Source organism: Ceratotherium simum, chromosome 39 (genome assembly GCF_057802395.1).
Source record: "Ceratotherium simum simum isolate JZ-2026a chromosome 39, ASM5780239v1, whole genome shotgun sequence".
NCBI classification, from domain to species: Eukaryota; Metazoa; Chordata; class Mammalia; order Perissodactyla; family Rhinocerotidae; genus Ceratotherium; species Ceratotherium simum.
In genome coordinates this window covers 13,631,734-13,743,257 of record NC_141938.1, presented here as the reverse complement: position 1 = coordinate 13,743,257, position 111,524 = coordinate 13,631,734, and the positions used below count along the sequence as shown (strand labels likewise).

Below are 111,524 nucleotides of genomic sequence, written 5' to 3'. Positions count from 1 at the left end.
AAGTTTAATTCAAAATAAAAACTTTAGAAAAAATAAACCAAACTGGCGCTGGAGTGGGGGCTGGAGGGGATGCGCAGGGCATGGAGAGGAGGGCCGGGATGCAGGCGGGGCAGCGGCTTTGGCTGTTCTCCCTTCATCCTCCACATCCCCGCTTGTGGTTCCCATTTTGCAGGTTGGAGAACTGAGGCCGCCCGCCGGGGCCGGTGGCTTGGTTTCTGGCGCCCCCTGGTGGCCATAGCGGCTATTACCGCCAGCCATATGTACCACGCCCCTCCCCATACTCCATTCATTCATTCATTCATTCATGCCACAAATATTTATTGAGCACCTACTGTGTACCAGGCCACGGGGATACAGGAATGAGCAAAACAAAATCTCTGACCTCAATGAGGCGACATACAGATAAATACAAGACACAAGACAGTTTTAACCACTAACAAACACTTTGAAAATAACACAGACGTGATCGAAAAAGACAGGATCAAGGGCCGACGTGTATTAAGCGCCCGCCCGCGCCGTCCCATAGAACTACGATGCAAGCCATGTCAAGTTAAGGGGGTAAATGTCACCTAAAAATTTCCAGGAACCACATTTTAATAAGGAAAGAACAAACAGCTGAGGTTCATTTCAACAATAAATTTCATTTAACCCCGTGCGTCGGAAATGTCATCATTTCGACACGGAATGGATGTGAAAAACAACGAGCGGTTTGACATCCCTCTTGGGGGTGCCCGGTCTTGGAAATCCGGGGTGAGGTTGACACTAACCCACGCCCTGTTTGCGCGGAGTCCGCGGGCTCCGGGCGGGCAGGGGTTAAGGCAGGCTGTTCCCACGTGAGAGCACCTTGCGACAGAGCCACACACCCAACCGGCCAGCGACCAGCCTCTCTCACTCCGGTCTCTCGCCGGGCCCACCTCGCGCGGGCCCCACCAGCCTGTCACCGCCACCCGGGGCGGAAAGTCGGGCCGACAGGTGGGGAGGCCAGAGCGCAGACCCCGGGTCCCCTCCCCACCCCGCATGCCAGCCGGCGCCCAGGCCCAGCTCCTGCGGCCTGCCCAGAGGCCCCCGGCCTCCTAACAGGTAAGTCCCCTCTGCTCTTCCCTCCGTCCCCAGGATCGCCCCAACTCCCCCTCCTCGGGGTCCCGGGACCCCCAGTCGCCTGGCCAGCTCCCGGAAAGGGAAACTGACACTGGGGAGGCGCGGGCCTTTGCCACAGTCCCTAAGGGACTCTGTGCCCGCGGTTACTGCCCCTGGCTGCCTGCCCGGACGCCAGGGACTGAGAAGGGTCATTGTTGGCCCAGGTGACGCTGTGGGGAGGCCGAGGGGCACAGGTTGGTCTCCGATCCCCCCTGAGGAGGGGCCTGGGCGGGGAGGCAGCCTGGCGCCTGGCCGGTGTCGTGGCTCCTGGAGCTTCGTAGGGGCTCCCACTTTTTCAGACAATCGCCCCCCTTGCTGGAAGCTGCAGGCCCAGGGGGTGGGAGGTCCTGGGTGGGCGCATCTCGCTTTTCTTCGTCCCTTTTCGGGGCAAAATCTCTCAAAGGAGGAAAGCAGGGCGGCAGGGCGGCCGGTTGTCACAACAGTCCCCAGAGCCCAAGTGGGCGCGGAGCCCGGAGGTCTCGCGGCCAAGGAGGCCCAGAGGCTGGAGGCAACAGGGCTCCAGGGGCAGAAGCTTTTCTGGGTCGTTTGCTCCCAAAAGTGCAGGACACAGAGCGCGTCCCGGCCAGCCGAGTGTCCGGTGGCATCTCGGGTCTCTTTGTGCGGGACCAAGAGGGCCCCTGGGGCCGGGCGTCCCAGACGCGGAGCGCAGAGCCGGCCTGGCATTTGGGGTCACTCCCGGGGAGGGGAGAGGCTTGAGATCTGGGGTCTGTGGGATTGGGGGGTCTCGACTGTCAGATCCCACCCTGCCCGAGGTTTGCAGAGGAAACCCACAGAGTCAGATCAGGCCTCCAGCTGCCTCTCCATCCGGACCTCAGTTTCCCAGTCTGTAAAATGGATACAAAAGCCACCACGTCGCAGGGCTGCTGCGAACAGCCAACGAGAAGGCGGGGAATAGACTCTGGATGGGGGACAAGCCGTCCCGCCCCAAATCAGAACTCAGAATGCCGAGCCAGGAGCAATGTCCCATCCGCCCTCCTGTTCGGCGGAGGTTGAACTGGGGATCAGAGAGGGACAGCCACGCGCCCAGGGCTGCACAGTAGGCAGAGCTGTCGGGCAGAGAGGAGAGTGGGGAGGTCTTGGGGCTGCCTCGGCCCCCCCGGAAGCTCAGCATCCTGCCCCCCGGGCTCCGCGCTGTCACAGGGCCCCGGGGTCCAAGGAGAGTCCACGGCGGGGAGTCTGGATCCTGTCCTTCCTCCTCAGGCCTGGCCCCGCGCCAGGGGAGTTGTTTGCTCAGGGTGGGGCCTGACACCCTTTGGAATGAGCTGAGGTTAGTGGGAGACTCGACTGGGAGGAGGGGCCGCCTAGGGAGCGAGCCTGCATTTATGGAGCACCTACTGTGTGCGGGGGGTATCTGGGCCCTGGGGATTCGGCAAAGACCCAAAGACCCCTGCTCTCGCGGGGCCTATATTTTGGTGGGGGACGATGGACCAGACACAAGAGACATGATAAGGAAGTAACTTGTCTTCTTAATTGTATTCGAGTTAAAGGATGTTCAGTCACACAGCCGACAGGTTCAGTCACACAGCCGACAGGAGTGAAAGGGGTGGGGATGTGTTTTATAATCTTAAGTGAAAGATCAGGGGCGGGCTCCTTGAGGAGGTGACATTTGAGCAAAGACTTGAAGGAAGTGCGTAATTTGGGGAAGAGTGTTCCAGACAGAGGGCACAGCCTGTGCAAAGGCCCTGGGGCAGGACCGGGCCGGGCGGGTTGGAGGAACAGCGAGGAGGCCCGAGTGGCTGGAGCAGAGTGAGCGAGGGGGAGAGAGGGAGGAGGGAGGGCAGGGGGGCCACGGGGTAGGTCGTGCGGGGTCTGGGGGTGCACGGGGAGGACGTGGGCTTCTCCCCAGAGGGAGGGGGAGCCCTGCAAGGCTGTGGGCAGAGGAGGGGGGACCTGACTCAGGGGCTCCCAGGCGCCCTCTGGTGGGGCTGCAGGGAGGATGGACTGTGGGGACCATGGTCCAGCTGGGTGACCATGGGACGGACCAGGTGGGGGCAGAGGAGCTGGGAGAAGTGGGCAGATTCTGGAAAAATCTTGGCAGAACCAACAGCTTTCGCTGATGCACGAGAGACAAATCGGGGTCCAGGGTGACGAGGAAGAAAAGTGGGAAGAAGGTTCCGGGGCTTGAAGACTGCACCAGGTGAGAGGGACAGGTGGGGGCGGGCGGAAACCTCCCAGGGAGGGAGCCTTGAATGCCGAGGGAAGCCTTTCGGTGTCAGGACGTTAAAGGATAATTTTTTTCCTCAAAACGGAAAAACCATGACTCTCACATAATATAAAACAAACAGGTGCTTCGTGAGTTTACTGAACTCACTAATTCACACAGGAACAGTAAGATTTTACAGACAGTTGAAAGGAGGATATTAAAAAAGAACAGACACACCCAGAGGCATCAAAAATGCTGAAATGCATTCACAAATCGATGCGAAACTGGTCAATAGCCACAGAGCACTAACCGATGGGACACAGTCCCTTTGCATCTCTGTGGACGAGAGTCATCTGCACTGCCACCACTTTCCTACAACCCACGGGCTGGAAAATAGTGCCAAGGTGACGAGAAGCTCAGAAAACTTAAGACGGTAGCCAGGGCCTGGCATCTCCCTCCGTAAATGCGCCTTGAATGAATACTAGGGAGCCATGGAATGTTCTTGAGCTGAAGCCACAGCTTATCAACTGCACGTGCCTTGGCGGCACTGTTGGTCAGCTGTCTCTTCTCCTGGCTGGTCTGCAGGCTTTACGCTGCAGTCTCCCCAGCGCCCAGAACAGCGCCTGGTATGCAGTAGGTGCTGGATAAATGAATAAATAGCTCACCTAAGATTCTAAACAGATAGAAAGACCGGTGCCGTGTACTCGAGACGGAGAGACTCCAGGGTGTGGCGGGCTCGGCCACAAAGCAGATACGGACTGGCAACGTGGGGGAAACGGGGGACATTTAATGGGGGGTGGTTGGGGGGAGCCAGCCTGGGGTGCAGGGGCGGAGGCAGGACTGAAAACAGGGATTGTGAGAAAGGTGTGGGGGTCCGGGGCCTGCCCCCAGCGGCTGCACAGTCGACAGGCCCCCAGTTTCCAGGGGGTCCCCCTCCAGCCCTGGGGACCCCATAATTCACCTTCGTGTGCCGAGCCTGCTGCGCCTGGAGACCGCGCTTCCTGAACCCCAGCCTCCTGCTTCTCCCCGCTGCTGGCGCACGCGCTCCGCACGCTCTCCTCGGACCCAGAACCCCAGTCCGGCCCAAGGAAAGCGCCCCTCGAAGTGGGGGCATCCTACGGAAGCCCTGACCTCGACCCTGTCCTCTGCCCCGGTCCCCACAGTCTGTCCTCCCCGCAGCCCCCACCAGAGGGCAACCGTGAGCCCTGAGTCAGGTCCCCCTCCTCTGCCCACAGCCCTCCAGGGCTTCCTCCTCCCTCCGGGAGAAGCCCACGTCCTCCCCGCAACCCCCCAGGCCCTGCTGGACCTGCCCCGTCCCCTCCCTGCCCTCCCTCCTCCCTCTCTCCCCCTCCTCCCTCTGCTCCAGCCACACGGGCTCGGGCTCCTCGCTGTTCCTGTAACCGTCAGCCTGGTCCTACCCCAGGGCCTTTGCACGGGCTGTTTACTTCCCCTGGAACCCCCGGATCTCCCCATGGCTCCCCCGTCACCTCTCCTTCAGGTCTAACTGCTCCCTCTGCCCAGATCCCTGTCACCTGGGTCACTCCTACTAAACCCAGCTCTCACCTCGAGTGCCACCTCCTAGGGGAAGCCCTTCCTGAGCCCCCAGCCCAGGTGCGTCTCCCTGGGGATGCTCTCAGGTCGTCCTTTTTACTCACGTCGCGTGATGATGATTCGGTTATTGTCTGGCTCCCCTGGGGACCCCGGACTCCCGTTAGGACGAGGACTGGGTCTGTCAGTCCCGTGTGTACACACTGGGCGCCCAGTAAATGCTGAATGAGTCCGCCAGAGCCCAGCCAGGCGGCAGAACTGCTTCAGGGCATTCGTAGGTTCCGGTCAGACCTGTTAGGCCGCAGGTGTGACCTCAGCAGAGCAGCCCCCACCAGCCGGACCCCAAGGCCCCTGCGTGACCTCAGCCCCGCCCCTGTCCTCTCCGGGCCTCAGTTTCCCCACAGGCGCTCAGAAGGGGCAGAGCAGGGTCACCCCAGGGGCACTTCCGGGAACCCCCCTTCCCCAGCACCCGCTCCCCCTCAGGCCGCGCCCGCGCTGCCCCCTCCTGGCCGCAGCCGGCGCTGCAGGTGCAGGCGGGCAGTCCGTCCCCGTCGCCTCTGTTTTTGTTCTTGGCGCAAAGCGGGGGCTTGAAACCTTTCTGTTGAGTGACCGACCGAAGAGACGGGAAAGTGGACGCACGAAGGGCAGCGCCTCCGGCTGTGGGGCAGCCCCGGCCGCGCCCCTCTCCAAAGCCCTGCGTCTGAGGTCGGCCCATGGGTACTAGGGAGCCACGGAGTGCTCTTGAGCGGGGCACGAACATGTGAGGACAGAGCAGTGGGGGCTGGGGCAAGACCCGCCTCCTGGGGTTTCTTACTGGGGTTTAGCGTGGGGTTTCTCCCCCTCGGTGCTGTGGACATCGGGCCGGGTCCCTCTCTGTGGGGCCGTCCTGGGCGCCGTGGGGTGTGGAGCAGCATCCCTGGCCCCACCCACTCGATACCAGGAGCACCCCCAGTGTGACAACCACAGATGTCCCCAGACGTCACCAGTGTCCCCTGGGGGCAGTCACCCCCCAATAAGAAGCACTGGTAGAGAACGGAAGGGGTGGGGTTAACCCAGCTCCTGCTGGTCAGTCCTGCCGTCGGCCCCTCTGGCCTCAGTTTTCTAAGCTGCCAAATGGGCTCATGAATGTCACATGTCCCCAAGGCCGGAGGGCAGCACACACTCCATAAACGGGAACCTCACTCCCACAAGTCCCACGGACTTACCCTATAGACAGTGACACTGCAGTCCGGTGGCCTTGGGGGCAGGAATTCAGGATGTCGCCCCAGCTTCGGTCACCTGCAGGCCACCTGTCCGATGTTGCGACTTTTGTCCCAATTGGTAACTCCTCCCGAGCAACCACAGACACGCCCCCCCCGCGTGTGCGCAGGTGCGTTTTCCCCAGGATTCCTGGAAGCAAATGCACAGCGATTTAAAAATTGTTTGACCCTGTTCTGCCTAAAATTCTCTGTGCCGCCTGCCGGGGGCCGAACGGCTCGCTGGGAAAGGCCAAGCTGCCGTGGGTAAACAGTAGGCGCCCAGCGAGCCTTGCTTTTGGTTAATGGTGTTGCCATGTGGGCCAGCACGGGGGCTTCCTGAGCATCTAATGCGTGTTCACCCATTAATCCTTTGACGCGGGTACTGTTATTATCCCCATCTACAGATGGGGAAACTGAGGCACAGAGCAGTCAAGTGGCTTCCACAAGATCACACAGCTGAACATGGCAGTGGATCACATTGACATCCACTCTGTGACCAGGGGGCTAACTGGTGCACAGAGACGGGAAGTGACTTGCCTGAGGTCGCACAGCAAATAGGTGAGAGAGATGCGATTAGAACCCTTCCAGCCCTGAAGTTTCAAGTAGGTCCTCAGAAGGGGCTTCCTCAAAGGGTTATTGCTTTGGGGGGCCTTGAGGGGCCGATTCCAGCTGACGGGCGTCTCTGGACTTGTGTTTTTGGGAGAACTGGGGTGAGGAGGGGTAAGAAGTCAGCTATAAGGGGCTTAAAGTCTTTGATTACATTGTCTGCCTTGTTTGCTTGGCAAACTCTTACCCAACCTTCAAAACCCCAGCTGCAATGCCCCCTCCTCCAGGAAGCCTTCCCTGATCCCCCAGTTTCCTCTCTGCCTCCCCACTTCCTACAGCCTGGAGTTCCTCTCTGCCCAGCCTTGACTGGATGAGGCTGGGAAGGGGTGTTTATGCCCAGATTTACCCCTTCAACCTTGGGGCACAGGAACAGCTGGGCGGCAGGGTGTTTTTTTGTTTTTTAAGCCAGAGGAATGTGGGTGGAGCCACCGCCAGCTCCACCCACCCAGGTGACTTTGTCCCTCCAGGTAATACCCCTGGCCTCTGAGGGTGGGGCCGGGTGAGGAGAGGAAGCCTGACCTTTACCCCCGGGAGCCTGAGGCTCGCCTTGGGCCCCGCCCCGCCCTCCGCCCCCGGGGGCCCAGCCCCGCGCTGGGTTTCGGGCCAGGCCCCGAGGGCCGCAGCTGTGCCTCTTGAGGAAGTTCGTGCCTCTGGCCTCTCTGGGCCTCAGTTGCCCTTCTGTGAAATGGACTCAACCTCTTGGACACGGGGTGACCCGAGGAGGACCAGCCCTATGCTCCGGAGGTCTCTGGCCCTCGACTGGCTCGTGACCCATAGGGCTTCCGACCGAACCTCGGAAAGTGCGGGTTTCGGGGCTGGAAGCAAGACCCCCAGAACCGTAGGCTCCGTTCCGAGCGCGGCCGCGATCCCCGCCGGGTCTTCCTGGCAGCCTTGTCTGGCCGGGCTCCAGCCCCGGCCGCCGGCGGGCGCCCGGCTGGGTGGAAAACCCGGCCTGGCATTCCCGCCCCGGGGCCTGGATCCCGCGCTGGGAGGGGGGGCGAAGGCGGCCTGGCGGCGCCCCGAGGGCGTGTCGCGCCGGGGGCGGGGCCGCCAAGGGACGCGAAGGAGGAAGACGGGCAGGTGCAGCCCGGAGCGGCCCAGCGGGCGGGAGGAGGGCGAGAGCGGGGCTCCCACTCCGCCGGGACCCTCCCCAGCCTCCTCCCTCACCCGGGGTGGGGACCGATTGACTGTTTCCAGGCCCCCCCCGGGGCAGGGGCGCTGGAGAGCCCCGGGGTGGACCATGGCGGTGAGATTCCAGGCGAGTAGCCCGCCGAGGGCGGGAGGGGGAGGGGATCGGATTGGGGTGGGGGCTGGGGCCCGGATCCAGGACCCGCAGACCACCCTCTGCCCGCCTAACAGATGGGGAAACTGAGGCCCAGAGAATGCAGTGGCTAGCCCGAGGCTGCACAGCAGCCGCCGGCCTCCAAAAGCTGCCTCGGGGGGCTTCCTCTGCCCCAGAGTTACCCGGTAGCCCTGGGTTGAAATCTGGATTGTTCTGTGTAACTTTGGGCCAGTGGGTCCACGCCTCTCCGTCCCTTATCTGTAAACTGGGAGATCGTCATTTCCAAGAAGGGCGCAGGGAGGATTCTAAGAGGAAAGTGTGTTCTGAGCGCCTGGCATGTAGTAGGCGCCTAATAAATGTGTTCACGCCTGTTCCCAGGGGTTCTCGGCCGAGTTCAGCTTGGGCACTAATAGGACAGTAGGCGGTGACTTCCTCTGTGGGCTGAAGTGGCTTTGTGAATGCGGCGAGGCTGCGGGACAGGGGAGCATTTATCGGGCGCTTACTGTATACAGAGCCGTTCTCGTGCATTACTGGGCAGAGACAGGGGTCGAGCACACCGGCCGGCCTGGGGGGAGGAGAGCCCTGTGTCTCTGTTTGGGGGGACGTCACCCTCCAAGGATGGAGCTTGAAGTGACTCACACTGGACTGGCTCTCAGGTCGGCCTCGGGAGGGGTAAACTGAGGCCGAGAGGGTGTGGGGCTTGCCCCAGGCCACACCATCCGAGGCTCTAGGGCCCGGCAGTCCTGGTTCCTTCCCCTCCTCCCAGGCAGCCAGGAGCAGCCCCAGATCCCCTGCCCAGCTCTGGGATTTGCGGCCCCTCCCCTTCCATTGTTCCCCGCGGTGGGGGGGAGGGGACAGTGGACAGCGGCCTGGCAGCCGCGCCTGGGGCTCTGTGACTTGGGACCCGTCCCCTGTGGACACGACCTGTCCCCTCTGGACGCGTGTCTGGTGCATGGGGGGGCGGGGATGCAGGCCCAGGCCCCGCCCCCTCGGAGCTCACCTGGACGGGTCTGGCTGAGGGGCTGGGAACTCTGGACACACCTGGTTGAGTTCCTGGCCCAATCTGCCTTTTATTCCCCCATTTCTCAAAGTCTGTCCCCTCGCTGGTCCCGTGGGGACAATGCTGGGGTCCACCAGGGGCCCCCAGACTGCAGGAGTGCAGGGGAGACAGGTGGGCTGGGACATCCCAGGCCCCAGTAATCAGGGACGTAAGCTGTGTGTATGGGGGCGTTGAGGACTCATTTCCTGGAGGAAGAGACAGTGGCCCTGGGGCTTTGAAGGATGAATAGGAGTTTGCCAGGGAGGACAGCGTATGCAAAGGCCTGAAAAGGAGGGCCCAGGAGGTGCCCAGGCCATCACCACAGTACCCAGAGAGGCAGCCCCGCCCAGCCCTCACACCCCAGGAGGGAAGACCAGAAACTCGCAAACGGATGATTAAACAGGACAATTTAATGTAGTTTCAGGTGCCGAGAATAAAACGTAATAAATAAAACAGAAATGAGTGATAGGGTGCCAGGGAAGATTAGCAAGCCAAGGAGGGCCCCCTGAGGACGCAGCATTTGAGCTGAGACCGGGGTGGGAGGTCCTGGGAGGGTGTCCCAGACACAGGGGACAGCCAGGGCGGAGGTCTGGCTGGAGCGAATCCGAGGAGGGCTGCGGGGTCAGGCTGGACCCCGCGGGTGTGGGGGGGTCCTGGAGGGGCCTCCGGTATCCACGGAGGCCAACTTCCACAGGCTAGGACAAGCCTGGGCCACCTGCGCCCTCCCCAGGGGCCCTGGTTCCCTGGAGGCTGTTTCTTAAAATAAAGCCAAGAAATTAAAATTCCTGGAGGCCACTTAACAACACAAAGTGTAAAATCAAAGCAAGTAAAAAGGACTCTGTTTTGAAAAACAAGAAGAAAAAGAAATGAGAAGGCTGCTGTGGCCGGTGGTTAAGAGCGAGGGTGTGGGGCGGGCTGCCAGGGTTCGCATTGTGCTGTGTGGCCTCAGGCAAGTGACTGAACCTCTCTGGGCCTCGCTTTCTCCCCTGTAAGGCGGGAACAGGAGCGGGGCCGCTTCCTGAGGTCGCTGGGGATCACAGGAGTGGGTTTGCAGGCGCGCGCCGGCAGCCTGCACGGAGCAGACGTGCTCCTTGATATTGCTCGGAGGAAAGTCATTATTGTTACTTCTGACAACAACAACGGCCGAGTCTCGAGGGCGCGTCTGCTCCGCTTGTCATGCACCGACTCCATGCTTCCCTCCTGCAAGACAGGGTGACAGCAGTGGGGTGGGGAGTGCCCATTTCACAGATGGGGAAACCGAGGCCGGAGAGGGCCCCGCGGCGGGCGGAGGGCAGGCAGGGTCTGAGGGTTGGCGGTGTGGGAGCTGCCCCGCCCTCGGCCTGTTGTCCTCCCGCCGCTGCGCCCGGGAGCCAGGAATGCTGCTCTCCGGGGACAGGGACGGGCGCCCGCAAGAGGAGGCACCGGAGCTCGGCCCGGGACGCCCCGCCCCGCCGGGGACACGGGCCTGGGAGGGGGCATTTCTGCAAGCCCCCGGGTGCAGCGCAGCCCACCCGGCAGGGGATAACGGATGGGGGGCTGCTTCCCGTGGCTCCATGAGCCCCCACCCGGGGTCTCCCGTCCCCCCCCCGGGTCTCCCGTCCCCCCCCTCCCTGGGTCTCCCGTCCCCCTCTCCCCGGGTCTCCGCGTCCCCCTCTCCCGGGTCTCCGCGTCCCCCTCTCCCGGGTCTCCCGTCCCCCTCTCCCGCGTCTCCGCGTCCCCCCCTCTCCCGTGGTCTCCGCGTCCCCCCCCTCTCCCCGGGTCTCCGCGTCCCCCCCTCTCCCCAGGTTCTCTGGCCGGGTGACCTGGCCTGAGATCTCATTTCCCCGGAGCATGAAAATAACAGACTCCACGTCCCCCAGCCCCTCCCGCCACCAACTCTCCCGTCCTGGTGAGTGACCCGGCTCTGGGCCTCAGATTCCTCATCTGTGCGGTGGGGATGGTAGAAAGCCCCTGTGAATTAGTGGACTAAATGAGATAGTACATGTAGAGGGCCTGGCACAAATGAAGCACTTCATTCATTCATTCCTTCACCCAGGGGATAGTTATTGACTCCCTGCTCTGTTCTGGGCACTCAGGACTTGACCTAGCGAGACAGACAGAAGTCTGTCCTCTCTGGAGCTGAGATTCTTGAGGGAAGACGGACGGTGAACCAACTTTAAAAACCTAGAGGATGTGAAGGGGTCACAAGTTCTGTGAAACGGGACAGTGTAGATGGAAAGGGGGAGAGGGGGTCTGTTGGGGGAGGGAGGGGATTACAGTTCTAAACAGGGCGAGGGCAGTCAGGGCGACTTCACCAAGGAGGGGACGTTTGAGCTGGAAGGAGGCGGGAGCGAGTCCGGTGGATTTCTGAGGGAACAGGGTTCCAGGCAGAGGGCAGAGCTGTGCAAAGGCCCTGGGGCAGGACCGGGCCTGTGTGTTGGAGGAACAGCGAGGAGCCTGCGTGGCTGGGGTGCAGTGAGCTCCCTCTGCCTGCGGGCCTGGCTAGATGCCCCAAGGCCTGAGCCAGACCTTCCAGAGGGAAAGGGGCAAGAACTCGCCTTTCCTCCGCTCCCACTCCAGTTTGGTTCATCTAAACCAGGATTTCTCAGCTTTGGCACTTTCAACATTTGGGGCCAGGTCACTCACTCTCTGTTGGCGGGGCCGTCCTGGGCGCTGTGGGGGGTCGAGCAGCATCCCTGGCCCCACCCACTGGATGCCAGGAGCACCCCCGGTCATGACAACCACAGACGTCCCCAGACATGGCCCAGTGTCCCCTGGGTGCAGAACGATCCTCAGTTGAGAACCACTGACTTAGATCCTTTGCACAGATGAAAAACTTGAGATCTCAAGAGAGGTAGCAGCTTGGCAGAGCCGGGCTCTGTGCCCAGGGCTGGGCCCCCGAATGCCCCCACGGACGTGCCGTGGCCTCACACCCCCTCCTGTCCCCTCCTGCCAGGTCTTGGACATGGAGGAGCTGATCATCTGGGAACAGCACACGACCACGCTCAGCAAGGTGAGGCCTCCTCCCCCTGTGCGGGCGGCCCGGTCCAGCTGGCTCAGCAGGATGCGAGAACCTTCGTCCCCGGGGGGAGCAGACGCTCATCCCGTCTCTCGCCCCCTCAGGACCCCCGCCGGGGCTTCGGCATTGCGATCTCTGGTGGCCGAGACCGGCCCGGTGGCCCCGTGGTTGTGTCCGACGTGGTGCCCGGAGGGCCGGCCGAGGGCAGGCTGCAGTGAGTGCCCGGGGTGGGGTGGGGGGGCGTGGCAGGAGGAGGGACCTGGGGGCCGGAGCCTGGAGGCTGCGCCGTGCCTGGCACCTTCCAGCTCTGTCAACACGGCTGGGAGCCGGCGGCAGGGCAGAGTCAGCCGTGTGGCCTTCGCTCTCTCCAAGGATCTTCCTGGTCCTGGGGTTCTTGGGATCGTAGTGGCCCCAGGGTGCTGCGGGAACAGAAAGTCCTGGAAACCTCTTTTTGGCCAGAGGGAAGGAGAGCCCGTGTTCTGAGCCCTGGGGGGAGGACACTCCTGGGAGTTCTGTTGGGAAAATGGTTCTGGGTCCTGAGTGGCTCATGGGTGACGTGGCTCAGCCCCAAACGGGGGACCAGCGTCAGAGAGAGAAAGAATATGAAACAAGGCAGGGGAAAGGGGGGAGAAAAGAGGGAGAGAGGGCCCGAGAGGAAGCTAGGGGGGTACAGGGACGCCAGTCAGAATCACGGCTTCCGTTCTACAGTTGTGTTTTATTATTATAGTGGGTTCTACGATCTGTCCCATTTTACAGATGGGGAAACTGAGGCCTAGAAGGAGAAATGTGTTTGTGAGCCTGGGGACACCGGGGGATTAGAAGCAGGCCTTGTAGACCTGGGGGTGCCCACCCTGACGGTGGATGCTGGGGGGGCTCCAGTGTGAGGCCTCCTCCCTGAGACCCGGCCGCCCCCACAGGACAGGGGACCACATCGTCATGGTTAACGGGGTCTCCGTGGAGAACGTGACCTCCACCTTCGCCATTCAGATACTCAAGACATGCGCCAAGGTGGCCAATATTGTAAGTCACGTCTGTCCCCAGCTCAGTCCCCGCTGGGTCCTGCTGCCTGTGGAGAGCTTGGACGTTGAGGCCCGAGGGGGCTGATGTCCCCAGGGCCACCCGTGGATGGGCAGAGCCTTGAGCTGCCCCCGTCCGCCTCCCCAACAGACGGTGAAGCGTCCCCGGAAAGTCCAGCTGCCCGCCACCAGGGCCAGCCCCTCTGGGGGACAGCAGGACTCGGACGAGGAGGATGGGCGGCGGCGGCTGGAGGAGGCCGAGCACGGCCGGGGCTACGACGGGGACACGTCCAGTGGCTCGGGCCGCTCCTGGGGCGAGCGCTCCCGCCGGCCGAGGGCGGGTCGCCGGAGCCGGGCCGGCAGCCACGGGCGCAGGAGCCCGGGTGGCGGGTCCGAGGCCAACGGGCTGGCCCTGGTGTCGGGCTTCAAGCGGCTCCCGCGGCAGGACGTGCGCATGAGGCCCGTGAAGTCGGTGCTCGTGCGGAGGAGGGACAACGAAGGTGAGCTGCCGGCGGGCCTGCTGGGAGGCGGGGCTCGGTGGCCCCGAAAAGGGGCCACACTGCTTCCCTGTGGATGTGGCACCTCGGTAAAGGGACCTTGCAGATGGGTTAAGTCAAGGCCCCTGGGATGAGGGATGACCCTGGATTCCTGGGGGCCTGGTGTCTAAGGAGGGCCACCAAGGAGGGGACATTTGAGCTGGAACAAGAAGGTGAGGGAGCAAGTCCCGTGGAGATCTGAGGGAACAGGGTTCCAGGCAGAGGGCACAGCATGTGCAAAGGCCCTGGGGCAGGAGCAGGCCTGTTGCGTTGGAGGAACATCCAAGAAGCCCGCATGGCTGGGGTGGAGTGATCACAGGGTCCTCATCAGAGGGAGGAGGAGGGTCAGAGGCAGAGAGAGACGGGAGACGCTGCGCTGCGGGCTGTGCAGATGGAGGAAGGGGCCCCGAGCCCAGGACGTGGCCTCTAGAAGCCGGAAAAGGCAGGAAGAGGTTCTCTCTGGAGCCTCCAGAGGGACCAGCCCTGCCCACATGTGGAATTTAGCCCCATGTGACTCATCTCAGACTCTGACCTCCGGGACAGAGAGATGACAATCTCGTGTTGTTTTAAAGCCACTCGGTTTGTGGCCGTTTGTGACAGCGGCCCCCGGAAACTCACACGTGGTGACATCAGGAGGGTGTCACCGTATTAGCATTCCCTTTTTGACACCAATAACGGGGACGTGACCTCCGACCCGAGTCTCGATTTGGTGGCAGCCCCAGGACCTTAGGGTTCTGGTCGAGACGTGACAGGTGCCACTGGGACTTCTGCTCCCCACGTCGTAATTTTAAGAACAAGAGTCACGTCCCGAAAACTCTAACCGTGATGGCGTGAGGGGTGTCAGGGCTGTGACATCGGGGCCCCGAGGGTGATGTCATCAGGGTGTCGGGAAGAGGGGACCAGGGAGCTGCTCCTTCTCAGCCGCTGACCTCTGTGTAGTGACATCAGAATCCCACCTCATTGTCGGTGTCGGGACACCCCCGGTGTGACCTGGAGGGAGCCGAGCCTGACCCTTCCGCAGGACAGGGGCCCGGAAGGCGGGAGGGCTGAGCTCCGAGATCTCAGACCCCAGAGGCCCTGCCTCAGTTTCCCTCCTCCCCCCACAGAGTTCGGGGTCAAACTGGGCAGTCAGATCTTCATCAAGCACATCACGGATTCCGGCCTGGCCGCGCAGAGCCGCGGGCTGCGGGAGGGGGACCTCGTCCTGCAGGTGAGCCCAGGCTTCCTGCCAGGGGCGGGGTGGGGAGACCGAGACTGGAGGGGGACAGTGTGACTGAGTCACATGGCACGGTCAGCAGAGCTGGCCCCAAATGCATTGTCGCCTGTTTCCCAAAGGTTGGAGATGGCTATGCAGGATTCCACCCCCTTCCTCCCATCTCCTGCTAATCCACTGCCAAATGTCAGTTTCTAGTACCCCCTTTGGGTGGTCTGTTTCTAGTATCCTCAGAATCACCTGGCCAGCTGGCTACGGCGCTGATTCCCAGACCTGCCCTAGGTGGGTGGATGTTAATGGTCCAGAGACCAGGCTTAGAGGAACCGCTTTGCCTGAAAATCTGTTTCTAGTGATTCCTTGTGTTTGGTTTCCAACCCACTTCCAGTTGATCGTTTCTAGAGTCTCCTTGGAGTTATCTGTCTCTAGTGACCCTGAGGAATTGTCTGTTTCTAGTGGTTTGGGGCTGACACTAGAAACAGATAGTTTGGTGGGGGGACTAGAAACTCACAACCCCCGGGGTTACTGGAAACAGACACTCCCGAGGGAAAATGTTAGAAAGGGATTCCCAGCGTGAGTGGAGATGACATCAAGTCCTCCCTAGAAACTGTGTTTCTAATGCGCCTCTAGAAGTCTGTTTCCAGTCTCTGTAAGTATCCGCCCTGCTTCCCCGATGAGAGTTGTTTCTCACATCTGTTCGAGTGTCTCCTGGGAAATTTCCCCCTCTAGGGGGATGGGAGAGCCAACCCGTTTCTAATTTTTCCTAATGTCTCCCATCCCTCTTAGAAAATTGTTTCTAGAATTCTTGTGGAATTCAGTTCTTGGCGTAGTCTCTTCTCATGGCAGGAAGCCAATTCTATCATTTTCTCATAAGAATGTCGGTTTTCAGTGACCCCCGAGGATTGTGTGTTTCTAGTCCCCCCACCAAACTGTCGGTTTCTAGTATCCCCCATCTCTCATTAACTCACCTCCTCTCTTCCTTCCCGGTCCCTTTTAGATCAACGGGGTGTCCAGTGAGAATCTGTCGCTGAGCGACACGCGGCGGCTGATCGAGAAGTCGGAGGGGAAGCTGACTCTGCTGGTGCTCAGGGACCAGGGACAGTTCCTGGTGAACATCCCGCCGGCCGTCAGCGACAGCGACGCCTCCCTCATGGATGGTGAGGGACCAGGAGGCAGGCCCTGGGGGGCTGAATGGAGGGCGGGGGGAGGCGGGGAGCGCCAGGCAGGGCCAAGCAGGAGTCTGGCTTTTCGAGGCTCAGAGAGGGACAGAAACTTGCCCAAGGCCACACAGCACATCAGGGCTGGTCCAGGCCCCTTTGCTTCGAGGGGCCTTGATGTTCCCCTCCGGCAAATGGGTCCAGCCTGGAAGGCGTGACCATGGCTGATGGGACACCTTCTCCCCCGCAGACATCTCAGAACTCGGCTCAGAGGTGCCACCAGCCCACGTCCCACCACCGCCCCGGCATGGGCAGCGGAGTCCGGACACCAGCCGATCCAACTCCCCCGCGTATGTACCCCCGTCGGCCGGGATAGTTGGGCGGGAGGGGGACAGGGCATACCTTTTCCAGCTGGGGGTAGCCTTGAGGGTGCAGTCCTGGCGGCCTGCCTGGAAGAGGCCTCCCCTGTCCACACACAGTCCTTCTTGCTCCCAGTAGGTGGCTCTGGGTTCTGGGTACAGGGAGAACCAGATATGGATCAACTTATAGCAGAAGGAAGTGAATTTTCCAGTACATTCTAGAAGACTTCAAAATGCATAAGCCCTTTGACCCAGCCAGGCTGCCTTTTAGGGATTTCTCTTGGGGGCAGAAGAGCCGTGGACGTGTGCAGGGATCGGAGGATGCTCGTTCATTAGGATGACGTTGATGAAAGGGAAAAAAAAATTGGTAGTTACCTTGAATTAGTCTCTGGGGGCTGTCGTCACAGAGTCCCACAAACTGGTTGGCTCAGAACAACAGAAATTTATGGTGTCGTGTGGGGTGAATGAACCAGCCTGCAGGAGGACACAGGGTGACATTTCTCAAAGGGTTTGGGGGACTCTGGCATGAACGTCAGAAATGCTAACAGACCTGATGTCAATTTTCTTTCAAAAGCATATATTTCCCCACACGTTTATTTGAAAGCGTCTGAGGGCCGGCCCTGTGGCTTGGTGGTTAAGTGCACGCGCTGCGATGCTGGCGGCCCGGGTTCGGATCCCGGGTGCGCATCGAGGCACCACTTCTCTGTCCAGCCTGAGGCCGAGTCCCACATGCAGCAACTAGAAGGATGTGCAGCTGTGACATACAACTATCTACTGGGGCTTTGGGGGCAAAAAATAAATAAAAAATCTTTAAAAAAAAAAAAAAAAAAAAGAAAGCGTCTGAGAAAGGTCTGGAAAGGAACTCGTGCGTGCTCACAGCGGGCTGGTTTTGCAAGTGACAGTTTTTCTTCATGGGTTTGACTGTCTTAGTCGACTCAGGCTGCTATAACTAAATACTGTGGACTGGGGGGCTGAGCCCACAGACACTCATTCGTCACAGTTCTGGAGGCTGGGAGTCCACGATCAAGGTGCCAGGATGGTCGGGTCCTGGAGACGGCTCCCTTCCCGGCCTCACGGTGGGGGGAGAGAGAGAGAGCGCTGGTGTTTCATCTTATAAGGACGCTAATCCTGTCCTGGGGACCCACCCTCGTGACCTCATCCAACCCTAGTCACCTCCCAAGGGCCCCACCCCCAAACACCATCCCACTGGGGTTAGGGCTTCAACAGGAATTTTTGGGGGGACAGACCTTCAGTCCACAGCATCCTCTATCACTTTTCGCTAATATGAAAATAATAAACGTGACCATTTGTAGCCGGCTCATCTGCTTTCGAGCCAGCCCCAAAGGAAGCCTTGACCTGACCCAGCCATCCCCAGGACTCAGAGGAGGCAACTGAGGCTCAGAGAGGGAGAGCAATGGGCCCGGGGTCACACAGCCAGGAAGGGGCAGAGCCACGATTTGAATCTGAGCGCAGAGAAATGAAAATTCTAACACCCGCCCCACCCCAAATCTGCTTCCCACCAGGGAGAGCCCCCGGCTTCGGCGGAGGAGTTCGGTGGATTCCAAAACCGCCTCAGAACCAGGTGAGCGGAGGGCAGGTGGGTGGTGACTCTGAGCACCCCTCTGATTTTTCTGATCCCTGCCGGTGAGGTTGTTCCAGGCAGAGCAGGAAAGGTTGCCATGGGCCTGAGACATCAGGGGCAATTCCCTGGGCAGGAGTGTGGACTGGGTGACAGCCCTCCACGGGGCAGGGACACCCTACAGCAAGGATTCAGTGGCCGGACTGGCCAGTGCGCAGGCGACAGACCGCTGTTCCCTTTCAGACTCGCCCGGGCAACGCAGCTATGACATCTACAGGGTGCCGAGCGTGCAGAGCGTGGAGGACCACGGGTACGTGCCCCCTAAAAAGCCCACCGCTCGACACCCCCGTGTCACCATAATCCCGTCTCCCCCACAGCGTGCGGATGGGACCACCATGGGGGGCCGTTTGGGAAACTGAGGCCCGGGGCCCCGTGTCGGCCTCCCCTCGCAGGTACAGCCCCGACTCGCGGGTGGTCCGCTTCTTCAAGGGCACGAGCATCGGGCTGCGGCTGGCCGGGGGCAACGACGTGGGCATCTTCGTGTCGGGCGTGCAGGCAGGCAGCCCGGCCGACGGGCAGGGCCTCCAGGAGGGGGACGAGATCCTGCAGGTGACCGGGGCGGCTGGTGGCGGGCGTGCCGGGTGGGACCCCGCGTCTCCCACGGCCCGTGCCTCCTCCCCCGGGTCCACCCGGGGACTGGCCGGACCCCACAGACGTTGGGACATTTTGATGCCTCCCTGCCTGTGTCATGACCTCGTCCATGTCACAGCCTTGTTCTCACTGTCACCATCTCCTTGTCGTGTCACGGCTGCATTGACCGTGTCCGGCCCACGTTGTCCGAGCCATGGCCACACTTACTCTCCCACAAAGGCCACGTCCCCCGCCAGTCCCTTTCCGTGCCACGGCCTCGTTCATGGCGTCTTAAGTACCTCCACGATCGTCCCCACCACGGTCACCTTATGATCTCCTCATGGATGCGACCGTGTCCTGACTCTTAAGTGCCACGAAATTTCGACCAGCGTCATCCTGTCACAGCTGTGTCCCCTGTCCCCACTGGTTGATATTGACAACCCAGCGCCCCTCTGTTCTCCGCGTGTGGGTGGCCGTTCCCGTGTTGATTTCGGGGCTGGGACCTCGCCAGTCTGTGCTGCCCGGGCTGCCACGGTGGGGGGGGGGGGCGCCCCGACTGGAGAGCCATGTCCCCTCGCCGGGGCCCCGACAGCAGCGGTTGGGGTGGGCTTTGTCCAGAGGGAGATTTGGGGTCTGTGCCTGGCGGGGGGCGTGTCCCGAGCTGCGTCCCACCCAGACTCCCTTCCCGGCAGGTGAATGACACCCCCTTCCGGAACCTGACCCGGGAGGAGGCCGTGCAGTTCTTGCTGGGGCTGCCGCCGGGCGAGGAGGTTCAGCTGGTGACACAGCGGAAGCAGGATCGTGAGTCGGGGAGCCGGGGGGCCCGGGCGCAGGGGATCCCGCGGGGGGTCGGGGCGGCACCCCAGCCGGCTCACGGAGCCCCCCGTGCCCCCAGTCTTCCGGAAGATGGTGCAGTCCGGCGTGGGCGACTCCTTCTACATCCGCACCCACTTCGAGCTGGAGGCCAGCCCGCCGGCCGGCCTGGGCTTCACGCGCGGCGACATCTTCCACGTGCTGGACACGCTGCCCCCGGGCCCCGCGCACAGCCTCGCCCGCGGGGGCCACTGGCTGGCGGCGCGCGTGGGCCGGGACCTCCGGGAGCAGGAGCGCGGCATCATCCCCAACCAGGCCAGGTGGGGACTGCGCCCGCCTCTGTCACCGCCGGGCACGGGCGTGGGGTCCCTCCTTAGCGGTGTGGGTGGCTGACCGCAAGGCGAGCAGAGGCTCAAGGCGGTGCTGGAAACGTCCCCACAGACGTAGTGGCTTCAGACAGCACATTCGTCATCTCACGTTCTGGGGTCAGGAGTCCTGAATCCAGGTCCAGGCAGGTCTGTCCTCCCGGAGGCTCCGGGGAGAAGTGTCTCCTGCCTTTTCCAGCTTCTAGAGGCCGCGTCCTGGGCTCGGGGCCCCTTCCTCCGTCTGCACAGCCCGCAGCGCAGCGTCTCCCATCTCTCTCTGCCTCTCACCCTCCTCCTCCCTCTGATGGGGACCCTGTGATGACACTGGGCCCCTGGGAATCCAGGGTCGTCCCCATCTCAGGGGCCTTGACTTAATCCATCTGCAAAGTCCCTTTACCGTGTGAGGTGACACGTCCACAGGTCTGGGGACCAGGATGGGGACAGCGTAGGGACCGTTATTCTGCCGACCCCAGTGCTCAGTCCCCTCGTCCCCTCTCCCCAGGGCGGAGCAGCTGGCTAGTCTGGAGGCGGCCCAGCGGGCCCTGGGGACGGGGCCCGGCGCCTCCACGGGCTCAAACTCGCGGGCCGAGTTCTGGCGGCTGCGGGGTCTCCGTCGGGGAGCCAAGAAGACCACCCAGCGGAGCCGAGAGGACCTGTCGGCCCTGACCAAACAGGGTCACTACCCACCGTACGAGCGCGTCGTGCTGCGAGAAGGTGGGGCCCGGGGCGGGAGGGAGACCCCTAACAGGATTATTGGCAAGTTCTAGGCAGGATTCGCCACGTGCAGCCGTCAGAAGCAGCCACGTCCCTCCCTCCCTCCTTCCACCCCAGATACCCCCTTGGGGTCATTTTAGGGGGCAGAAGGGGGCAGGAAAGGGCTTCACTCCTTAAAAGTTAATTCCTATTTCCAACAGAGATATAATGTGAGCCACATATATGATCTGAAAAAGAAATAGTTGAAAATAATTTTAATTATTTAACACACTCTATCCAAAGTATTTCAATAGATAACTTGGAGAAAAGCTATTGAGATAGCTCACATTCTTTTTCTGGACTGAGTCTTTGAGATCTGGTGTGCATTTTGCACCCAGAGCACTCAGATCTTGGTTCAGACGAGCCACATTTCAACAGTCACACGTGGCCAGCGGCTGCCACGCTGGGCACACGGCGGGACGGGGGTTATATCCTTAGTGGGCGCTGCTGTTTCTAGATTGTCAACTTGAGGTACGCAGACACACCTAAGAATACACGCTCACTGTGAACACGTGTTCAGACCAAAACGTGTCCACGCGTGTTCACAGCAGCACGATTCAGAGTAGCCGAAAGGGGAAAACAACCCAAGTGTCCATTAGCGGATGATGGATCCACACCGTGTGGTCCACCCATGGAATATGACGCAGCCACGAAGAGGAGTGAGGCCCTGACACAGCCACACTGTGGGTGGACCTTGAACACACGATGCTCAGTGAGAACCAGACACGGAAGGACACACGGTGTGTGATCCCATTGACGTGAAATGTCCAGAACAGGCACATCCACAGACAGAGAGTGGGTTCATGGTTGTCAGGGGCTGAGGAGGGGATGCGGAATGACTAGTGACGGAGATGGGGTTTTTTGGGGGGCTGTGGAATGTTCTAGAACTAGTGGTGATGGCTGCACAACATTCTGAATGCACTAAATGCCGTTGAATTGTACACTTGGTAACGTACAGGTGAAAAAAGTAAATTTCATGTATGTGTATTTTACCACAATTTAAAAACAAAACCAGCACATAGATCCCTTCCCTGAGCACGGTGGGCAGTGACGGGGAGCAGCCTCGTCTAGGTTTCAGGAAGCGAAGAGATTAAGCGCTTCGCCCACAGCCTCAGCCTGGGGGAGAGGGGATTAAAGCCAGGTGCAGAAGGTGGCCTTTGACAAGAAACTGCGGAAAAACTGGGACGGGGAAGGGCTGGGCTACTCTTCAGCTACTCCCCCAACGTCCAGACGAAAAAGACTTAAAAATACAAGGCCAGGGGCCGGCCCAGTGGCGCAAGCGGTTAAGTGTGCGCGCTCCACTGCAGCGGCGTGGGGTTCACGGGTTTGGATCCCGGGCGTGCACCAACGCACCGCTTGTCAGGCCATGCTGTGGCGGCGTCCCATATAAAGTGGAGGAAGATAGGCACAGATGTTAGCCCAGGGCCAGTCTTCCTCAGCAAAAAAAAAAAAGAGGAGGGTTGGCAGATGTTAGCTCAGGGCTGATCTCCTCACAAAAAATAAATAAATAAATAAAAGGCTGTGTGTTTAATTTCCACCCCAGCCAAGGAGAGTTTAGAAATCTGGATATATCGAGCTGTGAGAGAGAGGCCTAGAAGGAGAGGAGAAAAAGGGAAGATGCATAGAGGAGACTGCTCCCTCTCCTCTGGCCAAGATGCCCTCTGCACCCATTCCCTCGTGGGTAGAAGGGTATATCAGTTAGGCCAGGGGTCGGCAAACTCTTCCTGCAAAGGGCCAGACAGTCACTATTTTCGGCTTTGTGGGCCAGCTGGTATCTGTTGAAACTCCTCAACTCTGCACGGAGGCAGCCAGAGACAGTACATAAGCAAATGGACGTGACTGGGTGCCAATAAAGCTTTATTTACAAAAACAGGCAGAGGGCCGGTGTGGCCCGCGGGTTGTAGTCTGCTGAGCGCTGAGTTAGCTGGGCTCAGTTGCTATCACAGACCCCAAGTGACAGCTGCATAAACAAAAAAGTTTCTTTTTCTGGTAACAGTCCCAGGGTAAGCAGCTGAGGGTGGTCTGGCTGGTTCACAGTTTCAGGGACCCAGGCTCCTTCTGTCTTGTCTGCCTTACTGTGTGGTCCCCGGTGGCGCACCCACATCCACATCCCAGCCGGCAGGAAGGGGAAAGAAGGCGAAGAGGGCTCGCCCCTTTCCTTGAAGGATACAACCCAGGATTGCATACATCAATTCTGCTTGCACCCCATTGGCCAGAACTTAGTCACATGGCCATCCCTAGCTGCAAGGGATGCTGGGAAATGTAGTCTTTAGCTGGGCAGCCACGGGCAAGATGCTAACCGTCTTTGCTACAAATGGGAGCCTGATTCTTGTCATTGTCTCTCTGCCCCTCAGCCAGGTTCAAGCGCCCGGTGGTGATCCTGGGACCCGTGGCAGACATCGCGATGCAGAAGTTGACAGCCGAGATGCCGGACCAGTTTGAAATCGCAGGTGAGAGACCGGGTCCCACGGCTACCTTGTTGGTGAATCATTTCACAGCCCTTTCCGAGCCACTGGGGCTGAGGCAGCTTGAGGAGCGGGCTGCTAATGATGCTGTTTGGGGAGAAGAGTTCAAACAACCGTGGCAAACATGAGGCAGGGGAGCCGCCCTCCGATGCCCGGTCCAGACATCCTCAATCCATCTTGGCACTGTCTAGACAGACCCTCAGAATCCTTCTTAACACAGTTCCCCAGGCAGCCATTGCCAATTGAGCCAATGTACCACCCGTTCCTTCTCTTGTCCAAAAGATGTTTACTAAGCGACAGACACAGCATCGAACAAGACAAACAAGGTCCCCTGAGGAGACCAAAGTTCACAACTACAAAAACAATTCATTTAGAGGAGGGGTCAATAAATTACAGCTCTGGGGGCAAATCTGGCCCTCCGGCTGCTCTTGTACAGCCCGCTAACTAAGAATGGTGTTTACACACTTGCAGTGGGTGAAAAGAAGTTCAAATAAAATATTCCGCGACACATGAAAGGAACATGGAATTCGACTTTCAGCGTCTATAAATAAAGTTTTATCGAGACACGGCTCCCCCCCTTGGTGGACGGAGTGTCGGTGGCTGCTTTCCAGCCCCAACAGCAGAGTCGAGTAGTCAGGACAGAGACCCCCAAAGCCGAACGTTGACTCTGTGGTCCTTTACAGAACGGGGGTGCAGGGCCCTGAGCCAAGTGGGGCGTGCGAGACAGAAGAGGCTGAGAAGGGGGGTGGGGGGGCGTTTCGCTGGGGTGGTCCGAGGAGGCCCCTCTGAGGAGGCGACATGGAAGCGAGGCCTTGAGTTTGAGAAGGAGCCAGAGACAGGGTTCCAGGCAGAGGGACAGCGAGTGCTGAGTCCCTGAGGCCGGGACAGGCTCCCATATCCCAGGGACCGAAAGGTGGCAAAAGATGGGGGGGTGGGGGACGAGGACAGACCGTAAGAGGGGCGGTGGCACAGCCCGTCGGGGGCTCTGCGAGGAGTCGAGTTTGGCTCTGAGGGCACTGGGGAGCCACGGAAGGCTGTGAGCGGGGGAGAGAGAGCAGTGATACTCGCACTCGGTGGGCATCTGTCCGCTCGAGGCAATGCCAGGGGCCAGGCAGATTGGCGTTTAGCTCCCTTCCTGCCCCTCGTGGCTGGGTGACCCCGAGCTGGTGGCTTGCCCTCTCTGAGCCTCATGTCCTCCTCTATTGAGTGGGGTTGGTTGCGCGTGGCGGGAGGAACGAGGGAGGGAGTGCGAGGGGCGGGAGATGCAGTGGCTCGTCACTGAGGGTCCCGGGAGGTGACCCCGTCTCCTTTGCTCTCTTCTTCCCGGGGGGCTCAGCCGCCTGAGGGGGCTTCTCCCAAAGCAGCAGGGAGAGACAGGGGGTGTGGGAAGGAGACGAGGGGGCGTCGGCTCCTGGGAGGGGGCCGGGGGCAGGGCCCGCGTCATGGTCACCGGGGACGTGCACACCGAATCCAGTCAGAGGCCACGTCACACATGGTGGGACGGGGTGGCCACGGGGAAAAGTACAGTGTCGGCGAGGACGGGGAGCACAGGGACCTTGTAAGGTGAGCGGCAGCCGCTGGGAAGACAGAGGACGGCTCCTCAAAAAATGAAACACGGACTCACCACCTGGTCTATACCCTCTCCTGGGTGTAGACCCAGAGGAATTCAAAGCGGCAACTGGATCAGAAGCTTCTACAAGAATATTCACAGCAGCAGGAGTCACAACAGTCGAAAGCAGAAGCAACCCAGTGTCCATGGACGGATGAGGGATAAACACGAGGTGGGCCATCCACACGCTGGAATATTACGCAGCCATGAAAAGGAAGGAGATTCTGACACCTGCTCCAACGTGGATGGACCTGGAGGACATGATGCTCAGCGACATGAGCCAGACACAGAAGGACAGACACTGTGTGATCCCCTCACAGGAGGCCCCTAGAGGAGTCACATCCACAGAGACAGAGAGTAGACGATGGGGCCAGGGGCTGGGGGAGGGGAGGGGAGTCAGTGTTTCATGGGGACAGAGTCTCAGTTTGGGAAGATGGAAAGTTCTGGAGACGGATGGTGGGGGTGGTTGCACGACACTGTGAATGTGCTTCATGCCGCTGAGCTGTGCGCTTAAAATGGTTACAATGGTGAATTTTATGTTATGTGCATTTTATCACAATGTAAAAAAAAAGCGAGGTTGTGCCCCCCTCCGTTGTAGGCCCCCCAGGGCAGAGCTGTGAGGAGGGCTTCCTGGAGGAAGCGGCGCCATCTCAGGTCCTGGAGGACGGATGGGGGACAGGAGAGCAGCTTCCTCCAGGTCACAGCCGAGCAAAGGCCCGGAGTTGGGCCGAGCCTGGGAGAGCGGGTGGCTGGAGCAGACTCTGCATCAGGCCCCCTGAGCAGGCGACCTTATGTCCCCGAGACTCAGTCTCCCCATCTGCCAGATGGGCCAGTGACAGCCGCCCCTCCTCAGGAGGAGGGGACCCTGAGTGCGGCGCCGGGCATTCTCTCAGGGCACTGGGGAGCCACGGTGGGTTCCTGAGCAGGGGAGGGGCAGGCAGACACGAATGTGAGGGCCCGCGGGGCCGCCCTCCTGAAGCTGCCAGTCACCTCTCCCTCCACAGAGAGTGTGTCCAGGACCGAGAGTCCCTCCAAGATCATCAAGCTGGACACCGTGCGGGTGATCGCTGAGAGGGTAAGCAGGGCCTGCCGTGGGGCCCATTTCACAAGTGGGGAAACAGAGGCCCAGGCCTCTAACCTGTTCTCGCCGCACGCCCTGGAAGTGTAGAGTCCCCTCTTGGAGGCTTTGTGATGTGGGGGACTTGAGAGGGACAGAACCCCCCTGGAGTCCTAAGCCCTGGGAAAGGGCAGAGAGGCTCAGACTGAGGCTCTGGTGCGCAAGAGGCTGTGGTCCACTGTGACCACAGACTCTTCATCCCCGTCTCTCTCCGATTCCTCACGTGTCTCTTCTGGCCCGCGCAGGACAAGCACGCGCTCCTGGACGTGACCCCGTCGGCCATTGAGCGCCTCAACTACGTGCAGTACTACCCCATCGTGGTCTTCTGCGCCCCCGAGAGCCGGCAGGCCCTCAAGGCGCTGCGCCAGTGGCTGGCGCCCGCCTCTCGCCGCAGCACACGCCGCCTCTACGCGCAGGCGCAGAAGCTGCGGAAGCACAGCGACCACCTCTTCACAGGTGGGGCGGGGGCTGGGGGCCCGGGGTGGGCGGTGCGGGGGTCAGGCCTGGGTCCCTCGGCCACACTGATGTCCCCGCCCCGCAGCCACCATCCCGCTGCACGGCACGAGCGACGCCTGGTTCCAGGAACTCAAGGCCGTCATCCGCGAGCAGCAGACACGGCCCATCTGGACGGCGGAGGACCAGGTGCGGGCCGGTGGGGGCCTCCGCCTGCCAGCAGGGCGGGGTCAGGGGTCAGGGGTCAGGGGTCAGGGCCAAGGGCAAGATGTGACCTGGGAGTAGGGTCCTGACCTGGTACCCGGGTGAGATGCTACTGGGGGAGTCGGTTTGGGGACTGGGGTCTTGTCCTGGGCTCGGCTGTGAGCTAAGCAAGGTCAAGGGTCAGACTCCTGCTGGGGTCAAGGGTTAAGCCTCGACTTGAGCTTGAGGGTCCAAAGGATCAGGGTCTGTGCCTGGTTCGGGTCGGGGGTTTGAAGGGCGGCATCCGGGGTCGGGGGCTGCTCTGAGATCGGGGTGCGGGCCCCGGGCTGGGGGGCTCGGCTCAGCCAGGCCCACCCACCCGCCCGCAGCTGGACGGCTCCTCGGACACCAACCTGGACCTCCCGCACCGCGGCCTGGGGGACAGCTCCGCGGACCTGAGCTGCGACAGCCGGGTCAACAGCGACTACGAGACGGACGGTGAGGGCGGCGTCTACACGGACGACGGCGGCGTCTACACAGACGGCGAGGGCGGGCCCCACACGGACGTGGACGAGGAGCCCCCGGCGCCCGCCCTGGCCCGGTCCTCGGAGCCCGTGCTGGAGGACGAGCCCCAGAGCGCGCGGGATCATGGGAGGTCCCTGGGTCACTGGGGGGCTCAGGTGAGCAGGGCACGGGGGGCGGCCCCACCAAGGGTCTGGGACGGGGCAGCGACACCCAGGGAGCCCGCTTTCTGCCACATGCCAACGACCAGAAGCTTCTGTGATCACATCAGAATCTGGGGCCCGGCCTGAGAGCATCTGAGCCTCTGAGTCACCGAACAACTTAAATATTTGGCACTTGTGCATGGGCTGCCTCGGCCCCCCAGTGCCCGTCTGTGAATTCGAGAAAGGCACGGGTCAATGTCAAAATGTACAAACGTCTCCGGTGAGAATGGTGCTCCTGGGCTGTGCAGTGCCCGACCTGCTCAACTGTCCACGGCAGCCTTCACACACACGAACTCATTTATGGGCTCCTGACAACAGCCATCTGAGGAACTTTCCAGACAGGAACCCAATTCTGGCTTTACTGACAGGCTAGATCTCAGTCAAGGCCTCCCCACCCCGTCCCCACCTGTTGGACAACTCTCAAGTTGTCTCACTTAAGAGTGGGGATGGGCTGCAAACAGCCTTGGGGCAGCACTTGCCGGGCACAGGTGTGGGGGGTGTTGTTCATCCCCATTTATCATCCTTCTGTGGGAATGTGACCTCGTTTCTCCCACCCCAAGGTGGACGGCCACCACCTGCACGGCCAGTGGCGACAGGACAGCGTGCGGTAAGAGCCCTGTGCTCCAGACTGAGGCCTGGAAACCATCTCCCTGGGACTCAGGCTTTGGGGGTGGGGAAGAGCCCTAGAACCAGGCCAAGCCTTCATGGTGCTCCCGGCCTAGCAGGCGAGACACAGCCAGACAGAGCCACTCTAGGCCCTGTGTAGTCAGGGCCACGGGAGTAGGAATCCTCTTCCTGGGAGAACTGGGAAGGCTTCCTGAAGAACAGGACATTGAAGCTGGGGCTTTGAAGGATGTGTGGGAGTTCGTTAACCAGGCCCAACCCCCAAGTGCCCAGTTTTGCTTTTACACCCACTGTGCCTCACAGAGCCAGCCTCAGTTAATGGTAGGGAAGTTCACGCCCTCCCACCTGCAGCCTCTCTTCTACTTCCTGATCCCCAGGACGTACGGGCAGGAAGCTCTGAGGAAGAAGTTTACCCGAGCCCGAGATATGGACTCCTCTGACGAAGACGCCTACACTTGGGGCCCGGCCACCGACCTGTGACCCCTCCCAGCTGGCCCGCCCTCCCTTTTCCTCCCTGGAGCCGGGCCTTGATTTCTCTTGGACCCCTGCCTTCTTCCGCTTGGTCTTTAATAAACAGAGTATTTTCACAGCACTGGCTTCTAGTGGCTTCCAGGGAAGACAAGGAGCCCGAGTCGGGTCCTGCCTTCCTTGTCGACCCCACAGACCCCAACCTGAGACCTTACCCGTTCGATAAACTTTTAATTCTGTACAGAAAATAACTGAGGGCTGAGAATCCTTGGGGCCCCAGCCGGCCACAGAAAGTTCCAGAGCCGGGGGGCTAAGGCACGGCAGCGGGGCGACGGCGGCCGTCAGAGGTACACGGGCTGCTCCTGGCCCGTGAGCAGGCGGTAGGTGGCAGCCGGCATGGTCTTGATGTGGACCTGGGGGGAGAGGGGGCGGCTCGGGCCGGGCCTGGCAGCGGGAGGGCCCCCCCCCAGAGTCCCCCGGCGGCCCGCACCTCGACGTGGGCCTCGGTGAGCAGCTCGATGATGCGGGCGTGCGGCGTGGCCACCACACTCTGCCCGTTGATCTCGATGATGCGGTGGCCCACGCGGACGCCCCCACGCTCGGCGATACCCCCACGGAGCAGGCTGCAGATCTGGGGGGACAGGGCGGGCTGGCTGCTCAGGGGCTGTGCTCAGGGCCACCCCCTCGGCCCACCGGCCCCCTGGTCCCCCGGGCCTCACGATGCCGTCCTCCACGCAGAAACCCAGCTGCTCGCGGGCGTGCAGCCGGCGAATGATGGCTGTGGTCACCGGCGGGCAGTGGACGATGCTGAGGGTCACCAGCGTCTGCGACTTCACCTCCTGCGGGAGGGACGGGGCCGCTGGCCTAGCTGGCCTCAGTTTACCCTCCCATAAGACGGAGGTCTGGATTCTGGAAGGCCCCTTGAGAAGCGGTTCAGAGCAGCCTCGAGCGGGTGGCCTCGGGGTGAGGGCTGTGTGACCCCGCCCCTCCCTGGGCCTCAGTTTCCTTGTGATCAAAAGCAAGTTTCTAGAAGCATCCACCAGGAAAGGTTGGACACCGTCAGTTACACGCTGCGTGGACCCTGTCTGACCTGTCCCGACCCGGCCAGGCCCACCCCATCCCTGGGCCTCAGTTTCCCCTAAGTGCACGCGCGGGTGGGACTCAGTGTTCCGCGCCGGCCCTTCTGGCCAGGAAGGGACCTCCACGGGAGCGTGGGGAGGCGGCCGGCCATCTGGGGCCCGGGGCGGCCCCCGGCGGACTCACGCGGACGGCGGCCTGGCAGGCGGCCAGGGGCAGCCCCACCAGGCTGGTCCCGTTGATGGCGGTCAGGCGGTCCCCGATGCTGAGGGCCCCGGAGCGCTCGGCCGGGCCGCCGTGCAGCAGGTTGGCGATCACGGCCGTGGGCAGCAGGGACCCCCAGCCCGACTCCACCAGCGCCACGCCCAGGCCCTCGCCCCGGCGCTTCTCGATGCACACCTGGGGGACACGGCGGCCATGGGTCCCCACACCCTGGGGGGACGCGGGCGGGCGCGGGCTCCATGCACCCCGGGGGGACGCGGGCGGGCGTGGGGTCCTCGCACCACATGGGAATGCAGGCAGGCGCGGGCACGCGGTCCATGCACCCGGGATGGACGTAGGCGGGCGCGGGGTCCATGCACCCCGGGATGCGAGCGGGCGCGGGGTCCCTGAACCCGGGGGGGGCGCGGGCAGGCGCGGGGTCCATTTACCCCCCCGGGGGGGACGCGGGCGGCGCGGGGTGCATTTACCCCCCCGGGGGGGACGCGGGCGGGCGCGGGGTGCATTTACCCCCCCGGGGGCACACAGGTGGGCCCGAGGGCCGCTCGGCGGGGGCCGGCGTGGGGGCCGGCCGCTCACCTCCCTGCAGTTGTCGCTGTTGGAGAAGTGGTCCAGGTCCCCGTTGTGGAGGTGGCCCGGGCCCGCGGCCTGGCTCTGCGGGGCGCCCGCCCGGCTGGGGTCGATGCCGCTGTCCCGCAGGAACTGGCTGTAGGCCACGGCGAAGGCCTGGCCGATGGCCTGAGCGACGAGCTGGGCCTGGGGGACGCGCAGTCTCTCCGGGGGGGCCCGCCCCGCCCCGCCCCCTCCCCCTCCCCCTCCCCCGGGCCAGCCCCCCGACAGCCTCAGAGCTGAGCCCTCTGATCCCCAGGAGCCACAGGCCCGGGAAACCAGCCGCCGTCTTGGGGGTCCACAGGGGGAGAGACGGGGGGGCCCCCCCCAGTCCTATTCCCCCAGGAGGGACCGGACTACCCGGCCCGACCCCCGCGTCCCCGGGACCCCCGGAGCCCGCGCTCACGTCCTGGCAGTGGAAGACGTGGCAGATCATCCTGCAGAGCGGGGGGCCGCGCGCCGAGGGGGCCGCGCGCCGGGCGCGCCCACGCCGCGCCATGAGCACGAGCACGCGGCCGACGTCGGCGACGTAGCAGACGCTCCGCAGGCTGTGGTCCATCAGCGCCTCCTGCGGCGGGAGGGCGCGCTGGGCGGCTGCAGCCCCCGTGCCCCCCGTCCCCCCCGTCCCCCCGCGGCCGGGCCCCCCTACCTGAGCGTCGGCCGTCAGGACCTTGACCCGCCGGGTGGAGACGAAGAGCTCCACCTCCGTCATGGGCTGGCTCTCCCCGTCGGGGGCCTGCGGGCCACCGGCAGGTGGGCTGGGCCCCCCCCCCCGCGTCCCCCGCGCCCCCCGCGCCCCGGCCCGCGCGCCCGCCTCACCTGGACGCGCTCCACCGCCTCCTGCGCCTGCGCCCTGCGCGCGCTGGGCGGCGGGCTGCGCTCCGACAGCAGCTGCGTGGAGCCCAGGTACTTGGCCCCGAACATGACGCCGTCCAGGAGGTCTTCGTGGTCACACGGCCCGGGCACTGAGGCGACGGCGGACGACGGTCAGCCCGGGGCCCCGCTCCCTGAGCCATCTGGAAGCACCGAGCTCTACCCCACGGGTCGGCGCTCCTGAGCCGCACGGGGCCACACACTGTCCCAGCGTCCCGTCTGCCAGAGCCGCAGAGCAGAGGCTCGGGCCTCACAGATCTAGAACCCTCCATCACGCTAGAGCCGCCTCTGTCCACGGCTCAAGGACCCCCAGGCAGAGGACCCAGTTTGGAGAGCTTCTGCGAGTCCAGAACCACGGCCAGATCCAGACACAGCTCCAGTGCTCACAGCCACCTCCACCCTGTGTTTCTAGAATTCCGCGATCAGGCCAGAACCAGATGGCCCCACTCTCGTTTCTAAAACAGGCCACGTTATAGAACTGTAGTCAACTCCACTGGATGGTTCTGGAATTCTCATCAATCTAGGACTAGTCAACTCTACTCATTTTTCTAGAATTCTCTCTAATCAGCCCAGGAACACAGGCAACTTGACTCCATGGTCACAGAACTGCTCAACCAGAGTAGAAAGAGGTAACTGTCCTCATTTCTAAAACTCTCACACTGTCCAGAACCCCAGATGGCTCCGATCCACGATTCTAGAACTCCCTGACAGGTCTCAAACCACAGGACTCTGCCAGGGGTTACGGAAACATACATCACTCCAGAATTATAGACTTTTCCACTCCGTGATTCTAGAGCTTCTTAATCATGACAGCATTGGGTAGCTCTTCCTAAGGTTCTAGAACATTCTCAAATAGTTCATGACCTCAGCTGCACCCAGTGCTCCTAAGAATTATCTGAACAGTCCAGAAACAAACAACTTGCCCGTGGTTCTAGAATTCCCCTGACCCAGCCCAGAATCACATAGAGCTCTGCCCCCACGGCTCTAGAATTCCCCTGAGCCATCTAGAACAAGACAGCTCTGCAGCAGTTCTAGAATGTTCTAACCAGTATCTACTTCTTTTTGGTTTAGAACCACAGGTATAGGCCCCAGTTCTGGACACTCTACGTGAATTTAAGCCACAGCCAGCTCTGCCCGTTGTCCTTCACGACCTAAGCATTCTGGAACAAGAGACAACTCCACTCTGGGGTTCTAGAACTAGGCTAATATGGTAGCCACAGGTGGATACTGTGCCCTTGAAATGTGACCACTCCAGACTGAGATGGACTATACGTGCAAAACACAACTGAATTTCGAAGACTTAGTATGGAAATATGTAAGATAATTGTAAGATACCATGTGTCAAAATAAATATTTTAAATGTATTAGATTAGTTAAAATGTTATTAAGTTAATTTTACCTGTTTTATTTTTTATGTGGATAACTAGAAAATTTAAAATCACATCTGGCTCACATTATATTCTTATTGTATAGCACGGCTCTAGAACTTTGATTACTCCAGAATCACATGGCCCTGTCCATAGTTCTAGAACACCTCTTGTTGCTCTAGAACCGTGGATAAGTTTCATTCACCGTGGTTCTAGAACTCCTAGTCTGAGTAGAACCAGACAGCTCTGTTCAGCATTCCAGATCATCTCATCAACCCGGGTTCCTTTAATCTAGAACCACAGGCAAAAATGGCAAGTTCTAGAACTCCCCAGGTGAGTCACAGCTCCACTCATGAGTCCAGAACCTTCTGGAACTACAGGTCCAGATCAGCTCCCCTTCCCACAACCATAGAACTTGCTCTTCGACCTACAGCCTCAGGTAGTCTGGGGGGACATTCTAGAACATTCCAGGTGGCCAGAACTGATTCTTCCAATCCTTTAGGGCAGCAGAGGTTGGCAAACTTTTTCTGCAAAGCGTGAAACAGTAAATATGTTTGTCCTCAGGGGCCAGATGGTCTCTGTCGCAACTACTCAGCCCGGCCATCGTAACACAAAAGCCGCCACATTTGACACATAAACGAATGGACATGACGGTGGTCCAATAAAACTTTATTTGTGGACACTGAAATTTGAATTGTGTATCCTTTTTACGTGCCAAGAAGTATTCTTTTTTTTCCGATTCTTTTCCAACCATTTAAAAACGCACAAGCCACCCTCAGCTCACAGGACGCACCAGAACAGGCGGCGGGCCAGATGTGGTCATTTGCCAACCTCTGCTCTAGAACGGAGCGCCACCGATCCCGAAGTGCCACCTGCCCTACCACCCTCGACTCCTTCTAGAACATCATCAAGACTGTCTCTACTCTCCCAGGCCATCTGGAATCTACTAGAAACCAACCTCACAGCCTCTCTGGAAGCAACTCCTTACTGGCAAGCTCTGTCAAATCTGGGAGCCTGAATGGGGGTGTTCTGAACCCCTAAGTCGCTGGGCCCAGGGTGGGCGGGACACTCACCCTCCTGGAGGGCAGGGCATGATGCCAGGGTCTCGGGGCTCTGGAAGGAGACAGAAGAGGGGCAGGCCTGAGTCCTGGCTCGGCTCCCGGCACAGAGGAGGCCCGGGGGCAGGACAGGCTGTACCTGGGCGCTGGCCGGTGGCTCTGCAGGAGCCACCAGAGGCACAGTCTCCAGCCAGGGTTCCGGGGAGCTGCTCGGGCTTCTGCTGCCACGTCGCTCGGCAGACGCTCCCTCTGTCCATTCCGGGGGGCCGGGATCCTCCTCCGGGGCCTCGGGGGGCTGCAAAAGGTGAGGAGCAGGGTCCAGGGGCTCCTCGGAACACGAACAGGAAGGAGAGCACTCCTCGCAGCGCAAAAGGTTCAGCAGGTCGTCCCGGCCGGCCTCGGCGGACAGCAGCCCATGGGCATCGGCGACGTCCTGGGGGGCCAGGCCGCGGCCAGTGGCAATGTGCAGGGGGCAGGGGGGTCCCTCCGGGGACAGGCCCACTAGATCACCCGGCAGAGCCTCAAACTGCTGCACCAGGTCCTGGATACTCGGCCCGTCCAGTTCCATCTGACTCAGGCTGCTGGGGTGTCCCAGCGGCGGGTTCCACTGGCAGTCAGGGGTGGGGTCCTGAGAGGAAAGGGCATCCCTGGGCTCCTCCAGGTCCATGGCCGGAGGCCCTGGAGGGGGCTGGGAGGCCGTCAGGAATTCCATGCCTGGACCCCAGGCTCAGGCTAGCATCTGAAAGAGAGAACACATAATTTAAGCCCTCCATACCCTGCAAGGAAGGGTCTGCTACGATCCCCATTTTCAGATGGGGAAACTGAGGCACGGAATGAGCAGCTGTAGGGCAGTGGCTTCCCAGGCTCCAAACCCCGAGGATTCCCCGGCACCCGTCACCCAAGCCCTCTCCCCATCCGCGGACCCTGTTCACCCCAGCCCTGGTTCTCCCGAATCTTCCTCCCGCGCGACGTGGGACCCGGGGTGGAGACCCCATAGGTTCAGGTCCCCGAGACCCCGGACTCAAGATCCCAGACCAAGACTTCAGACCCAGGACCCCAGACTTAATACCAGAGATCCGAGACGCCAGAAAGCAGACTTTTATCTCCGAACCTCCAAAGCCACGATCCCGATCGACCCGAGACCCAGACCCGGACCTCAGAACCCATCCTAAGGACCGAAGTCGAGCCTAGAGCTAAAAGTTAAGACCGCAGTCCTCATGCAGACCCCACACTCAAGACTTCGGACCCCTGACCCCAAACACCGGCCCCAGACCCCGCTCTGTCCCGCAGGGCACACTCACTTCCCAAACCGCGGTGACCCCAGCCCGCGCGGCCGCAGGACCCGGCGCCCCGGGCTCTCCCTGTTCCTTCCAGCCGCCGCCACTTCCCTGCGCCACTGGGCATGCGCACGATCGCGGGGCCTGCTGGGAAATGTAGTTCTCCCAGCCAGCCTCGCCGCGCGCGAGCGCTAGGTGTTCGCACACGGGTTCGAATCCCGGGCCTCCATGCGTGCAGCGTGGGAGCCCAGGCTGGCCTCTGGGCCTCTTTCCTCAACTGCAAAGTGGGATGCATAATCTCTGCCTGCCTCCTAGGGCTGTGGCATTTTTCCAAGGGATAGCAGATGGGAGAAATGGGACTGGAAAATACTAAAGGAGAGTGAGAGGTGGACTCTTTCGACTCCGGGGACACCGGAAGCAGCGCGGGGACTCTATTGTAGACGGACTTCCGGTTTGGCTCACCGTAGAAAGGCCGAATAGCGCGTTCTGGCTTAACTCTACTTCCCTGAGCCTCGGCTTCGATTGTAAACTGGGGATAATAATAGTGCTTACCTCCTAACTGTAAGGATTAGAGATAAACTAGTTAAATATTTAGCAATAGGGCCAGAATATAATGAGTCTAACATGTGTGACCTATTTATTACTTTTAGGCTTTCAGTAATCGCTCATTGAATAGAATCAGGAATGTATAAGGTGTGATCTTTGGAGTAAATGGTAACTAACTGAAGAAGGGCAAGAAGTCAACGAAACATCCTTTGAAAGTCGCCTCATACAGTAACTGGGGATACCTATAAAAGTTTAAGTAAGTCACAAGGAATGTACGCCTAAGGCTGGAATACTACATTTCCCAGAAATCTCTAGGAGCCTACAACTCCCAAGCACCCCTTGGCCGCTGACGTCTCTCGGAAACGTGCACGTGCAGGCGCGCGGCGTGCGTCATGGCGGCCAGACGCTTCTTCGGGGCTACCCGGACCTGGGCTGGCTGGCGAGCCAGGGAGCTCCTGGACCCCGCCGATCCTGGAAGACTCCTTGTACGGGATTATGCCAAGAGACCGGGTGAGCTGGGTTAAGAAGGACCAAGATACGCACGGTGGGGACATTGGGGAGTTGCTAGTGCGCAGGCGCTGGTTGGGGATGTGGTTCCTAGAATCAGTGCGCAAGCGTAAAGAGGGCGAGCCTACGCTAGACGCAGGCGCAGTTTGAGGGAACCGCGGGCGCGATTGGACTCAGTGCGCAGGCGACAGTGTGAAGCTAGAGCGGCCAGTGAGGAGGGTGTGGGTTACGTGGAGCAAACGCTCTTCACTGCGCAGGCGCGGGTCTTTTTTTTTTTTTTTTTTTTTGGAGGCGGTTGGAGAAGGGCATGAATTTGGATCCCAATCCTGTTTCTGCCGCCAAATCACTGTGTGACCTTGGGCAAGTCACCACCAGAAATTCGAGAACGCAGTGGGGCCCATCTAAGTATTAACTGCTTAAGCAAAACCAATACCAGGTTACTTAAATTTGAGCTGGATACAGCTATGCCTGATCTCCTTTGTTGAAAGGAGGGAATGGACAAATATTAGGCTTTGAAGACACATAGCAGCACTTTCTCCGTGACATACACAGAAGGACTTGGTCACTCTGAGCATCAGTGTCCCACCTGACATCATTTTGACTGGGGCAGACAGGGTCCAGGGCCCCCTGGGGACAGAGGGGGCAGGAGGGCAAGGCTGGCCCCCCCGGGCGGATCTGGCTGAGACGACTCTCCCCCGCCCCGCAGTCATCAAGGCGGGGAAAGGCGGCAAAGGCGGCGTGGTCAGCGAGGCCCTGAAGGACCCGGAGGTGTGCACGGACCCTGTGCAGCTCACCACGCACGCCATGGGCGTCAACATCTACAAGGCCGGCCCCGACGTGGCCCTGAAGCCCGACGCGGAGTACCCCGAGTGGTGAGTGGCCATCGGGACACCCTCGGGGGGAGGTGGACCGTCCGTGGAGCCTCATGGTGACACCCACCCGTCCCCTCTCTGGGCCTTAGTTGTCCCGTCTGTCAGTGGGGTCACACCCCCCTCAGAGGGTCTGGATGCACACAAGTGCTTAAAACGAAGCCCTTTTTTTAAAAACAAACATTTATTGAGTGCCCACTGTATGCCAGGGCCTGTTTTAGGCGCTGGGGATGCAAAAGGGCACAAAACAGGCCAAAGGCTCTGCCTTTGTGGGGCTGGTCTGGGAGGCATGCAAGAAGCAACTGAGGAGGCGAATGTGGTGGTGACCCTCCCAGGAAGCCGGAGAGCGAGTGACGGGGTCAGGGGGGCCTGGCCCCGATCAAATCTGAGGTTTCGAGGAGGGCTTCCCTGGGGAGGTGATGCCAGATCAAGACCTGAGTAGGTTTGAGGAGCTTCAGAGGTGGAGGGAACAGCTAGTGCAAAGGCCCTGGGGCAGGACTGCAGCTGGCTCATCAGTGGAACAGCAGGGAATAAAGGTGGGGTGTAGGGGAGACCGGGCAGGGGGGTGACGGAGCCCAGCCCCCGCAGGGCCTGGGGGCTTCAGGGAGGACTTTGCTCTTGGCCCCGAGAGCTGGTCATGAACGCCACTGATGTGACCCTTCGAGCTGGGGAGGGCTTCGTGTGGCTGAGCGGGCGTCACAGGCGGACAACGGCCGGGAGGCAGGAGAGGGCTTGGCCTGTCCCCCTCGGATACCGGCGCCGTGGGGCTGGGACCTGGGGCGGAGGGGGCTGCCGGCCGCCCTGACTCCCGCCCACACCCGTCAGGCTGTTCCAGATGAACGTGGGCCCCCCCAAGAAGCTGGAGGAGCTGGACCCCGAGACGCGGGAGTACTGGCGGCTGCTGCGGAAGCACAACATCTGGCGTCACAACCGGCTGAGCAAGCGGCGGAAGTTCTAGCGGGGGCGGGACGGCCCCGAGGACCCTCCCCACCCGCCCGCCCCCACGGAGACTCGCTTTGCCTGGAGGAATCAGGCTTTTCCCAGGGCAGAGGGGGCCCCGTGTGCCCCACACGGCGAGGCTGCCTCAGGGCCCCGGGGAGCCATAAAGACCCCTGGGGCCCAGCCTTGGTGGGTGCCGTCTGAGATGGGCCGACGGCGGGGAGGTGGCACTCAGACCCGGCGCCCAGGGCCCCGGTGTCCACCCCCGGCTGGGCTTCTGCAGGCCCGTCTTCGCCTCCAGGCCTAACTGGGCTGCTCGCTCTGAGTCCCGGACCCCTCCCACTGCCCCGCAGGCCCCTGTGCCCGTCCTCGAGGGGGAGGGCTTTCTAGCCAAGCCCCTCTTGGTTGCAAGGGAACCAAACCTGACCCAGGCCGTCGGAACCAGAAGAGCCTTTGTGAGCCTCGGGGACTGAGATGTCCAGGAGGAGCTCTGGCTTCAGGCAGGGCTGGATCCAGCTGTTTCAATATTTGGATGTGTGTCTCTTTCTCTCTCTCAGTCCTTTTAACGCCCAGTGGGTAGTTCCCGGGCAGGGGTGGCTTCAGGGCTCCTGGCTGACACCCCCACCCCAGCTCAGTAAGGACCTTCCTTCCTGCCAAGGTCATGGGGGCTTTCTTCACTGGCCAATCACTTGAGCCCAGGGACCTGGGGCTTCTGAGCATCCCCCTGTCCACCCCCGCCCGCACCCCAGCAGGAACCACATCCTGGAGCCGGCAGTGGGCACCATGAACCTGACCCCCAGCCCACGTGAGAAGCGCGGCTCCCGCCTGCCCTCCTGTCCTGCCCAGCCCAGAAGGAGGGGTTTGGGGGCAGGGTCCCAGGGGGCTGGCCCTTCACCAGGGTCTGCACGGCCCCGCCCTCTCCTGAGTAGGTGCCTGCGGGGAGCGGGCACCGCCCGGTGGGACTAGACCAGGGCGCCGCCCCTCCAGGACCTGTGCAGGCTGGGCGCCAGGTTAATTCCTCCCTGTCCCTGGAAAATGAGAGCCCTCATCCGCTTAGGACTCTGCCGAGCGGATTACTGCACACCTGCCCGCCCTGCTGGCCCGCCCTGCTGACCCGCCCTGGGCAGGCCGAGAGTCCCAACACTCTCATGCATCCCCCTGGCTCTCAGGGTAGAAACCAAAGTTGTCACGGCCATCAGGCCTGCACCACCTGCCCCGTCCCCTTCCGGCCCTCCTTCCTCCCTCTCTCCCCCTCGCTCCCTCTGCTCCAGCCACACGGGCTCCTCGCTGCTTCTCCAACACACCAGGCCTGATCCTGCCCCAGGGCCTTTGCATGGGCTGTGCCCTCTGTCGGATTGCTCTTCCCCCAGGTGTCCCCATGGCTCCCTCCATCTCCAGGTCTCTGCTCTGAGGTCACCTTGTCCACGAGGCCTCCCCTGACCACTTATTAAATTGTAACTCTGCCACACACTCCTGGTCGCCCTCCCTGGTTTTATTTTCACCCTAACACTTCACCACCAGCTGGCCGTTTAGGTTTTACTTATTTATTTAATAGTGCTTCTTGTCTCTCTCCCGCTGGAGTGGCAGCTCCCTCTGGGCAGGGGTCTCTGTTCACCGTCACGTCCAATATTGGATGGATGGATGGATGGATGGATGGATGGATGGATGGATTGGATGGGTGTGTAGGTGGATGGATGGACAGATGGACGAGTAGACAGATGAATGAATGGAAGGATGGATGGATGAGGGATGGGTGGGTGGGTGGGTGGATGGATGGATGATGGGTGGATGGATGATGGGTGGGTGGGTGGATGATGGATGCGTGGATGATGGATGATGGGTGGGTGGATGGATGGATGGATGGATGATGGGTGGGTGGATGGGTGGGTGGATGGATGGATGGGTGGATGGATGATGGGTGGGTGGATGGATGGATGATGGGTGGGTGGATGATGGGTGGGTGGATGGATAGATGGGTGGATGGACGGATGGAGGGATGATGGATGATGGATGGGTGGGTAGATGGATGATGGGTGGATGGATGGATGATGGGTGGATGGATGGATGATGGGTGGATGGATGGATGATGGGTGGGTGGATGGATGGGTGGATGATGGATGGGTGGGTGAATGGATGGGTGGATGGATGGATGATGGGTGGATGGATGGATGGATGGTGGGTGGATGGATGGATGGATGGATGGATGATGGTGGATGGGTGGATGGATGGATGGATGATGGGTGGGTGGATGGATGGATGGATGATGGGTGGATGGATGGATGATGGGTGGGTAGGTGGATGGATGGATGGATGGATGATGGATGGATGGATGGATGATGGATGGGTGGATGGATGATGGGTGGATGGATGGATGATGGGTGGGTGGATGGATGGATGATGGGTGGATAGGTGAATGGATGGATGGATGGGTGGATAGGTGGATGGGTGGCTGATGGATGGGTGGATGAACGGTTGGCCTGGCTGCCACAGTGTACCCACGCCATGGGCCTGGGGCTCATGTGAGGGGCCATCTGAGAGGAGATGAGCAGCCATGAGCCCCAGTGGCTGTGGGTCTGGTGTGAGGATGGGAAGTGAGCCTGTGGTCACTTCCTGGATGGATCCCGAGGGGGCGGGGTGCTGGCCACTTGCTGCTTCTGCCTGGGCGCCCCCCCCCCGACTCCAGCCCTGACGGGGGCTGCCGCGTCCCACAGGGAGATGCCCCGTCACGCCCGCGCTGGGCCAGCCCCAGGCATCAGTCATACCCCATTCCTTGGCCCCCAACAGCCTCCGTGTCCTGGAGCCCAGCCCGGCCCTGGGTGGGGCGGCCCTCATGCCCTGATGGGCCTGGGCAGACATGGCTGGGTTGGCCTGGCTGGGCTGGGAGACATGACGGGGTCTGTGGCCGGTGAGGACAGAAGCCACATGTTGGTAGAGGGGGCAGGGACGGGCAGTACTCGCCCGGTGTCAGCCAGTCTCCACCTGCGAGTCCCCCGTGAGCGCCCGGCCTGGGTCCCACCGCTTCCCATGCCCGCGGGGACCGAGCGCCGTGCCTGCGGTGGCGGGGTTGGGCTGTGAGTCTGAAAGTGGCTCCAGCCTCTACTGGCTGTGCCCCCTCAGGAAACTGGCTTCCCCTCTCTGGGCCTCGGTTCCCTCCCTGTAAGGTGGGCTGATGGCTGTGCCCGCCTCGCACGGCTGCGTGAGGGCCCGGGCCGGCCCCAGGGGCACGCGGCGAGCGGGAGCGAGAGACGAGGAGCCGGCAGAGGAATTCAGTCACGTCGACTCACAGAACGAATGTCCCAGCGGCTCCTGGTCGCAGCGTGACGGTCCAAGAACCTCAGGATCCCCCCACACGCCCACTTGACAGATGGGGAGACTGAGGCCCCGGGGGCAGAGACTCCACTGAGGTCGGCCAGGGCCCCACCTTACAGGCATTCTCTGGACACCCGTCTCCCTGCCAGGCCGCGTGAGGCGGGTGGGGACCCGCGTGGACCGGGAGGAGGGGGCCGGGCGGGGCCGGGCTCAGGCGGGGGGCCAGGCCCTGTCCAGAGCCTGCGGGTGCTCCTTGGCCAGCAGCCGCAGCGAGGCCTCCTCCAGCGCGAAGCCGTCCGAGAAGGCTGGCCCGAAGGCGTGCGGCCCAAAGGCCGCCTGCAGCCCAGGGCCCGGGCCCAGGAGGCGCGGGAGGCCGGGCACGGCCGGGGGCCCGGGGCCCAGCCAGGGCTCCAGGGGCAGGGGCACGGCCGGAGGGCGGGCAAACGGCAGGGCTGGGGCCTCGGGGAGCCGCGGGGCTGCCACGGCCCCCGAGCCTGACTCCAAACGCTCCTGGCGGCGCCACTTGGCCCGGCGGTTCTGAAACCACACCTGGAGCGAAGAGAGGGTGCCCCCGGCTCAGGGCCAGTGGGGAGCGGCCAGCGCGCTCTTCCCCACTCACTGTCCCTCCCCACCTCGCGGGGTTCTGCCCGCTGTCTAACCCAACTCCTGCTTGCTGCAGCGCCAACGTATTTTGTTTCCTGCCTCAAGGAGAGATGGACCCCTGCCCCCTGGCCTCCATCAAATCACCCCAAGTCTTTTCTGAATCCGGTCCCTCCCTGTCCTTCTCTGTGCCCAGGCCCCCTCAGGTTCCCTGGTCTCTCCCGACCCCGGGCATGAAGTCCAAGCCACTCAGATCAGCATCCGAGACCCTTCATGAGCTCTTTCTCAGCTCCGTTTTCTGCCCCCCTTTCCACCCGCCTCCCACCCAGCTCAAGGGAAACACCTCCAGTTTAACCCCACACACCTTTGCACAGGCTGTTCTGGATGCTAGAAAATGCACTCTCTACTTTCCAGCTGGCAAACTCCTACTCCAACGTCAATGCCCCAGTCAGCATGCCCTTCTCCGGGAGGCCTTCCCGGTCTCTCCCTGCCCTGTCCCGCTCGGGCCCCTCCCAGGTGGCTGAGGGGCACCCTCACCTGCACGCGCACCTCGGGGAGGCGCACCTTGGCGGCCAGCTCCTCGCGGCTGTAAACGTCTGGGTAGTGGGAGGCCTCGAAGGCCCGCTCCAGCTGGTGCAGCTGGTAAGTGGTGAAGGTGGTGCGGTTCCTCCGGTGCTTCTTCTTGGGGGCCTCCTCGCCCGGCCCCGGCCCCCCGCCCTCAGCCGCCGGCCCCTCTCCCGGGCTTAGGAACATGGCTCCTCCTCGCCCCCACCTGGTGGGACGGCAGCAGGAGAGACGGCAGTGAGACAGCAGGAGGGACGGCCGGCTGGGGGGGTCAGGGGAACCCCCGACACCTGCAGCGTCTGGGGTAAGACGTGGAGGGGCTTGTCCCTCCCCCGGGGCCTGCGTCCATTCTGCCTCCCCAGCCTCTGTCCACCTCGGATTCTCTCCCTGCCTCTATCCCCACTCCCCGCTCTTCTCTGAGTCTTCTGTGTCTGTCTCCCTACATCTCTGTCTGTCCGTCTGTCTCTGTGTCCAGGACCCCAGGAAGGCAGGAGGCTGGGACGCTGCCCCCACAGAACTTCCCTACCCCGCGTCCTCCGCCTGGGGGGCTCTCTGCACCCCCACCTCCCACCCACACCCGCCCACCCGGCGCTTACCACCCCCAGCAGCCCCTCCTCAGCCCCGGTGTCCGGTACCCACGGGGCTCCGGCCCCAGCGGGCCCAGCGCGGCGTCTGCTGCCGGCCGGCCCTGCCAGCCTGGAGGGTCCGGGTCAGCGGGGGGATTAGCCCGAGGTGATTAATTGACGCGGCCCCTCCCGCCCGGCCCTGGCTGCTCTGAGCCGCAGAGGGAGGGCAGGGCAGGCGGAGGGCTGGGCCTCTGGGTGGGGGGACACGGTCAGCCTGGGTCTGCCATCCTCGCCGTAGGACCCCAGCTAGGCCCCCCTCGGGCCTCAGTGTCCCCAGCTGTGACACAGTGACACCAGAACTTACCCCGTGGGGCTCTCACGAGGATTCAGGGAGCTCCTGAAAGGAAAGGGCATCGCACAGGGAATGGTATACAGTGAGTGCTTAATGATTGCCCACTATGACTGTGTTTATGAGCCGGGGCCAGAAGCCCCTCTTAGATTCTCAGGTGTCAACAGGGTACGGAAGCTGAGGTCCCAGGAGGTGAAGGCAGTTCCAGTCGGCTCCCCCGGGCACTGAGCAGGGCAGGGCGCAGGGGGCATTTTAGCTGGGTTTTGAGGTGTGAATAGAAGTTCATTCTTCATTCACTCAATATTTATTGAGCACTTACTGTACACCAAGTACTGTTCACAGCAGTGAAGAAAACACAAAAATCTCAGAGCTGACGCCTTAGTTGGGGAGACAGACAAACAGCAACTGGATAAGGGAAATGTGGTGTCAGGGGATCAGGAGCCTAGCGAGGAAACTCAGGCAGGGGAGGGAAGAGGCACGCGGGTGGGTTGCTCTCTTAAGGAAAGTGGTCAGAATGGGGGATCCACTGGGAGCCATGGGAGGTTGTGGAGCAGGGGAGGGAAACAGACCGATGGTATTTTGGACGAGTATCTACTGTGGGCAAGATGGGAGGCCAGGAGACGCCAGGTCAGGGCCGTGGGGATGGCAGGGCGGGGGGGGAGAGGGGGGCCCGAAAGCAATTCTATGGAAGAAAGTTTGGAGAGGAGGAAGGGGCAATACCCAGGCCCGTCTTGGGGATGGGTGGATCATGGGATTGTCACAGGGGCGGTGGCCCGAGAGTCAGAGCAGGCTCCAGGGGAAGCCCCCGAGACTGGCTTGCCAACCCCCCAATCCAAGGAGCCTTGGGGCTCAGGAAGGGGCGCCCTGAAACCTGAGAGGAGGGGGCTGGGGTGACGGGGGCGAGGCGAGGCCGGGAAACGGCTGCTGGGCGGGAGGGAGGTCGTCCCGGCAGTGAGGCGGGAGACCCAGGCCCACGGATGGACCCGAGAGCGAGTGAGAGAGGAAGTAGATAGATCCTTCCGGAATGTTGGCTTTGAAGGAAGAGACTCACAGAAAAAGAGACAGAGACAGAGAAAGGCTCACACGTGGAGGGAAAAGGGGCGACCAGGCCCCGGAGAAGGCGCCGGCTGTGGCTCCCACGGGCCCAGGAGGGAGGGCGGGGGCCGGGCGGGCAGGGGGCTTAGCACCGACGGCTGAGCGCCTGAGCCGGGAGGAGGCCCCAGACACCCAGAGCCCAGGCGGGAGGGGCTCCCGGGGGCCCGGGCCGCCCCCTCTGTAAGGTGGCTAGGGAGGATAATGCCCCTAACGGCCCCATCACTTTAACCCACTAACGCGCTGCTGTTCTCAGCCCCCAATTAGCTGACTGGCCGGGGCGGGGGCGGGGGGGGGCTGGAGGGGGGAGGTTAGGAGGAGCGGGAAGGAGGGGTTCGGCGCGGGGCTTTGGGACTTAGCGGGACGATGAGGCTGAAGATGCAGACACTGTGTCAGCTTAAAGGGCCGGATTAGGGGCGGGGCTGGGCCACAGGCAGCCCCTCAGCTGGATTAGTGAGGCCAGGCCACTCCCGGCCCCCGCCTCCCACCCTTCATGTCCCCCCAGGAAGAACCACTAAACCCCTCCAGGTGCTGGTGGGGAAACTGAGGCCAGAGGGTGGGCGGGGCCTCGGGGGGCACCACACAGCAGCATCACCTTGGGGTGTTTCTCCAGCTCGGGGCAGGGGTGGGTGAGCCAGGGGAGGGCGTGCCGTGGCCTGTGTCCCCTCCCCAGCTCGGGGGGTCCTGGGGTGGGGACCCCGCCCACCCTGGCCCGAGGCATCCTGGATCCTGCCACTCCAGGCATCCTACACGCTGGTTGGGAACATGAACTGAGGGGGGTGGCTGATAGCCCACTGGTGTGACCCCTTGGGGTCCTCACCCCCCTCCCCAGGAAAAAACACCTGATCACAGAGGAGGCTGCTGTAGGGGAACCAACCCCCCGGTCTGCCCGGGACTATCCTGGGTTTAGCACTAACGTCCCCCATCCTGGAAACACCCTCAGTCCGGGATGGTTGGTCACCGCAGGCCACACAGCTAGGGGGGCGAGTCAGGATCCAAAGCTGGGGGTGCAAGCCCGGAGCCCCAGCCCCCCGAGTGAGAGCGCACAAGAGGGGCAGGGCCTTGGGCCAGGCGCTCGGCTGGCATTTCTCAGCGAGCCTCCCAGGAGTCCCAGGGCCTGGCTGCTGGGCTGTGACAGCTGGAGGACGTGCGGGTGGCCGCACGGGGCATCCCCAGGCAGTGCTGATGCTGCAGCGGCAGACCCTCGGGGACACGGACCCCCGCGGCCGCTGGCACTCTCCCACAGTCCCCAGGGTCGGGGCAGCGTCCTCACCGCTGAATTCGGCACCCACAGGGGGACTGAGGTGGGGGACCCGGGGGTGATGGCGAGAGGGTCCACGGTGGCTGTGCTCTCTGGCCCAGAGGGTCTCGTGGCTCCGTCCCCGGGGAGCTGTGTCCCCACGGTGGCTGCAAGGTCCCCGCTGGGTGGACCCCTCGGTGGGCAGATGACCCAGCAGGCGGGTCGCCCAGGGCTGAGTGATGGGGGGGCCCGGTGTAGAAGACGCCAGGGGGCACAGACAGACTCAGACACCCACAGTCCTCGGAACCAGTCTTTATCGAGGTGCTGATCCTTCGCCTCCCGGCTCTGGGGTCCACGGGCTGCCCGGAGCCCCCACGCTGGTCGGCCTCTGCGCCGTGAGCCGGGGGGCAGCTCGCCAGCCGTGACCCTCCTCGGTCCTGGCCTGCACCCAGCCGTGCCCCCCACTCTCTGGGTCGTCTGGGGCTGGGCAGAGTCAGGGCTCCTGGTCTCGGGGTGAGGTGGAACCGTCCGCGTCCTGTCCCCCCGTGGGGGCCGAGGCGCCCGCAGTGCGCAGCTCCCGGGCCAGCTTCTCGGCGAGTTTGCGGAAGGGTGGCCGGCGGGCGGGCTCGGCCTCCCAGCAGCTGCCCATGAGGGCGTGGATGGGGCCCGGGCAGCCCTCGGGGGGCTCCATGCGGTACCCCTTCTCCACGGCCTCCGACACCTCCTTCAGCGACTGCGGGCAGAGGGCGTGCGGTGTGGGCCGGGGTCAGGGCCACGGCCCCCACCCGCACAGGACCCAGTGCCCCGACCCCGCTCACCATCTTGGGGTACGGGGCCCGGCCATACGAGAAGACCTCCCACAGCAGCACCCCGAAACTCCACACGTCCGACTTGCTGGAGAACTTCTGTGGGCCCAGACCAGGGTGAGGAGGGACCCCCCACCCCGGGCTTCTGCTCCAGCTCCTGCTTCCTCCAGGAAGTCCCCTGGGGTTGACCTTCCCTCCCCGAGTCCCCTCTAACCGAGAGGGGCTAAGACTCAGCGCAGGGAGCAGGCCCGGTTATTCCTATCCTCAGCGCCGGGCCCAAGTCTGTTTCAGAAGTGGGGAAACTGAGGCCCAGACAGGGTCACACAAGGGAGAGGCCAGACCAGGCTAAAAGGAACAAGTGTGGGTCAATGCTTACCAGGGAGGCAGAGCCACTTCCCCTGGAGGTTCAGAAGGCCAAGAGAGGTGCCCAGGGTCACACAGTGGAGCTGGGGCTCCAAGGGCCCAGAGGCCGAGGGGGCTCACCCCGTGTTTGAGAGCCTCAGGCGCTGTCCACTTGACCGGCAGCCGGCTGGAATCCAGCCCCTTCCGCTCGGCCTTGGCCAGGCCGAAGTCGCTGACTTTGGCCACCAGGTCCTCGGAAACGAGGATGTTGCGGGCGGCGAGGTCTCGGTGCACCAGCTTCTTGCTCTCCAGGTATTCCATGCCCTCGGCCACGTGCCTGGGGAGGGGGCCGCGCAGGTGGGCTCCGGGGCCGGGCCGCCAGCTCCCAAGGCCAGGCTGCTCCCGGCTCTGCGCCTCGGTTTCCCCGTGACCCTGGAAGCCCCCCAGCCCCGGAGCCCCACTCACAGGGAGAACTGCAGGAGCTGAGGGGTGTTCACGAGGGCCCGGCCCCGCGTCCGTAGGAAGTTCACCAGGTTGCCCTGCGGGGGCACACGGGCCGGGGCTCGAGGCTGCTCGACCACGCCACCCGCCCTCCGCCCGGGCCCCGCCCACCGCCTCGCCCCGCCCCTTGCCCGCACCGAGGCCCCGCCCACCGCCCCCTTGCCCGCACCGAGGCCCCGCCCACCTTGCTCACGTGCTCCATGACGATGTAGAGACCCTGGTGCAGGATCACGCCCAGGAGCCGCACCAGGTTCTTGTGCTGCATCTTCCTGGGGGCGGCAGGGGTGGTGAGGGCGCGGCCGGACCCTCGACCCAGGACGCCTCCCCGACCCTGGGACTCACGTCATGACCGCCGTCTCGTCCAGGAAGGCCTGGGCCGTCACGTCACACTTGATGTTCTTCACGGCCACCTTCTGGCCCAAGTACTCACCCTGCAGGACGGCTGGGGGCGGGCAGGGGTGGGGACGAGCTCAGGACCCCACAGACGCACGGACATACCCCTCACACCGACCCCCACGGACGCCAACGCAGCTGCCGGTCCCCAGGCCCGGAAACCCCCTCGCCCCTACAAGACGCCTGATCAAAGAGAATCATCTAAGCCAGGGGTCTGCAAACTGCGGCCCGTGGGCCACATCCTATCCTGTCACTGATTTTTGCAAGGCCCACAAGCTCAGAGTGGTTTTTACATTTTTAAATGGTTGAAAAATCAAAAGAATAATAATATTTCAAGACACGTGAAAATTACACGAAATTCACATTTCAGTGTCAATAAAGTTTTATTGGCACACGGCCCTGCCCATTAGTTTACCTGCCATCTGTGGCTGCAAGCACATGGGACAGACTGTCTACCATGCGCTCCGGTCCTTTACAGAGAAAGCCGGCCATCCCCTGCTCTAAGGCCTGGAAGCTTCCAGAATAATGATTCCAGGGAATGGCATTTCAAGCAGAGGGCCCAGCACGTGCAAGAGCCCTGAGGCATGAAGGAATCACTCGCATTTGCTGGGTGCCCGCCAGAGTAGTTCACTCCTCACTACAGCTGAGTTAACCCCCTTCCATAGAGGGGAAAACGGAGGCTCAGAGACAGGCATCGTGTGTCCTCCGCTGCACAGCAAGTGGGTCTTAAATACGGATGTGAATTCATCTCTGTGACCCCAAAACCCGAACATGCCCCCCACCTTCCTTCAGGCCCCGCTCACCTCCAAACTCGCCCTCGCCGATCTGCGCTCCCAGCGTCAGATGCTGCAGGTTCAGCAACCAGCCGGCTGTGGGGCGAAGACGCGGTCAGAGGGCAACAGGCCCCCAGCCCCCAGGCGGGGGCTCCACCTGGTGAGAGACCAGGCGGTGTCTCCACAGCGCCCCGGCCGTGGGCACACATCTGGTGGCCACGGCTCCCAGCAGTGGCCCGAGGGCATGTGCGAGGCACCCCACTCCCGGTGCCAGGCGTCATGGGGTCGAAGGCAACAGAGCCCACCACCGCTCAGGGTGGCCCTTCTCTCCTCGACCTGGAGACTGTGTCCCTCCAAATACCCCGCCGGCTCCTCCCTTGACAGTCCTTTACCTCTGGCCACCCAGGGACACACACAGAGCATAAAAGACAACAGACGCAGAGACTGGTAAAGCTTCCAGAACCTTCCGGAATCTTCCAGCGCTCTAAGAAGTCATCTGTGCTGTGGCCTCCCTGATTTTTAGTATCAAGCACGCCTTGTTCTCCCCTCCTCTAGCAGGTTCTGTGGGCCGCCTCCTCTTCCTCCCCAAAAGCCCCCCTCCAAATCATGAGCCCTTAGGCACGATCAGGCACGGTGACACCAGCCTCCCCCCGGGGGGGCCATCCCCAGGATGTCCAGATCTCCCCAGGAGAGACACATGCTTCCAAGGAGACAGCCACGATCACCAGGTTTGACAGGGGTGGCCATGGTAGGCCGCATTTGCTTCGGGCCTCGGGTATTGAGGGTTTCACTGCTCGGGGAATGGACAAGCATTTCAGGTGAAGGGAACAGAATGCACAATGGCACAGAGGCAGGAGAGGAAATGAGGAGTCACAGCCCAGGGGGGCATGGAGGAAGGGCCCTGCAGATGAGGCAGGAAAGACGCCTCAGCCACAACAAAAGGTTCTGGCAGGCGGTGGAGCTGCCGGGCCCCCCTCCTTCAAGTGGGGGAGCGACGTGGGTGGAATTTCTCTGTGGGCAGAGGCGGAGAGGAAGCAGGACGCCCCCCCCAGGAAAAAGGTGGTTTGATGGGCGGGCTTGAGGCTCGGGGTGGGGGGTGGGGGGCGACATTTCACAGGTGTTAGAACCCGGCCATGGAGGGGATGTGGGAGGGCGGGGAGGCAAGGCTCAGAGGCAGGTTTCTGGCTCAGGTGACGTGGCCGCGGCCATGCGCCGGGGGCCGCGCGGGCGGGGAAGGGCACGCCTTACCCTTGGCCAGCTCCTCCTCCGCCGACCTGGTGCCCTGTTTCCTCCTGGGTTTCACGAGCCGCGTGCAGATGGCCCCCTTGTCTTTGCTGTAATGCTGCAGGGTGGGGCGGGGCAGAGGCGCGTGAGCCCGACCCCGGGCTGCGGGGAACCCCTGCAGCCCGTCCCCTTCCCAGGGGGTCTCTGGGTGGGGTGGGCCGGAGCTGGGGAGGCGGGAGGAAAGGGGTTTGGTTCTCGCAGGATGAGTTGGGCTCGTTTCCATGGAAACGGAGAGGATGCAGGAGAGGAGGAAAACAGGAGGATCCTGGGGAGGTGCGGGGGTCTCTGGATTCGTATCAACTTGGAGGTTCCTAGGGGTCCCCAGAGGGCCACCCCAGTCCCTGGAGGTGGAACCCCGAGGACTCAGACCACCTCTAGGGTTGGTGGTCCATGGAGGCTAGCCCCTCCTACTCCACAGTGAGGAGCATGCGCCCTGGGGGTCCCAGGTGCACCCAGCTGCCGGGATGGGGCGGGGTCTGGGGTCCCTCCATCTCGCTTTGGGAAGCACGTGACTCTGGGGGTCCCGGGTGCACCCAGCTGCCGGGATGGGGCGGGGCCTGGGGTCCCTCCATCTCGGCTTTGGGAAGCACGTGACTCTGGGGGTCCCGGGTCCACCCAGCTGCCGGGATGGAGCGGGGCCTGGGGTCTCTCCATCTCGGCTTTGGGGAGCACGCGGCTATGGGGGTCCAGGGCCCACACAATTGCCGGGATGGGGATGGGGCCTGGGGGTCCCTCCATCTCCGCATTAGGGAGCATGCGCTCTGGGGGTCCCGGGTCCACCCAATTGCCGGGATGGGGCGGGGCCTGGGGTCCCTCCAGCTCCGCATTAGGGAGCATGCGCTCTGGGGGTCCCGGGTCCACCCAATTGCCGGGATGGGGCGGGGCCTCGGGTGCCTCCAGCTCCGCATTAGGGAGCATGCGCTCTGGGGGTCCCGGGTCCACCCAATTGCCGGGATGGGGCGGGGCCTCGGGTGCCTCCATCCCGGCTTTGGGGAGCGCGCAGCTCCGGGGCTCCGGAGCCGCGAGGCCGCACCTCCACCATATCCATGAGGTTGCAGAAGCAGGCGGCCTCGTCGATGGTCAGGTGGCCGTCGCGGTGCAGCACGCGGTAGTGGATGACGTCGCGGCCGAAGCTCACGCACAGCACGTAGTCGCCGGGGTGCCGCACGGACTCGCGCACCAGGAACAGCCCGTCCTCGGGCGGCTGCAGCTGCTGCACGGCCTCCTGGCCCGAGATCTTCCCGTGGAACCACCTGCGGCCGGCGGGAGGGCGCGCTGGGCCGGGCTGGCCGGGGCCCCCGCCTCCCCCCGCCCCCGGGGCGTCCCCCCCACTCACGGCATGAGGCTGAGCTTGGGGTCCGCGGACAGGGCCTCGCGCTCCCGCAGCGCGCCGGCCGCCAGCAGCCCCTCCTGCCCGCTGGCGTGGTGCTTGGCCCGGTACCAGCTCTTGCTCTACCAGGGAGGGAGCCAGGGGTCGGTGTGTGTGTGGGGGGGGTCCTGACGGAGCCCCGTCCCCCAGCGCACCAGGCCCTCCGGCCACCGCTCACCTCGCAGGCCTCCAGGATGGTGACCACATCGCCCTTGCGGAAGGCCAGCTCTCCCGGCTTGGGGCGCGTGTGCTCACACTTGGTGATGCATTGGGTGCCCGGGGCCCAGCGCCTCTGGGGGGGGGCAGAGGGCCGCATGAGGGCCAAGCGGGGCGGGGGGCGAGGACAGGAGGGAGACAAGACTGGAAATTGAGTAAGAGACAGCCAGCCACCGAGCGACGGGGAGATGAGAGACAGACAGCAAATCGGATGGCGACAGAGACAGTAAACAACGGAGAGGAGGAGAGAGGGCAGGGCGCAGCCAACAGAGCAATATTAGTCACCAACCCAGGGGCCCAGGACCGAAGGTCAGAGAGAGAAGGCGAGAGAAAGTCAACACCAAGGGAGCGAGAAAGACTGGGCAGACACTGGCTGAAGGGGCCCCCGGTGGGAGTCTGGCCCCCCGGGGAGCTGAGGGCCTGCGGGTGTGGACTGAGTCTGGAAGGGCTGGGGACAGGCTGGGTGCTCACCGTCGGCATCCTGGCTGAGAGGGTGGGGGTGCCCGGCGCGGAGGAAACGAGGCCTCACCTGGGGAGGAGCAGAGACCAGCTGGAGAGCTCAGATTCCAGCCGGGCTGGGGCCCCAGCGCCCTCACTACCACTGTCAGCCCAGCCAGGTGGAGGCGACAGCCGGCGGGCATCCTCGGGGGTGGGGGTCCAGGCGCTGGCTCCCCAAGGCCCTGTGGGGAGGTGGTATGTACCGGGGGGAGCTCCTTAGCAAAGTCAAAGCCACGAACACCAGGAAGGACACCATGGAGCCTCGCCTCGCCATCGTCCCCAAAGGGAAACTGAGGCACAAGGTGGGCACAGAGCAAGTGGCCACGGGCTGGGGCGTGGGGGGGGGGCGGGAAGCGTCTGGCTCAGGCCCCAGCAGCCCGCATGGTGCGTGGGGAGCTTGGTGCCACCTAATCGAGCCTCCTTCTTCCTCTTTTCTGGTAAGTGGGCAGGGGCAGGGCAGGGAACAGAGGATGATGATTCAAGGTCATTCCCAAGAATCCGTGACCCTGCCGGGGAGCGAGGGGACGAGGGCCATGCAGCCCTGCTGGGCTCCTCTGGCTGCCAGCTGAGCCTCTCTGATCCGCCCCCCCCCACAACCCAGGAGGGACACACACAGTCACTCACTGCTGCTGGGGTGCCGGCATTTCCACCCCTGCCTCCCCCATGGACCCCACTGCAGGGGGCTGGTTGGGGGGGGTGAGTCGGCGTCTCCAGTATGCGCCCCCCAAAAGTCCCCACCCTCACGTGTACTCGCACGCATACTGATCCGTGTACACACGAGCACACACACAGGTGGACAGAGGTGCCCACAGCCGCGCGGGTGCGCAAGCAGAGGCACGTTCCCCTAGAGACACGTGTGCACCCCCGTCCACACGTGTGTACACACGCACAGATGCTCGGACATCCGGAAACCTGTGTACCTGTCCCCCCCAGCGCACACACAGACCCACACTGGAACACCTGGGCGCCAGACACAGGGCCACCCGCGCACGCAGAGCGACACGCAGGGCCGCGCACACGCATCTCGGCCACACGCGCACATCCTCCACGTGGACGCGCGGATACACACGCCCGGGGGCTCGCAGACGCGCACACCCGCAGCCAGAAAATACCCCCACCCCGCGCCTGGTCGCCTCTAGCCACCGCCCGCCCCGGCCGCGTACCCGCCGCGCGCCCCGGACGCGCACCCTCGCGCGCACACCGGCCCCTTCCGCGCACGCCCGGGGTCCCCCTGGAGCCCTCCTGGTCCCCCGCTGCCCCGCGGTCTCTCCCCCCATCCCCGCCGCCGCGCTCACCTGCTCAGGGGGCGCCCCCGGGCCGCGCCCCGCGCTCGCCCCCAGGAGGGCCCCCGCGCGCCGGCTGCGCACCCCGAGGCGGCCTCGGCTGCACAACTTGGAGCAAGTTGCTCCGTTTCCTCATTTTGGGGGGGAGGAGGACTGGGGTGGGGGGGAGCGGGAGGCGCCGCGGCCTGGGAGGCCCCCGCGGGTCCTAGCGCCGGCCGCACTGCGGTCTGCTCCGCGCGCCGCCGCCGCCGCCGGCCCCTCCCCGCCCCGCCCCCGCGGCCCCCGGCGCCTGAGGCGCGGCCCGGGCGGGGGCTGGTGGCGCTCGCGGGCTCCCCGCCGCTCCCGGCCTGGCGCCGCGGGGCGCGCACCCCCGCCCACCCCGGATGCCGACGCCTTGGAGCGTGAAGCGGGTGCCGCGCTCGTGCGCGTGGGGAGGGGAGGCGGAGTGAGCTGCCCATCCGGGGAGGTAAGCAAGCCGCGGAGCCCAGACGACACAGTGGACCCTCTGAATCTGTGATTCCAGCGTCCTCAGTCACCTCCTCTGCCATGGGGGGGACTCATTCAGAAGGCTGATGGTGCCTGGCGCAAAGAAAGCGCCCAAAAATGTCACCTGCTATCGGTATCGTTGTGATCATCATCAATATTAAGGGAAAATTGGGGCCACAGAAAAAAAACTATCGGGAACTGAGGCCTCCTGGCGGAGCAGCCCTCCTTGGAGGTGAACAGTGGGGTGTGCCTGGGGCCACCCCAGCTGTGCGAGAGGCAGGGGCTGCCCCCACTCCAGCCTCGGTTTCCCCCTCTGTAGGGCTGGGCAGCACTGGCTTTGACCTCAGAGGACAGTCTCAGGTCAACTTGATGGCCACGCCTGGGCGTGGCCCCCTGCGGTCGCCCTGTGAGCTCCGCCGCCTTCCTGCTCCGACAGGGATAAACCAAGATGCCCAGACAGCCTGGGTCCCCTCTTTAATCTTCTGTCCCCTGCAAGGCTAAGTGTGGGTGCCTCTAGGCATCCCATGATTTCTGGGAACAGAGGCCCAGTTAGGAGAGTGACAGAACAGCCACATGATGAGATAGTACGCAACGAAAACTAGAAAACTATATGTGCTAACCTCAACAGTTGTCGAAACCCCCCCCCCCCCAACAGGCTGTGACACAACACAAATGCATGACCCTATTCGTGTTATCCAGGAGAGAATAAGTCCGAGGGGAGAGTTCCAGAAGGGGAGCCCCCAACCGGCACCAGGGTTATCCCCAGTGAGGAGCATGGGCAGGAGGAGAGGGAGGAGAGGGCGTCTTTCCTTCGCGGAGTGTAATTCATTATTCCCAGCTGGCGTTTGCAGGGAGGGGGCCTCCCTCCGAGGGGTTTCCTGGCCAGCAGGCTCCCTGGGCTCCATCTAGGGATCTGGCTGTGGGACGGGCCCGGGCTGTGGCCCCGCCTCCCAGCCGCCGGCACTGCTTGGGACCTGGGGCTGGGGACCTCGCAGCCGGCATTCAGTAGGGTCCCCCAGGCGCCCACCATATATGGCAAACCACCATCACTTGCCCGAAATAGACACGCAGCATCAAAATCGCACAGCGGAAACCCAGCGGCACCATTCGATTCCCACGAGAGACGCTGCCGCCCCGGCCCCACGACGGGGGCGCCTTCTCTCTGCCCAGCGCGGACACGAGCCCGCGTTTACACGTCAGGACGCCCTAGCACCCCACGGAGACTTTGTCCTTCGTGCGATTCTTAGTGTCTGAGTAACAGCTACATCCTCCCCGGGCCCCCAGGGGTCCTGTCCCACACTCTGGAAGGCCCCACTCCAGAAGGAAGAAGCAGAGATAACAGAGGCATTGAGACAGGAGAAGGAGAGACTTAAGGAGACAGGTTCAGGTGCCTGAATCTCCAAAGGCTGGCCTGGGGTGCAGGGGACCCCCAGGGCACTCAGCTGTGCCTGACTCTAGGGGGACAGATCCGAGTCCATGGTTTATTTGGGTCAGGGCTACCGAAGGGGTGAGCTCCCCGTCCCTGGAGGCACCCAAGAGTTGGCCACTTTGGATCACAAAGGGCACTCGCCCTTCCCTTCTACCAGCCTGAAGCCGGCTGGTAGCCACACCATGGGATCGGACTGCAGAATTCTCCAGTCCTGGGCTCCCTACCCTCCATCCAGACATTCTCTGACCCGCCCAGGCCACCCACCTGGTGCAGGCAGGTGACAAGAAGCCCCCTCCCTGGTCTCCCAGCCACCTCCAGTCTTTCTCCTTGCTACCCTTCACCTTCCGCTGCATCGCCCAGGGAGGAGAACGTGACCTTGGCCCTCCCCTGCTCTGCATCCTTCCCTAGCTCCCCGCCGCCTGCGGGACAGAGTCTAGAACGCTCAGTCCGGCATCCAGGGCTCTTCGTGTTCTGCCTCCCCGGCCTCGACTCCTGCTCCCACCAGGCACCCAGCAGTCCCAACTCTGAACTGCAGGCATTTGCATGCTTTTGCACTGGCTGTTCCCTCTGCCCGGAATGCCCTTCCCCCCGTCCAGCTGGCATCTCTGAGCTCATGCCCAACTCAACCGGCACCATTTTTATGAAGCCTTCTTGGGCGCCCCCACCCCTTCTCGCAGCAAGAACCCACATCTGTGCTCTGAAAGGACCCCTCGAGGGGGACCCTGGCTCTCTGGTCTCACCGTGTGATGGGCGGGGACCTGGCAGCCTGCCTGGAGGAAGGCAGAGCCGAGAAATGAAGAGAGAGATCCAGCCATGCCTGGAGTTCATGCTGGAACTGGAGCCGCTGAGAGCCAGAAAGGCGAGGCTACTTGCCCGTGGTCACACAGCTGGTTGGGGCTAAAAGTCAGGCCTGCAGACTCCCACAATGGGGCTGGAAACTTCTCAAAGGCAGGGCTTGTTTCTTATTCTTACTAGTAGGGATGAAAATCATTGTAGGCAATGAACAAAGGGAGCCGTGTGACAGGCACTTTACATAATGCATCAGTGAGCATTAGGATTGGCTACACGGGATGGAGGGCCCCAAGTGCTAGAGGCTTGAATTAGACAGAAATTAATCCTCTCCCGGGGAGGCAATCCTGGGCAGTGTCAGGGACCCAGGCTCCTGCCCTCTCGTTGCTCTGCCTTTCTTGGCACACGAACTTCCACCTCTTGATCTAAGATGGCTGCTCAAGCTCCAACCATCCCATCTGCATTCCAGCCAACAGGAAGCAGGAAGTTGGCAGAGAAAGGTGCACCTCTTCCCTTTAAGGACTCTTCCTGGAAGACGCACATGACACCTTCATTTTATCCCGTTGGGTGGAACTTAGCCACACGGCCAAAGCCTGGGGCCGGAGAAGGTGGGAAATGCAGTCTTCACACCAGGGGCCATTCCCGGCTGTGGCCTCTGTACCTGGCACACAGCAGGTGCTCAGAACATATTCTTTAAGCCAATGACTATGGGGAGGGGAGAGGTACTGAGGTGTCACCTGTGAGGCAGGCACCCTCAGTGTACCCATTTCTCAGATGAGAATGCCGAGGCCCAGAGGGCGCCCGGGCTCGCCCCAGGACCCGGGAGGTGGTGTGCTGGCCTTCGAACCCAGCCCGTCCGGCCCCAGGGCCCACAGGCCAGCCGCCTGGCAAGGTGTCGGGCACACGGTGGACCCCCAGAGAGAAAGTGCCCGTATCGAGCTCTCTGATCTGGAGGGCGGGCGGGCAGATGTGGGGCCGGATCCTGGAGCGCGGCCGGATCGGACTGCCCCAATTAGCACGCCTTTAAATTTAGCCGTCTCCTCCCTGCCAGGGGCCTCGGGGACCCGGCGAGGAACACTCCGCTCTGCTCTTTCGAGGAAACGTGCTGCCTCGCTGCTCTGCAGCCAGAGCTGCGGTTCGCGTCGAGCGAAAGGGCTCTCGGGGCGACCTGCTTTTTTTGGGGTGCCGGAGGTGAGCTTCAGGCAGATCTGCCTTCCAGAGAGGAGGCTGCGTGCTCTCCCCCACATCCTTGCCCCATCATCCTGTGATACGAGTGGAGTGGATCCGCCATGTCGTTTTCCAGCCACGCCTGCAGGTTCGATGTGGGTGAACTGGGTCTGTGTCACTTCCTGGCTGACGACCTGCCCATGGTTCCCATCTTGCTGAGGATGGAACTCGGGCTTCTCACTGTGACCCCCGCACTGGCTTGGTCTGGCCGCTGTCACCTCTCTGCTGTCAGCTCCCTCCACTTCCCCAGGCCCACTCGCTCCTGTTCCTCAAATGCTTCAGGCACCAGCCAGCCTCAGGGCCTTTGCAAGTGCTGTTTCCTCCTCCTCGTATGTGCTCCCCTCAGCTCTTCTCAAGGCTGGCTCCTTCTCGGCGTTTCCAGCTCCTCCAAGAGACCCTTCCTGACCACCCATGGTGGTCACCCACCGTCCAAGCCCCAATCACTGCCTGTTACTCTGTCTGACTCCTTCTTGTCGATTGCCCTCCTGCCTCGGTCTGCTCCCCTTGACACAACGTATGCTCCGAGAGGCAGGGCAGGGACCGGCTCTGGGTCGGGCAGTCATTTATCCCTGGAGCCTGGCACGCAGTGGGCCCTCACAGGACAAATGAACCCAGAATCGCATGAAACGGGAAAGTGGGAGGAAGGGGGACGGGGGATCAGAAGGCAAGACGTGCCTGTTGGAAGACCTGCCCCTCTGTGCCTGCTCCAGGATCTCTCCTTGGTCCTCCCTATCCCCTGTCCCCATCCCCTCATCCCCTGACTCAAGAGTCTGCAAATTTTCTCTGTAAAGGGCCAGATGATCCGTCTCCACTACTCAACTCTGCTTTTGTAGGGCAAAAGCCGCTGTAGATATGGTGTAAGCGAACGGGCGCGGCTGTGGTGCAATAAAACTTTATTTACGGCTGCTGAAATGTCAACTTCCTATACCTTTCAGGTATCGTGCAATATGATGACTCTCTTGATGTTTTCCAGCCATTTAAAAATGTAAAGAACCATTTTTAGCTTGTGGGGTGAGTGGGCTGTAGTCTGCTGATCTCTGATCTCTCAGAATCTTTATTTTCTTATAAGCAGGACCATTTTTAAATCTATTTGACTTTGTGGGTGCACTTCTCAATCTATTAAATGAAATGTGTCGATATTCATGGTACGTAGTAAGCTCTTAAGCGTTCTCCAAAACGTGTAAAGCTCCCTGACTCAGCGATGAGACCCTCACGGGTACGTGTGTTTTCTTCTTGTCAAAATTAATAGTCGCGGGGCCGGCCCGGTGGCGCAAGTGGTTAAGTGCGTGCACTCTGCTGCGGCGGCCTGGGGTTCGCCGGTTCGGATCCCAGGCGTGCACCGACGCACCGCTTGTCAGGTCATGCTGTGGTGGCGTCCCATATAAAGTGGAGGAAGATGGGCATGGACGTTAGTCCAGGGCCAGTCTTCCTCAGCAAAAAGAGGAGGATTGGCAGATGTTAGCTCAGGGCTGATCTTCTCACACACACAAAAAAAATTAATAGTCGCAATATCCGTAGAGCGTTTTGGTGTGTGCTGAAGACTGTGCAAAGCTTAGAAAAATGTTTTAAACAAAGCAACCAATGTATGTCTCACCCGCCGAGGGCTGCCACTGTAGTTTCTATTGGCTGTTTCTCTGCTATTTGCTTCCATATTTCCAAATAACGTTTTACACGTCTCTCGATTTATCGGTGGAACGTTGTCCATGGCTTTCCTGCTCCTGAAGGTCGACATTTAGCTCTCTTAGGCATGCTGCTCTCCCAATAGTTACATCACAGTTCTTGGTTAAACGGAATATTCGGTGCTTATGTTATTATATGTAAGTGTTGTCCACTTACATATAATAAGCAGTGTACACTAAGGCACTCTTTTCTTTTCTAGGACTTGTTTTCTGATTTTCCTGGAGTTAGTGATTGCCTTTGTTTTTGTGTCTGTGACTCTCTCTCTCCTCCAGCCCCTCTGATGGAACTAACTTCTCCACTCAGCCCCTGTCTTCTTCTGCACCTGGGGATTCCTGGGACGTAGGCGCCTGTTTCTTTGGTCCGGGTATATCCCTGTTTCCTGGTTTGTGCCCTTGTTTTGGGTTTGTGTCCCGGAGAGTTGATGGTTTCTGTCCGGCCTTCCATTCCTGGCGAGCTTCCTTGAACGGTATCACCGGGGATTTCTTCCACATTGGCTTCTCTGTTCTCTCCTGGTGGAACTCTTCTTTGTCATAAATTGGGCTTCCTGGATTGACCTTTCTATTTTCTTTCCTACATTTTTTATTTTTCTCTTCTCATTCTTCTGTTTCTTCCAATCCTTCCGTTGACATTTTCATTTTGACCATCAGGTTTTTATTTTTTTGTGAGGAAGGTCGGCCCTGAGCTAACATTTGCCAATCCTCCTCTTTTTGCTGAGGAAGACTGGCCTGGGGCTAACATCCATGCCCACCTTCCTCCACTTTATATGGGACGCCGCCACAGCATGGCTTGACAAGTGGTGCGTCGGTGCACGCCCGGGATCCGAACTGGTGAACCCCGGACCGCCGCAGCGGAGCGCGCGCACTTAACCGCTAAGCCACCGGGCCGGCCCCTGACGATCAGGTTTTTAATTTCCAAGGGCTCTTTCTGGTTCTTTGACTATTCCATTTCAGAAGGCAGACTTAAACTTGTCTCCTGGCTACTGCATCTTCTATAAGCTCCTGGAGGATAATATACACGTCACGGCTTTTCTAGAACGGCTTTCTTCTGTTCTCATCGTCTCCTTCCTCTATGTTAATGTTTTGTTGTCTTTTATGGTTTTGGTCTCTTCCCTGGCTGATTTTATGAGAGGAGCTGGCAGCTCCTCACCATGGGGGCGGCTTCACTCTGGGGGGATTATGGCGGGACTGGCCACTGTAGGGGGGTCCCCAAACATCAGAAACACCTGTAGGGCTTTACTCGCCGCCCGGTGGCCAGCGTTCTGGAAGCCGAGAGGGGCACCGTTCCATATGTGATTTCCGTCTTAATCGCCCATTTTTCCCCCACGCCTGCCCTCCGCCGGACCCGTGTCCCAGAGGCTGAAGCTTTCTGTGCAACAAGCGTTAAAAAGTGCATTTTTAATGAGTTCTCCCCACAGCTCTGCAAGGTTGGTGCTACTGGTGTTAATCCCATTTTTCAGAGGCTCAGCGGGGTGAGGCGAGCTGGTCTGGACGCCCCACGGCTGATACGTTAAAGGGCTATGCTGGGACCAGAGCCTGGAGACCCCCTCACTGCGTGAAGTGACAGCTTCTCGTTCAGCTCTGGCTTCTCCCAGGGAATCTGGTGAATGTTTGTTGATTGAATAAATGTCAACGTTCTCAGTGGTGGACACAGGGAGGCCACGTGAGTGACGGCCCGTGGCATGTGTAGGTGTTCGAGGAACACGTGTTGGACGAATGAGAAAATGGAAGACCAGCAGTTGAGGATACAAGACAAAGCACAGTGCAACCTAACTGTGGAACTTATACCTGTGTGCATTTTTAAAAATGAGGGGCCGGCCCCGTGGCTTAGCGGTTAAGTACATGCGCTCAGCTGCTGGCGGCCCGGGTTCGGGTCCCAGGCGCGCACCGATGCACCGCGTCTCCAGCCATGCTGAGGCTGCGTCCCACATACAGCAACTAGAAGGATGTGCAGCTATGACACACAACTATCTACTGGGGCCTTGGGGGGGAAAATAAATAAATAAAATTAAATTAAAAAATAAATGAGAAGGCACAGTCCTGGCCTGGGGCCAGTGAATGGGGCTCCTTCGTTTATAATGGGGGAACCTGGCAGAGCTCTGATGGGATGCAATTTTGCCCATGGACATTTCAAATGTCTTATGATGTTTGATGGAGAAATTCCACTTCTGGGTTTCTATCAGAGGGACAGAATCCCAACTGTTTAGGAACATGTTTGTGGAGATATTATTTATAATTTGAAAATAATTTAAATGCCCAACAGTAGGGGCATGGTTAAGCAAATCAGAGTATGTTCATTTGGTGAATATTATGCAGCTATTAAAAATTATATCTCTTCATAGTAGCCAAAAGTGGAAACAACTTTAATGTCCATTGATAGATGATGGATCCACACAACGTGTCCATCCACACATTAGAATATTACGCAGCCATGAAAAGGAGGGAAGCCCTGAACCAGCTACCCCGTGGGTGGACCTTGAACACATGATGCTCAGTGAGATAACCAAACACAGAAGGACAAGTGCGTGATTCCATTGATGTGAAATGTCCAGAACAGGCACATCCACAGACAGGAAGTCAGTTCATGGGGGCTGGCCTGGTGGTGCAAGCAGTTAAGTGTTCGAGCTCTGCTGTGGCGGCTGGGGGTTCACAGGTTTGGATCCCAGGCGGGCACCGACGCACCACTTGTCACGCCACGCTGTGGCAGCATCCCATATAAAGTAGAGGAAGATGGGCACGGATGTTAGCCCAGGGCCAGTCTTCCTGAGCAAAACAAAGTGGGTTCATGGTTGTCAGGGCCTGGGGAGGGGGTGGGGAGTGACTGCTCATGGGGACGGGGTTTCTTTTGGGGTGATGGAATGTTCTGGAGTTAGATAGTGGTGATGGATGCGCGACATTGTGAAAATACCAAAGACCACTGTCATACACTTTGAAATAGTTTAAAGTGTTGAATTTTATATTCTGTGCATTTTACCACAATAAAAAAGAAAAAGACATTTGTCTGGTAAGGTCTCCAGAAGAATTAAATTAGAAAAAGTATATCTAAGCACATTGAACACACGTGAGATATCAAAGGTGTTATAACGTCAAGTGAAGACAAGCGGGAATCAAGCTGGTAGAAACAGCCCAGCCAAGAGCCAGCGTGCAGAAAATGAGCCGACTGGAGGGAAACACACAGTGACAATGGTTTGTTTCTCTTTGTAATGGGAAAATCCCAATGCATTAAAAAAAAGTTTGTGTGTTAAAATAGACATGAAAGTGACCATCTTAACTATTTTAAGTGCACAGCTCAGTGGCATGAAGCACATTCACACTGTTGTGCACCCATCCCCACCATCCGTCTCCAGAACTTTCTCATCCTCCCAAACTGAGACTCTGTCCCCAGGAAACACTGACTCCCCTCCCCTCCCCCAGCCCCTGGCCCCACCATCCACTTTCTGTCTCTGTGGATGTGACTCCTCTAGGGACCTCCTGTGAGGGGATCACACAGGGTCTGTCCTTCTGTGTCTGGCTCATGTCACTGAGCGTCATGTCCTCGGGCTCCATCCACGTTGGAGCAGGTGTCAGGATCCTGTTCCTTTTCATGGCTGCCTAATATTCCAGCGTGTGGATGGACACATTGTGTTTACCCATCATCCATCCGTGGACACTTGGGATGCTTCCACAAGTTGGTGACTGTGAATCCTGCTGCTGTGAGCATGGGTGTGCAGAGATCTGTTTTCCAATACATTTTATTTTTCAGCACTTGGGCAGATGTAAACGGGGTGCTACTCCCCCCGCCCCAGACTACCTTCTCCCCCTTCAGGAGAAACCCGAGTCCTCTGGCTTGTTCGCTCAGCAGAGCCTTAATCCACTGCCCTGAAACAGCTTCTCAGCCCTGGACGCCAAACCAGCAGGCGCCCCGGGAGAAGAGGGAGCCGCCGCCCCCGCCGAGCCGGACGCGCTCCCCCGCCCCCGGCGCGCCCGCCCCCGCGCCGCCCCGCCCGCGCGCACCGCCGTCTCCCAGCAACCGCGCCCGCGCGCGCCCCGCGCCCCCGCCGGCCCTCTGCCGGGAGGGAGGGCCGGAGAGGGAAGCCCCGAGGCCACGGCCCGCGCGGCGGGCGGGCAGCTGTCGCTCAGACGTGCCGTCCGTCTGGGCCCGGCAATCGCCAGCCACGGCTCGCTTCCCTGTCGCGTCGCCTCAGCTCGGTGTGTCGGAGGCGCTGGGGGCAGGGTGGACTGTCAACAGGACGGGTTTCCGACCGCCTGGTGGCGAAGACGACACCCTGTGGCCACTGCCCCAGCCGAGGCCTCTCGCCTCAACCGTGACACTCATCTCCCGGGACGAGGCGGCAACAAGCGGTGCCTTCTCGGCGGCCGGGAGGCACATTCCTCTGACCGAGACTCGTGTTTGCGCGTCAGAATGTGGCTTCAAGCTTGAACGTGTTTATTAAGCGACCACGATGTACCCAGCCTGTTCTAGACCATCCCGGGGCGAGTGAGGCAGACATACTTCCTGCCGCAGAGAAGTCCCACCCCCGGGGGAAGGCAGGTCACAAATGCCTTTCATCAGTGATGTGTGCTATAAAGAGAATGAATAGGGTGATGTCACAGGTTGAAGAGGCCTCTCTGAGGTGACATCTGAGCCAAAGGAGGGAGGTGTCGCTGGCCATCCAGGTCAGAGGAAGAGCTTACTAAGGCAGCAGGAACAGCATGTGCAAAGGCCCTCGGGCAGGAACAAGTTTGCCTGGTCTGAGGATTGGCAGACACTGGCAGGTGTGAAGTGGAGTTCTTGACAGAGAGGGTGTCAGATAGGTTCTTATGGGGCCTTTGTTAAGGTTTGGGGTTTTATCCTAAGTGCAATCCTGAGTTTTATCCTGAGTGCCCGCTGCCAGAGGGTTGAATCAGCAGAGTGCCACTGTGAATGGAAAGCAGAATAAGACTTCTTGATAGCTTGGCTCCAAGCACAAAGGAACCCAGGAGGGCTCCCCGGCAGTGGCGGTGGCCAGCCTGGGCAGCTGAGTGAAGGGCAGAGCCGCTGACGGAGATGCACAGGGAGAGAGGGCGTGTGTGGGTGAAGCTCCCCGGCGTGAGGTGAATGCTGGACCCTCCCCTGGACGCGTCCCCTGCGCCCGGTCTGCAGCTGCGGCCAGGACCAGCTGAGGGGAGGGCTCTGCCTGCAGGTGTTGTTGGGCGCCTGCAAGAAGCAGGTGGTGGCCCCTCAGAAAGTGGCCCTGAGGGAGAGCAGAGCAGCCTGCCCTCCTGGGGAGGTAGCAGCAGCCAGGCCAGCTGTTTCCTATTTCTGGTAGGTAATGCACCTTCTAGAACGGGGCTCTGCGAAGGGGGTCCTGGCTGTCCCCCTGGCCTGGCCTGTGCTCCCAGCATGCTCTGTGCCCGCTGACACATGCCGCTCCCACTACGGGCCGTCGCCACCTCGTCCAACACACCTGCCCGGCTCCTCTCCCCGCCCTCTCCCCATCAGCCCCCGACCACGGCATGGGGATGCCCTGGGCTGGAAGCTGTGGTGACCAGACCTCCCTGTCTGAGCCCCCACCACCCTGAGGTTGGTGACAGGCATTTGGGAAAATTTCAGGGGAACTCTTGGTGGGGGCCTGCAGGCAGAGAGCCACCCCCAACTCAGCTTGGCTGCCCCCTCCTCCAGGAAGCCTTCCAGGCCCCCAATCGTCCTGCTGATGGTCCCGTGGCGTATCTCCCGGACCAGGCCAGGGCTACGTGTGAGATGAATGCCTCTCAGCCGAGTGCTGCAGGTGGGTGGGGCCCGTGGAGCGGGCTTCTCAGCTCCCCCAGGGGACCTTGGTGTGGAGATGGCCTGAGGGCCCACACCCGGGGGCACAGCCCCTGGGCAGCGCCAGCCCCTGAGACTTCCTCCCTGTCCACTCGCGGCCTCGGAGCCTTGGGGAGCAATGCCGGCTGGTCGGGTGCCCCTGCCCGAGCCCGGAGGGGCGGCGGGAGGACCCAGCAGGACCCCGAGCGAAGGACGGCACGGCCCACACGGAGAGACAAGCGGATCTCCTTTATTCCCCCCCCCGCCCCAACTTCCCGGTGGGTCTACGAAGACATGAGACGTGAAGCCACACACAGGCCGTCCCTCCATCACAGACGTGAAATCCAAGGGCTCAAGTGACTGTAGATCGCGATGGCCCAAAGATGGGCTTTTCTCTTTCAATGCCGCTGGGCAGCGGCCAAGAAAACTGGCCGCAAAGAGGGAGGTTTGGATGGCTGGGCGTGGGGGCGGGGGCTGGGCAGGGGCGCCCCCACGCCCACCAGCGCCAGGAGGCGCCTGACCCCGTGCCCTGCGCCAGGCACGGCCCCGGGCCTGCTCCCGAGGCGGGCTGGACCTACACGGGGAGGACGGGGAATGACCGGCCGCAAGGCAAAGCCCGGCCCTACACAGGACATTAGAGCGGCTCCTCCGCAGGTAGAAGGCACTTTGTGGGATGGCGTGGGGGTCTCGGGGTCAGGGCAGACTGTCGGGTCGCAGATGTTTCTGGGGGGCTGGGGGAGCCCAGCCTGCATCCTCAGCGCCCCTCGGCCCTGCCACCCTCCCCCTGGGGGCTGGGGGACGAGCCCAGCCCCGGCCTGCAGCCCTCCGGCCGCGGGGCCGTCTCCACACTGGGCAGCCGGGAGGCGGTGTTGGGAGCAGGCCGGGCCTGGGCGCCCTCGGGCTTGGCCCCCACGCCGGCCTGCCTCCCGGGGCCCGCCCTCCCGACACGGGGCCCCACGCCTGTCCCGGGGCATCTGAAGGAGGCGGCTGGGACACCCACACCCTCTGAGGCCCCGGGGGGATTTAAAGCTAGCCTGGGAGAACCGCCCGGGTTAAGATCGCCGCGCTGCGCCTCTGCCCCGTGGGGCAGGCTCGGGGTGCGGGGTGCTGCCCGGCGGCCCTCACCCCCAATGACGCGACTTCTCCAATGATCCAGCACAAGTGTTTTTAAGGAAACCCACAGAACGTTACTCAAACGGAAATCCCGAGTGTCCAACGCCGGGGATGACTCGGCCACTCCACTCGGTGGCAGCAGGTCCGTCCGGGGGCGAGGCCGCTCACACGGGCCCCTCCCCGCCCTGCCGGCCCCGCTTCCTCGGGCCCTCGTCCTCCGGCGCCTCGGCCGCCTCCCGCAGCCTCTTCCGGAAGCGCGCCCCAGGCCTGCTCTTGGGGGGCGGCAGGGGGTCCATGCCCAGGACCTTGTGGATCTGCCGGAACGCCAGCAGGCGCAGCGCGTGCTGGGGACAGACAGCCCGTCAGCACCCCGCCCGCCCCTTCCAGCTCAGGGCCCCCTCGGGCGTGGAGAACTGGAGCAGGAGCCCCTGGTGGCTGACGGCGGGACTTTGCTGGAAGCCCCTGGGCATAGCAGCTCTTTTCTGCCTCACCGCGGGGACCCCAAGCCCCTTCCAGTTGGGCTCTGATCAGCAGCAACTTGACTCTTTCCATCAAAGGCGATTCATGAAGCCCAGGCCCAGTGTGAATTGTGAACCCCCGGGGGCCTTTCTCCTCAATAAACTTGCAAAGGAACAGGAGACCACAGGGAGACCACAGTTGGGGGCTCTGCCGCCGTGCCTGAGGCTGGCCGGGGAAGGGGGTGAGCGACAGGCACAGCCCGAGGCCCCACACCTGCGCCTATCCTAGGACAGCTGGAGGTTCCGGCTCTGAGCCGCCCCCCGCCCCCACCCTGCACAGGCTCCCTCCCCCGGGCCTCCCACTCTGCAGGGGAGGGAGCAAGGGGAGGGGACCCCACACCACTTCCTGGGACGCCAGGCAGCTGCAAACCGGGCTGGGCCCGGTGCGCCTCCTACCTGCGCACTGGCCGTGACGTCCTCCCGCTGCTGGGCGCTCATGGGCCCCAGGACGTCCGTCTGCTCTCTCTCGCACGGATCCTGGAGCCCGGGCCCGTCTGTGGGGGGGCGGGGGCAGCAAGGAAGGAGAGAGCACCCTCGTGACAGACCGCCCCTGCGGCCTGCAGTGCCGGGGGCCTGAGGGTCTGAGCACTGGGTCCACGACTGCACCCCAGGCGCCCACGGACCCTCAGCTGGCAAAGGGTCTCCACTGGGGGGCGTCTCACCCGGGACAGCCCTCCCCCCGTGCCTGGGCCTTTGTGTTCGTGTGTGCACGTGTGCGAGTGTGTAGTTACATAAAAGGCACACACACGGGCCCAGGGCATTAACCTCGTCACTTAATACGATATCATCCAACGGCACCAGGATAACTGGAAACCACTTCCGTGTGTAACGCTCGTGAGACAGTGTGAGGCCTTCTTTCTCTTTCCGCTCCCGCCAACTACGCCGCGATGAACGTCTCAGGCAGAACCCGTTATCTGAGCTCTTGGTTTTTCCCTTGGAAATCTCCCCACCAAGGCCGTCCCGGTCCCCCCTTCTGCTCCAGTGTCCAGGCTCCCCGGTGGGCAGGGACTGACCTATTAGGAGCGTCCCCGAGGCCACGCACTCCAGGACCCGTCTCACGGCGTCCCCGGGACTCAGGGGCCCGGTCGCACTGCTCAGAGCCTTCTCTACCAGCAGCTCCATGGCCTGCGCCGGGCGGGGACAGAGACGGAGACGCTGAGTCTCCCTGGAGAGAGCTCGGCCAGCCTGCCTCCCACCCCAGCGGCTCTGTGGGCTCAGCCAGGGGTCTCCAGGGGCTCTGGGACGGGAGGCCCCTCCCAGCTCTTTCCCTGACTCCCACACACCCTTGAACTTCTCGGAGGAGGGTGGGCACTAGGGCCTGACACCTCCTGGCAGGGCCATGGGCTGCCCTTCACTCTCTACGCCTCAGTTTCCCCATGAGCTAAAGCCCATGGAGAGTAAACACTGCAAACCAGCGTCCCGAGGGTTAGGAGGAACTCGTTCTCCAAGGCACTCCCCGAAGAGGGTGGGGACCTGGGGGTCTCACAACACAGCAGCCTGGGGATTCAGGGGCCACGGGGCGCTGCACTCTCTCTGCTCTCCTCTCCCCACCAAGGGGCTCTGGGGCCTACTGACCCAGGTGTCATAGCTGCAGGGGGTCTCCCCTGAATGGGAGCGGGGGGTGCACCAGGCCGCCCAGAGGCCGCCGTGGAGCCAGCATGGGGCCCGGCTCCCTGTCCTGGCCGGTCCTCTGCACTGACGCCGCAGGTCCAGGCAGAGGTGCCACGTTTCCCCAGGGCGCTCCCACATTTTTAAGCCAGCTGGTTCTGTCTGCGAGGCCATGGGTTTAAGAAAATGGCAATCGAACATGGCTGTGCCCCCAGCAGGCTCTTCCTGGTCATGGGGGACCCCGAGGTGCCCACCCTGATCTCCCTCTCCGGGTGCTCAGGCTTCTGTGGGCCCCATCTTGGAAAGCCGAGCGCCGGGATGGGGGACAGCTGTCTTGGAGGAAATGAGGCCCTCGGGGACCTTCCTAGGGTGGGCTGGCCGCCCGGTGCTGCCTTACCCAGTCCGGCAGGGCGCCCCAGGTGGGCACGCGCTGGCAGAGTTCCCGGAAGACTCTGATGACGATCACACACGGCTGCAGGCTGCTGGCTCGCGCCTTCGGGGAAGAAGCGCACCGTTAGCTGTGGGAACCGCGTGCACGTGGCCACGAGGGGACAGGCGCGGGGCTGGGAACAACCGCTGACCCTGGGGTGGTGAGGCCAGCCAGGGGGGTCTGTCCTGGCAGTGGAGGCCGGGCAGGGACTCCAGGTGGCACAGGCCGGCCGGCCTCAAGGGCAGCGGCTGGGAGCGGAGCCCACTCCCATGTGGGCACCAGTCAACTAAACTGGCCCCGTTCTGAGCCCCCGGCATGGCCGTCAGGTGGCCGTGGCGTCCCCAACCCCAGAGCCACGATCACTCCTTTCAAGTCCCCACCCCATCGGCCAGGAGGTGACCTCTGTCAGGTGAGTCTCGGCAAGGAGCCGCCTCCGGGTGTCTGTCCTCCGCCTGTGTTCAGAGCCCGCACGGCTGAGGCAGGACAGACGGACTGACCTGCGCCCCCTCCTCCCCTGCCCCCTGACCTGGAACCACTTGGCGCGGCGCAGGGCGGCCAGCGACTTGAGGCACTTCTCCGGGCTCAGGACATCTCCCGGGTCGGGCTCAGGCGCCTCCACTCCTTCTATAAGAAGAAGAAGAGCGGGTTCCCGAGGGCACATGGGCCGGGCGCCCCTTCCCACTCCGCTCCCCTCCTGGGCCACGCACACCAGGCCCTCGACTCTGGGCCTCATCTTACTTATCTGGAAGACACATGCTTCCCCCAGATGCTCTCTCTCCCCCGACACTGCAAGGACCGGAGAGCACTTCCGTGAGAACCCTGCCTCCTCGGAGGCGCCGTGCTCCCACAGGGAAGGAGCTCATGCCTGTGACCCAGCGCCCTCCGCACCGACTCTTTGGTTAGCAAATTACAGATCTGACGGAAAACTGAATTGCGCCAGATTTCCAGAAACTTCTAGATGCAGAATTAAAAGGGAGAAAGTGGGTCAGATGTGAACCTGTCCCATCATCGATGACCAAGGCCCCCGTGTCTGGGAGAAATTGAGGTCCGTTTTTTCTTTCTTATTGTTACTGCTCCAGGAATGTTCTCCTTCTCTCAGGCGAGGAGGCCCTGGCTTACTTCCATCACAGGATGGAGCCCGGGTTTCACTTTCGCCCAGAAGCATCCCCAGGATCCCAGGCCTGGTGTCTGCCCATCGCGCAGGGCAGGCGAATTACCCCCTCAAGGCTGAGATGGAGGTGACAGGCTGTGTCTGCGGCGGGGGGGTGGGGGGTGGGGTGGGGTGGTGGTGGTTAGAAGCCACTGGCCGCGACAGGCAGCAGTGGGCCGGACACCTGATGGGAAATGCGGCGCCTGGTGGCCTGGCACCTGGGCTTGTGGCCTGTTTCAGGATGTTTGTCACGGGGGTTTCCTTCCAGGCAGGGCCCCAGATCTGTAAGGCTTTCTACCGTTCCCAAACACCACCCCCCGTCTGTGTTTGGGGCCTCTAGCTGGAATTTAATGGCATTATTGTTTTTCCCACTGTATTTATTTTTTAGAGGACTCTCTATTTGTGACAACTGGCAATGGCTTTCCACATACGGTTCAAAGGCGCCCCTCTTTAAAAATGAATTGACTTAAAGACAAACGCTAGTAGTTTGAGGCCCTTGGCTGTGACACAACAATCAGGAGGGGGTCCAGAATGACTGGAGTTCGGAAAACCATCCTGGGGGCTGTTCCAGGAGGTTCCGTAGCTCTGAGACACAGCATGTCCCTGTCGGCTGGCCTTCACTGCGTGGCGGTGACTCGAGCCCTGGCCACCCTCTGGCCTGGGCCAGCACCCCTCCTCTCTCAGACAATTTGGTCTGCCTCTGGCCCCTGAGCCCATGTCCGGGAGCAGCGGGGTCTGCTGCAGCCCCTGCTATGGACAAACGGACAGAGTCGATCTGAGCTCCTGCCGAGGCTGGGGGACCGGGCAGAGCTGGTTTCCCCTGAGCGAGGAGCAGGTTCACCCGCTGGCCCGGGGTCAGGATAAGAGCGTGGGGCCCCGAGTGCCCCGCAGCCGGGTTCTGGCCATCTGACACCCCTCACCAGCTGGTTTCCTCCACTGCCCCAGGCCCCGCTCTTATCTGACCGGGGCATCCGGGGCTGACAGAGTGCCCAAAGGCCACTGGCCGCGCCCCACCCCGCCCAGAGCAGAGGTGGACGGCTGCCCTAGGCCACCTAGGTGGGGAGGGGGCTGGACAGAGGGCCTGGCCGCACCTTGATCCACGGAGGGGTCCTCCCGCATCAGGGGCGAGGTGACGGACACGGTGACCTGCATCCTGGGCTCCTCGCAGGAGGAGATGACGATGTTGGCCTCAGGGTCGGAAGAGACCTCGTACTTGTCCTCCGTCACCATCTACGAGGTGCAAACACAACACAAGACTGTGTTACTCCAACCAAGAGGCAGTGTGAACAACAAGGACGTGGTCGGGAGACAGGCCCTGGGCCACGTGTCAGAAACCTCCAAGGGACTGAGACAGCCCCGCCCCCAGGAGCTCACATGCGTACAGACAGTGGAGCCTGCATGGGATGCCTTCATATGTAAAGAACACCCACAGCTCAATAAGAACAAGACCAGCAATACAACAAGAAAATTGGCGAGTGCACAACAGACAGTTGGCAGAAAAGGAAACAGAAGTGCCCCCTTTTACACAACGACAGAGTACCCCCACGGTAAAAGAGATGCAAATTAAAACTAACGAGGTGTCCTTCCCTGTGAGAAGGACAAAGCTCAAGTCTGGGGAGCAGCTAGGTTGGCAGATCCGTGCGTCTATGAACTGCCGGTGGAGGCTGACCTGGCAACATTGCCAGAAGCATCCAGCTCGTGCCTCTGGCCCGGTGACTCTGCCCCACGATGCACTCCCACACATGGGGAGGGGTGTGTGCACAAGCTTATTCACTCTGAGTGGCCTTGCTGGTAACACAGAACACTGGGAACAGCCTAAATGTCCGACTCCATGGAAGGACCCGGCCAGTGATGGACAAATGGCAACAAAATTCTCGTCAGCCACAGAGAAGAATCCTCCTAAGCACGAGTATGGAACGCGATCCAAGAGATGTCATTAAGTAGAAAGAGCAAGACCCTTTGGTTGGTCACACGCTACCGTCTGGGTACACAGAGGTGAGGGGGGTTCACAGGACACTGGACAGGGGCTGCCTCCAGGCAAGATCTAAGCCCCTCTGGCTCTGGTCCCCATCCCACGCCTGCCACGGAGGCCCAGGGTTCCCCTCGCCCCAAATGCAGGCATCGTTCTGACCCCTGCCCCTGCCCCCTCACTGGGGGACACCCTGAGAGGGGTGGTCCCTTACAAGCAAACTCCAATAAGCCCTCGGTGGGATTCCCCCCACCTCCCCTCCCCTTACAGCCTCCTAGCCTTCACCCCCGCCAGCCTCTCGCTCTGGGGGTCTCACGGAGAAGAGACCCCTGCTCACAGCCATGAGAACTTGAACGGCCCGTCCTGGTTCCCAGCATCCCAGGGAGACTCCACAATGAAGGAGGGTTTGCTGCAAAGAGCAGAGGCCCAGAGGGCCTGACTGGGCCCCTCGCTCGTTTGGGAGCCCCCGAGACGCTTGGCTAGCGTGCCCTGAGCTGGCGTGGAGCCTCACGTAGCTGTCTCTGCACCCCGGCTGTCCTCAGCCCTGGCAAAGCTGTCTTTCCACACTGGGCTGCACGGGGACTCCCGGGTCAGACTGCAGGGTCAAACGCTTCCCCCGGCCTCGCTGGACCTCACTGTGCTTTGTGTCTCCGTGTGCGGAACAGCAAATGCAAGGCCCACCTCGGGGTTCCCGTGTGGATCCTCGGGGTTCCTGCCCGGGACGGCTTAGCCCGGGGCTCGCAGCACACACCGTCCACCGTCCTCACCACCCTCCGACGCCTCCCACGCACGCACACACGCCTCAGGCCGCTCTCCCACCTGACATGCCCCTTTCTCTCGACCACTACCCCTCCCGTCTCAGGGCCCCCCTGCTGAGGCGGCCCCCAGGATCATCTACGTCACTACGTGGGGCCCAGTGCCAGCTCGCCCACAGCCTTGGCCATCTTCTTAGGGCTTCTCTTAGCCGCTGGGCTGCAAGGTTCCAGAAGACAGGGCCTGCATCTGAGCCATCTCTGTACCCCTACAGCATTTAGCAGAAAACTGCCATGCTGTGGGTGACGGGGAAATGAGTGACTAGATCAGTGAAGTCAGAGCACATCACTCTCCTGCTTAAAACCCTCCAGGCTCCCCGCTGCCCTGAGAATGCAGTCCTACCTCCTCACACGGCCTTCAGGCCTGGCTTGATCCAGGCTGTCCTCTGCTCAGGCATGCCTCTCCTGGGGTCCCCTGCCCCTTGGCCTCTGCAGGCCCGGGTCCTTCTATGTGGGATACTGCCCCCCATCTTTCAAGGCCTCTCCTTGTTCCTCAGCTCTTCCCTCACATGCTCCATCCTGTTAGGACACACACCTCCCACCATCCTGACGTGGCCCCCACTTTCCCCAGTTGCTCTCAACCTGGCCTCAGGTTTTAATTTCCTCACACAAGATAAACTGGGAAGTGGCTTCTGTGTGTTTATTCTGTCTCCTGACCAGAGCAGGAGCCTGGAGGGCGGGCCTGGGTCTGCCGGCCCCCCGAGCTCACTGAGCGAGGCGGAGGAGCGATGCTGAATTCTCTCGGGAACAGCGACAGATTACGAAGAAGAGACCACCCTGGGAACTGACTTCTTCATCTAAGATGACCGATTTAAATCACGGCATGAGCTCACTCTTCCTCCATCATCAAGAACTATGACAACAGAGGAGCGGCTCTAGAGAAAAGTCCGTCCCCCCCAGTCCTCAGGGTGGGTTTACATCCGGGCAGAAGGCTTTCTGTGGACATGAACCTCACAGTCACCACCTCCACAAAGGGTCTCCGTGCAGGTTTCGCCACCACCTACCCTTTTCGATGGCTGGTAAGGCCGAGTCGACTCGGGTGGATGGAACGTACGTTTCCACCCTCAGTGGTGAGACAATTAGACTGTTGCCCAGTTTTACCCTGAACTCCCTTTATAGAGGAACCCCAAAGTCCCACGGCTCTCTCTTTTCCACTGTCTGTAAAAACAAACTGGTTTGTGTCTAACAGTGACGTCTCCCGTTTCTTCACGTCCTGCAGAAACACAGTCCCACCCGCTGGGAGCCCGACACACAGTGGCGGCCGGGAACCTTACCGGGAGCTGCTGGGGCAGCTGCTCCGTGACTCTCTGCAGCAGGCTGTGCGTGGGCTTCTGGGAGCAGAGCAGGGCCAGCTGCACACTCCTGTCTCCCCGCAGGAGGAGGCCTTTCGCCAGGAGGCCGACCCGCATCACGCCCTTCAGGATCCGAGCAGAGGGGTCGATGCCGCTGCGAGGACAAATCACAAAAGCATGGGAACCCGCGTGCGAGAAGAGGGGCGGGGAGAAGGGGAGCGCATGACCCTGCCGGGCTCCCGGCTCCTGCGCATGCACGAGCTCCTCCTGGGCCGCTCTGCCTTGGCTTTCTCACCTGGGAGCCGCGAGCACGCCACTGATAAAAGGCACAGAGGAGACACGTCTGAGAGAAGCGCTTGAACCGCGACCCACAAATTGTACGTGCTCAGGGAGGGCCGGCAGTCGTTACTGTTTCCTGATACAATGCATGCTGAAAAAGGCCACTGGTGGCCACCCCCAGTGTCCCCTGGTCCTTGGACCTGTGCTTCTTCTGAGCTATCCCTGGGGTCACTTCGCCCCACCTCGACTCCTCTGCGAGAAAGCCGGGTGTGCCCTCCCCTCACATCCCTGTGCTCCGAGTTGTGCCGAGGCTCCTACCGCCCGCCCTGCACCACGGCCTCCTAACAGAGGCCTCTGCTTGTGCTCAGCGCTCTGAAGCCCAGGGCAGCTTCCCCCCGAGAGCTAACCTCCCGGCTGCCCCTCTGCAGGGTGGGGACATCCGAGCTTCCTCCCCGGCCGCGGCCCCCAGCCTGACCGCCGGCCTCCTTGCCACCATCCTCTCCTTCCACCCCTCTCCCAGTCCTCCGGCTCCTGCCCATGAGACTCCCTCTGGCCCAGAGCGCTGCCTGGGGTGCCCTCACGTGGCAGATCTCGACACAAATGTCCTCTCCTTGACTCCAGAAGCTGCCACCCGCTCCTGCCACTCAAATTTGATTTCTCTGTGACACTTGTCAGGCCAGGAGATAACCTTGTTTTTTTAATGCGTTTACGTATTCTTGTCTGTTTCCGGACCACAGGGCGCTGGGGCCCGACACAGCCTGCGGGTACCTGTCTCGGGAGGCTGCCAGCAAAACCCAGACCGGGGACCCTGGATTGCGGGGCCAGGACCAGATTCTGCGGCCGAGACCCGCAGGGGGGCAGAGCAGAGAGCGGGGGCGGGGGACCTGCAGACGGAGAGACCTAGAGGCCTGTTGATCGATCTGGATCCTGATTCACACAAACAGTGAAACAAAAACCCCCCAAAACCACAAAGCCACATTATGATACCTATGGGACAACTGGAAATTTCAACACTGACTGGGCACCTGATGACGCTGAAGAACGGTTGTTAACTTTTTCAAGTATGATAATGGCATTGTGGTTTTGTTGAATAAAAAGAGAGTCCTTATGGTTTAGGGATCCGGGCTGAATACTCACTAAAGGAACAGTGTCATGTCTGAGGGGATTTCTGATAACCTCTCCCGGAGGGGGTCGGGGGGCCAGAGATCAAGCAAAATCATGGTCTAGGGACGGTCCCACAGTGTCCTTACGGTTCTACTATCCCGACAACTTTGGTGCATGTCAGTGAATTTCCATAATAAAACTTTAAAAACCCAAAACACTAACATTTTCTTTGCAACAGTTAAAGAATGGAACATCCAGAGGATGGTTTATGATGTTCCTACTAAAAAACACACTTCTGTGTTTTTGAAAAGTAAGGTAAAGACATAACCCATAACGTACACAAATGTCACGCGACAGCTTAAAAGAAATGAAGTGGGGGTCCGGCCCTGTGGCTTAGCAGTTGAGTGTGCGCACTCTGCTACTGGTGGCCCAGGTTCGGATCCCGGGCGCACACCGACGCACCGCTTCTCCGGCCATGCTGAGGCCACGTCCCACATACAGCAACTAGAAGGATGTGCAACTATGATGTACAACTATCTACTGGGCTTTGGGGAAAAAAAGGAGGAGGATTGGCAACAGATGTTAGCTCAGAGCCAGTCTTCCTCAGCAAAAAGAGAAGGATTAGCGTGGAGATTAGCTCAGGGCTGATCTTCCTCACACACACACAAAAAAAAGAAATGAAGTGGGTTTTGTTCTAAAGCACACAGCACAGGCTGGGTTTAGGGGAGGGGCAGCGTGGGGCTGTGAGGGGGAACACTGGGCTGCTCCTTTGTATTGATGGAAGGTTCTGGGTCCTGACTGGCAGGGTTCTGCACATCTGCACAGGTGGTGGGAGGCCATCGAACCGTACCTCTTGCCCTCTGAGAAGCAGAGCACATGCTGACCCTGGGGGGCCGAGGGAGGCTGGAGGAGCCACGCCCGCCCCCACCTTGACGCTAGCGCGGCAGCTCCTGTGTCTGCACGGGGCAAGCTGGGGAAGGGCTGCAGGCCCTCTCTGTGCTACGTTTGTCATGAGCCCACGATGCTTCCAAAATAAAAAGTTACAAAACCAATCAAAGCAAAAGCAGAAGGCGGGCACAGGGAGGACACTGGAGGAAGACAGCAGAGCAAGGGGCGGAGGGCAAGCTTCCGGTCAGAAGCCACGCTTCGCGGGGGTTCAACAACAGGACACCCTTTCTGTCCTCGGTGCCGGCCGGCTCCGGGTAGAAGCAAAATCACGGTTTCTGCCGTCACACCTTGGGGACCCGGGCCAGAGGCCAGACCACCTCCTCCTTACTCAGGAGCAAACCGAGCCCCCTGAGCTGGGGTGGCGCCACCGTCACCAACCCCCCTCCTGGGACGCGGCCACCCTGTGTGCTGGCTCCACGCGGGCAGTGGGGGAGCTGGAGGGAATGTCTCTGCGCCCTGGCTTTCTCCACCAGGCGGTGAGGAAGGTTCGCTCTCTCACATACTGGCGGAGGCCCTCGAGTTCAAGCTGAGGGGCGCGTCCATTCCATCACAACACTGGAACTCACACGCTGTTTTTTTTCTTTGGTAGGAAGATCAGCCCTGAGCTAACATCCATGCCAAGCCTCCTCTTTTTCCTGAGGAAGACCGGCCCTGAGCTAACCTCTGTGCCCGTCTTCCTCTACTTATATGGGACGCCGCCACAGCATGGCTCAACAAGCAGTGCGTCGGTGCGCACCCAGGATCCCAACCTGCGAAGCCCGCGAGCTGAAGCAGAGCTCAAGCACTTAACCGCTGCGCCACCCGGCCGGCCCCTCACACACGCTTTTCCAGGGAGCAAACACTACGGGAAAAAGGAGCCACTCGGTGGCGTGAGCCAGACTCAAAGGGGATGAATACTGCGTAATTCCACTCACACGAAACGTCCAGAACAGGCCGAGCCATAGAGACAGGCAGTAGGACGAGGGGTGCCAGGGGCTGGGGCGGGGGGTGGGGAATTTAACAGGGACAGGTTTCTGTTTCAGATGATGAGAAAGTTCTAGAAATAGTGGTGACGGCTGCACAACCTTGTGAACATACTTAGTGCCACTATGTGGTGCACACAAAAATGGTTACAAGGGTTCTCAGTACTTTACCACAATGGAAAAAAGCTAGAACAAAGAAAGGAGAAAGAAGCAACCGGGAGAGAAAGGCCCTGGAGAGGCGGCCTCCCTCGGGGGTTACTGCAGCCACGTAAGGACTCACGATGAGGCTGGGGACTGTCCGCCCCCAAGAGCCAGAGCTCCAGGAAGGACGAGTCACGCGGGCCTTAGCGGCATCTCTGGTGACTGAATCGCTCCGAGAGGCGGAGGCCGGGCAGAACCACACTTCTGTCCACTCCTCAGATGGGGAGACAGGAGGTTCATCCTTCGTTATTATTTCTAGATGCGCCCTTGGTGGGAAAAGTAAACCCTGGGGTTGGAACACAGCTCTCACCAATTGGGACTAAAACTCCCTTTGAGCACTGGGGCTGCGGCTCGGAGACCTGTGGAACTTTCTGCCCACAGCTTGAAAGCCCTGGCGACCGTAGAGGGCGCAAAGCCGGTCATGGGTCGGGCCGCCTCTGCCCCTCTGGCCGCCACTTCCTGTCCAGAACACGGACCTCCGTCGGGAGTGAGTGGACTCCCCACGTTCTCGAAGTCACCCCGGCCTTGGGAAGGGAGAGTGAGCTCTATTACCTGTGCTCCCTGCCCTCCTGCTCTGGGCTTCCGGAATTCTCCTCGGCCAGCGTGTCGGACACCAGCTTGAGGGCGCGCTCCGTGTGGGAGACGGCCTTCTGGACGGCCAGGAGCTCCTCCTCCGTGGGGTAGATGGCAGCGTGTTTGCACAGGACATGCCGGTCGTCGCTGGACTCCGGCCGTCGTGTGGGCTGCGAGGAGAGGTGCACATGTCTTGCATAGGCTGAGAGGTCCTGGGGACCCGGGAGGCAGGGGACAGGACGAGTGTCAGCCCCGCAGAGGCGAGGCACACGCAGCAGGAGGCCATGGGCACCCCAGAGCCAGGCTGGCTTTGGGGGTGACAGGCAGGCAGCAGCCAGAGAGCCAGGCTGAGCAATGACAGGGACCCATGGGGGGTGAACCTGTGAGGACCCTGGGGCTGCCCCGATGGCTTCGGGGAGCTGGGGGCTAGGTGGGGGCCAGCGGCTCCCCTCTGGCGATAGGCTTATGTTTCTGAGCTAGAGGCTTTTCAGCCAACTCAGCGGCCCTCTTCCCTGAAGGCGCAAACCTAAGGTTCCTGTCCCACCCCGAGACCAGCCTCTGCAGACGGAGAGACACCTGAGGGCTCCCGAGGGATGTGACAGTTGCGCCTCAGGAAGCTGAAAGGACCGCGGTGGCCAGCGGTGGGGCTGAGGCTGGGCTTCTGTCGGTGACCAGCGAGGGGGGCTGGGCCGTGGACCCTCAGGCCCTCCCAGCTCCCACCCCCTGAGCACCCCTTGGGCGCCTCAGAACAAAGTCCTGCTCCTCGTTCCCCGAAGATCCAGGTCTCCCTACTGAGGGAGTGAGAACGTCCCCCACCCGCGGGGCCCTGCCACAGGAGGCGTTTCAGCCCAAAGCCCAGACCACCACCCACCAGAGGCGTGTCGGCGGGTGCGCCCGGCCTGCTCCTGCGGGGAGGAAGGTGCTGGTCGGGCGGCGAGTGTCCTGGGTGCTCGTCCTGGGCCTCCAGCTCCTCCTCTAGCTGCCTCCTGCACAGGTCTTGGCGCCTGTGGGGACGGAGACAGACAATGAGCTGTAAGCAGCAGCAGGACCCCGGGCTCGTCACCTTGGAGCTGCCCACGACTCCTGCGGCCAGCAACGTGCGGAAGCCGGGACACAGGGCTCCTTCGCCCGGTCCTTGGGCTGAGCAAGGCTGGGGCTCGGGACGACTGAGAGACGCGGCAGCCCAACGGGACCCCTTGAGAGCCCAGACGAGGGTCCTGCACGAATGCCCCCAGTATGCCAGGGAGGCAGGCTCGGAGGGCCAGTGGGACACAGACCCGAGCGGCCGCAGCCCCAAGTCTGTCCTGGGCCTCGTTCCCCAGCTCAGACGCTGCCACGATCTTCCGTGAATCGAATACCGTGTCAGAAAACACTCTGGAATTGCTCTAGAGGGTGAAGGAGGATGACAAATGTGCAGGTGGGCAGGGGACACCAGGAGTCAGGGGGACACGAGGGGTCAGGGGTCATGGGACACAGCGTCCCTGTGAATTGGGCCCGAGAGCACCATGGCGGCACCACCTGGCATTAGGTGTCGTGCACTAACTCAGAGCACCCTGTGCGCAGGGGCCCGCCTGCTCTAAGACCCTCCAAGTCTCCCGCGAGCGCGGTGTCCTGCCTGCCCGGGGTCAGAAGCATCTGGGTCCTCAGGCTTGAAAGTGACCACAGACGCCCCCAAACAGAGCGGACAGCGGAGGCTTGGTCCTCAAGCCCCCGGGGGCAGAGGTGGGAGGGAAGGGCGGGAAGGGGGAAGGCCCCGCGCACCTCATCTCCGCGTGCCAGCGCCGCAGCCCCTCCAGCTGCCTCCGGGCCAGCAGCCTCTGCCTCCGCGCGCGCTCCTCCAGCAGACGCAGGGTCCTGCTGCTGGGCTGGATTGCCAGCGGAAAGTCAGGGTTCACCTTTTTCTGGAAAGACGGGGAAGGGCCGTAAGGTCGGAGACCCCCACTGAGATGAGAATGCCGGCGGTGTCTCAGGGACCTGGGAGAGCCCCCTACCACCATCCTTCCGCTGGATTAGGCAACAGTTGGGTTTCAAGCCCCCAAAGTCGTCACACTCCTGGTCCCCGAAGCCAAGGCGGGAAAGGGAACAAGGCTACAGCAACATAAAGAGTTAGCAGACGTGAGGTCTGCCTGCACGGAAGCCGAACCCCCGTCTCTGAGTCTGATGAAGGACGGAAGGAGGAAGGTGCTGCAACACTGCTGGCGAGTAACACCGGTGACCAAGGAGCATTCACCGAAAACCCACCAGAAAATGCTCATTCCCAATCAAAATGATTCGGGAAACACCGTTACTGTGAAACCCAGCACCACCCGTGAGAGGGAGGCCTGTAACGGCCGCTGACAGCGCTCTGGGGAGCCCTGCCATCAGGCCCTCGAGTGGGAGGCCCCGGCTCCTCCACGGATGGCTCCCAGGGGATGGCTCAGCCGGGATGGCTGGACGCCCCCTCCCCCAACCACTGCTCAGCACCCAGGTCCTGGGCCTTGTGTCAAACAGGACACAAGCGATGCCACGCGTCTGGGGAGTGAGGGCACACTATGAGGCCTGTCCCGTGGGCACGTCAACGCTTTGACCGTGTGCTGGTACGGACTTAAGCTCAGCATTCACCAGCAGAGACAAATGCGACGGGCCGATAGCACTCCGGATCTCTCCTCTGGTCCGAGGGCAGCGGGAAAGGCAGGTCTGGACGCAGCTGGAGAGGCCCACCCGGCCTGGGGCTACGGTCGGGGCTCAGACGCACGGGGGCAAAGGTGCACTTTGAGACGTGGACAGGTGGGAGACAGCATAGAAACCCCCCCACCTGCAGTCAACCCCACGCCACCAAGACGGGCGGGCGGAGTCCCCGGGCAGGCGCACCTGGAACTGTAGCCGGTGTCGCCGCCCCCGCACGTGGAGGTCCCTGGCGTGGGCGTCGTTGAAGCGGCACTCGCACAGCCTGCAGTAGAAGCGGACCACCTTGCCCTCCTCGTTGTACACCTGAGACACGGAGCTCAGCTGACCCCCGGCAGGGGCACCTCCTCCCGCCCCCCAGAGGAGCGACAGCCGGGCCTCCCAGCCGGTGCTGGCTTCCCATCTGCCGAACGCTTTTCTCCTACAGGGCGGCCTTCGGAGGAGCCGGGCCACACGCCTGCCCAGGCCCAGCTCACCTCTGCCACCACCCTGTCCCCTCCTCCCCCGGCGCAGCCACCTGCAGCGACACCTTGCCCTGCCGTGATCTCCGCCCACCGTGCACCCTTGTCTGTCTCCTGCGGCTGTTCTGTGCCTCCTTTCCCTGACTATCACACACAGACGTCCAGCGACAGGCCTCCTATCTGCTGTGGTTATTTTGCAAGTGACAGAACAGAAGACGCCGAACTGGTTGCACAAGAACGTGAAACTGAAAACAGCAGGAATGCTAACGCCCCTACTTCCTTTTGGCCACGCACATCTTTGGAAGCCCTCAGAATTGGAGTTCTAAAAGGCTGGTGAAGACAAGCCTTGCGGGCCACCGCTTGGGCTCTGGGCGGTGGCCGCGTCTGGGCACACGGGCTCCTCGTGCCCCAAGAATCAGGTGCCTATGGGGTGAGCGGTCGCCTAGCTTTCTTAGGCCCAATTCCTCTTTCCACCTTCCTCCCCACAGGACAAGGGGCTCCCAGCGGGAAACGCCTCTGCCTGTCTCAGGCCTTCCTTCTAAGATCTGAAACCCAGCACCTAGACCTTCCAGCACGTTCCACATGATGTTCTGAAAACATCAGACATCCTGATGTTTTCCTCAGACCTCCCTGAGGCCTGCCTGGGGACGGCTGTGTAAATGTCAGATGGAGAACTAGGGGGTTCTCGAAGCCTGAACCCTCGTAAGGCCCTCCTCCAGCAGAGCTCAGAGGCAGAGCAGGGCACACACATGGATGGCCCAAGGGTGTGATGGTCGCCCAGCAGTTACCTCTTCCACGAAGCCTAGGCCCACCGGCTGCGCATCACAGCAGCTTCCAGAAGCTTCCGCAGAGCCTCCTCGGGTGGGCGGCTCTTTCGGCCCCACTGATTTAGGGTGTGCTGATTTCCCTTCCAGGGGTCTGCTGCCTGCTGCCTGCGGCTCAGGAGGTCCTGCAAGAAAGAACTGAGTTACTTCTAACCTGCTCCGGCCAGAAACCACGGCCGGCTTCCCATCCGCCAGCGTGAAGGGAGAGAGAGATGCAAACCCTGCCTCCTGCTGCTCCCTTCACCCCTCCGTGACGTCCGTCCATGGGATCCACAGTCCGGCAAGGCCCCTTCCATGCCAGCTTGGTCACAGCTGGAAGACTGAGTCCCACACAGAGTTCAACACCAATGTGAACGTGCCCAGAGACAGCCCTGGTTCAGGCCCCCCACTGAGGGACCCCCAACTGCACAGATGCTGCAGCCCTTGCTTAATCGAACTGAGATGGCAGGTGGGCCAAGGGAGCCCAATTAGGCAACTTCACTGAGCCCGAGAGGGTGACACTCCTTGTTATCAAAGCTGCTTTATGATTCGATATTCAGTATTGAACGACTGTTCAAAAACAGAGCTGCTAAGGCTGAAAATAAATAAGCCCCCTCCTCTTTCCCCGCACAAAGCAGGCTGGTGATGGGCAGAGACAGCCGGACAGACCTGGGTTCGAATCCTGCCCCCACGGCTTAGGGGGTGGCCTGGCCTCACCTCGGTTTTTCCATCTGCTAATTGGGACTGAGAACAACATGTACTTTAGAGAGGTGAGGAGGTACTCAGACACACTGTGCAGCCACCACAGGGTGAGAGCCTGGCACACGCCACACGGCCTTTGCTTGCTCAGCCCACACCCGAGGGCAGGCAGGGCCAGAGCAGGGGCTGCAAGGGGCCTGCCTCAATTTCCCGGGATCCACAGAACTCGTCAGAGCCCAGTGTGTTCACGGTCACCACGGGGGTGTGAAGAGGCTGCTCCCCAGCACATGGAAGCCCAGGGAATGCTGCAGTCATAGGGCTGGGCGTCCCGAGAGCGGCCAGCAGCCCAGCACAGTCCCAAGCTGCACGAGAAAAATGGGGCCCGCCACACTGTCGGTTCTGCCAACACGCCCTAGAAACGGCCTCGTGTGAAAGGTCCAGAAGGCTGTGCACCACAGGCGGCCAAGCGCATCCTGCCCACCCGGCAGGAATGGGAAATCTGGAACAGCTCTCCGCCTCACCACACCCACCCCCCTCACAGCCCAGTCTCTCCCAGGAAGACGCGATGGCTGCACATGCACACAAGGTAACTGGACAATCGCTCCTCTGAAAGCCAAGCCTGCTAAGTCAGCGTGCGGCCGGGCAGATGGGCTGTGAAGCTGAGACACACGCACCTGCTTGAGTGGTCTTCGACGCCGCTGGTTTCTCGGGCAGCTCTGGCCGGCTGCTGGGGCTGGCAGGGGGGCTCTCCGTGGTGGCGGGGGCCTGCTCGCTGGTGCAGGTGGCAGGGGCCGAGCTGCAGGTCTCCGGCACTGGTTCTATGTGGGGGATGGGCTTCCCCAATTTGGTGTGCAGCTTGAAGACCTGGAACAGACCCAGCTCCACGTCAGGGCCACCTTCAAGCCTGACCAACCTTCCTCGAGAGGTAGGAGGAGCCCTCGTGGGCATGGGGGGCTGACAACCCAGGGAAGTGAGGGCGGTGGGCCCGTCCCACCCCTGGGGGCACCCCCCTTCCCCGGCTCCCAGCTAAACACGCTCTGCAGCACCCCTCCCTGCGGAAGGTCCTTCCCGAGCCGCCCCTGCTTCCAGGCCCGCAGAAGTGGTGCACACGCAGGGCCTACGACACCTCCACACCCTGCGCTGGCAGACAGTCACCCTTCCTCCAGACTCCATGGCCTGGGCTGAAGGCAGAGCTCTTCTCCACGCCCCGAACACCAGCCCAGGGCCCGCCCAGACAGCGACACAGCGTGATGAATGGACACGCGGACAGGGAACACCCGCTGAGACGTGTGCGTGTGCTCACGGACGCACGTCCACGTTCTGTACATACGCGTGTACGCACCCAGACGCATCCACACTCTGTATGTGGGCGCGAGTCCACATTCTGTACGTATGTATACATGTGCAGGGACACGTATCCACATTCCGCAGGAAGGCATGGACACATCCACGGACACAGACCCGCCTAGGATTCAGTCACACTCCATGCCCCGCCGCCCCCCCGCCCCCAGGTAAAGGCACGTATTGCAAAAGTTCCACTTGGAAAAGTCTGCTCCACTGCCCCCAGGGTCTGCACTGACAACTATCTGACACGTTTTCAGGCTCAAGTCTCTGACACTCATGGCTCAGACCTGCCCCCTGCCGCAGAGCAGGCTGCAGGGCCTCCCCGACCCCAGAACAAGTCCTGGCCTGGAAGCCGTGACACCACAGCCCACCCCCCCTGGGCCCTAGCTCTCCTGCCTGCACCTGCTACCACCAAGCCAGTGAGCCCCCTTCTTCACACCTCGTCTGCTCCTTCCTTTGTGGTGTTTGTGGTTTGCTCAGGCATTCGAGAGCCTGCCCAGCTTGGCCAGGGAACGAGGCCCTTGATGAGCAGAGGAAGACAGGCCCTCAGAGGCTGACCTCAGGGGGGCCCAGCCCTGCAGTGGGGGCTGGAGGAGGGTCGGCATGGAGCAGGAGGGTGCGAGCAAAGGCCCGGGGGCAGGAGGGAGCAAGGCAGGCCGGCTGGGGCAGCTGAGGGAGATTCTGTGTGAGGAGAGGGCAGACTGCTGGGAGCACAGGACAGGGGCCATCCTGATCCTCCTACTCGTAACTACCCCACACAATGCAGGGATTCCCCCTCCTGTCTCCAACTGCCCGCCTCATAAGGCGAGCATCTCCCTGCAGGTGAGTGCCATTGGGGGAGGTTTGCTGCTTTCCAAAATCACCCTCTGGACCTTAGAAAGAGCAGCCCCGGGGAGAGAGGCAGGGGTCTCCCTACCTTCCCTCAGGTGGGGGATCCCACTAATTTTCCCCCTAAGATGACACAATACAGGCATTTTTAAGGCCACGGGAAAATGATGATATTAAAATAGTAACAGATATTAAAAACACTGATATGAAATAAGTTACCATCAATTAAAACATTGATGTTAAAATATTAAAACTTACTATTTCAAATGTATTTATTTAGCTTGATTTATTTATTTTGAAAAAGCAGGAGCCCAAATGGAATATACCATTCGATCTCATCAATGTCCAAACTCTTGTTCATATCAACATACCCTCTCGTCACCCCCAGTTTCCCCGGGGGTCTGGGTACAAGTCCCCTGCACAGCTCTACGCTCCTATCCAGGGGGCAGGTGGGACCTTGATAACGGGGAGAAGGTATGTGGCTTCCAAGGAAGCAGGACACCGGCCCTGCAGGGAAAGCCCCCTCTCGTAGGCGGCTGCCCCCTCCGATGTCACCAGATGCCACCCCGGTCCCCAGCGTGGAAGGCGGCGGATGGGCCCAGCGGGCTCCTACCTTGCGGTGCTTGGCGCCCTGGATGTGGGCGGCGTAGGCCTCCGGACCAGTGCAGGACACAGCACACAGGTCGCAGTGCAGCTGGGCCTGCACCCCGCGCAGGCTGCCACGGGACCAGACGCCCAGGTTCTGAGCCGCCTCTTTCTTCCTGTGCTTCTGCCCTTCCAAGTGCTCACGGTAGGTCTGCCGGCAGAGCAAGAGCAGCCTGAGGGGTGTGTGTGCCCACTGGGCACTGCACCGTCCCCTCAGGTCACCATTGGGGTGCACGTGGACCCGAGGGGACACACCAGCCTGACATCCCTGCCCTCCATTCACTGGCCTCCAAGAGGTTCACGTGCCACTTTATTAATTAAACCCAGTCAACACACTCAGAAGCTCAGGCTGAAAGACACGAAGTTTCTTTTTGTTTTTTTTTCTAGAAATCAGTGAGTTTCTCAAGGAAGCGTCCTCCAAAGATTATATATTTAGTTTCTGGGGCTGCTGGGAAAGAAGATTCTGGCTTTTCAGAATCTGACCTCAGAAACCAAGCAAGGACGCCTGCCCAGGAATGACGGGGGGACCTTCCTCAGGAGAACACTGCTAATAAACTGGGGGCTCCACACAGGAGAGGCTACGTGAGGCACAGGCCCACGCGGCCTGCACCACGGTGCCCAGAACATCTGGCTGTGTCTGGCAAATGAGCGCGCTCTGACTCGGCATCCCAGAACCATCTCCTGGAATCCTTAAGACAAAGCAAGCCGCAGCACACACGTGAAGCAGGCCCGCTAAACCAATGCACTCTGCCATGCCAGGAATCAACGCTCCATGGGACAGAAATATCTCTGCAAAATACGAAAGACACTGGTACCATCAGCATGTTCTGGGGGCGGAGAGGAGGCAGGGACAGGAGTGCGGGGGTTCTCTCTGGAAGGGAGGAATCTTGTGGGTCCTACGCAACTGCCTGCGCGCACGCACACACATGTATTAGGTAAAAGCCTATGGGACAGAGAAAAGCCTGGAAGGACAGACACCAACACGCCAACAGACTCCCCCACCACAAACGGGTATTAAATGTGTAATGAGAAAACACCAGGAAGGGTGGGCATTAGGAAGAAGCCTGTCTGGTGCTCCTGCGGCTCCAAGGGCTCCCACGCGGCCTGTGGCTCCTGCTGAAGCCCGAGGCGGCCCTCCCGGCGCCCCTCGGGGTCGGGAGGACTACAGCGTCAGCTATGCCGTCCTTGACCCAGAGAGACTGCGCACACGGACGTCAGAGGAAACGCAGATGTGCTGCCACCCTGGCCGCGGGGAGGCCATGTCCATACAAGTCCGTTCCAGACAGCAGGTGGAGTCCAGGTGTGGCTGTTCCCACCTTAATGGTGTCTGAAACAGCGGTGGGGGTGGCAGTGGGGGCAGAAGAGGGCCACACGAGGGACCCTGTGGTTCTGGGTCGCTCAGCCTCTTGGTGGCAGCGGATACGCGAGGCTGCCCAGGTGACAGGCTCGCACGGAACAACACACACGCACACGCATGTAGGAGCACGCATAAAAGCGGGCCGTCTGAATGAGACGGGTGGAGCCAACGCCAACATCCTGGTCGTGACGTCCGCGTGGGGTCGCGGGGGAAGGGGACATGGGATCCCTCCGCATCACTTCTTACAGCTGCCTGTGGCCCTACCACCATCTCCACCAAAATCCCCATTAAAAGATGCTGTGTTAGCATGAGGCCAGGAGAAACACCAGCCGAGGTTTCTGTGGCACACGGCACACGTGCCAGACGCTACGCTGACAGACAAACCCTGTCACCGTACCTGTCCCCCGGGGAGACTGAGGCTGAGAGGCCAAGACGCCTGCTCAGGGTGATGACAAGTGCGGGGCTGGGCCGCGAGCCCACGCCCCATCCGCCCCCACACGCGATGCGGGAGGCATACCACATGCTCACTCGATGCCGTGAGGGATCTAGAATCACGAGCAGACTTGTGTTTGAGCCGAGAGAGGAACCAAGAGCCCCCAGGATGCAAAATAAAAATCAAACAAAGACAGGAACAGGGAAAACCAAGCTCTGGCTGAGGAGCATATCTCACAGGAAGGACAGTCACAGGTCCTATTGGAGAGCTCGGACAGGGGACAGGAGACAGGGCGTGCCCCGGCCTGGGAGGGCGTCCCTCGGCTGGGTAAGTGGGGGCTGGCTGAGCCGCTCTGGGGGCTCCTCACAGCTCTACAGCCTGAGTGTGGAGTCTGGGCGTGCCTCCTTGGTCCCGGCTTTCTTTCAGAGCATCAAACACAAAACAAAATTAGCAGGTGGTGTTTAGTGAGGACGGAGCCGGAGTGAGCGGGCTGTCTGCGTGCGCGGCGGAGATCCCTCAGACACCAACACGCACTCTCACACGGGTCGATTTCATCCCCCTGGCCCTGCTTAAACAGCGGCGTCTGCCCGGCCCCTCGCTGTGAAGAGGGGGCACTGCCTGCGGCCCCCCAGATCAAGAGGAGCCCCCTCGTCTCGGGGTGCCGGACCACGCTTCCGCAGCCAGCGGTCAGCGCTGCGCCACGCGTGTCCTGCCCGAGACCGCCAGCAGGGCAAGTGTAGGCGATCTGACGCGCACTAGATGCTGCAGGTTTAGGAACAGGCCTCTCGGGGCAGGCCACGACCCTGACCCCAGCGCTCTGACCCCCAGTGGGCCCCGGGGGACGGGCGGCTGACCTGGGGCCCAGGGCAGCTGATCTTGCAGACGTTGCAGTAGTGCAGCCGGGTCTGCCGGGGCCGGGCCCTGGCTCTCAGCGGCTTGGCAGGAGCCGGGGACTTCTTGGCGAAGCCGTCGCCAGGACTGGCCCCCGGACTGCTTCCTGAGCCGGCCTCCGGGGACGAGTCCTCGGCCTTTGGGAGTGGGGAGGGCTGCATCTGCTGGGGCAGCGGTGGAGGATCGTGAGGACTGGCTGCTGAGGATTCCGCCGCATCACAGCCTGGGTAGCTTGGCCCTGAGAAGCAGAGAGAAGAGACAGAGGGAGACGGGTTGGTTTCCAGGACGACGTTCTGGACTGTAAATAGGGTAAGAGCCTGTGCCCACGTGTGCTCGGGAACATGCCCTCTCACCCGTGTCGGGGCGGAGGCCGGGCTGTGGGAAGGCAGGGTGCACCCGGAGGCCGCAGGCTGACCACTGCTCCCCGGGGGTGGGTGTAGCTGGAGGATGGAGCCCCGGCTGGAGGCCTCACCGGAGCGGTAGGCACCTGTGGCGAGGTCTGTGCTGGGCTGCACCCACCGCCGTGAGCTCCCTGGAGAGCCAGCGCAGCCTCTGTGCGGAGCTACCCCTTCACCATCGTCCCAGAGAGCAAGAGCCACACTCCCCGTGACCCGCAGCCAGCCCCCCAGTGGCCAGGAGCCAACATGGCCCGGATCAGCCAGCCGTGGCCCCCAGGCATCTAAGCCACAGCTGGAGGCCAAAGCCCCCAGCTCTTCCGTCTCTGAAGCCCAAGTCCTCAGCAGAACTCCCTCCTTCCAAGCCGGGAAAGCTCCCTCGGAGAAGACGTCTAGCCCCATCTTTAGTTCTCTCTCCGTCTCTGTCTCTCCCCGTCCCTCGTTCACAGGCCCACCTCCCAGGTGAGACTTCAGGGCACATTCGGGAGGACAGCCCTGACACTCACATCACTCCCGTCTCCTACAAATCTGGGGTGTCTACACGGTGACTTGAACACCAGCGTCCCCCTGCTCGCGCGCTGACCTCGAGGAGACCCACCTGGCTGACCAAGCGGGGCTGCCGCAGGGAGCTGAGGCCGTTCGTTCTCAAGGCTACCGGCGGCTGCCGACGGTCCAGAGCTGTCCTGTGAGAGGCCCCCAGGAGACACAGCAGGAGGAAGGGTAAGGCGAACCGTCCCCGCGGCTCCCGGGCCCCTCTGTACCAGGCCCTGTGCCCGGAGCTGGGGACGCAGTGACCCGGGAGATGGACACGGCCCACTCTCATGGACCCAATGTTAATGTCCCAGAGCAAAAGTGCCCCAAGGACTGTCCAACAGGACGAAGGCGGCTCAGGGACAGCTCCTTGGAGGAGCAGTGACAAGGAGGCACGTGTGTGAGAGCAGGGAACAGGGCTCCCGGCGGGTTCAGCTGGTGGGCTTGCAGGAGCCCCGGAGGATGGTAAGAGCAGCAGACTGTGAGCGCAGGGTGCCGGCCAGGAGAGGGGGCCGGGGGCTCGGGAAGGGCCTGGGCTCCGAGCCAGCGGAGCGGGATTGTGGCTCAGAGGGGATCGGGGCTTACCCGGAGGCGAGGACGAAAGCACAGCAGCAGATGAGCCCTGGGAGCGGGGCGGGAGCGGGGAGGGGGTGGAGGGAGAGGTCCCGAGGCCTCGGGGGAGCGACCGAGGGAGGAGGGGGCAGCAAACAGCGCGAGTTTGGCTGACCGGCGGCCCGTGGTGCCATTTACTGACCCCACCGGGGACCAGCTGTGGGGGGCAGAGGCCCAGGGGGGTGGGCCACGTCCAGCCTGGGACGCCTTAGTGGAAACGCGGCAGCCAGGTCTGCGGCCGGGGCTCTGGGGTCGGGAAGGGCCCGACAAGGGCAGGCACGGCCCCCGACCTCCTCCCGGGTGGGGATGGGAGCACAAGGAGAGTGAGGGCATGTCCCCGACCGCCTGCGGGCCAGGGCCACCCGCCACTCTCTTCCACTCAACTAGCCGTGTTCTCAAGGCAGGACAGGCGCTGGCCAGAGACGCCGGCTGATACCTGGGAGGAGGGCGCCGGGGCGGGCTCCTGGCCGCCGTAGCTGAAGTCCTGGCCGGAGTCGGGCTGGTACCCGCCACACTCCACCGGGGTGACGGGCCTGGGCGGCTGGGCGGCCTCGGGAAACGTCGGGGTCACGGCGGCGCCCATGCCAGGAGCAGGCTGCGCGGCGACGCTGGCTCCGGCAGCAGGGAGCGGAGAGGCTGCGGGAGGCGGGGCGCTGCAAACACAGACAGACAGAGGGACGCCGGGCTGCGTGAGGCGGAGCTTGTCGAGGACCGGAGTCGAGCGCAGCAGTGCCCCAGACCCGGGCAGCAGCTGCGGCGGCGCTACGTTCACCAAGTTTTCTCTGCAACTCCTCACACGGCTGAGACCCTTCTACGGGCGCAGCATGAGCGCTTTCCACGAAGGAACGCCATCTCAACAACCCCGTGAGGCAGGACCATCCCTGTCCCCGCGCTACAGAAAAGAGGAAAGTGAGGCGCGGTGAGTGGCAGCCAGCACCGGAACCCACGAGACGAGCTCTCGGCTCATCTACGGGGACGACATCGAGATTTCAATGTCGCCCCTCTAGATGAAAGCCAAAGAAAGCTGGACTTGAACGGTATTTTTTAACCAAAGAACAAGCGGATCCAAGCGATGATTAAAATGAGGAAGGTCCGTTAACACCAAGCTAAAGCCTCATGACTAAGGAGAAGCAGCGCTCACTGACGGCTTGCCCTGTGGGAAGACAGCGCCGAGGCCTCTGTCTCCACTGCCTCACTCGTGGAGAAGGCGCCAGCGCTGTCGGCCCATCCGCCCGCACCGTCTGCACGAGGAAGCTCTGAGCACCGGTGATGTACGTCAACTGCTGCATTAACATCCAGATCTTTCTGACCCCAGCGCCCTGCCCTCTGCTACATATCAGCCCCCGGAAATCGTCCTGGAATTTACAAGCCCGTGTGTCAGGCAGGGTATCACCCAAGATTACAGCCCATCAGAGATTACAGCGTGTGCGTTTGGGGCAGGCTGACCTGAGTACAGAGGAACTAGAACCGGCAGCTCTCGTCCATCCGGAACCTTCACACACGTGTTCCTGCCCCCTAGGTGGCTTCCTGCCCAGTGGGGAGAGAGCGCTGAGGGACCCGCCAAGCAGAGGGAAGGAAGCACGGAAAGTTCCTCCCAGGAGCTGGGGGTGGAGAAGCCTCGGCCGCATCACCCCTGCGGGTACTACGCCCGTCTCCTCACTGGCCTCTCTTCGTCCTCCTGGCAGCCGGAAGGGTCCTCTCAAAGCATGAACCTGACCCTGTCGCCCTCCCACCCCATCCCCTCCTGCACCTGTCTGTCCCTCCCGCACATGCTCGCTTGCTTCCTCGCCTCCTGCAGGTCACTGCAAATGCCACCTCCTCCGAGAAGCCCTCCCTGAGCCCGTCCAGGAGAGCAGCGGCACCCCTAACCCATCACCCTGTCCCCTCGCCCTGCTTGATTTCTCCCTAGCACCGCCTGACGCTCTTCCCCGTCAGCCCCGCGTCTCCTCCACCAGCACGCAGCCCCAGGCGTGCCGAGCTGCAGCGGGTGCCCAGCTCCTCCTGGCACCACAGTGGCGTCTGGCACGGAGCAGGCGCTCAGCAAACATGTACGGATGCGGAAGCACGGGCTCACGGGGGCGCCGTGGGCACACCGTGAGAAAGGAAGGTGGGAGCGGCCCCTGGGGCTCCGATCTACACACGGCCCACCCGTACGACCTCCTTTTGACTTAACCCCCTCTTTGAAGACCCCATCTCCAGATACAGCCCCATTCTGAGGCACTGGGGGCCAGGACTCCAACACGGGAATTTCAGGGGCCCACAGTCAGCCCACGACAGCCACTTCACGGCATTACGGTCACAAAACTCAAACGACGTGAAAATCTTGATCACACAAACATTATTCGTGCTGAAATGAAGGCACCTATGATAAATCTTACAGCATGTGTGTTTTTCATTGAAGAACTCCAGATATCACCAGGAGAACGCCCAGATACGCACAATAATAACGTTCAGTCATCTTTGATGCTTTGAGAACCATAAAACCCTACCATCGCCCCTGCTTCTTTCCATTAGAAACGTGTATTTGTCAAGGGAGGCGGGACAGAACAGACTGTGCCTACCTTTCCCAGCTGGGCTGGTAACGCTAAGATATCAGACACGTGGTGTGCAGGCTGCCCCTGTACTTCCGCCCCGGGCCTCCCACACTTAAAGGCCACTTACTCATTTGAATATATCATAATTCATTCGCTGATTTCCCTACTGGCAGACATTTATATTAGGTATTAGTTCTCTATTGCTGAGCTTAAAATTACCCCCAATGATGCGGCTCCAAACAATAATAAATATTCATCACCTTCACAGTTTCTACGGGTCAAGAATTGGGGGGCAGCTTGGCTGGGCTCTGGCTTAGGGTCTTTAGGAGGTTGCCAACAAGAAGTCGGCGGGGGCGGCATCATCCGAAGGCTTGACTCGGGGGGCAGGGATCTGCTTCCGGGACGTTCCCTCACGCGGTTGGCAAGTTGGTGCTGATTGCTGGGGGGAGGCCTCAGTTTCCCCCTGCGTGGGCCTCTGCCAGTGCTGCCTGCGTGTTCTTACAACACAGCAAGAGAGACAGAGAGACAGAGAGAAGAAGCACGGGGTGGAAGCTGTCCTGGTCATGACCCAGCCTCAGACATCACATAACGCCTGCCACATTCCGTTAGCCAGAAGCGAATCACTAAATCGAACTCACACTCGCGGGCAGAGGACTAGGCCCCACCTTTTGAAGGGAGGAGTATCAAAGAACTCGTGGGCCTATCTTTCAACCACCACACATTATTTCCAATTTTCTGTTGATAAAGCGATGCTGTAAGGTACGTTCTATGTACGTCCTATGTGTGCCTTCCCGTGCCAGCCTCCACTTGGGGTTTCTCATCCAGCCTGGGTCCCACTCCACCCCCGGCCCAAAGCGGCACAGTCGAGGGGGATGGGGCCACGCTGGCTGCCTTAGACCCACCAGGATGCACCCTGGAGCTGGCGCCACCCTCTCCTGAGTCACACGGGAGAGGCGTGGACCCAACCCAAACTGCAAGGAAAACGGAAGGGACAGACACTGGGAGAACAACAGAAGGCATGTCTTTGAAGGCAGGAGGAAGGCCCAGCAAGGGGGTCTGCTCTGCCCGGGCTGCAAGGACAGGCACTCTAGTGCACATGCGAGCACAGACCTGGAGCTCTGTGGACTGGGACCTGCCGCCTCTGCTGCCTACAAAGCCGTCGGCACTGCTTCTGCACAGTGGCGCTGAGCAGCCCTGGGGGGTTCCCTTCTTCCTTCCATGCTGTGGCCTCCCACTCCAGCAGGCTCTCCTCTCCCAATTCTGAAGCCACGGCCCACGAAGCGGTGCCAACTGAGGACACAGAGGCAAGTGTCTCCCGGGGCGGAAGGGTGAGTCTCGTCCTTCAGCCGAGGGCCCCAAGGAAGCAGACACAACCTTCAGGGCTTTCTTCGCCCGCTCCCATGGTGACCCCACTCAGGCCAAAAGCACTGTCTCCACCTGGTGGGCCACCTCAGGGAAGCAGCGGAAGCAGCCGGCCATTGACCTTGTTCCACACCAGGAGGTCACGCAGCCACACCAGGAGGTCACGCAGCCTCTTCGCTATAGGGCAGGGTTTCTTGACCCAGGCACTGCTGATGTCGGGGCTGGGTCACTCTCTGTGGGGCCGTCCTGGGCACCGTAGGGTGTTGAGCAGCATCCCTGGCTCCCATCCACCTGATGCCAGGAGCACCCCCAGTGTGACGACCACAGATGTCCCCAGACACTGTCCGGTTGAGAACCACTGGTCTAGGACAAGCTCCATCCCAGGGCATCAGCTTTGAGGCCCAAGCCGCAGGTGGGCAGCGTCACGGGCTGGTCTACGCCTGGTCCAGACCCTAACCTGGAAGGGTCACCAGGACACTGCGGGCTGCCCTCTGACTCAGGATCAGCCTCGAGATAGCACGTTTGTGAGTGTAAACTAAAATTAGGACAAGTTTTGTTGTATATACCTTGAAAGGCAATGCTTATCACACTGAAGTTGAAGACCACCGAGTTAGACTGAAGGGAAGAACAAGAGAGTCTATCAGCAGACGGCTGGGCATCCAGGCTGTTCTCCCTGACATGACTCTATGGGGGGAGATCTCAGGTGTCCGCGTGCCACCGTCACAGCTGTGAGCAGATGGGTGGCTATGAGGCTACAGGGTCACGGTCGACGTCAGCTTTAGTTCTATGTGGGACGGCATGACGGCCTTGACCTCACCAGCGGTCACCCCCTCCCATCTGCTCGGATGACAGGATGGAGTGCCTATCCGTGCAAACAGCCGAGACGCTACGGGAGGGACAGACGAAGGGTGGCTGTGCCCAGAGCCCAGCAAGCAGCCGGAGCCCTCCTCCCCGCTCCAGGCCAGGAAAGGCCTCCCCATGAGGGGTGACTGGGATTTCAGGGAGAAGGGCCTGGCCCAGACACCGGAATGGGAGAAACCGCAGGGGCTGACGGGAAACTGCCGTGTGCTGAGGGACAGAGGATGTGGGGGTGGCAGGAGGCTGGACGGTGGGCTCGGGGCTCTCGGATGCTAGGCAGAATCTGGGTTTTATCCACTAAGCATGGGGAGTCACCAAGGTGTCGCATGCCAAGATCTGCCCTGTTCTAGGATGTTAAGGTGGTGCTATGGACTGTCCCCCCCAAATTCACATGAAGCCCCAACGCCCAATGTGACTATATTTGGAGACGAACCTCTAAAGAGGTAATTACAGTTAAATGAAGCCTTAATGGGGCCGGCCTCATGGCTTAGTGGTTAAGTGCGTGCGCTCCACTGCTGGCGGCCTGGGTTCGGATCCTGGGTTTGCACCGACGCACTGCTTCTCCGGCCATGCTGAGACCGCGTCCCACGTACAGCAACTAGAAGAATGTGCAACTATGACATACAACTATCTACTGGGGCTTTGGGGGAAAAAAATAAATAAATAAAAATTTAAAAAAAAAAAAAAAAAAAAATGAGGCCTTAAGAGTGGGGCCCTGATCCGATAGACTGGTGTCTTTACGAGAGACACCAGGGATGCGAGGGTTCTGCACAAGGACCAAGCTAGAGTTCGTGTGGGTTTTAAGCTCAGGAACTGGGGGGAGAGCCACAGCCCAGTGGGCCGGGCATGGATCCCGAGCAGACCACCCGCCTTCCAATCCCGGCTCTGCTCACTGGGGGGCCTGGAGCTAGTCACTTATTCTTTCCTAGACTCAGTGTGCTCACCTGCAAAGTGGGAACACCTAAGTCTTGGGATGGCGTGACAATTAAACAAGAACTCACGTGCTACAGCACCTCCCACGGGCAGGAGCTCACATTGCAGCCCAGGGGGACCAGATCTTCCGATTTTAAGTGATGCTAGAAATCGGGGGTTTTGTCAAGTCTCCCAATTTTTAAATGCCAGCAACTAATTCAAATAAAGCAAGCAAAAAACCCACTGCACAGGCCAAAGAAAACAGGTGTGGGAATCAAGCACGGTCCACAGGCTGCCAGTTTTCAAGCCCTGACCAAGACCGAGGAGCTGGGAGTGGTGGCCGAGGAACAGGAATAAAAGTCACAAAGGGACTCTTGGTGACGCCTGCCCTTCTGCAAGGAGCCTAAACCTTGCGCTGCTGCTGAGTCGTCTGCTGCTCAAAGGGAGAGCAAGCCACTGTACTACAAGGCCGAGGGTGGCTGTCCCCATGACAAGGAGCCCACGACAACGAGGACCTGGCTGGTGCCGCCTGCCCAGGAGGCGGAAGAGCTGGGGCAAGAAACTGGGGACAACGATTCGGGCGCCGATTAGTGCAGTGAGAGCAGCCCTTCAGCACGTCCGTGTGAGGGCAGGCTTCTCGTCCCGCTGGGCATCCTCGTCTTTGGGCACCAGGCAGGTCTTTGATGGCTTTTTCATCGGCACGTCTGTTTCGGGGAGTCAGGCTTTTTTGGGTACGTGGTCTAGATAAAATGTTAGGATGCAAGGCTGGGTCACCTAACCGATGGGGACACGGAGGCCCAGAAGCTGGAAGGGACTCACCTGAGGTGGCCAGGTGCCCGACCCAGGGCTCTCCCCTGTGGGGCGCACTCTGGCTCGCTCCTAAAAGGCCAACGCTACGGACACACAGGCCTTGTGTGCAGCCCTCACTTGGGAAGGGCACCTCTGAGGAGCCCACAGGCAGGGGATGAAAGGGACGGTCAGGAAGACGGGTCATCCTGGGTTTGCTGGAACGATTTCTGTTGCACACCACTTCTGAAGAATCACTCTGTGGGAATGTGCATGCGCGCACGCGCACACACACACACACACACTTAGCCTGAGGGAGAAAAACCAAGTGGAAAAAAGATTTTCCTGGCACCACAGTGCTGAGGAACCCCACAGTCCTCCCTTTTTAAGTCGTGGGCTCCTCCCTCCAGGACACGCTCCTCTCCTACTTACTGACCCCCTCCTCCTAACACGCCCTGAGCCGCGTAGACCTAGCCAGACGGAGCCTCATCCTGAGCCCGAGCAGCTGGACAGCTGGGTGCTGCAGATCACCTCTCCTGCGGCACGACTGAGAGAACCTCCTCTCCACCTCCCGACCCGAGCTCAGGTTTCCGGGCGTGTCTGTGACCACTGACGGGGCCAAGCAACACTCAGAGTGGAGACGTGTGATGCGGGCCTCAAAACCAACGCTGATGCGGCCACTGAAGCCCCTCGGAAGAGGAGGCTTTCGGATCTGTTTTACTTGCAGTCAGACCACATCCCCGTCACTGTATGGGTACACGGATATACACACACCCAGCCACTCTTTCATTCAGCACCTCGGTTCACAAGGGCTTTATGTCCACATCATATAACATATTATACATTCACACCCATAACAATTCTGATTTTTTTGCGTGTGTGAGGAAGACTGGCGCTGAGCTAACATCTGTGCCCATCTTCCTCCGTTTTTGTGTATGTGGGACGCCGCCACAGCATGGCTTGATGAGTGATGCATCAGTCCGTGCCTGGGATTCAAACCTGCGAACCCTTGGCTACCGAAGCAGAGCGCATGAACTTAACCACTATGCCATTGGGCCAGCCCCTCTGATTTTTTTAACAGACTTTTTTTTTTTTTTTTTTTACCCTGAAAGCTTTACGTGCATTCTCCACGTGAAACGCCCATTTCAGATGCAGACGCTCGCTCGCTCCCAGAAAACACCCCGACCGTAAAGGTGTCTGATGAAGTAAGTCCTCGGGCTCTTGAGCAGAGGACAGAGGGTTTTCTTGCCCCGCCCCCACCTGCAACCTTCTTTAAAGTACAGTCAAGAGTCTCAGCTCCAAACCAGGGCCAGCCCAGCTCCTCAAGACACAGCCACCGGGCTGCTCGGCGGCCCAAGGCCGGACTCCAGAGACTGGTGCCGGCCTTTCCCAAGCCTCAGGGTGAGCCAGGTTCTGTGGCAGTGGAACCACTGGAATCCTCCTCCATCCTCTGAAAAGGAACATGGTCCCCACACGGGGGTGGCTACGCGGTGAGCCCCGCCCGTCAGGGGCTTAAGAACGCTGTCTTGATGGTATTACACTGAGCTAAAGAGAAAGCATCACGTACACGCCCTCCTAGAAGCAGAGCTAGTGAAAGAATTTCCACCAGCATCAAGATGGCCATGCCTTTTTACTGCTGGGAACCAAATTGGGGAAAGGCCACGGTTCTGGGACTGGTGAGGGGTCATCTGTGGTTCCAGCCCCCTCCTGCTGCTTTAAGGTGTGAAAACACCTCCACAGCCACGTCCACGCTGGTCTAACGCATGCGCCTCTCGTGTCAACAGAGGGAGGCAGGACTAGAGCCAACCTCAGGGTCTCAGGGGCAAGCACGACAGAGGTCGAGCCAAGCCCTGGATTCAACCAATGACATTCCAAACTAAAAAGAAGCCACTGGCTTTTTAAAACATTCATTCCAGGGCCAGCCCCATGGCTTAGCGGTTAAGTGCGCACGCTCCACTGCTGGTGGCCCGGGTTCGGATCCCGGTCGTGCACCGAGGCACTGCTTCTCCAGCCATGCTGAGGCCGCGTCCCACACACAGCAACTAGAAGGATGTGCAGCTATGACAGACAACTATCTACTGGGGCTTTGGGGGGAAAAAATAAATAAATAAAATCTTTAAAATAAATAAATAAATAAAATAAAACATTCATTCCAAAGGTCTTAGATGTTACACAGCTCATTCTGCTCCCAGGGAGCAAAACTCCTCAAGGAGTTAACCTAGTCACCAGAACTGCCTTTCCAAAATACAAATGCCACAGAATCAAAGTGAAGCAATTCTCGATTTTCAGTCAACAGGGACAAATAAGTGACCTGGGATACGTTAATTAAAAAAGGCAAATGAACAAAAGCAACTTACTTTTGGGGGAAAAAAAACTGTGCAAAACAAAATATCTACCAAAAAAAGAAGTCTTACTCCCCAAAATATTTACAAATGAAGTTTCCAGCTAGAAGAAATCCGGCCGCCTTAAAATGATCATACAACACCAGTATAATAGAAAAGACAAGCAGAGAATTTGAGCTCCCAGCTGGTGGCAGACACCTCGCTGGGTACCCAGGACAGAACGAGGGAACAACTGCCAACCAGTCAGACTGCGGATGGTGCCAAACCTTTTTCCAGTCAAGATTCTAAAGAATATTCTAGAAGTAAACAGCACACTTCCAGTTAAAGGCATCACAGACATAGAAAAAGACACACAAAGACAAAAGAAACAAGCAAAAAATCTCTGTGCTTTGTCAAAGCTTCCTGATTTTGTTCTGAATGAGACAGCATCACTTGGCTTAGATGGATAAGCTGTGTGAACAACTTAGGGCCGCAATGAAAACAAAACTGATATTAACTTTTTAATACAATAAAACCCCCAGAACCTTCCTAATCAACTAAAACTAATGAATATGGAGGGCTCTTCCTCCTGGCTGGGACATGTACTATTCCTTTTAATTATCAAATGTGTCTATACTATCTTCTACGTTAGCCTTTTGTGATTAAACTTTTAAACACATAAGGCAGAGCTCATAAAGTAGAGGCAGGGTCAATTGTTCCGTGAGTCTGAATTTGGTGCTGGTATTTAAAACTTGGAGGGTTTCACATAGAAAGGGGACTGCGGGTTCCCCGGAAACCTGGGAAGACTTGCCACACTGGGGTCAGTCCCACGTGTCGATGACGGGGCTGGGAGGCAGGCTCTGTCTGGATGCCCCCATACACTCTCCACCACCTTGGACTCGATTCACTTATGTACACGTCTGGCCCTTTACAATCCCCGATCTGAAGTTTCACGAACTTTCCATTTACTAACATAAAATAGAGAATGAATACGAGGTTTACAAATACCCCTTCTATGTGTTTTCCTTGTTTCCAAGACTACTCAGTTCCTTATCCAGATCAACAGTCTTTGTTCCCTTACCTCTATAACCACAAAAAAGAACACCAATTACACACACATGAAAAAACAATTTTAAAAGATCATTTGAAAACGCTTTTAAATTTGATGTAACTGTTCTGATAATTCTAAATATACATGTTGGTAGATCCAGACAAAAGGTAACATATAAAACTATTAAAAAATTTAGAAACAGAATATGTTTAGGGGGGAAAAAAACCTCCATTAGGAACTGACTTATGTTCTGAAGTTGATGAGTTGACTTTGGTAATAAAATGACAATTCAAAATCCACACTTCAAAAATTTTAACGTACCTAATTTACTTGTGATCGGAGCTAAGATAACATAGTTCTTTCATTTGAAAAGTTTTCCCTAAAATATACTTAAATCAAGTTTTTGTTTGTAGCTCAGAGTTGCCACTCAAAATTACCTTCCACAGACTTCTTTCAATAGATCCCTAACATGCATTTTAGCCTTCCTGAGATGGGCCTTTAACACAACTGCAGGGACCACATTCTAACAGGAAGACTCATGTGCCTCCCTACTCCCAGGTCAACTTCCTGTCCATCCCCCGGGGAGTAAAGGGAGGTGCTGCCCAGGAGCAGTCACCATCAGGGCCACTGGAGACTCAGCCAGAGGCTCCACGGGCCCACCTTCCTGGGTGTCTAACACAACGCTGCTTCTGGTGTGGCGGCAGGGGTCCCGGTGCACCCGGCCCCCGAGGCAGCGATACCAGATCGCCCTCAGCAGCCTGCTCCTTGGACTGAAGCCCAGGGGATGGGAGGACCTTGGCGGGTAACGTTCACTCTGGAAGGGTCTGGAGACCGTGGGGGGCAGGCACTAGAGGCTGGCCTGGGCACGACCAGCACTGCCCTGAGTCTGGTCACAGCCATACCTGACCGAGCAGGGGCTCCCAATCGGGCAGGGGTGGTGACGGGCGATCTTCCATCTGCCGGCACTGGGGCGGCCTGGCTGCTCCCCACGGGCGGCATGGCCCCGGTGCCTTTCCCAGGCTATCTGTCACCTCTGGGGGAGATTTTTGAGAGAGGTTGCGTTATGGTCACCATCCCAATGAGGCCGGACCAGATACTTCCTTGACTTCCTCACTCCAGGGAGGGTGGGTTTGTAATGTCTGAAGACTGTGGCCCTGAACCACAATGTGAGTGGGTCCCAGGACTAGGGGGCAGGCTCCAGGCGACACTGTAAAGAATGACAACAACCCGCTCTCTGCTAGTGGGCCCCACAGCCACGCTGCTGCGCTCAGGCTAGGTTCTGCCACCACGAGCACGTCCCTAGGCTCAGGCATGCCCAACTGTGGGGCAGAGGCCCCAGCCTGGGAGCCCGCACTCCTAGCCGGACCCCCCAGTTACCACCTTGGGGACCCTACGTCAGTTACTGCATCCTGAGCTGTATTTTCCTCACCAGCAAAATGGGCATCATCATACCCACCTCAAGGATCACTGCAAGGACTCCATGAGACATCAAGTATCTGGGACTTACACGTAAGACAGACTTGCTAGTCAGCAATTTCCCTTATTACCCACCACCAGAGTCTGATGGGGTTCCAACCAGACTGTCCAGTTCCTGACATTCTCCAGACAAGGGAATGCAGCTTATCAAAACTTATGCCAAAAGCTTATTAAAATAGAGCTTCTCCTGATGGAAAATCAAGTATTACACCAAAATCCAGCAGCCACCTTATTTAGATGTAACAAGAACGCAAAGGCAGGGCTGGCCCGTGGCTTAGCACTCCGCTGCTGGCGGCCCGGGTTCAGATCCCGGGCATGCACTGACACACCACTTCTCCGGCCACGCTGAGGCCACGTCCCACATACAGCACTTAGAAGGATGTGCAGCTATGACATACAACTATCAACTGGGGCTGTGGGGGGAAAAAAAAAAAAGGAGGAGGATTGGCAATAGATGTTAGCTCAGAGCCGGTCTTCCTCAGCAAAAAGAGGAGGATTAGCACGGATGTTAGCTCAGGGCTGATCTTCCTCACAGGGAAAAAAAAAAAAAAAAAAAAAGAACGCAAAGGCAGAGGGAGCCAGCTACAGCTACATGGGTGGGATTTTAACAAAACTGCTAAATGAGAAGAGAAATGTACCAACAGGCACGGCCCGCCTGTGACAGCCCTCCAGCACACAGCTCTGAGCTCTCAGTGTTCTCATCACCAATGAGATTTACTTATTTATTTATTTTTAATTTTTTTTTTTTTTGTGAGGAAGATCAGCCCTGAGCTAACATCCATGCCAATCGTCCTCTTTTTGCTGAGAAAGACCGGCTCTGAGCTAACATCTATTGCCAATCCTCCTCCTCCTTTTCTTCCCCAAAGCCCCAGTAGACAGTTGTCTGTCATAGCTGCACATCCTTCTAGTTGCTGTATGTGGGACGCGGCCCCAGCATGGCCAGAGAAGCGGTGTGTAGGTGCGCGCCCGGGATCCGAACCCGGGCCGCCAGTAGCGGAGCGCGCACACTTAACCGCTAAGCCACGGGGCCGGCCCCGGGACTCAGGGCTAATTAAAAGCACGGTCAAACTCAATTTCCCACACCGGATTAATACTTAATTCTGAATTAATTTTGAATACTTGCAGCACTACCTCTAGCTCTAAAAATGCCTTATAAGATTTAAAAGACCACGTGAAATAAAATAAATGCTAAGCAACATCATCAACAGGTAACTGCAAACTTTTCTTGTGCCTTCAAGAGTGAGTGTGCACCCACTTCTTACTGAAAATTTACAAACCATTCAGATCCCAACCCCATTTATGAACAATGATGTAAGGAACATTCCTGTCCAGGGCTACGGCTGTCAATTTTAGAAGCCAAGCAAACCTACTCGAAATGCCTCCAAGAAATAAACCGTTGTCTTCGCCTCAGCAATTCATGAAACAGGCTTTGTAAATACCGTTGTCCAAATGCCACCGTAAAGTTGGTCCTCACAAAATCTGTCATCTAATCAGTTTTTCCATGGCACCTTATACAAGAAACATCAACTTTAAAAGCAGCTAAAGCTTCCAAGTAAAAGTTGTCTCCCCCGATGTCTGGTTAACTTAACATCATTCAGATAACGCAGATATCTCGTTTCAAGGTTTTGTGAGACTGAAATTTATTTTGCTATGATTCCCATGTTTTAGTTATAGGTAAATCTACTCTTTTCTCAAGGAATAACACTCTCTCGGAGACAATTCTAAAGACACAGACTAATTCGACATTCGGTTGTGGTAGTTTCACATCCTGAGTTACATGCTGAGTTATATTGTATCACCTAAATCATCAGAATACAGATAATAGCTGCGTTAATATCTAGTAGGTGCATTAATCAAATTAAATGACAAAAAACATCTACCGAAGCTCAGCAATGACCTATTTTAACAGTGTAAACGCTCAATTTCTCCTCTGAAAGGTAATCTTAACAGAAACTATAACATTCAAATGATTCTGCACGTCTGATTGAAGAATGCACTGGAGAAAGACAGAAAGAGGAAAGGCGAACGAGCTGGCAAGCAGCAGGGGGGCGGAGCGTTTGCACAAGTGTGCCGACGAGCAGAGTCCTGCCTCTTTAAGCACCGGCGATCGGCACGCCACCGCGGATGACGGGAACAAGGGAGGAGCAAACGAAAACGTAACGCTCCGCTCCAGGACACAGCAGGCCATACATTCTTTCCCCGACAAAAAATCCACCACGAGCCAAACACTGCACCGCAGAGACCACTGAGTGCAGAAATCATGAGGAGCACCCCTTCTTTCCAGCACCCCGCTCCCAGGCCCCGATCTGGGGCCTTCCGCTCCACGGAGCACATCGGGGCGGTATCAGACCGGGCCGAGGGCCGCACTGACCCCCTGCCGGCCCTAACCATGCTCAGCGGGCTGAGTGCGGATGAGTCACGCAGCAGAGGCCCCGTGGGCAGACCTGGTCTCATTTGCCTACGGGCGGGTTCCCACGCATGGCTGGCTCCCCAGGGGGTGAGGAACTGGCCCGAGGTTCTGCCAGGCTCCCAGGTGGAAACTGACACAAGGGCGATAAATGGAAATGGAGGGGAGAGGGGGCACTTTCCCCCAGGGATGCCAGCCCCGCAGCCCTGCCCGGGGCTTGCCCGAGTGCCAGGCCGCAGGACTGACAGCAGAGACGCTCCAGGGAGCTGGCCTTGGAGAACGGTGTAGGTGTGTGTGTGTGGGGGGGTTGTACATTTGGGGTACACACATGCCCCATGTGTCTTTACCCATAGATCCCTCCTTCTCCCAACTGGTTCCCACCTCTAGGCTCCTTTCTCTCCCTCTCCTCTCAAACGCCCGGGTCCCCTGGGTCCCTGTGCTTTACTAGGATCTTTAATACCCAAACACCTACTCCACTGAGTTCCGACGTCCCATGTCCCTCGACCCCTCCCCATCTTCTCCCCACCCCATCAGGGTCCCGGTGTCCCCCCTCCCTCCTCTGCCCCTCCCCCGCCCCTCCAGGTACCCTCCCGGGTCTCCATCTTCTCCCCACACCACCAGGTCCCCTCTCGGGTCTCCATCTTCTCCCCATCCCATCAGGGGTCACGGTGTTCCCCCTCCCTCCCTGCCCCTCCCCACACCACCAGGTACCCTCCCGGGTCTCCATCTTCTTCCCATCCCATCAGGGGTCACGGTGTTCCCCCTCCCTCCTCTGCCCCTCCCCCGCCCTCCAGGTACCCTCCCAGGTCTCCATCTTCTCTCCACCCCATCAGGGTCCCGGTGTCCCCCTCCATCCTCTGCCCCTCCCCTGCCCCTCCAGGTACCCTCCCGGGTCTCCATCTTCTCCTCACCCCATCAGGGGTCACGGTGTTCCCCCTCCCTCCTCTGCCCCTCCCCCGCCCATCCAGGGGCCCTCCCGGGTCTCCATCTTCTTCCCCCCCCATCAGGGGGCACGGTGTTCCCCCTCCCTCCTCTGCCCCTCCCCGCCCCCTCCAGGTACCCTCCCAGGTCTCCATCTTCTCCCCACCCCATCAAGGATCACGGTGTTCCCCCTCCCTCCTCTCCCCCTCCCCCGCCCCTCCAGGGACCCTCCCGAGTCTCCATCTTCTCCCCACCCCATCAGGGTCACGACATCCTCGCTCTCCGTCCTCTGCCCCTCCCCCCGCCCGCCAGATACCCTCCCGGGTGTGTCTCCCCCGCTCTCAGGCGCCGTGCCCTCCTCGGGGCGCCCCCTCGGGTACTCTCCCCGACGCAGCAAGGCTCGGCGTGCGTCCCCGCGACAGGCCCGGGCGCCCTCCCACGTCAGGGGCCCTCCGCTCTCCTCTGACAGACACGACCCGGGGCCGCGGCCTGCCCGCTCCGCCGCCATCTTCGCCGGAGCAGGCCTCCCACCCGCGTCCCGCCCGGTTCCGACCACGAAGCCGGCCCGCGGGCCCTCCCGGCGCGGCGGGCGGCGCGGGGGCCGTTACCTGTACTGCGGGCCGGCGCCCTGCGAAAAGCCGAAGTACTGACTCGCCGCCATCTTGGCGTCTCCACAGAGCGCGGGCCGACGGGAGGCGCGAGGGGGCGGGGCCGACGGGAGGCGCGAGGGGGCGGGCCGCCGGCGCGTGACGTCACTCGGGCCCGTCCCCGGCCGCGTGCCGCTCGCGCCCCGCCATGCGCCGCAGGCCCAGCCCCCGCGCGAAGCTCGCGCCGCCTCGTTTCCTCCTCGAGTCTGGGGATGTCTCTGCCTCAAGCCACGCCCCTGCTGCCAGCCCCGCCCGTTACGCGGAGCTCCGCCTTCCCTCCGCCAGCTCCACATCCGGGGTCTCTGCCAAAGCCCCGCCCCTCGCCACAGACCCCGCCCCTTACGCGGAGCTCCGCCGTCCCTTGACCGCTCTGCATCCGGGTCTCTGGCTCTTGCGCAGCCCGCGCGGCAAGCCCCGCCCCTTCTTGGAGCCCCGCCTTCCTCTTAACCGCTCAGATGTGGGGACTCTCTGCTAAAGCCCCGCCCCTCGCCACAGGCCCCGCCCCTTACGCGGAGCTCCGCCGTCCGTTGACCGCTCTGCATCCGGGTCTCTGGCTCGTGCGCAGCCCGCGCGGCAAGCCCCGCCCCTTCTTGGAGCCCCGCCTTCCTCTTAACCGCTCAGATGTGGGGACTCTCTGCTAAAGCCCCGCCCCTCGCCACAGGCCCCGCCCCTTACGCGGAGCTCCGCCGTCCCTTGACCGCTCTGCATCCGGGCTCTCTGCCTCGACCCCGGCCCTGGGCTGCAAGCCCCGCCCGTCCCCACAGCCCCGCCTTCCCTTTAACCACTCCGCCTTGGGGGGCTCTGCCTTGCGCCCCCCTTCCCGGCGCTCCAGGCCCCGCCCTGGAAACGAGAATGGAGGTGGTTGAGTTTTTGTCACTCGAGTGGGTTTGGGAGCCCCGCTGACCCCTTCTGGCCGGCTGGATGTGGCGCTATTGACACGGCCAGGTCCTGCTTGTCACTTCAGCACCCCCCTGGGTCCCAGCCTTTTCGTGGGGCCTTCTAGGGGCCCACTCAGCACCCGAAATTCGGTGCCTCTAAACTGGTGGTTCTGGACTGCAGTGATTTGCCCCCAGGGGACACTTGGCCATGTCTGGGGACATCGGTGGTTGTCACGATGGGGGGTGCTCCTGGCATTGAGTGGGTGGGGGCCAGGGATGCTGCTCAACCCCCCACAGAGCCCAGGACGGCCCCCCACAGAGAATGATCGGCCCCATGTCAGTGGTGCTGAGGTGGAGAAACCCCACTCTAAGTGTAATTCATTTCCAGAGATATTTTTTGACCCACCTACTAAGGCCAGGCTGTCTTGGGGGATGTAACAGTGAGCAAAACTGACATAATACCAGTCCTGGGAACACAGAATGAGGGGAGCAGATCCTAACCAAACTATTAATTACAATTACGGTACTCTTTTGATTAACAGCTTTATTGCGATATAGTTCATATACCATACAATTCACCCATTTAAGGTGTGCAATTCAATGGTTTTTAATACGTCCATCCATGTGCATCCATTACCGCTATCTAATTCCAGAACATTTTCATCACCCCAGAAGAAACCCTGTACCCATTAACAGCCCCCAATTCCGCCCCTGCCCCCCTGCCCCTGGCAACCACTAGTTTGCTTTATGTCTCTATGGATTCGCCTGTTTTGGCAAATTACATTTCATGTAAATGGAACACTACTCAGCAATAAAAAGCAATAAACTCTCATACACGCGACAACTTGGAGGAAACGCTAGAGAATTACACTGAGTGGAAAAAGCCAGTGCCAAAAGGTTACGTACTCTTATGAATCCATTTACATAAAATTTTTGAAAGGTAAAGATTATAGAAATGGAGAACCTATTTGTGATTTCCAGGGCTTAAGGGTATGGGGAGGGGGGAATGCGGAGTAGAAGTGGCTATAAATGGGCAACATGAGGGATCCTGTGGTGACAGAAATGTTCTGTATCTTGACGTATCAAAAGCAATGGTGATACTGTACTATAATTTCGTAAGATGTTACCACTGCGTAATATGGGGGGATCTCTCTGTGTTATTTCTTACAACCGCATGTGAATCTACAATTATTTTAAATTTTTTAAAAGGCAAAAAAAAAAAAGTACATTTACCGACTATGGTGGGGCGGTGTTCTTTTGCTCCTTGTTTAAATAGGCACGGGGCTAATTAATTCTTGGACAGAAACCATGGCAAGCCCAGGGTGCCAAGGAAAGCCGTATGCATGATTTAGTGGATGGCATTCTTCCACTTGTGTCTTTATGACCATGTGTGGCCCACGAGGAACAATCTAGTGGGTCTGGCAAACGCAGCCTTCCCTCCACGCCCTGGCTAAAGTCCAGCGTGGTAATTACACACGGCCTCCCTCCAGTTCCCTGCAGCTCTAACTAGATAAGAAAGGCTGCGTGCTTTGTACAAAAGCAGATCTGTTTTAGTGTTTCCTCTGGATTGAATAATATCTTTTTTCCTGTTATCTACTACAAGCGTTGTGCTGAATGCTTTTCATGCACAATCTTATCTAGTTCTCACAATAGCCCTGGGAAGCAGATACAATCGATTCTCGTTCTTGGCAGCAGTTCTGTTCTATAAAGTCGCCACAAACACTGAAATAGCGAATACTGAACCATTGCTCCTAGAGGAAATAACAGGGTTAGGTTCCTGTGAGCCTCTGGTCACATTTTCATCAACGGATCCATACATATCCTTGTGTTCTGTGTGTATCTGTTTAAAGAGACCTTATTTAATATACGTTGTCTATTCATTAACACTGAACTCACAGCCAACGGCACTATAATTCAGCCTGAATGAATTATAACACACATATTTTCTCTGTAAGGTGCATCACAGCTTTCTTTTTTTTTTTTTTTTTTTTTTTTTTAAAGATTTTATTTATTGATTTTTTCCCCCCAAAGCCCCAGTATATAGTTGTATGTCGTAGCTGCACATCCTTCTAGTTGCTGTATGTGGGACTCGGCCTCAGCATGGCCGGAGAAGCGGTGCCTCGGTGCACGCCCGGGATCCGAACCCGGGCCACCAGCAGCGGAGCGCACGCACTTAACCGCCAAGCCACGGGGCCGGCCCTTCATCACAGCTTTCTTGTGCTTAGAAAGAGCACTCCAGGGGCCGGCCCCGTGGCATAGTGGTTAAGTGCGCGTGCTCCGCTGCTGGCGGCCCGGGGTTCGGATCCCGGGCGCGCATCCATGCACCACTTGTCAGGCCATGCTGTGGCGGCGTCCCATATAAAGTGGAGGAAGATGGGCACAGATGTTAGCCCAGGGCCAGTCTTCCTCAGCAAAAAAGAAGAAGACTGGCATGGATGTTAGCTCAGGGCTGATGTTCCTCACAAAGTAAAAAAAAAAAAGAAAAGAAACGGCACTCCAGTACAACGCATGGGGACCATTATAAACAGCACAATTACCAACAGAAGGCACAAAAATGCAAAAACCACTGTGCTAAATAGACCCCGAAAAGGGCAGTCGTTTACAGTCTGGGCTGGAGTAAGAAGGCGGAGCGCATCTTGTTTAGCCTCAGCTGGGAACGTGCACATCCAGCACTCAAAATTTTCACCACGCTCTGTTGTCTGCAAATGATCCTGAAAGCACCAGGAGTATCGATTTTGGGGTTACAAATGTTACAAATAAATTTCAGCCAGTAGGCAAATTTACAAATACAGAAATGGCAAATAACGAGGATCAAATGTACTTGTATTATTCCCCTTTGCAAATCAGGAAAATGAGACTTCAAGGTTTAGCAATTTCACTGCCTCAACGAATATTACTGAGAATTGACTATGTTTCAGGCATTCTTCTGAGGTGGGGTTTCTCAACCTCTGCACCATTGATACTTGGGGACAGACAATTGTCTATTGTGGGAGGCTGTCTTGCACATTGTAGGGTGTCAAGCAGAGTCTCTGGTCTCTACCCACTCGATGCCATATCACTCCCATCCTCTAAGTGGTAGTAACCAAAAATACCTCCAGACATCACCAAATGTCCCCTGGGGGCAGAATCACCCCCAGGTGAGAACCACTGGTCTAGGGATACAGCAATGACAAAATGCAACACCTCAATCTCAAGAAGCTCACATTACAGGGGAATGGGAAAGGGGGTCCAGTGTTTCATGGGGACAGAGTTTCAGTTTGGGAAGATGAGAAAGTTCTGGAGGTGGATGGTGGGGATGACTGCACATTGTGCATGTAATTCATGCCACTGAACTTTACACCTAAAAACGATTCGAATGGCAAGTTTTATGTATCTTTTAACCACAATTAAAAATAAGCCAGACAGGGCCAGCCCCGTGGCTTAGCGGTTAAGTGCGTGCGCTCCGCTGATGGCAGCCCGGGTTCAGATCCTGGGCGCGCACCGACGCACCACTTCTCCGGCCATGCTGAGGCTGCGTCCCACATACAGCAACTAGGAGGATGTGCAGCTATGACATACAGCTATCTACTGGGGCTGTGGGGGGAAAATAAATAAATAAAATCTTTAAAAAAAATAAATAAGCCAGACAAGTGCCAAGCTTGGGTCCCGCAGCCGCTCCCTGGCGGTGGCTCAGAACCACGGTCAGCTCCCTGTGCGCTCTCACAGCGGAGGGGCTGGGGCGGTGGCTGTAGCACCACGGTCAGCTCCCGTGCGCTCTCACAGGGGCGAGGCTGCCCCTCTGTCTAGAGGAAGAAAGAACGCCTTTCTTCCTCTTTTTCATCCATCGAACTCCTACTCACTCCTCAGGGCCCAACTCACATCGTCACCTCCCCCACGCCCGGGAAATCTTCCCTTGCGCCCCCCAAGCCACTCCACTCCAAAGATGTCTCTAAAGCAGCCCAGACTCCTTTGCCCCTCTGTTTCTCAGACTGAGAGTTCTATGAGAGCAAAGTCTTATTCACGTTGGGGACCCCAGTGCCCAGCACTGGGACTGGCCTGGATTTCCCACTCAATTAACACGAGAGTCTCTTCCCAGAGCTCCACGTGAGATGCAAAGCCCACATCTTGTGCTGGAGCTCTGGGCTCTCCTCTGAGGTGGGGCTGTTGCCTTAATGCCTTTATGTCTCTTGGAGGGGCACCGACCTGATGCAATGAGTGAGGCAGCCACGTGAGTGGAGCGTTGTCTAGTTTCCAAGAAGGAGCCAGCGTCCACGCATTCTAGCTGCGCTTCCCAAACATCTCCTTTGTGCCAGGTACTGTCACATCCGCAGAGAACATTGGTAAACAAGACTGACCAAATCTCTTTTCTCTTGAAATTAATGTTCTAATATGGGATCCAGAGAATAAACAAAGAAACAAGTAGATAATTTCAAATAGTGGTAAATGCTGTGGAAAAAAAATCAGTTTCCTCAATAAGTGAAACATAGAATTACCATATGGCCCAGCAATCCCACTCCCAGGTACATGCCCAAGAGAATTGAAAACAGGGACTCAAATAAGTCTGTGCACACCCGTGTTCATAGCAGCACTGTTCACAATAGCCAAAAAGTAGAAACAGCCCAAATGTCCATCCACTGGTAAACGGATAAACACAATGCAGTCCATCCATATACTGGAATATTATATAGCCATGAAAAGGAGTGAAGCCCTGACACAGCCACACCGTGGATGGACCTTGAACACAGAATGTTCAGTGAGAGAACCAAACACCGAAGGCCACACACTGTATGATTTCATTTATGTGAAATGTCCAGAACAGGCAAATCCACAAACAGAAAGTGAATCAGTGGTTGCCAGGGGCTGGGGGAGCGGGGAACTGAGGGACTGCTTAACGGATAGGGATTTCCATTTAGCGTGATGAAAAATCTGGAACTAGATAGTGGCAATGGTTGCACAACATTGTGAATGTACTTCATGCCACTGAACTGTACACTTTCAAATAGTAAATTTTATGTTACGTGTATTTTACCACAATTTTTAAAAAGTTGTACTAAAATAATCTGCCTGGGCAATGGGATGGAGGGTGATGAGTGAGAGGCAAGGTAGGGGGGTGACTAGGGAAGGCCTCTCTGAGGAGATGACTTCTGAGCTGACACCTGGATAATGTGAACATCTAGGGGAAGAGCATTTCCTGGCAGAGGGAACAGCAGGTGCAAAGGCCCTGTGGTGGAAATAAACTTGATGCGTTCACAGAACAGGTAAAAAAAAAAAAACACCGCAGTGATTAAGAGGGGCAGGAGAGAACATTAGACATCAGTTTCTACGTGGGGGTCGTGTATTAGTGTCCAGTGGCTGCCATAACAAAGTATCACAGACTAGGTGGCTCAAGACAACAGAAATTTATACTCTCAGGGTTTTGGAGGCCAGAAGTCTGAAATCAAGCTACCAGCAGGGCTGGTTCCTTCTGGAGGCTGTGAGGGAGAATCCATTCCAGGCCTCTCTCCTAGCTTCTGGTGACTGCCGATAGGGTGGCTTGTAGATGCGTCACCCCAACCTCTGCCTCCATCATCACATGGCCGCCTCCCCTCATATGCCTTCGTCCCTTCTCCTCTCTTATAAAGACACTCGTCATTGGATTTAGGACTCATGCAAAATCCAGGATGATCTCTTCTCAAGATCCTTAACTTAATTCCATCTGCAAAGACCCCTTTTCCAAATAAGGTCACATTCACAGGTTTCAGGGGTTAGGACATGGACATATCTTTTTTTGGGGGGCCCCATTCGACCTGCTACAGGTCTAAAAATAAAAACAGCAACAGCTGGAAACACAGATAGAGCCTTTCCCACACTCCAGCACTGTGCCGAGCGCCCTCTGTGCGCTTAACTGCTGTTAACCGCCAGGACCGTAACGGTTCCATTTCACAGGTGAGGAAACTGAGGCCCAGCAGGGAAGATTGCGCAGGCCAGGATTCAACCCCGCTTCTGGTCTGATTTCAGAGGCTGTGCCCTTACCTCTCTACCATTGCACTGTCTTCCCGGAGTCCTCCAGGGCACGGACCCTGGGGTGCACAACTGCAGGGGGCGCTTTTCTCTTGGTGGAAGCTTCTGCTCCCCCAGCACCCAGCCCGGTCCTTGGCACACGCCTCCACCGACAGCGCCTGGCCGGCTGAGGGACCCACGAAACGGGGTCCTGGGGATGTTATTCCCTCCCTCCCTTAATCTAAGGAATGAGGCCATCGCGCCATTTATTTATTTATTTTTGCTTGTTTTGTTTTTAAATCTGTGATGCGCCATCAGGAAATCATTTCCGCTCCTGCCTCTGGCGAGGCTGTCGCAGATGCTCCCCCGTCAGCCAATGGTGAGCCCCGGATTCTGGCAGGGGGGCTGTGCTTTTGGGTCGGCCCTGCCCCCACCCACCCACCCACCCTGCACACAAAAGCCCCATAACCGAGCATCTTAGGGAAGCCGAGCCTCCGCCAGCTGCGAGCTGGAAGGAGGAAAATATACCTCGGAGGCACGGGAAGCGGCGATGACCGGGGAGGCAGCCGCAGCCGAGCGACGGGGAGACGACCGCTGACTGCAAGCCGGTCCCTCCTCCCCCGGAGGAAAGCGCCCACCTGCGCCGGCCACGTTGCTCTGGGTGACCTTCCTCGGATGCAGAGTCCGCCCCTGCGTGCGTCCGCCTCGGATGCTCTGAAGGCCCGGGGACCGCGCTCCGAGCGCGAGGGATGCGCGGCTGCGTGCGCGCGGGGCTCGCCTTTGTTCGCGCGTAACGAGGAGCAGAGGCCGCGGAGGCAAC

At 60.0% G+C, this 111,524-nt stretch overlaps 6 protein-coding genes across 15 annotated transcripts; 2 read left to right on the top strand and 4 right to left on the bottom strand.

Moving 5' to 3' along the window:
• The first annotated feature begins 7,351 nt into the window (after positions 1-7,351).
• Positions 7,352-28,195, top strand: TJP3 (tight junction protein 3). 3 transcript variants are annotated; one of them, XM_087425741.1, is made up of 21 exons: positions 7,352-7,437; positions 11,950-12,006; positions 12,117-12,226; positions 12,930-13,032; positions 13,180-13,528; positions 14,671-14,774; positions 15,772-15,931; positions 16,182-16,281; positions 17,814-17,872; positions 18,113-18,179; positions 18,322-18,478; positions 19,192-19,300; positions 19,395-19,632; positions 20,180-20,391; positions 22,785-22,880; positions 25,509-25,579; positions 25,867-26,077; positions 26,163-26,263; positions 26,647-26,937; positions 27,543-27,589; positions 27,984-28,195. In XM_087425741.1, exons 2-21 carry the CDS (start codon positions 11,959-11,961, stop codon positions 28,084-28,086), a joined length of 2,736 nt encoding a protein of 911 aa, XP_087281867.1. In that variant the 5' UTR covers positions 7,352-7,437; positions 11,950-11,958; the 3' UTR covers positions 28,087-28,195. The 3 variants fall into 3 exon arrangements, with proteins under 3 accessions (XP_087281867.1, XP_014651532.2, XP_087281868.1); XM_014796046.2 differs by lacking the exon at positions 7,352-7,437 and adding an exon at positions 7,778-7,951; XM_087425742.1 differs by lacking the exons at positions 7,352-7,437; positions 12,117-12,226 and having other exon boundaries at positions 11,963-12,006.
• Positions 28,196-28,290: 95 nt separating this feature from the next.
• APBA3 (amyloid beta precursor protein binding family A member 3) lies at positions 28,291-34,687 on the bottom strand. 2 transcript variants are annotated; one of them, XM_087425743.1, is made up of 11 exons: positions 34,579-34,687; positions 33,417-34,016; positions 33,293-33,332; positions 30,799-30,944; positions 30,629-30,715; positions 30,386-30,547; positions 29,950-30,126; positions 29,338-29,550; positions 28,794-28,913; positions 28,565-28,705; positions 28,291-28,487 (listed from the first exon to the last, which is right to left on the bottom strand). In XM_087425743.1, the coding sequence occupies exons 2-11, from the start codon at positions 33,987-33,989 to the stop codon at positions 28,416-28,418; spliced, it is 1,731 nt and encodes a 576-aa protein (XP_087281869.1). In that variant the 5' UTR covers positions 33,990-34,016; positions 34,579-34,687; the 3' UTR covers positions 28,291-28,415. The 2 variants fall into 2 exon arrangements, with proteins under 2 accessions (XP_087281869.1, XP_087281870.1); XM_087425744.1 differs by lacking the exons at positions 28,291-28,487; positions 28,565-28,705 and having other exon boundaries at positions 28,872-29,100.
• A 443-nt stretch (positions 34,688-35,130) lies between these two features.
• MRPL54 (mitochondrial ribosomal protein L54) lies at positions 35,131-38,885 on the top strand. The gene is made up of 3 exons (XM_004441311.3): positions 35,131-35,610; positions 36,314-36,479; positions 37,302-38,885. Exons 1-3 carry the CDS (start codon positions 35,493-35,495, stop codon positions 37,432-37,434), a joined length of 417 nt encoding a protein of 138 aa, XP_004441368.1. The 5' UTR covers positions 35,131-35,492; the 3' UTR covers positions 37,435-38,885.
• Positions 38,886-40,934: 2,049 nt separating this feature from the next.
• RAX2 (retina and anterior neural fold homeobox 2) lies at positions 40,935-42,092 on the bottom strand. Its single transcript, XM_004441310.3, has 2 exons — positions 41,862-42,092; positions 40,935-41,273 (listed from the first exon to the last, which is right to left on the bottom strand). The coding sequence occupies exons 1-2, from the start codon at positions 42,075-42,077 to the stop codon at positions 40,935-40,937; spliced, it is 555 nt and encodes a 184-aa protein (XP_004441367.1). The 5' UTR covers positions 42,078-42,092.
• Positions 42,093-45,479: 3,387 nt separating this feature from the next.
• Positions 45,480-51,499, bottom strand: MATK (megakaryocyte-associated tyrosine kinase). Of its 3 annotated transcripts, none has more exons than XM_014796060.2 (12): positions 51,291-51,499; positions 50,782-50,895; positions 50,571-50,686; positions 50,268-50,487; positions 49,199-49,292; positions 47,981-48,046; positions 47,127-47,226; positions 46,969-47,053; positions 46,749-46,822; positions 46,425-46,620; positions 45,954-46,040; positions 45,480-45,868 (listed from the first exon to the last, which is right to left on the bottom strand). In XM_014796060.2, exons 1-12 carry the CDS (start codon positions 51,297-51,299, stop codon positions 45,629-45,631), a joined length of 1,401 nt encoding a protein of 466 aa, XP_014651546.1. In that variant the 5' UTR covers positions 51,300-51,499; the 3' UTR covers positions 45,480-45,628. The 3 variants fall into 3 exon arrangements, with proteins under 3 accessions (XP_014651546.1, XP_087281866.1, XP_087281865.1); XM_087425740.1 differs by having other exon boundaries at positions 51,455-51,475; XM_087425739.1 differs by lacking the exon at positions 45,480-45,868 and having other exon boundaries at positions 46,318-46,620.
• A 13,618-nt stretch (positions 51,500-65,117) lies between these two features.
• ZFR2 (zinc finger RNA binding protein 2) lies at positions 65,118-103,992 on the bottom strand. 5 transcript variants are annotated; one of them, XM_087425734.1, is made up of 19 exons: positions 103,830-103,992; positions 89,030-89,246; positions 88,049-88,133; positions 87,019-87,293; positions 84,343-84,525; positions 82,232-82,421; positions 80,844-81,004; positions 79,781-79,900; positions 78,692-78,831; positions 78,208-78,315; positions 77,802-77,934; positions 76,910-77,142; positions 72,846-73,017; positions 69,882-70,020; positions 68,167-68,264; positions 67,608-67,703; positions 66,616-66,727; positions 65,999-66,096; positions 65,118-65,428 (listed from the first exon to the last, which is right to left on the bottom strand). In XM_087425734.1, exons 1-19 carry the CDS (start codon positions 103,880-103,882, stop codon positions 65,249-65,251), a joined length of 2,793 nt encoding a protein of 930 aa, XP_087281860.1. In that variant the 5' UTR covers positions 103,883-103,992; the 3' UTR covers positions 65,118-65,248. The 5 variants fall into 5 exon arrangements, with proteins under 5 accessions (XP_087281860.1, XP_087281861.1, XP_087281862.1 ...); XM_087425735.1 differs by having other exon boundaries at positions 76,910-77,100; XM_087425736.1 differs by lacking the exon at positions 78,208-78,315.
• Positions 103,993-111,524: the final 7,532 nt, after the last annotated feature.

Bases quoted from the DNA above. Each gene is read 5' to 3' on its own strand.
- TJP3 (XM_014796046.2), top strand. The intron at 13,033-13,179 runs GTAAGTCACGTC...CCTCCCCAACAG, and splicing joins GCGCCAAGGTGGCCAATATT to ACGGTGAAGCGTCCCCGGAA. The intron at 20,392-22,784 runs GTGGGGCCCGGG...TCTGCCCCTCAG, and splicing joins GCGCGTCGTGCTGCGAGAAG to CCAGGTTCAAGCGCCCGGTG.
- APBA3 (XM_087425743.1), bottom strand. From the start codon at position 33,989: ATGGAATTCCTGACGGCCTCCCAGCCCCCTCCAGGGCCTCCGGCCATG. The intron at 33,333-33,416 runs GTACAGCCTGTC...GTCTCCTTCCAG, and splicing joins AGCCACCGGCCAGCGCCCAG to AGCCCCGAGACCCTGGCATC. The intron at 28,706-28,793 runs GTGAGGCCCGGG...CTGTCCCCCCAG, and splicing joins TCTGCGTGGAGGACGGCATC to ATCTGCAGCCTGCTCCGTGG.
- MRPL54 (XM_004441311.3), top strand. From the start codon at position 35,493: ATGGCGGCCAGACGCTTCTTCGGGGCTACCCGGACCTGGGCTGGCTGG. The intron at 35,611-36,313 runs GTGAGCTGGGTT...CCCGCCCCGCAG, and splicing joins GGATTATGCCAAGAGACCGG to TCATCAAGGCGGGGAAAGGC. The intron at 36,480-37,301 runs GTGAGTGGCCAT...CACACCCGTCAG, and splicing joins GACGCGGAGTACCCCGAGTG to GCTGTTCCAGATGAACGTGG.
- RAX2 (XM_004441310.3), bottom strand. From the start codon at position 42,077: ATGTTCCTAAGCCCGGGAGAGGGGCCGGCGGCTGAGGGCGGGGGGCCG. The intron at 41,274-41,861 runs GTGAGGGTGCCC...TCTTCGCTCCAG, and splicing joins TCCCCGAGGTGCGCGTGCAG to GTGTGGTTTCAGAACCGCCG.
- MATK (XM_014796060.2), bottom strand. The intron at 47,227-47,980 runs GTGAGCGGGGCC...GCCCGCCCCCAG, and splicing joins CGGCGAGGGCGAGTTTGGAG to CCGTCCTGCAGGGTGAGTAC. The intron at 46,823-46,968 runs GTGGGCGGGGCC...GTGCCCCCGCAG, and splicing joins TCATGGAGCACGTGAGCAAG to GGCAACCTGGTGAACTTCCT.
- ZFR2 (XM_087425734.1), bottom strand. From the start codon at position 103,882: ATGGCGGCGAGTCAGTACTTCGGCTTTTCGCAGGGCGCCGGCCCGCAG. The intron at 89,247-103,829 runs GTAACGGCCCCC...CTGTGTTTGCAG, and splicing joins GGCGCCGGCCCGCAGTACAG to CGCCCCGCCTCCCGCAGCCT. The intron at 78,316-78,691 runs GTGCGCGGGGCC...TTCACCCTCTAG, and splicing joins CGCTGGCACGCGGAGATGAG to AGCAATTCCAGAGTGTTTTC.